The following is a 139,882-nucleotide window of genomic DNA, read 5'->3' on the forward strand; positions in this document are numbered from 1 at the left end:
TCACTGCTCGCACTGCAGCCATTCCCACCGCCCCCGCTGCGGTAAGCAGACCCCAGGGGAAGGGCCTCTTTCACTGCTGCATCCCCTCTGCCTTGGCTGCAGGAGTCTCACCCAGAGAGAGTGAACAAGTCAAGCCCATTCCCATAGCCAGGTTCATTAAGCATGTATTTAAATCCCGGAGAAGTGTTGTAATTCACTATCAATAAGCCAAGACATCAGCACTAACGCACACTCCTTCCCACCCACTCTACAAGCACATCAGTCACCTACGCTAAAAAGGCATTATCAAATGGTGTACAACGAATGGGGTCATGTAGTAAATTCCCAGTTTATGTCGTTTAACACCTAGATTAGTCTGAAAGGTAAATGATACTAAACCTACTTAAAAAAAAAGAAGTCACACTTCCCAGGAAGAAGCTGACAGAAATCCACTCACGCAGCCAACTTACGCTGCTAGCATGCCTAGCAAACCTTTTTCAGTTGAACCTGTTTTGATTTGGAAATAAAAAAGATTTCTGCTCTTCTGATTCACACCAAAGCCCAGAGAAACCAAAAAAGAAGAGTTGCATGGGAACCGGTGACCTTTGGCAGATGCCTCCTACCAGCAGGACGGTGATCCAAGAAATGGAGCAACTGTAAACACCGCGTTTACTGGCAAGTTTGTAAGTGCAGGAGAAATTCTTTCTGAGGATTCTCACTGAAGCTCAGCCTACCCAGAAACTGAGGAAGCTCTCATGTCACTGCAGCAACAGCACCCTGAAAATGCCAGCTGTTCTGCAGGTGTTCTGGCCTTTGTGCTGTTACCTCTATCTAATCCAGGCAGGCGAGTGGTGCCATTGGCAAGTGATCCCGAGTGCTGGTTAACACCGCTGGTTCCACTACCACCTGCAGGAACTTGCCACGCTCCCTTGCACTTTGAAAGGCTGATGCTAAGCATGCATTAGGGCAGCGTATTGCAGGCTCATCAGAGGGCCGAGCCTCTGCAATGGGCTTTAAGTAAGTTAAAAAAAAGGCACGCAAAATGAGGAATCTATTTAGCTTCAGATATAATGGAATTTGTCTGTAATGGGAGATCGAGCAGAATGAGGCCAGCCAGCCGTTTGGGAATATGGTTAATGCCATTGCTGTAATCCAGCCAGTGCGAAGGGCCGACACTGTGGGCCTGGATATCTGTCAACACGCCAGACCCCTGCCCAGGTAAGGGTCGCTGCCCAAAAGAGGCGTCAGAAACACAAGCGCACTGTAGGACCTGAGCATTGCCTGCTGCAGCCCTGGCTGCTCCCCGCAGCTGTCTCTGCCGTGCCAGCCCCTGGAGACTCGGGGTCTCTCACCCCCGGGATGTCAGGAAAACATCTGGCTGCTGCCGAACACCCCAGCCCCCCTCCAGCCCCGGCAGCTCAGCTTCCCGAAATGCCGGTGGCACGACCCTACGCCCCCTCCTACTAGCGAAGCTCCTCTCTGGAATCCCCGAGAGCAAAGAAAACTCCTTAGCCCTGCCGCTTGATTAAGAAGACCTGCAAACGGCCGGAGCGGGAGATGTCCACGCGAAGTGACCGGGAGCGGGATGCCGGCAGCCCCCGGCAACGCCGCGGTCGCAGCCGGGGCGTGAAACGCTCGAGGTCCCTCCGCTTCGCCCCTCGGCCCTGGGAGTTTCGTCTGCCGGTTCTGCCACCTGTCCCTGCCCGCGGCTGCGGGGAAGAGGAGTACGAACAGCCCGGGCGGCCGCCTCTCCCCGGCCCGGCCGGCCCCTCACCCGCCGCCGCCGCCGCCGGTCGCTGTGGACGCGGTCGTTGCCGGGGCGGGGCGGGGGCGCGGGGCGTTACAGGGGCTTCTGCGGGGGCAAAACCGGGGTGGGGGGAGCCTCTCCCGGGCCGGGCACGCGTGGCAGCTCGGGGGGGGGGGGGGGTGCGGGCTCGGGGCGGAGCTGGTGCTACGTGGTGTGAGGGGGTCGCCGAGCCGGGAGTGGCGAGCAGAGCCCGCGCCGGGCGCCGCGCTCCGCAGCCGGGGGTCACGGGCTCCCCGGCGACTGCCGGCACTGCGCGGGGTGACAGGGAACCGCGGGAAGGCAGAGAGATGGGATTTGGGATCCCACGGTCACGGTGCCCCACCCATGCTGCTGGAACCCGGTGCCGGGCCTTGGTGGGAGCCCTCGTTTCCAGCTCGGAAGAAGCACATGAGCTCATCAGGAGGTCCGTCACACCCCGCACTGGCCCGGGGAGATGCTGGGGTGCCGGTGGGGGGGACATAAGTGGAGGTCGTGTACACTCCTGCAGGGGCAGCTGCTGCGGCACCTCAGCAGCGTGGCAAGAAGGGGGCAAGCAGCCCTCCATGAACAGTTAGGTACCAGGATTCAAATGGTGAATGCTTCGCTATGCTCAAGATACTTGTGCTGCTGCACAGTTGTATTTTAAGGCTCATCAGTATTCGCAACAAGTTCCTTGCTAGAGATGCGCTGTCGGTGCCTGAAACTGGCTTGCTTCAAGGCCTTACATTTTGGGGCCGTTACCGATGAATGACAGATTGCGGGCAGGTCCAAGAGCGAGGAAGGCAAATCTGAGAACTCCACCAACAGCAAGATCTTGGTCTATCTGCTGCGAGCCTGTATCTCTCCTCCTTGGTCTGCTCCTTTTCCATTCTGCTAGCAAGCACCCTCTCGTAGAGCAGGGGAAAGACCTGAATCCTCGGCATGGCAGTGACTGCACACATAATGCCGTGGAATACAGAAAGTAAATAAAGAGATTGAAATGTGCACCTCCTCTTCTCAGATCTAAGCATTTTGGTATTTGCCAGCAGATTTTTAGACTGAAAAGTGGCTTCTTTCCCTTCTTCAAAATGCTGATGCACTCAGTAGCGGGTACATGACGCGTGTAGCCAGCCTGTGCCCTGTGGGAGCATACATAATACTGGTGCCAGCTCTCATGATAGTCCTGCAAGTTTCATGATAGCTGCCATTTTTGGGAAGCTGCACTGACTTTCAGATAAAATGTACCTGCTGGTCATGAAAAAGATGTTACAAACGTGATCCAAGATTACCTGAAAGGCTCAGCAATAAAACAATAAATGCAAAGATGCATAGATTAAAAAAAAAGGATCCAGATTTTGAGTCCTCCTTTGCGAGTTTCAAAGATGGGGAGTTAGACTTTGGCAGCAATGTACTTCTTTTCTAGGTGTGGCCTGATTCTGTCACTCAACTCCCCAGAAGACCGTGACATCGCCTGTGAGTCAAGCCGGTGTTTAACACAGCGGGGCTGTCAGAAGCCTTGCAAAGCCCTTCACAAACACCGGCTCCACGCTGGCCGTATTATTCCTGGGAACACATCTTCAGGGCTTTCAAGATCTTGAAAAGCAGGAATGAGGACAATATAAAACCAGAAATATTTTCTCTTGCACTGATTTCCATGCGCATATTCAGTTTGAGTCCTGAATAGCGAAGGGGACAGCCAAAACGAGTCCACAGAAATAGCCCCTCTGAGTTGTCTCCACAATTGTGCTCAATTTCTGAGCTGAGCTTTCAATAAGCCAGCAACAGGTGAGCCTTTAGCCCACCTCACAGCTAATATGATGCAAATGTCATGTTTTGAAGACTTCACAGTCCAATGGAGCCCAGCTGTGTCTGGCCAGAGTCATCGAATCCCAGAGACAATATTGCTGAAATATTGCAGTCAGTTGTTGAACTGGATGCAATCAGGTGTTGAATCATATGCTGAAAACAAGTGCTGATAGTTGTGCAGCACCATCAGTGAAGCTGTGGAGGGTGCTGCTGGGATGGGGATTATTGCCAGGCATTGCTTAGTGCCAGAGCAGGAGAGGACAGTGCCCAGGCACAGAAAGGTGTCTTTCCCTCCTGCAGCCTGCTTTGCCTGGCCACCAAGACACACTGCAGCCAAGCAGCGTTTCTCTCCTCTAATCTGCTTCTTAGTTTCTTCCTGGTGGGGTGGCACCAGCACCAGCTGTCTCCTCGGGTACTGCACAAACACAGCTGGTGAGGTTTTTGCCCATGGCAAGCAGCAGGCTGTTTGTTCACAGTGGCAGCTGGAGGCAGCAGGAGTGGAAGGGGAAACCGCCCCCACTCTGTGCACGTGTCCACCCCATTGGCTCTGCTAGTGCATGGCCTGCAGTCCCCTTTGTCCTCAGATCACGTTGTGACGGCCAGAAGTCACCGTATCGGTTCAGGATATCATTTGGTTCAAGTCCTTTATGCTATGTGGGGTGGCTTCTCTAGTCGAAGCCTTCAGTGAGGCACTCCCCCATCTGTCAGATGCGGTTCATCTCTCCAGGGGGAAGAGCCACGGGCGCAGCTGAAGGTCAGGTTTGAAAGGAGGCAGTTGATGTTTGATGTCTGCCTGACAACAAAGGGATTCTCTAGGGCAGGAGCCAGCGAGATTTGTCCTTGGCGCCGGGGGGGAGTCCTTGCGTGCGGATGGCTTCTGCCCCTTCAATGGAAAGTTCAAAGGAGCAAAGAAAGTTGCCAAAGCTTAGGGGGACTCGGCAAATTGAGGATGCTGAGGAGCAGGGACTGGCTCCAAAGCCCTGTCTCCAGGCCCTCCTCCGGCTGACTACCTGCAGCTCCTGCTGGAAAATGCAGCTTAAACGCAACCGGCATCTCCTGGAGTCCTGGGAGAAGCAGCAAAGCAAATAGCATCCTGGAAGGAGGAAAAAGCTTCCTGCACAGCCAGCGCTGAAGGATGGGGAGCAGGATGCTCTCTGTGCTGCTGCTCCTCCCAAAGCTTTCTGCTCTACTGGGGTCCCAGCAGGAACTGTGCAGCTGCTGACAGATATTAATAGACGGGGGAACGTGGGCTCTGTCTCCTACTGCTTCCTGGGATGAACGGTAATTACCCTTAATTAGACTGGATTTGGTTCCACCTCCTACCTTCTAGCCCCCTTGCCTGCGCTGGCAAGGAGAGACTGGCTCATCTGCTGCCTGCGCCGGCTCTGCAGGGAGCAGGGCTCAGCAGCAGGAGTGGAGGCTCATCTCCCTGGGACGTCCCGCAGGCCTTGCCCATGGGTGCTGGGCACAGGGGAGGAGGCAGAGCTTGCCAGCTGCTGGGCTGCTCCTCTCGCCCTGCATCCCTTTCCAATGGGACGCAGGAGCCCTGTGGGGGTGAGATAAACGGTCCCACCAAAGCCTGAGGGTGCGGATGGGTTGGACGCTCTCTCTCTGAGATGAATTAAGAAACAAAATGAGGGAAGAAATAATCAGGGGATCTGACTTGTCGTTTTTGTTGGCCTCCCCACCACCATGCAAGGCACCAAGGTCTGTGAAAAGGGGCATCCTTCCTCCGCTGCTGGTGCAAGCCAGTCCCAGGATAGGCCTGGACTTGTGCCCCAGCTCCCACGGGGCTCAGCCCAGTTGCCATGGGGTTTGTCAGGATACGACCTGCCCAAGGGGGATGTTCTTTTCCTTCTTGCACCACTACACTGCTGGCCTGAACTCTGAAGTGGGAAGGTTTATTTCATCCAGGTTACTTTAGCTCAGATGCGAAAGTAGCAGGGGAGGTTTTCTTCCTCTTCTGAAGCTGTGCCTCCCAGGAATCCCATCCCAGCAAGATGGAAGCAAAGGTGGATGGCTGTAAAATCTTTCCTATGTATCTCAGACTCCGGCTCTGGGGAACGACACCCTCTGCCCTGGTGTTTGTCCAAGATGCTTGGTAAGGCTGCACTTCACTAACCCCACCTCTGTGCTGTCCTGCCCATCTGAACAGACACAGTGCCTCAACAGGTCCTTACTGCTCCCCCAAAACTTGGGTTTATCCCTGCTTGGTTCAGCTCAGCAGCTGGCAACACTTTCCACCATGGGGACCCCTTTCCTTCAGCGACCCTTACTGCTTGTAGCAGGGTGAGAGGAAAAGGATGGACGCACTGCCTCGTCCTGCCAAGTTGAAGCTCCCCAGGTGAGGCAGTCTATTTGCCTTTTCTTTTTTTTTTTTTTTTCCAGATCATATGTTTTCTTGTCTGCATCATGAAAACCTTCCCATGGGCAGGATCTGTGCCCAGGGATCTACTGGCTCCCGTTTGCAAATGCCTCTCCCCTCACTGCTGGAGACCTCTCTGCTTCCCCCTCTCCAAGATCCCTCCAACGTCAGGCCAGAAGACTCAAGTCTCTCTGCTGCCTCCCACTCAGCCCCTCGCATTGCATCCGAATGCCAGATGGCACGCTCGGCTCGGGCAGGAGCTGTGCCAGGCTCCCCTCCCTTTCTCTCCACCCTTCAATCTACAGAAAAGAGATGGAGAACCAGCACAGCCTGATTCCCTGCTTGTCAGCCCCAGTTGCAGTGGGATTGATGTGGGAGGTGCTGGCAGAACCCCACCAAGGAGTGCCAGGGAAGAGAGGACCTGCTTTGAAGCTCTCCGCTGTGCCCAGCTCCCAGGCTGTGCTACAAGTAATCAGCAATGCCGAGGACATGACCACAGCCACTGCTTCCTCCGTGCTCCCTCGCCCCTGTTCCTTCCTTACTTCTTGGAACATTTCTTGTTCAGTTGGGGTTGCTCACCACCACTGAGTAGTCCCCTGCATGCAAAGCACAGGCCTGGAAGTTTAGCCAGCTTCTCTGGGGCAGGACAAGCCCCCAGTTCCCCCTTGTTGAAATGAGAAGGAAGAAAGGAAAAGCAGAGCAACCGTTGTGCCAGGAAGTGTGTCTCAGAGGCTGTGGGCAGCAGAAAAGTCTTATTTGTGAGCCCTCTTGGGAGCACAGGGCTGTATTTGGGCAGCAAAAGCGACTCCAAGATTTGCTCAGATATTCCAAGCCTTCCTGACTCAGATGGCTGTGTTAGTGCCTGCTAATGCCTGCTGCTTTTGGCTCAGAACTGGGTGGCCCCTTGAGCAATCCCTGCTTTCCTGGAGGGACTCTGACACTTTCTGTAGGCTCTTCTTGATACCCAGGGATGGCACTTCCATTAGCACTGCCTGAAATCTAGGGTCTCCACTGGCACTACTGTGTCACAGCAAGCTCCACAGAACCTGTCCCTGGAGCATGTGTCCCCACACTTCCCGGTCGCTGCCATGCATCTTCTTGGAGAGAATGGAGAAGACATCTTCTTAGTAGAGTCCAGGAGGAGACACATTCTGAAACAGGGCTAGCTGCAGCAGGTTGGGCCACGAAGAAGGAAATTAATATAGAAACACTGGTCACTGAATGCTTTTGCTAGCCCTCCTCCTCTGCACCTCTTTTCCTGTGAGATGGGGTGCTCTCGTGTCCTCGCTGAGGGTGCCAGCTCCCCTTGGCCGTGCTGGCCCTGTTCCTCCCTGCCCTGCACACTTGGCCGCCGGCTGCAGGGCTGTCTGACGTGAACGGCGTCACCTTGCACGATGAACGTGGCAGCGGGCGCGTGAGCCAAGCCGGGGTGCTGTGCGGGAGGGAAAAGCTGGCTGCATTTTCGCTTGGAGGAGGGAAAGCATCTAGTTAGTGACTTCTATTCCTGTCTAGGCTTGTTGCAGCCTTCACGACATTCAGAGCAGGTGTGAAGCTTTTCCCTTCTCGGTTAGTGGGAGGCTGTTTTCCAGCAGTCTCATGAAGATACTCTGTTGGTTTTGCATGGTCTGTTTTTTCCCTAGGGTGGTCCATGCTTTGCATTTCCACTTGTGACTGTCATTCCCTTCCCTGCCCCAATTTCTACCTCTCCCTGTTACACTTATGTTTTGACCAACCCCAGGTGCTTACAACAGGGGTAGGTGCTCTAGAGGGATGCGGAGGGGTATCAGGTCCTACAGCACAGGTGGTGCAGATGGAGATTTTGAAAAGCCCAGAGCAGGCAGTGCAGCATTTTTCCCTCATGCAGCCACCGGAAAGCAGCTCAGCAGTCCAGGGGCTTTGTTATATTTGAAATGAGGGCATCATCCCTGCTTGACTTGCTTAACCTCTGAGGCCAGCTTGTCTGTGATACCCCTTGCAGAGGGACACCTAATTTTCCTTGCGAGGGCCTTCCCTTCTCTTGAAGACTGGGGATGCTCCTAAGAGCCTGACCCACTGAAGAAGGAGACCAGTGGGGAGGGGGATAAGCTCTTCCAGCACCCCTGGGACAGCTGCATGGGCTTGGGAGGCGGAGGTACCTGGGGAAGAAGGTGCCCTTTCGATCTCTCAGACCCTTGGTGTCCCACAGCAGCAGCTCCGTACATCCTGCATCGGCAGTTGCAGGGTGTGGTATGGGATAATGTTGGGGGGCAGAAGGGGATCTCATCCACCCCATCACAGCAAGGACAATGTCAGGGTGGTTGCCGTGGCGGGAGTCGGACACTGATGGGATAGGACAGCCTGGGAGCTTGCACGCCAAGGGCTGCTGAGTTGACACTGTCCTTTGGTGCCCTCTTCCCACCCCAGCGGAGCCCAGCACCGGCAGAGCTGAGGAGCTGCCAGCTGCCATTACTGTTCCTCCAGAGCCAGGCTCTGTGACAGATCCGCTTCCTGCCACTGCCGTGCCCGGCTCCCGGGCACTCCCTGGCCCTGCAGCGGGGTGCAGGGGCCATGGCAGAGAGCCCCAGCCCCCTTCGTGTTCCCTTTCAGGGCTGGGCTGGTGGAGCAGAGAAGCCCGAGGCGTTGGGCTGCGTGCTGGGGGGAGCTGGGCGCACGCTGCCCGACGCCTCCAGCTGCAGCTCTCTGCCGCTGCTTGTCTGCATCGCTGTCGACAATGCCGGCAGCATGGCAGGCCAGCTCGGAGAGAACCACTGGGCTTCCCTCTGTCCCCCCTGTCACTGCATCAGGATGGTGCTGGCAAAGGGACCTGGGCTCAGCCCTGGCACACCACAGGCTCTGCTTGTGGCTGCTGGACCAGGCCACCTGGAAAGAGCACTCTTGAGGGTTGGTTCAAGTGCTGGAGCTCGCCCGATGCCTGCAGGGTGCCTTTGAACCCATGGGGAGCGAGCTGGAGTGTTCCCAAGGACTTCTGAAGTGCTGGCGATGTGCTGAGCCCAGCTGCTGCCTCTGTGCCTGGTCTGTGCCCAGGTTATGCCCTGCGGCGCTTCCTCCAGGCCACTGTAACGCCTTCCACAAGCCCTGGTTTCTAAGTCTGGCTGTACCCCTCTGCTGTAAGGCCTCCACCTCCTCCTGCTTGACTGTGCTTTTTGACTGCACTGGTCGGTGGGTCTCTCCTTCTTCCATCTCCCTGGCTGGCTGCCCGGGGCTGGGTGCCCAGGGTGATGCTGCTGCCCCGGGGCTGGGGACCCCAGCTGCAGAGCCCTCACTTGCTGTTTTCTCGGCAAGGAACCACCAGTGTGGGAGCTCCCCGGCCCTTGGATGTGGACAAGGGGGTGTCTTCTCCCGGAGCCTGATTGTGGCAGGCAGTGTTGCAGCCCACAGCAGGGACACCCCATCCCTGCCTGCACTGCTGCTGCGGGGCTGCGAGAGCCAGCAGCTCTCGGGTGGCTCTTGGGACGACCAGCCTGCTGCAGGGAGCCCTCCTGGCTCTCCGGACCTCCAGTCCGTTCCAGGTGGATGATTCCTGCATTTCTAACAAGGCAGGGGAAGAGAATTAAAAGCCCAAGTGAGCAAAGCAGCCAGGCTGAGGCAGGAAACATCAGAGATGCCCCTGTCAACCCTGCAGCCGAGGTGAGCAGGCAGACAGGCAGCTTCTTAATTATTGATGGTGCTTATAAATAAATGCTGGGACGGGGAGGAGGTTACAGCGGAGCAGAGGAGCCTCTTCTGGGTGGGGGAGGGAACTCGAGGGCTCGCTTGTTTTAAAGGTCATTTAGTTTTGCATCTCTTTTCCCCTTTCTCTGTAAAACTCCGTGATATTTGAGTTGATGGATTATCTTCCTTGTGTGCCTTCTTCTTGCACCTGCCTAACCGGGCCAGCTGGGAGAAGGAGGAGGAAGGAAAGGCACCCGCTAGTGGGGGCAGCGAGGGAAGGAAGGGGGAGGGAGGGAACGCCGTCTGAAATGTGGGACAAACAGGCAAACGAGGAGACAACAAAATTAGTAGAGCAGCAAATCCCAACCCGAGTGTAAATAATTCCTCACCATGTGAAAGAAGGTCTACGTAGGCTCAGATTTATCTTCCTGTTCCTAGAGCTCAAGCCCAGGCAACCTCTGATGCAAAGCACGAGGTAAGTGCTGAAACAAAGCTGGGCCAGGACTTAGAAGGAGATGCAGGAATCTTGGTCGGGGACTGGAATAGTAACCCAGTGTCTGCATAGCCTCAGGGACTTTCGCAGCAGGCTTGGGGTGGAGCATCTTGGAAAGAACAGACTATCTGATGATAAAGGCTCTGGGATAGAGATACCACAGCCAGTTGAAAATGCAGGAAGGGTTTTCGACCAAAATCACAGCAGGACTTCAAGGTTGACAGCCCTCATGGGAGTCTTAAGTGGTTGTGGATGATAGGACTTCACAACTCAGTCTTAAGCCCCCCAGCTTGCAAAAGCGACACACAGGCGCTGGGTGCAATACAGACCCAGGCATGATGGAGCTCCTTCAATCCCCCTCACAGCAGACCCTGCAGAATGGGACCTTCTTCCATCCCCTCTCCAGTCTCAAGGGAGCCATTACACGTGGTGGGCAGCAGCACCTCAGTGCCTGGGGCTGGTCATGGGTGTAGCTTTGCTTATCCTCCCGCTGGGAGCCTGCTCTGGTTGCATGATGGCAGGGTGAGTGGCTGATGCAGCAGCACATGGCTCTCTGGATGGTGGGTCTGGATGCTGCTGAGGTAAGACCATGCGAGCCTCACCGGCACACCCTCTGTGCTCCCATCCTGGGCCCTCACCAGCCACCCTTCAGTAGACTAAGACCCAGAATGGCATAAATCAATCAAAATTTGTCCCTTGATTTCCCTCCAGCAGGCTGCGCCCTAGTCAGAAGGGTGGTCTCAGCAGCAGGATGCTCCTGATGGTGGTTGGGATGGTGGTGGCACTGGTGGTGCCAGGAGCCACAGGATGGAGAGGGAGCCACAGGATGGAGAGGGAACGGGGCCCTTCTTCCAGCCCCATTGCTTTTCCCTATGCTTTCTGGAGGAGAGAGGAGCTTGGGTTGCAGCTGAGCAAATTGCATCTCTCAGCAAGTGGCATGGAAATGCCAGCTGCAATCCAAGCTGAGGAGCTGGCTGCAAGGCACCAGAGCTCTGGCGCAGGGAACTAGCTGGCCGTGAAGGGCATGCGACAAAGACGAGCTGTTGAGATTCCCCATGAAGTGCCTCTCCTTCCTCCGCACACTGCTGCAGTGGAAACACGGCTCTTTGCCCAGCGATGCTCCGCAGGAGCTGAGACCCAGGGCTGGAGGATCCTGCCCTGCCCACATGCCCCACACACTGCCTGTCCCTCAGCTGAACACCTCTCATGCAGAGCCATCTCCTTTCTCAGGCAGCTGAGATGAAAAAGGTGGGTGGCAGGACCAGCTCGAGGTGGTCCTGAGCTGCTCCTGAGGGATGGGATGTCCCGCCTCACCACGCGTGCCTGAGTCCACAGTTCAGCACTGCAGCCTTGTGTGTGCCATGCAGCAGCTGCCCGTGTGTGGGTGCTACTCGGCATGGGAGCCCGGCTGCTGCGGGAGCAGGGAGCCCACATGGCAGGCAGCGTGGTGGTGAGACCCTGTGAGTGTAGCCCAGAAACCCACACGTGTGGACATGTGGGATTCTGGGTTACATGTGTGTACATGCGTGCCATTAACTAGCTTGGTGCACACCATGACCATGCATGTAGAATCATAGAATAGTTTGGGTTGGAAAGGACCTTTAAAGGTCATTGAGTCCACCCCCCCGGCAGTGAGCTGGGAGGTGTTCAGCTAGACCAGGTTGCCCAGAGCCCCATCCAGCCTGATCTTGAATGTTTCCAGGGGTGAGGCATCTACCACCTCTCTGGGCAACCTGTTCCAGTATTCCCAGGTGGCACGAGGGAAATCACACCTGAACTTTTGCAAAGGGAGATCTGCATAAGCGCAGGTGCGAATCCTTACAGCGGGTTCTTGGGAGATGTGTGCTGGAGTGAAAGGGTGCATGCATGGGGTCTGCTGCTTCTACTTGCTGGTGGGCTTGTCCCCAGGGGTGCGCTTCAGCTCAGGGACTGGGGGGCTCAGTGCCACACTCAGCTGCAAGCTGGGAGCACACATTCTGCTGCTATCCCTGGGGCAAGGGAGAGTAGTGGTGGCTAATGGGTGCTGAGGAGACCCCAACTGCTCCTTGTGGCCTACTGGCCACCTCCTGCAGGCACTGGTGGCAGGGATGAGGTGTCCCAGCAGCGGAGGAGCTGTGCTCTGGTTCCCTGCACCAGCCCCTGAGCCGCTCTCCCTCCCTTCAGGGCTTGGCTTGGACATGCTGCATTTCGTTCAGTGTCTGTGGGAGATGCTCAGCTCCAGCCATGAGGGACCAAGCCCATGGCTTTTGAGCCTGTGGCTCAGCATGTGTTCACCATCCTCTCTGTGACTCATCTCAGCTACCACTGCTATGATGCCAGAACCTTCCTGGTGTAAGTCCCACAGGACCTGGGGTCCAGCAACTCACGTCCCTGTAGCAGCCAGCCCCAGGGCTGGGGGTGGCAGGGACACCTAGGGAGAGCCAGGCATCTCGCAGGTGCTGCGTGCCAGCGTCTCACCCTGCAGCCAGGCCATCGGGAGCAAAGCTCCTGGAGAAAAGCAGGAGAGGAGAGACCAGCAAGTACTTTCTGCTCCCCTTTTGCTGAAGTCAGGTGGTTTCTTGGGACTGGAGCTGGCAAGCCCTTGCATTGCACGTGCCCTTAAGGGACCTTGAGGTCCATCTGGACTTACGGAGGTGTTGCCAACCTGACAGCACCTGTTCACAGCAAAAAAAACATCGTCTCTTTAATTAGTTTCCCGCTTCCTGCCATCCCTTCTGTGTGCATGTGTTTGGAGTTGCAAATGCGTGCCCAGGGTACTGCTCACACCTTAGATCCCTAATGACTGCAAAGGAATGTAGGCTGCTATTTTGGCTGGAGAACTACATTTAAACCTCGTGTTTCATTCCCCCAAGCCCTCTCAGCTGAGCATCACTTGACCCACCACCGAAACACAGGGTGTCCCAGGCAGAAACATAGCAGCTACTGTGGCTGCAGGAAGGGTTGTGAACGTGTTGTCCTTCTGTGGCAGGGAGAGGGGAGGATGGGACATAAGTCTGTGCACTGGGGGTTTGCCAGGAGATCAGCAGGAAATGCTCTCTCCTAGGATCAGTGATGGCCTGGCATGGCCACAGCTCAAAACCAGCATTTCTACTGCACCAACCCACTTTACCAGCATAGGAGTGCCACAGATGCCTCTACAAAACTACTCTTTGGTAGGATAAGATCCTTTTTCTCCTTCAATTAAAGAGCAAGTTTAGTGCTACTGAGCTTATGAGATCTAGTAAGATCATGACTTGGTTATGCTGTGACCTCATTGATGATGCACTTAAATCCATGCAGGCTCAGAAAGAGGAAGGGAAATACTGAATTTCATGCCCAGAAAGGCCAAGAGCAGCAAAAGAGAAGAAAGAAAATGGGCTCCAAGCTGGAAGGTCCCCCCAAGACTGCCCTGGCTGAGGCAGAAAAGCCAGCACCTGGTGCACCTGCACCAGCAGGCTGCAGCCCTCCTTGCTGACCAGGTGGTTTTTAACATTTACAGGAAGGTGCAGCAAGAGATGCAGCACCCCTGGGTGCAGAGAGTGTGGGGCTGCTGCAGATGCAGAGAATAGGCCATGGCTCCAGCTGGAGATGCAGAAGTTGAGGAACGTGGATACCAAACTGGTGTTGGGAGCAAATCCTTCCAGCCCGAGCAGGTCTTTCAGCTGCCCCCAGAGGCAGTCGTGGGCACCGAGAAGCTGGGGAGGGCTGTGCAGGTGGTCGAGTGCTCCCTGCTCAAAGATGTGCTGCTACCACCTCCAGAGCTGTTTGATGAGCCGTGGGACTCAGTGCTCAGCAGCCTCCTGCCACTCTGGGCCACCTTCTGGAAAGCCTGGCTGCAGAATTCACCCGAGACCACCCACAGACCCCACATAGGATGGCCAGGCTGAGACCCCGACTCTGCTTTAGGAGCCGTGTAACCCTTGCTGGCTGACATACATGCAGCGTGAGGCTGCGGTCGGCCTTTCCCACTGCCCACCTTCCACCGTCACTTAGCCAAGCTGTAACTGCTGTCGTAACCAACACCTTTTGGTTCCTGGAACTGACCTGCAGGATTGTTAAGCCTTCCTTTAGTGCCCCTGTTTGGGGGGTGAGGGGCTGGGTCTGTCACCCTGAGAGCAGGAGGCCGCTTTTCCTGTGGGAAATGGGAAGGGGAGAGCAGAGCTGGGGTGCTGAGCCATCAGGCCTTTGCTGCTCACTCACGGTGCAGGGCTGAGAGCCCAACAACTCCTGCAGCACAGATGGACCTCCTTCCAATGGACCCAAGGGCCACTGCTCCGGTTGCCTCAGCAGCGGCAGCCCTTGCCCCTCCAGGGGAATGTCAAAGGGGGCTCAACTTCCCCACCAGCAAAGGCATTACCTTGAAGGTCAGCGCACAAACCCCTGACCCTTAAGGGGCTAGGCAAAAGTTTACAAGGAGTCAGTGGTTTTTAAGCTCAAAAGTCAGGCTGAAGGGGGTTAATTCCATAAGGCTGCTGCAGGCAAGCTCAGGCTCTGCTTTGGAGTATGGTACAGGAGCAGATCAACCCAGCATTCCTCTATTTCTCCTCACATCTACTCTCCAATACCGAAAGGAGACATCGCTCCCATAGCAGCTATTAATACATAACACAAAAGCACGCCAGGAAAGCGCTTTCCCAATGAGATAGAGCACGCCTTCCCCTCGCCGCATCCGGTACCGCTGTGGCCCAAGTGAAACACAGGAGCTGTGCAACACTGAGCCCCAACGCTGCTTTCAACCAATGGCACAAACTTTTCCCTGGAACTCCACAGACTCACTGCAGTACCCTGCCAGCTTTCTAACAATGTCCCCGAAGTGCTGGGCTGGACGTTCCAGCTCTGCACTGTGCTCAGATTCCTTGCAGAGATGTTATGAGCACCAGCAGCACCTATGTACCCAAAAATGGAAAGGAATTTGAGAAAGCACTGAGCTGCTCTGCTGCAACACAGGAGAACACAGAGAGGTTCTGCGGTGAGCAGCAACCTGCCCCATTGGCAGGGTTGTGAAAGAGAAATGCCTGTGCCGAACTCTTGGCAACAGGGGCAGATGTCCAGGGACCTTGGCTCATATCCCCCTTTGCAACAAGCACTGCTTTAAGCTCTCTGTCTGGAAGTAGCATTTACTGAATAAAGGCTGCAGTTCTGCTGCAACTGTAGCTGTCAGTGCTTTTGGTGAGCAGAGCAGGATAGCAGGTAACATCACCAGCCCCTAAAGGCTCCTCCCTTCCTCCTGCCTCCAAGTCCTCATATTTGTATCAGGCACTTAGCCAAGCACAAAACTAGCTTCCTGGCACTTCACAAAGATGAGGAGCCTTAGGGACTACGTATGAGATATTGGGCTGGATGGCCATTGAAATAGGGAAGAAAACCTCTTGTCCTCTAGTTGATGCCTGTAAGTCCACCTCCTGTTTTCCCCAGGTGAGCTGTTTACTGAAGAGAGAAGGGAGGGGAGGCACTGCTCACAGCAGCTATTCACCCTCTCCCCCTCATGCAGACGGCTAAGGAAAGTGGAAGAAGTCTCTCCTTAGGAGTCTGGGCCATTCCTCGCTACATCCTCTTCACCAGTCCTTATCTATGTGACAGCTATTTCCTGCTCCTCATCCATCAGCATCACTGTGCTTCCACCCTTCCTCCCCCTCTCCCCAAAAGCATGCAGCTACCACCTCCTTCACCTCCCTCCACAGTGCCAGGCAACCCTACCTGCCGGTGAAATTTATCCCTGTCAGGCTGCTGTTGCTGCTCATAGGGTGAAACCAGCTTGTATATCCTGTTTCACCTTTGCATCAGCTGCTGTCTGTGATCTCTATTTAGGTCAATACAGTATTTAAAGTAATGGTACTTTGGCCAGGAGCTCTAGACATCAAGCTAACAATGAAGTCTGAAATGTCTTTATGAGTTGAGTTTGCTGTTTCTGCTAGCACTCGTGAAAAATGACCAGTTGAGGAGGGAGACCTGCTCACCTCAAGGCTAAACGTCCTGCTGCAGGGAGTTCCATGCTGCAGCACAGCAACAGTCCCCACTCACACAACTCACCAGATCCATAGTGGTTTTTAGGTAGATGCTGGTAAGTAAGAAGCCAGAAGTAAGAAGGAAGGAATTACAAGTGAATGGCAGGAGGAAACAAGGATAAGAACATTCATCCAAAGCAGAGGTGGAGGCTGGGATGATTTTACTCCTTCCATGCTTCAGTATTGAGGACTGGCTTTGGCACTACTCATTGCATAGCCTAACAAGCATAGGCTGAAAAAGCTGAGCCCACAGGCAGTGGGGGATGACTTCGCTCCCCATTTCTAAACTACAGTATCTTTTTTAATCAGAGGGGTGTCCTGAGTTCTGCAGTAGGATGAGACTGCTGACAAGAGTGCATGCTGACTTGTGGGGCTGCAGGGATGGAACAAACCCCTTTGCCAGAACAGAGCAGAAAAAAAACCCACAAAACCAACAAAACCAGATGCAGCTGACAAGAAACATCAGAGGAGCAAACACTCTCTACCATTTAATGGCTTTAGGATAACATGCTCTCATGGTGCCACTTGGTGCTGGTCTTGTGGCAAGAATCACACTTGTAGAAGTAGGATCTGCTCCTGCAACTGGTGCCTTCCAAGGCTCAATCCCTGTATGCCCATGCTGAGAACAGGCAGCATTGTTCTGTCAGTGGGATCAGGAGCAGGGTCTCTGCTGATCCCTGATGGCCAGAAGGCAAATGCTCCAATGCAGTATTGCAGCAACATTCAGTGTGGGAGCTGCTAAACCTTTCAGATCAGCAGAGAGTAACATATGCTCTGCATCAAGTGTCCACGAAGCTTGCAGCTGGGCTGCATACAGCTGTCCTGCCACCAAAGCATCACAGTTGTTTCAGAGTTTACTCCGAGCAAACTCCAGTGCAGTGCTCAGGGCTCCCTGCATGTCCTTGGCATTTCCACTACCTTTAGCGACGATGGGAGAGCCTCCTGCCTTGCCTTCCATCTGCGTACAGACAGCCACAGCCCAGTCAGCAGCAGAGAACACAGGGAGGCAATTCTGGGGAAGAGACACACAGAAAAGCAATTTGGACTATGGAGCACTCTGCAGTTTGGAGGAATAAAGGTAACAGCATTCTCTCCTCACCCAGCCTGGGCCCTCAGTAACTTGAGGCAGTTGTGACTGGGAGGACCGCAAAGGCTGAGCTTACATGTTAATGCTGTATCCTGCCCCTGGGCAAACATGGCCTGGAGGATCCAGGGATACCTGTGCCCAGCACAGACTGAAAGCATATCGGGTTCCAGTATGGCCATCTCAGGTCCTACCCCTGTGTGATTAACCACCAACACTTGAGGAGAATCCCAGGAAAAGGTTGAACTGGGACATGCTGAGTAGTGGGTCCAGTCTCCCTTTGCAGGCAGGTTCCCCTTGTGTCTACCAGGGTTCTGCTTACCTTGGACACCTGACAGGCACAGAGCACCTCACCAGAAACCTGAGGGCTGAGCAGCAGGACTGATGTGCCAGGAGACTTGTCACACAACTGGTTCACTACCTTCATTAGGATCTAGGAAAGGCAGGGAGATGAGGGGTCAAGCTACAGCAAAGGAAACTGGCATGAAGCAGAAAACATTCCCAGCAGCTCCCTCTTACTGTTTGCAGCACCTGAGGTACCACTGAGCCAACAAGTCACATGGATTACTCACAGAGAGGGAGTCAGCTGGGACGGTATCGACGATGACAGGCTGGTTGCAATGTTTTGCTAGCAGGCTTTGTGCCTTCTTTTCAGCCTGGAGGAGGAAACACACAGCACTTGAGGGGCTACAGGTGGCACAGGGTAGGCTGGATAGGGATATACATATGCAACACATACATAGGGAATGGAAGTGCTGCTCTGTGAGATAGAGGGGGGGTGTACGTTAGCAGAATTAAGATCAGCAGACTGAAATCTCCACACAAAGACCTGTACAACCCTCTTTCCTCAAAAGCAAGCAGAGATGAATCCCTTTCAAAAGTGGAATAGACAGTGACCCATTTGGTCCCCAGGCTCTCTCCTGGATCTACACATCGCCATGTGAATCAGGCAGACTCCTGTGGCAAGATGCTCCTACTTTAAGAAAAGAATAGTTCTTGCTGAGAACACTAGGCCATGGATAAGAATTTCCAAAGGGTTTTTAATGTAATTATGTAAATTAGCAAGACACAAATGCAGTGGGAAGCCAGAGCAATATCCATATGACTGGAAGAAGGGCTCTGTCCTGCCGCTGTCTTACCACATGACGTTGTAAAGCCCATTTTCAGGGCCACTTCATCATCTTCATGTACCAGTGACGTCTATCCACCTGTTGGTGTTTGACAGAAGTGCCAATATGGAGCTCTCTATCCTCACAAGCAGAGAGACACGGGGATTCTACGGGTGCCGAAAGCCCAGTTGGTCATTCACTGCGTTCTCCGTGACAGCTCTGGTTAATACCAGTGAAATCAACCCAACACAGGGCTTGTGTTGCACCGTGTGTGATCGTACCTGCTTTCTTCTGCTGTCTAATGGGACCCTAGTGACTGAGTGGCTGTAAAGTGTGACAGAGACATCAGGTCCGCTGGGGTATGCCACACAGCGCTATTAGCAGGCCGCAAGAGAGCGTGCTGCTGCCACAGTACCTGCTGCAACTCCAGTTTCTTGATGGCAGTGTTGGCTGTTCGCTGTAGTGCTTTGAGGATGGTCTGTAGTTCTTTTCTTTGCCACTGGGGCATTGCAGTGCTAGCCACCACCTGCAAGACAATTTGCTGTATGAGGACACTAAACTGTACCTAGACATAAAGTGCTAGTTCTCTGGGAGGTCAGGCTGGAGCCAGACCCTCTATACCCCGATGTGATCAGGCCGGTCACTGTAGCTTTCTCTTTTCAGCTGGGCATCTAAAGCCTGGGAACCCTTTTTCACTGCTTCACCCTCCCCATCACTGCCTTCTTTCCCATTCCCTCTAGCAGTAGGTTGTCTGCAACAGAGGCACCTACACACTGGTAGGAATCTTTGTGAACAAAGAGACAACAGCAGGTAGCAACTTGGCCTTGCTACTGACCATGGTAAGATGTGAACCTGGTAGGGAAGAAGTCATGTGCCTCAAACGTATAGAGCCCATGCTGTGATCTTTCTGTACAAGAGTGTAATCCTTACTTTGGTCAACTGGCCCACTTCTTTGGAGAGGTTCTGCGCCTCAGGAATAGAGGTGCTTCTCTGCTTCATTCGTAGGGAGACAGAGTCCACTTCCATAGCCAAGCACTGGCCTACCTCCCGGGCCTGGAGAGGAGGGAGAGAATGCTTCAAATGCAACAAGAGAAAGAATGAGCAGGGATGGAGAAAGCAGGGAAACAGCAGGGTCATAAATGCTGAAGTGCTGCTCCGGATCCAGTGGGAAGACACCTACAGCAGAGGCTATAGTTCTTAAAAGAACAACAGTCCCCAAGAGACTCTGGAATAGAATGTTCCTCTCAAAATTTGCAACCAACACTACATGATCACACCCAGGGGACCAAAGTTGTTGTGCACTTATGTTTCCTCTGTATCTCACACCAAACCAATAGGATTTCAATGAGAAAAACTTGGGAGTCCTGTTTACTTCTCAGTGCTCTTTTTTCATTAGCAAATGCAATCTTGAAACTACTGACTGAAGAAGCAAAAGAAACACTAAAACTAAAGAAACCTCATGAGATGTTCAAGCATATTTCCTGAGTTCAGCTGATCTTGGTGTATTTCTTATTACTTTCCCCAACACCAATGCTACCATTAATAAAAAAAGCTAACACAAGCTTTTTTCACCAGTGACAATCCTTATGGTTTGGTGCATTTCCTCCCTGCCAGATCTTTGTGCCCATGGTGGTCCTGCGAGACTTTAACCAGGAAGAGAGTATGTAAGAAAAGCTGCAGATAATGAGGACTGCTCTGCCTAGCTAGGATACATATCCCGTGTTTCAAGTCACTCCCTCATGCCTGCAGTCTCCCTTGTCTGATTAACACATGCACATGGCTCCTCTGGAGGCTCTCCAGGTCAGCACTTCAAACAAGCATGCAGATGTGCCCTGCAGCTTTTCATTCCTCTGCACGAAGAAAAGCCTTCCTAGGGACACAGATGCACAGGGGACAGCCAGCCAACAAGCAACAGATTTGCAGGGGTGGGCTTTGCCTTTAGTCTTCCCAGTTCCACTGACAGTGAGTCACTCTCCTCTGACTGCAGCCTTAAAGGAAGCAGGCAAGCTTGCGAGGCCCGTCACACTTCCACATATTCAAAGGACAGAGCGATCTCACGGACACAATAGTAGATTGCTTACTTTGTATACAGATCCAGCCAGACCAGAACTACAGTTTAGCAGGAAAAAGACTAAAGAAAAGAAGCAAAAGGGCTGTAAGAATGAGGCCAGAGCCCTGCAACCATAAAGTGCAAATCCAACTGTGATAGGCAGGAGGTGAAATCAAAGCACAAAGGATCACACCTTTAAATATCTAACTGGGGACTGAAATTTATAGTCTAGAGACTTCCTGGTATTTTGTGCCAAGTTCTTATGTTGGAAAAGGGGGTCTGAGGAGCAGAACAAAAGTCAAGTAGACAGGAAACTAGGACGGGGAGAGTGGAGGTGAACAGTGACGTACTGCAGCAGAGCTGGGTCCAGGGGTGAAGGAGGAAGCCAGATCAGGCATTAGCAGGGAGGCTCCAGCCAGAGCAGGGGGAAGCTAATATCCTAAGCAGGAACCTACAAAGTTGGATCCTTCTGGCATTGCCTTGACATGGCAGAAATCTCAGTTCCCCTTTTCTTACCTGCTTGGCTTGTCCCCCTGTCACTGCAATGACACGGCTAATCCCTTTAACAAGCTGACGCTCACTGATGATGGCCAGATCTTCTATAGCTCCTGTTTGTAGAAGGTGCCTGTAAAGTCAGCAGAGAACAGGAAAGAAAACAAGCTGCTCTCTGGGAACAAAAATCAGGAAGCCTGCTTTCCTTTTAAACGAGTCTCAAGTCCAGCAGCCCCTCCCCAATCCCAATAGCTTCAATCCTTTCCCATCCCTAAAATCCTGATGGCATCCTGTCAGGCAACAGACAGCAGAGTTGAGGCTGCTCCAGAGGAACCTCTGTGTTACTGGTCCAGCAGGCTGCTGTCATAACAGCCAAGTTCTGCCTTGCTTTCCTCTCCTTTCCTTCAGCAGTGGGATGCATTGGGAGTTTTGTCTTCTACTCAGCTGCTACTGAATCTTTTAGAAATTAATTTTTTCCTCCAGCTCCACCACTCTCTCGTCAAGCCAGCTCACAGACTGTCCACCAGACTCCAGCCACAAGGTAGCTTTGCTGGGCACAGGGCACTGACAACCTCCCTCTCCTTCCTGGCTATTCAACACTGGATATGAAAACAAGTACAGTGTCTCAGGTTCTGTTACCACAAGTACTCATTTCAGACAGCTCCACAAGAATTGACCATCTCCACTCCCATGCAGTTTCTTGTCCCACTACTCCCACAAGAATGACCTCGTGACTAGAAACTTGCTCATTTTCAGCTGTATCTGCTCAAAGGCCAATTTGTTCCTGTTTTTTTTTTTTTTTGTTCTTTTGTGTGTGTGTCAGCATTGTCCTAAGATTGATTAACTCTTCTTCTACTCTCATTACTACTGAAAGCAGAAGACAGTGAAAATAACTAATTAAAATAACCACAGTGGTCTCAAGATCTCACAACCATCTCAGAGCCCCCTGCTGAGTCCCCAGCTCTCCTGCAAACCCAAAGCCAAAGCACTGTAACTCTGGTGTGTCAGGCAACACACTGCTTTCCCACATTCTGCTGGTGCCTTGTGGCTTCCAGGTTGGTTTCAGACTATGAAGCACAGAAAAATGCTTTGCATTTCACTGAAGTTTTCTCACTCAGTGACTTTCAAAGCTTCATACCTTGCCCATACCATCCTTACAAGATCTTTCTGATGAGGAAACTTAGTTGCACAGGGACAGCGAGTGGAGCTTGCAAGAATGTCTCTACCTCAGCCACCAGTGCCCACAAACACACCTTCTAACTGCAAATAAAAGTCACTTACGTCCCACAGCACAGCTCCACAGAGGTCTGCATTGCAGCCTCAGAGTCGCGGGCCAGAACACTCTCCACAGGGACCCCCAGGGACACTATCCTCACTGGATCTGGATACCCCTGACAGAGGAGACAGGGATCAGCAGCTAAAACACAGTCCTTCAGGGGCACTTACAGACTAACTACACGGCTTCAGGCGTCTGCCTCATTTTTCCCCTGTTCTAGAATAGCCCCAGTGACAGAGGCAGCACTGCTTCTCTCCCACAACCAGCCACCATGGGGAGAAAGAAACAATTGTGTGACACTACAAGCTTTTGGTCCAAATAAATGCGCAGAAAGCTTACGCATCACCAGCCTCTACATTTTACGACACAGTGATCCTGAGATCTCATCTCTGTCCTACTGTCCTTCCTGAGTTTTGAGAGGCAAGTCTCTTGCAGAAACCTGTTGTGTCAACATCCCTTGTGACTCAGACAATTCCTGCTGAAGGAGAATGCTCACGAATATGTGTGTTGCCGTCCTGTCATACCTCATCCACTGCACGGAGTCCCTGAACTCTTCTTGCCAGTGTGAGGGGAACCTCAGCCATATGTACAACCTCATTTTGTTTGATCACATCCTGGACCACTTGCTCCACTTGCTGCAGCTGCTCCACAGTCACAGGGCCCTGCAGAAGTAAACCAGTCACCTTCAGGAGAAGCCTCCTGAGAGGTAGAGAATAAAGGAGGGAGAACTGGGGCAGAGCCCCCAGGCAACTCAGCTTGGACACACCACTCTTCCCCCTGTGACTCATCTTCCCTACTTGTAAAAGGGAACTGTGAGCAGCACGACCCTCCAACCCACTCCTCCCATGAGGGATAAGGATTTTCGATCCAAGAGCATCAACCACACTCTTCAGGAGAGATATTGTAATGAGTGACAGGTTACCAGGGCCAGTGCTCAGCCTGACCCAACAGCTTTTAGTTTCCAACTCCTCTCACCTGGATAACCAGCACAGATGTCAGACATGTGCCACAGCCAAGCTGGTGAATCTCTCAAAGACTGCTTTACACTACTCAGGTCAGTCCCATGACCACTGGCCTTGCTAAATCCTTTCCCTTCTGAACCCCACTGATCCCCTCAGCAAGCCCTCCTCAGAGTCAGGTCAATGCAAAGCAGAGCCAGCCACCTTCAGAGGGCCAAGTTTTATTGCTCAGATAAAACGTGACCTGTCTCTACAGGAGTGATTATAGTGAGAGGAGAAAAAACCCCAGAGAGAAGGCCAGTACTGGGATGTTGATACTGCTGAGAACAAGAAAACAGAAGTCCAGAGTCACCTTGGTATTAAAGTCAAAGCGCAGCCGCTCTGCTGTCACATGGGACCCTCGTTGCTCTGTGTTGTCACCCAGGACGCGGCGCACCGCGAAGTTCAGCAGGTGAGTAGCAGTATGGTTCGTCATGCAGGCCAGTCGCTGGGCCTGAAAGCACAGACAAGCTGGCAGGGAGTGCTGGTTCTCCACAGGTTGGGGGAGCAGGGGATGGCAGGAAGAGAAAAGGGAAAGGCTGTATGTGAGGGGATGGGAGAAGATGGGGGGGGAAAGCAATGGGTAGTATAGCTGTCATCAATTTATGTCACAGGGCAGATCGAACTTCTTTTCCCATGGGATCATCTCTGTAAAACAGCAAAGCGTAGGCTGGATACCTCTGGACAGACCAATGTCTCACAGAAGAGTACAGAGCTACTTGTGAGGTCTCCTTCCCACTGGACATCACAATGAAGAGCAGTCTTAGAAATATAAGAGATAAGGCTCTCCTGTGCCCAGATTACTCAGGACATCGCAAGACTCTCAAAGCAAGGCTAGGAAAAGGTTAAGAGCAGTGAGTTATCACCTCATTCACAAAGAGCTGCACTTGGTCCCCAGCATGCAGGGTTTCCACAGCAGTGACCTCATGGATCACGTAACCACCACAGAGACGAACTGACTCTACAGGGAAGAGTATATCCTGAGCAAAGAGATAGAAAGATGAGTTAGGACACAGAGAACATCCAAAGACCTATGCTAAGCGCCTGCTTGAATTGACTGGGAAACACAACCCGCATTGATCTCTAAAAGACAGGGATGGAGTGGGAAAAGCAGGGACAAGCTTATTGCCAATGTAACCAGAGTACCTCAGACCTCTGCACCCAGCCACTTGCTGCACAATGTGTTGAGGCTGTCAGCTTGCGGTGGAGGGGGAGCAACACCACCTGCAGTGATGAATTTTCCTAACAAGGATGTTTGTCCATGAGAAAATGGACAGCAGCTGCCAAGGAACTCGTCTCAGGCATCCAAGGTGCCATTTCTGTCTCGCTGGGCTGGCAAGAGAAACTTGATCCCTCCTTCAGCTTGGGGAGAAGTGCTGAGCAAGGCACTATCACATTCTGCAAGGTTAAAAAGGCAGCATCAATGGTCAAGGGTGATTCTCAAGAGCTGCAATGTGGGAGAAAAAGCTGCACTCCATGTAACTTCCTAGGAGAGTGTCAAAGCTCTCTCTCTGGCAAGGTTGAAGGAATATGCTGCAGAGGTGAAAGTCTTCCCTGATGCTTTCGGGAGGGATAAGAGTTTTTGCACCAGGTCTCAGGTTAGGCATTGCTCACAGTCATCCAGAACTAGCCAGAGACAAGTTACTCAGCTAATGGTCTCTCTGATCATTGATTACCTTCTTTCTGCATTGCGACCTCAGCTGGCAAGAGTGAAGCACACTGAAGGGAGACCCAAGAAGACTTCCTAGTCTTCCCCAGCAAGAAGAAATTGCAAAGGGCTGAGACAACCAGAGCAGCAAGTATACTTCTGTGAAGTTACTGCTGCTTCTCCCTCACCCCACCAACCCTGATGCAAAGCCAAGGGAACTGTCAGGAGTCAGCTTGCAAATTAACACAGTAAAAAAGTCCATTACTCGGGGAAGTCTGCCTGGCTTCAGTGTCCATAGTGGCCTTGGGTTCAGGCAGGTAAGGGTCTTACCTGCTGTCCTAAATGTATCATGTAGCCTTGGTCAGAGGCTTGCCCACCCTGTTCCGCATAGAAGTTAGTCCTGTCCAAGATGACACCACAGCGTTGCCCCGCACCAACCTCCTTCTGGAGAGACTGATTTCTGTACAGCATCAGGACAGTGGCCTGGCATGGGCTGAACTCTGTTGGGAAAGAAGATGGCAGCAATTAGTGCATACACCCTGTCAGATTGCAACAGGAAAGGAGGGGTGTCCTGGTTTTGACTGGGACAGAGTTAGTTTTTATTTTTAGCAGCTAGAAGAGCTCTGTGTTTCGGATTTAGTCTGGGATTTGTTCTCAGAAGAATGGTGACAGCGCACTGATGTTTGTAGTTGGTACTGAGACATCAAGGACCTTTCAGCTTGCCGTGTTTTGCCAGTGAGCAGGAGCATGAGCCTGATAGAACAACACGTGACACTGACACATCCGCACCTTGCTACACTGCATGCTTGGCCAACCTGCCTGCCCTTTAGGGCCAAAACCGTTTAACATCTTCATTAATGACTATCCATGACAAGATGAGATGTACTCATATCCTGCTTATGTATGGCAACAAATTGGTGGCGACTGGTTGACACACTGATGAGCAGGGCTGCTTTTCAGAGGCACTTCAGCAGGCTACAGAAATGGACTGACAGAAGCCTTGGGGTCCTCAGGAGCAAACTGAACATGGGTCAGCAGGATGCCCTTGCAGCAAGGAAGACTTACTGCCTGCTGGACTGTATGAACACAAACACAGCCAGCAGGTCAAGGAAAGTAGTTATTCACTCCTATTTAGCATCTGTGAGACTACATCTAGAGTACAGGAAATTCAGGTTGTACCTAAGGAAAAAAAAAAACTTTTCACACTAAGAGTGATAAACAACTGGGACAGGTCGCAGAGAGGCTGTGGGATCTCTGTCCTTGAAGATACTGGAAAATTAAATAGACAAAGCTCTGAGCAACCTGATCCAACTGTGAAGCTGACGTTCCTTTGATCGGTAGATTGGACACCCAGAGATCCTCTCCAATCTCAATTATTTCATGATTCAGTCACTGAGGAGGTGGGACAGTGCTAGCTTGGAGATTTCAGCCAATGCTACTGCTGAGCTTTTTTCCTTCATTATGCTCTGGCTGTTGTATACTTAGCTTGAATTGCCTCATTTTCTGCTTAACGTGCCTTGCCACCAGCACACTGGGTAAGAGGGAGCTGGCTGTACACAGCTATCTCTAATTGTCTGTGACAGCCATACCACCTCTTACTCTGTGTGGTTTAGCTTTATGCTTTCCCTAGAGCATCAGCAATCCCAGTTACCCTAAATGATAAAAAGCCTGCACTGGCATCTACTGGTCTGCCAGAGAAACAGCAGGTGCACTGTTTTAGACAATCACCTAAACCCTTTGCATAATTTTTCTTCTTTCTCCCTAGCACTCACACTCAGAAGCCTAGTTGCTGGGGAAAAAGTTTCTAGCAGAAATCAATAGTCCTTGCTTCAACACTGCACAGTAATACCAACCCAGAGCTCACAGCCTTGCCACCAGCCCAGAGCCTCACTGAGGACACACTAACAGCAGTAAGAAAAGCACCTACTTTGAGATGAAGTACAGGGGCAGAGAAAAGATGCAGCAGCAAGTTGGAGAGGTTTGAACCACAAAGTACATGTTCTGCATGCATGAGGTTAGGCAGTAAAAGCAGTCTTGTGAGGGATTCCAGTGCCCACAGGCAGAGCTTGCCCTACAGATGGGATGTGGTCACTTACCGTACTGCCCGTGCTGCCCAAGTGTGTAGGCGTACTTTGGAGAGTCATCAGTAGCGGGCACGTTGTTGCTCTGCAGCTGAGCGAGCGAGTGAACATCAAGGCACATGTTTGTGTCCTCCAGCTGTCCTGCCTGCGGGCCACCAGCCTTCCGCTATGGCACAGCAAAGGCACAGTTAGATAACAGATACCTGGGGGTACTCAAACCAATAACTGGAGCTACAAAGCCAGGAATAACTTCTTCCACCTTCCTGGAAAAGGCTTGTTTAGATCCAGGTTGATGGAGGCTACTGCTAAACCAACACCGTTCCTTCAAACCCTGCAAGTACTCAGTATCACCCTGTGCTAGCCTTGAGGCTGGCCATAAGCAACAGCTAACACAACCCTCCCAGCAGAGTTTCCTGTGTAGCCATGAAACTTCCAGGTCATTAAAGCTCAGAGGAGCAAGGCTTTGAACCGATTACTGCATGGGGGGCCAGTGCAAGTCCTCCAGTACTACAGAGACCAAGGAGATTTTGTAAAGTCTTCATAAATCACTTGCTGTTTGGGCTATCTAAGCTGGCTCTGCTTTACGTGAGGAGTTGGACTATGTGACTGACAGAGGACACTTCTAACCCATGTAATTCTATGATAACCTTCACTCCAGCAACAATCAGCATCATAAAATGCTTCTACTGATCTGAAGAGAATTACCAGCCAATACTTCAGTCCCGCACGCACGAGTAAAGGCACTATGACCCCTCTGCTATTTCAGATCCACTTCTCCTTCAGGGAAAAGGCACGTGGCCCTGTGGTGCCTCTGAAGAGCCTCAGCAGCGAAAGGAATTCTGCCTCCATACTTCACAGAAGAGAGGGAAGGCTATGAATTATTTCGACAAGGTGAAGCTCCTTCATACCTTTGCACCTTCCAGAGCAAGTTTGTTAAAAGCAGCTGAATCCAAACTGATTCCCTTTTCTTCAAGCATCAAGTCAATCAGATCCAGAGGGAAACCCAAATTCTCATAAAGAGACCAGGCTACTTCAGCTGTAGGACAAAAAGAAGGACATGAACTCTGTGCGAGGACAGAAAGCAAAGACATCTCAAGATTTCCTTGCATGGAACCAATCTAGTGCGTGCCTTGGTAACTGGATTCACCTATCTTGTGTGCAACTGCACTAGTAATGAGGAATGGAAGAGAAGCCATGCATTTCTTCTTGGGACTGAGTATTATTGATGACCCACAGCCCCACCCCTGCTAAAATTCAGTGCAGCCCATCTACATAGGCGGCTGCGCTGGTTGGGTCCTGAGCTCCCTCTTTCATCTGTGTCTTGTAAGGACCTAGTTAATCAGTCAACAAAGCAGCACGGGAATATTTCTAATTTTCCTGGTGCCTAGTTTGTTGTGAGAACAAAGTATTCCAAAACAATTGCAATCTGGAGAAAGGAGCAACATCTGCTCCTCTGCCCGGGGCTAGAAGGTCATTGAAAACATGTGGAGGAGGCAGACACACACCAGTTTTGACTGCAATGCTTGTGAGGACATGGATCAAACCATCTTTAAGTGCAGCTTGTCAGAGGAGGGAGACTCACCTGGGAAACTCGTGGAGGGCTCCATCTGCTGCACTGTCCGCTCGATGATGCGCGTCCCACGCTCGAGGGAGGACAGAAAAGCGGCCTCATTCTCATTGATGATATCCATGATCTGCCCAAGGATCAGACGAAGGGTTAGCCACAACACCTCAGGGAGTTTTCCAGCTCAGCTCAGCCCTAAGCAAAATAAGCAAGTGTCTAAAAGGGGTACTGTGGGTACTGTGTCTGCTTAAACTAGCCTTTTTGTTGTGTAATTTTGCATCACAATATGGCTCCGATGCATTACTAAACAGTGCCAACGTCATTGTGCCTCCCATCACCATTCCTGTCAAGGAAATATTGACCATCCACCTGGGGAAGTCTGGAGGCTGACAAATGCTCCCTGTCAGACATTCCTGTCTGTGACCCAATTAAAATTGCATGGCTGGAACAGTCAGAGAAATTGCTCATCACAGTTACTGTCAGCAGAAGCAAGCTGGGACTAGCGTTAAATCACCAATCCACTTTGGACAGAGGTTACACAGGCTAGGACAGGCTGTACATGCATTCAACAAAAGAGCTACCTGAGCTTTTTTTAGAGAAACAGATACCTTATACCAGGACAAGCAGTCTCTGGTAAGGATCTAGCAGAGCTCCCACAGGAAATCTGCCACAGCTACTTCTTGTGACCAGGATACAAACATGTTCCCAGCACATCTCAGCCCACCCATCAGAATATGGTTACAGAGGAGGCTACACAAACTCCTCCAGCTAAGCTCCAAGGAAGAGCTGACCTCTGCCCCTGAGAGCAGTGCCTCACAAAGGTAATGACACAGGGTTTCTCTCCAGCGGATTCCACATTGCTCACCTGGTCTGCATTCTTTGTCAGCTCTGGATAGGCATCTCCCTGTGGAGGGAGACTCAGTTAGCAATAACATCCTCAGCATCTTCCTCAGGGGATCGCACAGCATGCCACATGCATTACAGAGGTTTCTCAGGCAGGTGAGTGTGAAGGGAGCCTCAGCACACAGCTCCAGGGACAGCAGCATAGGGGAAGAATCACACAGGAACTTACAGCTGCCATCTCCTGGCTATCTCCCTGTGACCCACCTCTGCTAGCCTGTGCACAGCATCTCTTGACAAACACATCCATTCACAACAGGAAGAAAGCATTGTCTTTTAGGGCGCCATTAGTATTCACAGGAACCAATTTCAGATGGCTTTAACCAGATATGACAGCTTGGAAGCCACTGCCCTCAGGAAACCATGACGTGTACTTGCAGATACTTACACACTTATGCTGACTGTACTGCTGACCACACTAGGCCCCCTCCCTCCCATCACAAATGATCAGGAGACAAGAGATTTTTACTGCTGTGATGCATAGCACCAGATACACTCTCCTGGACCTCCTTCACATCCAGGATTGTTTCCTGACAGTGTACAGAAAAGGGACATGGGGCTAAATAGGACATGCATGATATTCTCTTTTTCCCCCTCCAAGGCAGCAGTTTTTACTCACCAGCACTTCCACTACCGTAGGCACCAGGGAGGCCAGGAGTCCAGGTGGAGCATGAAGGACTTCAGAACAAAAGCGGACAGCCCTGCGCAGGATTCGACGCAGCACTAGTCTGAAAACAGGGCAGGATACGCAAGGCAGCCTTGTGAGCATCCCTGCCCAGCTCTCACATGCAGCAACCCCCACTGCCAGCTCCTCTGGCCTGATCTGTCGACACAGGCCAGCTGCTCCCCATGCTTTACACTCATCTGAGGATGAGCCTGCAGACTGGAACACCTTTCCAGGCTCTCCTCTTCCTGCCCCTCCAAAGCTCACACACTCCCTATCTTGGGCCCACACCAGCACCTTTCCCTTGGCTGCCCATGTTCCTTTCTAGACCTAACTTCGTCCACCCCATGCCATTTCCTTATGTCCTTACTCTGCTCCAGAGAGGCCTGGGTAGACGCCATCAGTGATGCAGACGCACAAGGTGCGCACGTGATCTGCCACCACACGGTAGGCCATATTCACACGTCCAACATCAGCATCCCCGACCAGACCTTGGTACCTGGGCCCCCCGCAGCCCTACAAGGGAAAGTAAGGAGATCAGCAGAAACTAATGGCTGCAGAAGGAAAAGCTTCAACCCAAGAGGCAGCCAGCTGCACTTGACATCAGGCTTCGCAACTATCTCTGAACCTCGCGCATCTAAGATGTACTCATTAAATCCTTCCAGGGCATCCTTCCAAGACTTCCGTACCTAAGACAGGTCAGCCAACACAAAGACACTGAGGAATTTAAGAAACTTCAGAGGAAGAATGGATCAGCAGTGCCGATATCCCAGTGTGATTTTCAACCTGGACTCCTCCCCAGTTTCCCTAGAATGCTGCTCTGGATCTGGCTGGATATACCTCCTGTCTCAAAATACCACATAGTTCCATGTGTAGAGAAGGCTGAACTATGGTACCAGGCAAGCAATCTGCATTCAAGGAACTTTTGCTTAGCTGTGATTCCGAGCAGAAGCACCGTCACCTTGTGAATGGCATCCAAGATGGGAGTGAAGAGATCTGTGTCGTAGTTGGAGCGTTTGTTCTGCAGAACTGTCACCAGCCTTTCCAGGCCCATTCCTGTATCCACGTGGTGCTGTGGCAATGGAAGAAGGTTCCCCTCCACCTCTCTGTCAGCCAGCCAGGAAAAATAAAAGGCAAAAGAGAAGCAAGGGTCAGTTCAGGGGCAAAGAAAAGGAGCAGCTGAGTCAAAAAGAATGGGGGAGTGATAGGCGGCGGAAACAGCAGGTGACCCAACAAAAGGAAGCTCAGGGACAAGACTAACAGCAGCCTGCCTTGGCACTGTCAAGTAGCCAGGATCTGACCATTAGATGGTCAGGATAGACTGTAACACAAGGAAAAAGGACTTCCCTGCCCAAGGTCCAATTCCTTTCCTCCTTCTGCAGGTTTCTCCGGGCTGCTGCGACCTAAAAAGACCTCTAAGATGCAGCAGTGAGGGAGAATAGGCAGCAGAGGGTGAAGAAGGACAGGACAAATAAAGCAAAGGGGACCAAGAACCACACTGGACACATCTCCACAGCTTCCCTCTTGCTACTGTACTGCCACCTCCTGGAAACCAGTGAGATGCCCGAGAACATGCACGTACAATTTTGGAGTCAGACAAGGGCGAAAAGCTCTGGAGTTCATATCAGATGCCCGGTACCTGCTATACTGCATGAAGACCAGGTTCCAGATCTCCACTACATCAGGGCTGCCCTGGTTCACCAGTGCTGCAGCATTTCTGCCACCACCCACGTGGTCATAGTGGATCTCTGTGCAGGGACCGCAGGGACCCGTGTCCCCCATCTCCCAGAAGTTGTCCTTCAATGGAAAAGGAAGCACATGACTGGCAGGTACCCTGGAAAGGCAAACAGAGGTGGCAGCGCTGCAGGCATGCACACACAGCACATAGTAGCCTAGGTCACAGAGAAAGCTAGAAAGGAGGAATCCCTTCTGACTACTACAAACTCATTAACCAAACACATTAGGATTCCTTTGCTTCTGTTCCCACAGAGTCACTCTCCTCAGCAAGAACAAGCTGGACCAAACCAGACAGGATCCTACTCACTGTCTAGAACAGCTGGCAAACTCAGTCTGGCTCTCTGTCTGCTGACAGAGACAGGCTTTCCACTGGATCTGTGAAGCCACCTTCCTCCTTGGAAGGAATTCCAGCAGAGCTAAGACTTGATCACAATAGACAACGCTGAATGCCTACAGTGGCACAGAACCAGTTGCCTTGGGTCCAAAGCCCACATACAGCCTGTAACAAGCTCCCAAAACACAGCAGTGCTCCCTGCAATAGCTTCATCCTCACACTGAAGTAGCCATTGCTGGCCTTTAGAGAACACACTCTCTGCAGCCCAAGATGGAGAGGAAGCAAAGGATCAGAGATTCTTCACATACTTCATCCAAGCCAGCCAGTCTTAGGCATACAGCCCTCCAGACTCATAACATTTGAGAAACAGATCAAGTGCCCCAGAATGCTCAGAACCCAGGTGACTTTTATCAGCGCAAAGAAACCAGAAACAAAATGAGTTTAAAATCCAACTTTTGGCCCCTACATCTGATTCCTGTTAACTAAAGAGCAAATGGGAGACTATTGAGACTGAAAAGTCAGCACCAGCAGAAACTCTTCTCTAACATGCTTACCCCAGGCGGAGCCATATGTCCCGGCACTCCTCATCTGCGCTCAGCCCCAGTGAGGAGTCTCCGTCAAAATAGGTAACATAGAGACGATCTCTGGGGATCTCGTAGACCTCTGTCAAGAGCTCCCAGGCCATGCTACATGCCTCCTCCTGAGCGGACAGGGAATATAAACAAAACACAATAATCCAGGATGCACAACGATGCAGAAAGGCTCTTCAGCACAGGAGTCAAACACCAAAGAAGTCCATTTCCAATTTTAAGGTGTATTGCAAAGAGCAGGATGAGGGCCAGGTGAGTGAGACAGCTCACTGCTGCCTGTGAAAAACTGACATTCCTAAATTGCTGGGAGACCTTCGAGATCACAGCATGGTCTACACCCATGTGCTTACCAGCAAAGCGACATGGATTATTTTCTTTCCAAGAAAAAAAATACATTCGCTAGCAAAAAAAATAGCATCCTTTATCTGTCTTCCCTTTTCAAACTTTCTAGCAATAATCATCAAAAGAACTGGAAGCCTCTTTTCACCATGTTAAACGGTCAACACTGGCATTCACAGAGAGAACTCTGATTTGTACGTGTTGTTCACAGCTTTGAAAGGCTGAGTGCTTTGAGAGTCTGCAGGGCACATTTTGTGATTCAGCACACCAGCTGACTACTTCTGCTCCAGGCCACAGAGGTCCCAAGAAGCAGCTCCCAACAAGTAATCTGGAGCTCACCAAAACGCTTTCTGCAGACAGTCCCATGACACTACGGCACAGCTCTGAAAGAAAGCCTGTGTTTTCCCCTGGAGACGGCTCGCTCTTATCACCTCACCTTAAAGTAATCCCCAAAGGACCAGTTCCCCAGCATCTCGAAGAACGTGTGATGGTAAGTATCTCGACCCACATCCTCCAAGTCGTTGTGCTTCCCTCCCGCACGCACGCACTTCTGGCTGTTCACCACCCGCCGGTGCTGGGCCAGCTCGCTCCGGGGGTGCACCGTGCCCAAGAAAATGGGTTTGAACTAGAAATCAGGGCAGAGAGACGTGCGCTATGGCTAGATGCCACCCAGCGCTGGAGGCTGCGCTTGGGGCTCCTGAAACACAGCCGCGGCGCGGCGAGAGGCGAGCGGGAGGGCAGCGGCGCGGCAAGCCCCGGGGGAGCCCATCGCGCCGCAGGAGAGCTCCGGGAGAGGGGTCACCCCGAGGCAGGCCGCGCTCCTCCTCAGGCTCGGAGGCCCCAGGGAAGCCGGCACAGGGGACTGGCGGGGACGGGCTGTAGGCGGGGGAAAGCCAGAGCCCCGGGCCGGACACGGACCGTGGAGGCGGGGGCAGCACCTGGTTCATGCCCGCGTTGACGAAGAGGAGGCGTGGGTCGCCACGGGGCCGCACCGGGGCCGAGGGCAGGCGGTGGTGGCCGTGGCGCTCCTGGAAGAAGCGGAGGAAGGCGGCGCGGATCTGCCCCGCCGGCGGGCAGCCGGCACCCCCGCGGCGGGGGCTGCAGCACCAGCGCCAGGGCACCGCCAGCAGCAGTCGCCACCGCAGCCGGCCGGCCGCCGCCATGCTGGCCGAGGCCGGAAGGCGGCGCGGTGGCTTCCGGAAGAGGCGGGGAGAAGGACAGCAGTCGGAGGGGCCGACGGGATAGCAGTGGACCACTACATGGCAGGGTTGCTGAAGGGGCTACCGCGATCGCCTTCGCCCGCTCCTGCAGCGCATGCGTAGCATCTTCTCCGCTCCGGTTTCGATTAACTGGGCTGCTGGGCGGCGCGCGGCCGCTACGCCGTTTCTCGCCTCTTGAGAGCACCGGTGCTGCCGCAGCGATTGCTCCTGCCTGTCGCGGCGGGCAGACGCCATGGCGGTGCGCGGGGCTTCGCGTCTGGCCTGGTGCCTCCGCCGGGTCGGGGCCAGCGGTGACTGGCTCCTGCTAGAGGCCGGCACGCAGGTGAGCCGGGCCGAGCCGGGCGGGGGTCCCCGCGGGCTCCGGCCCCTCGCGGGGGGCGGGGGGTGGCCGGCCGGCTGAGGCACGGCCCTCGGTGCCGCTCGGGGCGGGGGTCCGTTACCGGCGCCGCTTGGCCGGAGCCCTGCCGCGGCCTGCTTTTCCCTGGGCCGCGCGGGACAGGGGCGAGCGGCCGTCGGTGCGCTTTGTTCCGCAGGCTCCTTGTTCCTCAACCTGTTTCCCAGGAGGAGGAAGCCCCACCCCGTCCCGGTTAACGAGCAGCGGTTGTTAATTGCTGTTTGGAGGAGCCGGCCGTTCGCCCTGGTGCCGGCTCGGTGGGTCGCTGCCCGGCGCTCCCGCAGGTGGAGGCGGCGGGGGGGAAGCAGCGGCCAGAACCGGCGCGTTTCAGCACCGGTAGCATGCGAGGGAGCGGAGAGCGAGTCTAATTTGCCAAGTCTTCGGTTATTAACCTTTTTAAAACGATCTCGTGCTTAACTGGGAGTCGTTTGTGTGACAGTGACGTGAGCGGCGGTGGGGAGATCCTTAGTCTAATTAACAGGGTGAAGACGCTTTGGTGAGGTTAACAGTACACAAGGTGTTTTGGGTTTTTTGGCTTAAGTTATTCGGGTGAAGGCAGTCGTGTTTTAAACCTGCTTCAGTTATGTTTCCGTATGGTGCAGGAATAACCCTTTTCCAGTGACCATGCGTTCTAACTGGAAAGCCCCAATGGGTCCTCGTACTCTTTCCCTCAAACCCAGCTGGCAAACACGCGTGTTGAGGCACTGCACGAGGATTGCCGGTCTCGTGGTTGGAATCAGGCAGTTGGGTGCTGTGGGCTCGTGCTGTGCCTTATTCCTGTATGATAATGTGTTGCAAAAGGTGCCCCTCGTAACTCATTGATCAGTGCTAGGCAACTTTTTGGACAAACACGTGGTTTTGTTACTCTCACGTTATGGATCTGAAGGCAGGAGGTGTGCAGGTGTGACCCATGAAGGACTTGAGTGAATACACCCGCAAAATGTGCAGCCTGGGCTCTGTTAATTGTGCCCCTGCATCTCAGTCAAGATGTTGTGACTCTGATTGCGCAGCGCGACAGTCCTTGTCACAGGCGACAGGGGGACTGGCAGCAGACCGGCGCTGCAGGCTTGCCAGGCCAGGGGCTGGCGTGTTGGCACCAGCTGCTTTCACTGGGCATTTACATGTCAGCACCGAACTGAGGTGCGGGGGGACATGTTGCGGGCAGCAGCAGATCCCAGCAGGCGAGTGGCAATGTCTCAGCCCCTCAGTGCTCAATGAACTCGATCAAGGGGATGTCTTGTGACTGGCCTTGCCTGGTCTTGATTGTATCAAATGTAGGTGACTTAATAACAGTTAATAGTAAGAGTCTTTATCCACCTGTGTCTCTCTGCCTCTTATATATGCAGTCCAAGTTGACAGAACACTAGTATATATGAAGCATTTAAGAGGTAGGGACCCATGTGGTTAAGTTGGCTTTCATGAGCTTAGTTTGCTTCCTTGCATTTAGTTATGACATGGGAGTCTGAGTTCTTGCCTTAAACTTGGATGGGACCTGCCTAGGTAATGTGTAGCGAATGAACTTTGCTTGACGGCAGCGTCTTGTAGGCATTGGAAGGTGTGATGCAAATGAGTTGGGATTGCAGGGGAAAGGAGGGGCAGCCTTCGTCAAATCCATAAAAAACAGAGTGCGCTTTTGTAATATTCTTTATTGGATTTGACTGTGGGCTTCTGCTAAAAGGTGTTTGTCCTGCTTTTTCCGCTGTATTACACTGGATCCATGCAGCTGTCTAATTACATGATAAATTGACTGAAAACTTGTGCAGTGCACAGGTGAACAAGAGAAGTGTGTATGATTATCAGATCTCGCAAAGGAGGTAGGTAGTGGAGGGAGGGAGAGCAGAGCTGTGCTTTAAATGACAGCCTGCAATTAGATCAGATTGAATAAGATACTGTGAAATGAAACAATTAAATTATATCCCTTCTTCCAAAGATGCTTTTGGATTACTTTCACTACTGGTTATGAACTGCATGTAGCTTAGTTTCTGAGTCTTAAGATTGATGGCATGCCCTACGAAAGTATTGAATGTTTAGCGCATGTGCGTTTTTTTTCTTTTATGGCGCTTTCTGGTCTATTTTTTTCCTGCATCTTTCCTGTTTGCAGACAGTTGAACAGATGCAACTAGCAAAGGAAGAATTTAAGAAGTAATCTTGAGACCCACGAACAATCGTACTGGTTTGAAGAAATGGTGTTTAGTTAGGTAGGGGACGTGGATGGATTGAAAGTGGCTTTGAGCAGCTTTGCTGCTGACAGAGATTTCCATGAAATCAAGGCTTGTAACCTGCCTTAGAGCAATCAAATTTTCCTCAGTGGAAGAGAAAGACAATACTCATAACTTTGTACATTTGTATTTTCTATCTACTATTGAATTTAAATAAAAAAAAAAAACCATCCTGAGCTTTTTGGAAATAGCTATAAGGTGCTGATCCAAATAGATTTCTTCTGTACTTGGATTGAAACCATATAAACTGAATTTATCATGTTGTTGCTGATTGCAGTTACTAACCTACTTTATTTTTAGGTAACTATAGGCCGAGGATTAGATCTCACGTACCAGCTGGTGTCAAAGACCTGCCCCTTGATGATCTCTCGTAAACACTGTGTTTTCCAGCAAAATGCAGAAGGGCAGTGGACTGTCAAGGATAACAAGGTACAGAGACTGATTAAAGACCTTGTACTCTGACGTTCGCTGAAGAGAATGCCCTGTTTAGGCTCAAACAATGTATGGGCTGTGGTATAATATGGTATAAGTGTGATAGAAGGTCCATGGGAATGTGTCTTGTCTGTTGTGCGCTTCCAGCAGGAAGCTTCAGTCCACTGCGATTGGGATGCAAACCTTAGTGCTTTATGTAGATTTGTCTTTTGGTTTAGCGTTTTTCAGACAATTGTAGTCTTGCCAAGGGCACTTTGCAGACTGCGAACCTGTTTTGTTACTCTCTTAAAAAAAAAGTCATATGAATTTTGGCAGTATTCAAAAGGATAATGTTCTTGTACTGCTAATGAAAGGATAAACTGGTACTCCTTATTGAAGTGACACAATTGCTTTAATTGTAATCAACTACAACAAGAATCTATTGTTAGAAATAACGTGCTTCACATTATATTCAGATGAGTTTCTTCTGAAAGTCCTCCTCAGCTGATGAGAATAAAGTGTTGAGTCCTCAGCTGCATCTCACTGACTGACTTCAGTAATCTGCTTTTTATATCGTGATCTCTCCACTCTCATTCAGGCTGAAAACTAAAATCAGTAACTTGCTTTAAAACAGCACTGGTAGAACAAAAATGTTCAACATGTCATGCAGATTTGAAGGATGTTTGAGTCAACAGTGGGTTGTCAGAAGGAATGGAGTGGCTACTATTAAAATTACACTGCACTTAAACAAAACTTTGCTGCAGTACTTGTATAAACTTGAAAACTTTTGGGTTTTGCATGATTGGAAACATCTGTGGTAGATCAGCTACTAAAACTTGCTCTGTGTTTTCTCTGCTACCATTTTGTCAAGTTGTTTTATAGAATCTCTTTGAGATACATCAGTTGTTAATGATTCTGCAGTTTACCTTGAGCACAGATCAGTTTTGCTGTTTTTCAAAACTATTTCTTGAGCTAGTGTCTAATTTAAAACCCCTTTTTCTGCTTTGAACATTATCTCTAGAAGAATGTTTTCCTTCTTGTTTATATTCTCCCTATATTTATGGAGAACTGTCTCTTTTTTTTCTTCAAGCAATACAAGCTTTTCTCCTTTTTTATGTCCTAGTTTCTTCTTAAATTTCAGGTAACATTAATTGTCAAGAATAATTACTGCAATATTCTGTGTTCTTGACAATGATCTGTTGCGGAGTCTTTTCTTTTTATTGGTTAGTTCTTATTTTTGAAGCTTTTGGTCCTTTTTTTTTTTTCCCTTTTGAGTTCATTCTTTTCCTTCTGGACAAGCACATATATTAATGTTGCTCTTAGTTCTTGTATGCAAAATCTGTAATGCAGGAATAACGCATGGTAAATAATATAAGGCAATAACTGTAATAAATGGGACACTAAGCCAATAAATGGGACATTGCAAGGTTTATTTAAAGAGGTAGCTTGTTCTGATTGCAGCACTGAAGAGGCTGGATATGTTTACAGTTGCCAGAAATAACTTGCAGAGGACTCCATAACTGCATATTAAATTTTGCTGATTCTCCGTTCATTTGTAGAGTCTAAATGGAGTCTGGCTTAACAAACAGCGCCTGGATCCCTCAAAAGCCTATCCTATCGCTGAAGGAGACCGTATCCAGTTGGGAGTGCCCCTGGAAAATAAAGAGACTGCTGAATATGAGTATGAAGTAATTAAAGAGGAATGGGAGAAAATCAGACCCTTTTTAGCCCAAAGGAATGACCTGGGGAAAGCTAAGAGTTCAAGAACTAAACGTAAATTTAATTTGGAGGAATTGGAGACATCTGGATCAGAAGGCCCTTCAAACTCCAGATGCAAAAGAGACAGAGTGTCCTGTGACAATGAACCTTTGGGTAGATCATGGGAAAGGGTAGAAGACCCCAAACAGTTAACAGAGAAGATGGATGTCAAGCTGCCTTCTCCTGGACCAAGTGAGGATAGTGGTCCAGCGTATAGTAGCCCTGTGCACTCCAAGAAAGCTGTGTCTGTTTCCCATAAGGACCAGAAAGGCTCTGGTCTTTCACAGTCATGGACTGGCTTGGAAATGCTGAGGAAAACTCTAGTAGATATAATGAAGTTAAAGGTCAAAGTGCAGGAGAAGCAGACAGCAGTTCTGAATGTGAAGCAGAAGCGCAGGAAGTGTGCTCAGAAGGAGATCCTGGCAATGGAGCAGGAGCTGCAGGAGTTGCAGGACCAGCTCTGCACAGAACAAGAGCATCACCAGCAGCAGGTGGAAGAGCTGGAGAGGACGTTCTCTAAAGAGCAGCAGAAGTTAAAGGTATAATGGCAGTAATCTTTTTGGCCTGTGTCTTTTTGTTTTTATGGAATGCCTAATATAAGACACTGACACAAAATAAGATGTGGAACCATACAGTAACATGCATAATGTTTGTGTGAATTACTTCTGTTAAAATTGTCATGGAAGTATTTCAATTCCAGGCATGTGTACCAAAAGAAAGTGCAGAGACAGAAGGGATCGGGCTGCATGGGGAATTAGGAAAAAGGCAAAAAATAATTTTTAAAATTTTGTTACAAACAGGTTCATTACAGAAAGATAGTAAAGCATTTCAGTTAGTAAAAAACCCCATGTTTTTAAATAAAAAAAAAAAAACCAACAAAATCTCTGCCTGATCTCCTGTAGTTACAGAGAGGACAAGTTGAAAAGTATTCACCTTAAGTGTGAATTTCTCTCAGTATATGGCTGAATTAATGCCCAGTTAATCCATTCCCTTTCAAGCAAGAGAATTATTGTATGCCTTAATCCCTGGAAGCAGGGAGATTTTCTTTTCATACTTTCAAAAAACCCTTTCTTGCAATCTGTGTCTTCAAGAGTATGTGTATGTTGATAAGTAGCTTTTTTAGATAACAAACTGAAATCTTTTTGAGTTTGCTCAAAATCTGGTTTAAAGGAAATTAGAATTCATCTTGAACTGAGTTTCACAATTTGTTAGTTTCTTCCTTTAAAGTCTGCTGCTGAAGGCAAGATACCTGTATCAGAAGTACAGAAAGTCTGGAGTTGTGTGCTTAGGCACAGTGGGAAGTTGAGTTGGAGCTGTAGGTATGGCTGACCTTTTTGAATGTGCTCAAAGATAGAGTTGCAGCTTTTTCTCATGTTTAAGCTGTTGCTGACCTCTTGGCTTTTATGAACGTGCCAGTACCTTTAGAGCTAGAATAACGTGGAGGTGTTCCAAGTGTGTAACTGTAAATTATATATCCATTTTAACTCTTCATAGTAAATGATGGCTCCAATTTCTGTCATACACTTGTAACGCTAGAGTGGGACATCTCAGGGTTTGCTGAAAACCAGTGTTGTTTCTTTAACCATATCCTCTAAAGACAGTGTGCAAAGTAGTAATTTTCTGTCCCTTGCTTTCTTCCTCTTCCCTCACTCCCCAGGGAGTAAAGTGGCAACATGGAGAAGAGAATCTGAAGGAGCAGCTGGCCCAGGTCCTGCAAGAGGCAAGTAGTTATGAGTCTAGGTTTGGTCTAACTGTGTAACTCAGATGTTTTAATCTTTCTTAATGCTGTGGCCTCTTGGTAGAAGATGAGGACTTGCCTTAGGTGCAGATGGGATGATCTTCATCTACAGACCAAACTTCTGTCAGAAAGTGGCAGACCTCCCTTTGTTGCTATTTGCCAGCAAATATTTTGAGAATATGCACTCAGATTGAAAGCATTAAGTGGCTGCAATGATTTTTTTAATTTGAATTTGCTCCTTGGACTGGTGGGCTTTTTCATGAGGTCTGTTTGCTGGGTATCTGTTTTGGTGAAGTTGTTTTGGCAATTTTAACCAGATGAAAAGAATTTCACTCTTTGTTAGGAATGTTTTTGAAAAAGATTGCTTTTCTTAGGTTTCCTAGGCTTTTTCCAAAAGGCCTTTCCTTTTGAAAAGCTAATTGAAAACAGCTTCAGGTAACACTGCATACAGTGACAGGTTTTTGTGATCCTTATGTGTCAAATACCCCTTGATATTCAAATGTCTCAGATGCGCTCAAAATGGTGATTGTAAAACCTGACTGAAATAAGAGTAACCTGGGAGAGGGAATGAGAAGTGCAATGACACTGGGAAAGGTCATAATTTATTGGCACTACATTCCAATTTTAAGTTAAGCCTAAACTGCCTTAACATCCCAACTCATATAGACATGTGTGACTCTTTTAGGAGGAGATTAGGAGGAATTAGTATGCTGAACCTCATGATTATGGCTATGTATATTTAATAGGATAGCTTATAATGGCACTCTTATAATTTCTGGGATGGTATTGTTATGCAGCATCATGCTTTGATGGAAGAACTGAGCCGTAGTAAAAAAGACTTTGAGGAGATAATTCGAGCTAAGAATAAAGAACTGGAAGAAACCAAGGTAAGGAATAACTGAATTGTCAGTTTTATTCATAAGTGAAACGTGACGTGCTGCAGCACATGAAATGGTTTATTTAACATTTGTCTTGACTGTATTTTGCCTCCCATACTGAGAGACTCCTGTATTTTGAGGTGGCATTTGACTCTATTTTCCAGGACTAGGGAGGATACACCTTGCCCTGTTCATAAATGAATGTTGAACAGTCGTTATTAGATCTTTCTCAGTCATAAAGAAAGCCCAGAGCACCTGAACTGTGTGTTGTGCAGGAGAAGTGGGCCCATTCCACCCTTTCTTTAAAACAAAACAAAAAAAAAGTGTGTTTGAAAAGTGAAATGCTTCATTTTCAGTTAGAGTGCATTCAAGTAAAACTGCAGTGTTCCAGCAGTCCTACAACGGAGTGTAGGACTGAAACAACATGGAATTTGAATAATGAATGAGAGAAACCACATTTCTTCCTGCCCTTGACACAAGGTGATGAGTGGAAAATAGTTAAAGAGATCCTTTCTTGTGTCCTACTCATGGAAATTATCCACCTCTGGCTGTTTGCAGTATGTTTTAATATCGTCATTGCAACTCTGTTGCTGTTTCAAGTACAGCTTCAATTGGAAGGATTTCTTTGTGACAGAGCAGGTACTAGGAGCCTAATTTAACTCCAAACAAAAAATTAATTGGGCAGTTAAATGCAAGTACATGTTTTAAATTCTTGTGCTTCCTTTTTTTTTTACTATTTGAGGTATTTTGTCTGTTAAGTATGGTGCTCTTTACATCAGACATCAAAAGAACCGTTCTGTTGACTTGAGGCAAACTCATGCCAGGAAGAGTTTGAAAGGGATTCTGAAAAGATTGATCCAGCTGGTCCTTTCTTTAGGCTGGATGGAATTTTGATAACAGCTGCTGTTCTTACTTGTAAGTTCCCCACAGTGGGTGGGAATATTCTCAATACTGCCATGACTACAAAGAAGAGAGAGGTTATAGATCTGGCTAGATAATAGACACAGATTTGACATGTGGAGGCTTGCAGTTGTACGAGTTTCTACTTGCACTACCTTCCCATACGCATGCTGATACCATATTGAGTAAAGCCTTGTTCTTTGTTGATACATGACCATACGTCCTTTTCCACTAGGAGGAGAAGGAAAAGGTGAGAGCCCAAAAAGAAGAGGTGTTGAATCAGATGAATGATGTGTTGGAGAACGAGTTGCAGTGCACAATCTGTTCCGAGCACTTTATCGAGGTATGTTTAAACCAGTATGGGTTTGCCAGTAAAGAAGAGACTTGAGAAGCTTTCCCTAGTTCTGTTAAAGCAACAGCCAAGCATATTTACTTTGCTAGTTTAACAGTCCCAACAGACCCACAGTGAGTTGTGGGTAAGGGTTGGTCCAGAAATGCATTTTGTGTGCCCTAGCTCTTCTCCTGGGCGGCGAGTTCAGCTTCGGTGTCTCTACCTGCATAGAGATGAGTGCTTAATCCTAAAATGCATATAGACTTGCAGCAGTTTTGGGTGGTTTTGAACTGGTGCTCTGACCTGCTGCTGACAGCCTGCTTGAGGAAGAATTATTTTGTACTGGACCTTGCTTTAAGTTGGCTAGTGTTGGATTGCTTCAGGTTTAGATATAGGAAGAGGTTAGTAAAGGAACGGAGGTGCAGTGTTCAGCCAAGTCCTGAACCATTTACATTGTTCAGATAAACTCTTTGAGAAATAGGTCTGCCTTCATTTGATTCTAGAAGTGATAGGCTATGCCTGAAGTGTAAACTGTTATTTCTGTTTGTGTTTTGCTAGAACTTTGGTTTATTACATTCATTTCTACTACAGGAAACCTGATGTGTTAGGCTTGTTATAATGACTTAAGAGCTAGCTGAAACTTTAATTTCTCATTTCTCAGTAATTTAAGATGCTATTCTGCAGTATCTTGAGTTTTCTCATAACTTTTCCTTTTCAAATTGGAGAAACTTACAATTCACTCTTTTTGTCTGTGTTTCTGACTTGCTGTGATGTTGAATCCATTAACCAACTTGTAAAGTGGTCTGCACTCTGGCATGGGAGAGTTTTTTGTGTATAACCCTATGAAGAAAAGGGGCTTTGGGCTTTATTTCCCCCTTCCCTTATAGGAAGTGTCTATCCAATGTTTTTCCAACTTCAGTATTTTTCTCTTGACAATGCTTGTGTGAGTGTGCTCTGATAAGTATCCTTCTTTCGAATTCCACAGGCGGTCACTCTGAACTGTGCACACAGCTTCTGCTCCTACTGTATCAATGAGTGGACGAAGCGTAAAGTGGAATGCCCTATCTGCAGGCAGGAGATCAAATCAAAGACACGCTCTCTGGTGCTGGACAACTGCATTGACAGGATGGTAGAAAAACTAGATGTGGAAATGAAAGAGCATCGCCTGACCCTTATCAGAGAGCGGAAAGGTGAGAGGTGGGTGGATGTGGCATGATGAGTACTATCTCTCATTCCATCTGTTTTGTACAACTTTCTTTGGCACCTATATACTGAGGAGATGCTCAGGGAATGCAGCAGAAACAGTAGAAAATTAATTTTAAGATACGTTGTGTAACTAGCTTTACTGCACAGTAAAATAATAAAAAGTTTGGAAGACGACTTTGGTGTGAATCCCACAGTTCAGTGGGACAACTTAAACATGCTAAAGGTTACACTGTTGCAAAGAGATCACTAAATAAAAGCAAAACTATAGAATGAGCCTTGCAAAATTTACCAGGCGCCTTTTGATTGAAGTATTCACTACATCATTGCAAAAACTCAGCAGAGAAGTGCCTGATGAGAAACTTTGAATTCTCGTCTGTGTGCGAAATCTCTGAAGGGAACGTTGGTGTGTCATGTAGGTGTATGGCTGAACTGGCAGTTGCTCTGCTGCGTTAATATTTGTGAAATTAAAGCCGTCGTGGCTTAAATGCATAACCTCTTGCCTAGTTGTAGCTAAAAGACTGTGCATCGCAGTGACGGCTTTAAGTGAAACTCCAGTTTGGGGTATTCCTATTCTGCTTCCTTCTTCCAAACTCGTTTCTAGAGCACTCGACACTGGTATCTAGGTGCTGAAATGTGCAAGTCTTTTCCTGCTACCCCTTAGCAAATTTCTGTTACTGCGTTCCCTTAAGTAATTGTCTTGCTTTCCCCTCATAGAGGTGAGTGCATGATCCTTCATTTTGCAATGTGTCAAGCCTTTTACCTAATGAAAGGTGCTTTTGAAATGTTTCAGATTCTCCATCGTGATGTAGAATGACATTGCTAAGCAGTGTTAGCTCAAGCCTGAAACTATAACCTATTTAACCAACTCAGTCTGATTCCTTCAGGAAATGCTGTGCTGCTCAGGCGCTGCCCAGCTGGTGGCTTTGTGAATTGCTTTCACCTGTGCAGAACTGGCACTGCTCTTGTGTAATATGTACATCTGCAGAGTCTGCCATAGCACTATTGAAGTGTCTCATCAGGTAGCTAATGGCCATTAGATGGAGTGGAGACCATTTCTGTATGGTAAACCGGGGGTCTCCATGCTTGTCTGAGCAAAAAGAAAATAGGCTCATAGCCTACCTTGATATGCGATACATGATCTAATTACGTAAATGACTATTAGTAGGAAATCATTTAGCTTCACCATGACACTTCAGGAGGAAGGATGAATTGTTTCTGTGCAGTTGTTTTATTCAGTCATGGAAATGTCTTGATTGAGGTTAAGATAACCATGTGTCTATTTAAACATGAATCCCTAAGAAGAAACCAGCTGAAAGAGAAATAATGATGCAAGTGGCACTTAAGAAGCACAGTCAGATCTTCCCAAGAAGCCTTTCCAAGAGCCTTAGTAGAACGGGCACCAATAGGACAGCTTGTGCTCTTAAGTGTATGGAGGTTTTGATGGGGTTGTTAAGTGTCCTGAACAACCATTACTTGTTTGAGAGCTCCTTACCACGTTTTGTTCCTTCCCTCTTTCTCACTTGGCAAGGCACTGTAATAGTTAGCCACTTCCATTGCCAACTGTGTGCCATTGAAGGGATGGAGACTGTCTCCTCATCTGTGCTACCTTAACAGGAAAAGGCATATAGGAAACTTAAGAAAACAAACGAAAAACCCAATCCTTTGCTCTTTCAATGCTGAAAATTGAAAAGAAAAAGGCTTACGCCCTGCAGCTTGCAAGACCTTCTGCAAACTGACAGTGAGAGGCTATAAGTTTCCAAGAGAATTAGTAATTTAGCGTTTGTGGTTACAGTGGTCACTGCTGACTTTTGTATCTGTGTGTTTTGAATGCAGAGAAACAGAATGTGTTGGTGAAACCAGCCATGGACAATGACAGCAGTATCATCTCTTCCATCTACTCCATCTTGTCGATGAACAGTTGTGACAGTGAGGACTCTGAGGAGGATTCTTACTATAATGAAAGCTACTACATTATCTAACCGCCCTTACTGCAGACTCGTTTGCCTGTGTGCTGCCCAGAACCACCCTCGTGGTGTTTGGTTGACTACTGCTGGATAAGTGGACTGGACATCTGGAAGGAGAAACTCTATGAAGAGGCTGGAGATGAGAACTAGTAGCATTTGGAAGAAGGACCTTATTTTTAAATGAATGTACAGAAGCTTGATCTCCAAAACAAAATTGGGAATGTGAGAGAAGAAACTGCTGTTGTGCTAGATGGTTGACATACAAAACCTAGGCTTCCATGATTGCTTGTGACCTGCTTGGTGTAACATAATAGTCTGTATGCATCACTGCCCTTTCCTTAGTGAATGACATGTTTAAATGTGTACATCAGCTTCCCTTACTTCAGGCAACAGAGGGAATGGCCCAAGCTGTTTGAGAACTTGGCCACCCCCACCCACAGGCAGGAGAGGTATATCAGGAAAAAGTGCCAACGTGGGTTTTCTTCTTTAATTTCACATGGCAGCTAGAGTCTTCTCAGGCCTCCAGCAGTAAAGGTAACAAAGGGTAGGTTATGGACCCTGTCAGCCTGAAGAGCTTAAATGCATTGTAAGCTGAGCTGCTGGCCATCCGTTTGCTCTGTTGATGTTACTCATTTTCCGTTAGATAGGGATGGAGTAGATCAAATCTTCTAGAATTCCTTAGCTACTGCTCTTTTCATATATTATCTTTGGTTTGTTCCCTCTTCAGGCTTTTGCATAAAGGATTTTAGAATTGGGAAGCAGCGCATCCAGAAGTTTCTAGCAATGACTTCAGAAACACCTAGAGTTCTTCTCAGCAGCAGAGAGGAACCTCTGCCTCTTCACAGTGCTGCTGTCTGAGTTAGTGAAGTGTCCTGTTGGCAGGGTAGGTAAGCAGCATGTGTAGGCAACCACAAGGCACAGAAGGAAGCATTTAGTTTTATTGTTTACAAAACATTGCTGTTGAGCAGTGAGTTGTACTACCCTCACAGCAAATCCCTCATCCCTAAGAGACTGAGCAAGTCTTGCCTCATCCTATCATGAATTTGTCTATGAAATTCCATTTTCACTGGCATATGCTTTTGACTTAGCTGTTACATGGAAAGGACTGTTTTACACTGTGAGAAAAGGATGGGGGAAGCCCATCTCATCTGTAGTATTTCTTTGGCTATTTGTATGTACTTTCTTGTTTCTATGTTTATTTTGTTTAAGAAGGAAAATATAAATCCATTTCTGCATTAGCCTTCCCTGGTGCAACCACTGAGTTGAGTGTCTGTCTTCTGGTTGTCTTAGTCTATTTTTCCTCAAAAAAATCTATCTTATTTTAATCATGCTTCATGTTTTGATTGCTGTAAGCAGATGACTGTTTAAAAGTTATTTGAAAGACTTATGTATTCAGGATTTCATAAAAGACAACCCAACTCTTCAAGCTTGTGGCTACCCCAACAGTAATTTAGTAGATACAGTCATACCTCTTACCTTCTTCCACTAAAGAAAGATTCCATTAAAAAGGTGCATGAATGATAATGCTCTCCTAAGGAAGTAGCGCATTCTGACAGGTTGGATTGGTAGGACTTTAACAGGGGAGGTAGGTCTGATCTGTGGGACAGGTAACTTTCTTAAAATCTTGGTGTAAGGTTTCTTTTGTCAAGGAGTCATTACATCTTGAGTTTTCCTTTTTCCCTTTTAATGTTCATTTTCTATATGTGCTCTTGAAAGTTTCTTTTGTGAATAAGTGCTCTTTAGGATGTCTGAGAAGAGAGTTCCTCAAAACGCATGTGAAATAGGCTGACATCAGAACAGGCATTCCTGATGAAGAGGAGTAGGAGGGAAATACTCTGTTTACCTAGGACTTCAGATTCTTCTACTGTGTATCTCTTCCATGCCACTGCACTTAGCAAAATGAAATGAACAAAAAATATTTATTTTGTTATGTTGGTGTTTATGCATATTGCAGAGAAGTCTCATGCTTCTCCTAGTAACAGAGTAGTTCTTCAGTGTGGTTTCTGAGCGTGTCCTCATTTCACTAAGACCTTAAGTGGTATACCAAACCATTACTGCTGTTATCAAGTGTGTAAAGGTCCAAGGAGAGAGGTTAAGCAATAATACCGTTCACCTGCAAAAGCATTTAAGTGACAAAAACAGACCTCTCCTCCCAGTTACTAAGTTCCTCAGTAAAACTACTATCAGATACAGAGCTGATGACTAGGCATACAGAAGTGTCAGGCGAATTATTGAGCTTCTGGAAAAGATGTCCACGTTTCTAATACTGTGCTCTCCTTTGGTCTAAGGCCTGGATACTTTTTTTCTACTTCATTGGACATCTGAATGTCTTCTTGGAGATGTCATGCCATGAACTGCTGTGTCTTGGGATGGCATCAAGCACTTCTAGTATCACATCCAGGATTTAGGTTATAACTCTGAGCTAGTCACAGTTGATGCACAGCAGCCTTGATGCAGGTTTAAGACTTGCTGCTTTCTGTTGGAAGACAGCTATCATGTAATGTGATACAAACACTTCCGAAACAATATCTTGTTTATCAACATCAGCAGGAATAGCTGGGAAGGAGTGCTAATGGATTGCAGAACGGGACCATCAGAGAGGGATGGTGTGCTGTTTAACTCCTGCAGATCTATAGATTCTAAGGTCATTCTGACAATTGCGTTTCTCTTGCACATGTAATTACCACGTTAGTGCTTGGCGGGCCTTAGCAACAACTGTTACTTTGTCATTGCAACTTTACAAAACATGTAATGGGCAGTTTAATAATCCAGCTGTGCCTGCCCTCCCCTATTCAAATGTTTTTTTTGCAAAGATATGCTCTGACTAGTCAATGTTTTGCTTCCTGCTCCTAGTCCTCCTTCCAGTCTCTTTTGTCATAACTTCACATATTTAGATGCATACCTCACAGCAGCTAGATAATCCTAAACTACACTTGCCAAATAGTATACTCCTGTCCCTTGGTGCTACCGTGTTGGGTGCAGTTTTTAAGTCTGAGCATTCATGCCTGTGTACTGAGCTCTGTGCCCCTGGGTTTCAAGCTTGATGCGAAGTACAAGACAGCTCAATTGGTGTTTGAAATCCTCATGACAAATAATCTATAGATATGTATTTGGCTTTTATTGTGTCGAAAGCTTTATCATCACTGGCTTTACAAAACCTGTTCTGGCTCTGCTCAAGTAACGGACCTGTAGTTAGTTAATGGTGAAGTGCCTGGTGAGGAGCAGCAGGCTATAGGCTTTCCTGTAAGCAGACAGTTTCTTTGGAAACCTGTGCCGCCTCTAGGAGTAATGACATTTCCAGCCCGCAGGGCGGGCCCTGCAGCGGCCCCGAGCGGAGCGGGGATCGGGGTGTCTTGCCTGCGGTCACCGCCGGGGTGGGGGTGCTGTTAAGTAGATCTCCTTCAGAAGCATGAAAAAAAAAAGGGTTTTTTTTCCGAGTGCCATTTTTAAGGCAGTGGTTGAGTTATCTGTGCCCTAAGACGCTTTATATACAGCTGTATATACTACATATTTACAAAAATTCTATGTATATCATATAATTTTCATATATTTTCACCCCTGTGCACCCTTACCTCACCTCCGTCGGGAAGGACCGAGGCCTCCGGCTACCTGCTTCCTTAGAGAGCCGAGCCCTGCCCGTGGCCCGCACCCCGCCCTGCTCGCAGCAGCCAGGGCAGAGCGGGATGGCCAGGCCCTGAGGCGGGAGGGGGCGACCTGGTCCGCCGCCATGCCGCCGCGGCGCCCGCGTTGCTTAGCGACCCCAGGGGGCTTTGTGGCGGGCCCACTTCCGGATCGGGGCTGGCCGCAGCGCGCCTGCGGGAAGGGGCCGCTCGATGCCGGCGCTGGCGGTGCGTCATTGTAGCGCGCCGGCGCGCTCGGGAGGACCGCGGGAGGGGGCGGGGCGGGGGCGGCGACGCCTCCGAGCGGGGAAACGAAACCGGCGGTGGGAGCGCAGGAGCGGGCCCACTTCCCTCCGCGCTCCGCTGGGCCCGCGGGAGACGGAGCCGGCCCGAGCGACCCGCCAGCCCCCGCTCCGCCCCCTCCTTTTCCGTGAGTGCCGCCCGGTCCGGCGGAGCGGTGTCCGCGGGTCCCGGCGTGCGTCTGTGGGTCAGCGCGGGGCGCGGTCCCCGGTAGCTCCCGCCGGCTCCCTGCCCTCGGCCTACGGGGCGTCCGCGGCTCGGCCCGCCGCCGGCTGGCGTGGCCGCTCGTACCGGGGGGCCGCGGGGCCCCGGGCGCGACGCGAGCGAGCGAGCGGCGGGCTGAGGAGCGGCCCTCCGGCTGCCGGTCCCGCCGGCCAGGGCCGTGCCCGCAAAGCGCTGGCGGGGCGATGGGCGCGGTGCTGCGGAGCGCAGCCGCAGGTTCCCTGGGGGTGGCGGGGTTGTGCTCCGGAGGGGCTTTCCCTCACCGCCGCCCGGCTCCCGAGGGGCGCGGTGCCGCTTAATTCGCAGCTAATTTGGCGTAATTTGACGTCTCGCAGGAAAGGAGGTGCGCCAAGGGACCGTTAGGAGGGTGGAGATCTTAAGAGGGAGCTGGCAGCGGTGAGCTGACAGTGTGTTAGCCTCGTAAGAGAGCGTCTCACCAGAGACAATTGCTCTCAAATTGATAGAGATAAGCAAGAAAGGGAAAAAAAAAAACCCACCACCAAAAAACCCCTTAAACCTAAATTGATACACGAGCAGATAAATGAGTTGGCTGTAAGGGAACCTCTGGTGGAAGGGAAAAAGATGTCTTAGCCATAGCGCAGTGAGGTTGTGGGATGATTTTTGCAGTCGGAGTAGTGGGGATGGATAAAGGAATTGATCTTGAGCTGCCCTGCATGTGTTCGTGGAAATAAGTTTGAGGACAGAAGGTTAAAATGAGTGACCTGGGTCGTCTTTTCTAGCCCAGCATTACTATGTAAAATAATAAACACCAGTATTTTTTATTGCTTTTCATTAGTAGGAGGGAGGTTTAGCTGGTGCTCTAGGCACCTGTGCCTTTTAATTTTCACCTGCCTTCCTCTTCCTTGGTTCTTGTCCTTTGCAGGATTTCCTAGCGAGCTTGTATAAACTCTGTCTAAAGTTTTAGCACTTTCTCTGGGCTTATGCAAAGTTTATCAGCCACATCCAGAAGCTTGATATCTTGCCAGTGATTCCTGGTGAAAAACACAAACACCCCGCAGCTTGAGCACACACGTTTAATAAAGTTCTGCTATAGAAGTCATGTAGTAAAGCTCTTTTATTAATTAATGTTTGCAGAGGTGAGGTCAGAGGTGCTCCGAGTCTCTTGTGAGGAATTGGTTTCACCTTGTATATTCTACATTAGGTTGATCTTATTTCCTTAGTTTTTGGATGTGTTTGAATAAAATGAATCTTTGATTCAGTAGTAGTAATCAACTGTCATATACTTAAGTTATCTAAGTGCTGATGTCTGGATTGTCCTCGTCTACTAGCATTTAAGGTTAAGTAGGTTGTAGAAATGATTTGAAATTCATAAAATCAATAATAACAAAGCTTCTGGATAGATTTCATGTTTGTTTAGTTAGACTAGCTATTAAAAAAGGTAGGTTCAAAAGAAGCCAATGCTTTTACCTAGAGCGAACTTAAGTTGAGAATCATAATTTTATGAGCTATTTGGTATTATCTGTGTTGCCATGCTGCTGGTATGAGTTGTGTGCCTTACGCTTCAGCATGCCGGAGAAAGTTAATTGGCTTAATGTTTGCCAAGTGTGATCATCTTCTTTCAGCAAAAATGAAGAGAAGGACAGAACCGGAATTTAGCAGCCCCCAAAAGAAGCAGAAGAAGAGGATAGAAGACTTGGGATTAACCCTCAGTTCTACTTCAGATGATGAAACTCAATTTAGTAATCATACTACTCAAGGTACGGTTGGAGATATGGTGTATGCTGCTGCAGGGAATCTAAATAATAACTAGGAATTGAATCCATGTCTCCTAAATCCTAACTGATAGCCTGAACTTCAAGGGCATACTCTCTCTTTAGGAGGAAAACTGCATTATTTCTGTTCAAAAACTTGGATGGGTATGAATTTTTTAAAGCTTTTTAAAAAACCTTATGTAAGCAATTTGGTCTGGGAATTGTATGATTTCAGACATAGAAAATAAGATCTGAGGTAGATGAGAAGTGCATGGTCCAGAGCTGTAAAGATTCTCCTAATATATGAGCAGTATTAGTCTTTTTAGTCTCAGCAGTTGTTTCTGTTCTAAAAACTTTCAGTAGTGAGGAGTTGTGTGTAATATGCAGTGAAAAAACCCCATCATAATCCCTTGTTGTTTTTTAAAAAAATAAAATCAGTAGTATTATCATGTATTTTGTAGATGGGAAAAATTGAAGTGAATACAAAAAGTGGGTTGGTTTGGACTCCTGCATTGTAGCATCATCTCTTTTGCTGGCTCAGTGTGGCTTTTGGGGGGAGGAGGGAATTGTGAGAGCTCACAGGTGTTTGGTTTCAGAAAGAAAAACGGTTTCAGAGTGAACTAAATTATTTGCCTACTTTTTTGCAAGTTGGAATGTGCTTTCTCACCTGGAGCTTGGGTGTACCAAAGATGAGACGAGTGCCCTGCACAATTGGGTGTCCCTGTTGTGAGGTGCTTTAAACTCTCCCAGGATGGTACTTCAGGTTGCCTCACTCTCATGCCTGCTACTTCTGAGTCTTGGGATTTCCCGTGGTCATAAAGTGTTAGTGAGAAAGGGCCTGAAGACATAAAGAAACCATCATGTGGAAGTGGAAGAGGATGTGTATGGAAGCTGAGAGGGTGAGTTTAGGAGTAGTGGTAGTGTTAGGGTGTGGTGTGTGTGTACCTGTCTGGCAAGGCTGGAGGTGAGTGAGGAGGTGAGAGGTGCAGGGCGTGAGAGCTGGGGTAGGGAATGCTGTGGTGCACTCAGAGCTGAGGTAAAAAATTAAACCAAATATTTTTAATGCCCCCCCCCCCCCCTTTTGATTGTTGAATTCACATATGGGTGAAAATAGGCTGTGAGTCTTGTTGTTTAAGGATCAGGTTGATAAAATTAAAGGACAACATTTTTGGATAGGGTTAATTGTTTAGTAGTCTGTTACACCTGTTGTGGTTTCTGATGGAAGAAAGAAGGTTAGGGAGAGGAGTGATTTGAGATCTGATTTCAGCTGAGCACGGCCTAGCAAACTTTGAAAGCAAGAAGAGTTGTGAAGGGATTTTTTTTTGAAGTTTATGTAGTGGGTGTTGTGTTTGAGGCACATCATGAGACTCTGAAAGTAAGACACAGCTCAAAAGCAGGCAGCAAAGTTAGTTGAAGCTGTGTATTGGAGAAGCAGAAAGCAGTAACTGTCCCTAAAGCAAAATCCTTTGTGATCCTGTTCATACCCAAGAACTTTGTGAAGGAAAGAGAAATGTGGCTTGTGTGACAGATGTTTGAAAGCCAAGAGGATATATAGTATTGGAACTACAAGTTAAATCATAGCCTTCCTTCACTCGAGCTGGAAGCCTCGCAGGTTGATGCTGTAAAATTCTAGCCTAGTAGTTATGTGGGACGTAAGTCCTGAATATTAAACGCTGATAGTTCAACAACAAAGATTGAGCACATGTTGAAAGGGTTTTAACTGCAGTTGTATGTTTCACTATAGTGTCTTTAATTTTCACTTCACTTTCTTGTAATGGCCGTTCTTTATTAATTTTCCTGTTGTTTCCTGTTCACTGATTCTCAATTTTCTATAACAGGAAAATACAGAGATTTGTGAGTTGCAAGAGAAATAATCTGAGTTCTTTTCTTATATCAGAAAAACTTAAGGGAAGTTCAGTCCTTCTTTCTAGGTAATTATAACTTTTTAACACTTCTGTGGAGCTAAATAATTCCTTTTTGAGTGATAAACAGAAAAAGATTAACTCTGCTAACAACAATTTTCTGCATTATCTCAGGGCAACTTATGTAGTTCAACTTTTCCTAGTTGTACAAAGTAGCACAGAACGATTTCTAGCCTTTGGCAAACAAGGGAGGCTCGAGAGGCAGCGGTGGGATGAAGAGCGTGGCTGTGCTTGCTGTGGATTGCTGCTCCGGTAGTCTTTGTGGCCCACCCCACAGCATTAACTTTAGCATGAGTGATGTAGTGCTAGGCAAATTTCGGGAAGGAAGTTTATGCCATTTCTTCATCCTCGTTGTGATATTACCACAGGAGAAGAGGAAGGACTGGGTGGGTTGTAGGGCATCCCTCGCTACCCACCTGGTGCGGAGCAGGCCGTGAAACAAATGATATGATGACCACGATTGCTGCCCAGGTCCCAGTTACATCCAACCCAAAGCAAATAGGTTTGGACATCTCACAGCTGTACAGCAGCAGTGAGGACTACACAGCTCATACAGGTCTAGGTTCTTCCTAAGTAGATCTCAGGGTGGAACTGCATAGACAGAGCTTCATTGTTTGGTGCCCATGAAGGCTCTGCTGCACCAGTTTCCGTGAAAAAAGTTTATTTTGAGTGCCTGCTGTGTGTGGTGGTACTTATTACCTTGATTGGACTGTTGACTTGATTAACTTCTTCCTCAAACTTTCATCTCTGTCAGGGTGTTTTTAAACTAGATTGCTGTCTTCTGATGTTGTCTTTCACTTGGGTTTGTATGCGCCAGTAAACTCTAGAGGTGAAAAACTGTCTCGTTTGCTGTAGTGAGCTTGTGGATCCTCACTACTGAGGTGGGTAGTGGAGTCAAACTAGAGTTTACTATGGGTGCTAAGGGATTCAACTCTCTCTTCTTTCTGCAGTGTTGGCCATTTGGTGGATGCTTGTGTGCTTGATGTTGGTTAGGATAAGGTTGTGTTTACACCTGTAGTTCGGCAGGAAACTGAGGAAAATCCAATATGTTTTATTAAGGTGTCAGTAGTCGTTATTCTTGGGAGAGAATCTCTGTGGACTTTCTCAGCACCTCAGGATCATTGCAAAGGTCAGGCACACCACAGTGTACTATTGTGGTCAAGCTGTGGCCTCCTCTGCTGCTGTAATGGGGTTTGCCTGGCCCTTCCTTTGCCTGGCCTGGGATCCATTGGCTCAGAGAGGTTGTGTACATCCAGAGAGAAAGGGGCAGATAACCAGGTGTTAGTTCCATGGGTTATTTTATATTACACCTGCGTGCTTTCTGTGGCCTATTTGAGATACTGAAGTGTCCTCTCTCTATATATGTTAAGAGGATTTAATGAGTCACACTATGTAGTTCTTAATGTGATGTCTGAGGTGTCTTTCTTCCGTTTTATTTTCATACTCACTTTTCTCACTTATTTGTTGTTTTCAGAGTCTTCCAGTAGCAGCAGTGGGTCTGACAGCGAGAGCGATGAAAAAAGACCAGTCTTCAACGATGAGTTCAAACAAGACTCTCTTGTGGAGGGTACTTCATCTCGTTACTCAATGTATAACAGTGTCTCCCAAAAACTCATGGTAGGTCAAAATAGTTTTGGACCAAACTATTAAGACCTGATGAGTGCAAAGTGGAAAGACCAGTGTGTTTTAAGAGATTTTGGTTCTAATTCTGATCCTCCTTGTAGCAGGGTTCCCTGCTTCTTTGAGCCAATTACTGAGTAACTGGGGGAAGCTGAGAAAGCTTGGTTGAAGGGAATCTGTTAAAGAAAGTTGATTCACATTCAAGGCCTAGGAGCAGGGAGGTGAATGTGAGGGGAAGGATCTCTGGGTCAGGCATCTTGCTGAGCTTGAAAAGAGAGTCCTACCGTATGTTTTTTTGCAATGCTTGAGTTAAATGCCTTGTAAGTAAGGCCTTAACATATTCTATGAGTGACATTAATTTGTTTGGTCTTGGAGCCTGGCTGGCATACCCTTGAAGAATTATTACCTTAATTATTAAAGTATTTATTTTTCTTTCAAGCAGTGTTGCTCCACTTTACGTAGGGCCAGAAATTTCTGGGAAAGGCAGGGAGTTGTGAACACCAGCAACCGTGACAACTAAACTTTGAAGTTGATTGCCAGCCCCTTGATTGCACAGTGTTAGTGTAGGGCAGAAAGTACTTTTAGGAAGTTCTAATAAAATGGTTGACTGTCTCTGTCTCATGGTAGTCCCAAATTCAACAACTTGTTCCTGACTTCAAAAGCAATAGTAGGCTGTAGAGAAGAGGAGTCTTTTTTGGTGCATACATCAGGAAGTAAGTGTAGCAACAAACTTCATGGCTGTGTTATTGTGAGTATCTCATAATCCTGAAACAATTTCCAGTCTTGATAACAGAGAAACGACAATGTTGTTGCCCAGGACAGCACAGATGATGAGATGTGTAGTTGGGTCTTACTCAAAATGTGACAGGAAGTTTTAAGATTCAATGAGGGACCAAACACGCGTCTCGTTTTGTCCTCTGCTGGTGCTGTACTTGCAGGAGCAGGGATCAGCAATCTTTCCATGGTGGTAGGCCAGCTTATATCTGCCTTTGCCAAGTTAGAAGTTCAGTCTTCTGCTAGAAGCTGGGAAGTTCTAGCTGCTACTAGGAGTGGGAACAGTGGAGATACTGCCTCTCAGGGAGGAGGAATGCTGCTGACCAGCAGGATCATACCTTTACATGAAAAAAGAACTTTCAGCTCTTGCCAAATTCAAAACTCAATGGGATCCAGACGCTGATAGTTGCTGATTGTGCTTTTGTAGATAAATCCTGCTGCTGATCATTCAGAATCTGTCCACGTGCATTTTTGGTACCGGGCTGCAGTTTGCTGATTGTAGCACAAGACTGTCTTTCACTTGGAGAGTTCTCTCCTGAGCCAGTTAGATGTGTGTTTTCAGTTGTCACAATATAGGAGCTTTTACAGCTGTATGGGGGAGGCTTTTGTTTGTAAGGCCTCATAAATTTGAATATAAAGATTGATGTGAAATCTGGTTGAATGATTTGTTAGCATTAGGTAAATAAAAGGAAAATAGTCCTTGATTACTAGGTGTTCAAAATTCTGTACTCAGAAAAGCGGTGTATAGGAGGCTCGGTGGCTGTCCGAGTTGGTGTACGTATTTCAAGGTCTGATTCAGAGCCAGGTAGCAAAGGCAATGGAAAACCAACGTGCACCTTTGTATAAAACCTGTCAGATGTTCGTCTGTTGTGGGTCATGCAGATTGGTAAGAAACAATGTTTTTGTTGCCTCTCACAGGCAGGAATATATGGATAAGGTTCATTCAAAATGAAGCTGAATTCTTAAGTCTTTTATTTACTTATTATCTTGTAGACGCATACTGGAGGGAGTGAAATTGACTGCATTCATACTTTTTGTTGTTGTTCTCTTGTTGCTAAAATTTATGAAGAGAAAAGCCTGAAAAAAGTAGCAGTTAATGAACATATTTCTTTTAACCTAAGAGATGGGAACGTGTTTCAGGAGCAGTGTGTCTTGCCTCCTCTGAGCTTTAGGTGAGGTTTTAACTGATGCTCGAAATGTATGTGAGTGCATGTTCACAACAAAGAATATTGTCGCAACATGAATTTTTTCCTGTGCCAGCATCTTTTGTTTTATGAACCTTCCACGCTTACTGAACGCTGTGATGAATGGCTCCGGGCTCCTCGCTACTTCTCCCTTTGAGCAGGCTGTTCCTGCATTACTGAACCTTTTGTAATTCACTGTCATCTCAAACATCATTCTTCAGATCCGTTGTTTTTTTTTGTGTCCTGCCTCAGTGAAGTGAACTCAGTATGAAGTCCTGAAAGCCACAACTGAGATTAAAAATGCTTGATGCCTTCAAGTCACTTCAGGGTGATGGGTCGTTTTCCCTGCTAGTCTTTGACCCCAGTAGTAGTACATAAACTTAAGTCCACTTGCCTCAGTGTGCTCCCTTTGCGTTCTTTATAGGCCAAGATGGGCTTCCGGGAAGGAGAAGGTCTGGGAAAATATGGCCAAGGCAGGAAGGATATTGTTGAGGCCTCCAATCAGAAGGGAAGGAGAGGCTTTGGGCTAACCCTCAAAGGATTTGATGGGGAGCTCAATATTGATTGGCAGGATGAGCCAGAGGTAAGTACTTGCCATTTTTAATCCCTTTTCTGTTGTGTTCAGGATTTGCCCTCTGGGAATGATGTTTAGTGTTGTTGGATACAACTGCCTACCATTAAGTGGCTCTGCTGGGTAGACCCAGGCCTTAATTTGTCCCAGAACAGCATGGCAAAACTTGTTTTCTCTCACATGTATTAATCTTCTGGCATGAAATTAGTTTCAGATGGATTGTAGCTGTGGTGTGTAGGATTTGTTTCTGAGTTTGCAGCAGTGAATGCGATTGCAAGTTGTTATCAAGCTTTTTTGGGTTTACCATTTTTATTTTGTATATAATTTTTCATGTCTGTATGGGTGACTTTTTTTTTTTAAAAGCAATTTCTAGATGAGTTTAATAGTCCCAAATAAAATGCTCAGATGTTCTATTCCTGTCTCATATCAGACTCTTCAACAGGGAATAACACTGGGAAATAGAAATAGATGTCGTCAGGAAAGCAAAGCCCAGTTTTCATATTATTTGGTGCGAAATAGCTGTTCTATGTTTGTATTTAAAAAAAACCAACAAACCACAACACTGCATCCTAGGGATCTGGCTACTGAAGAGTAAGCCAGAAGGTCCCAGCCATTGTGAGTCAAGGGCAGCAGCGCTTGTCAAGTCATGTATGATTCATGTTATAGTACTTTGCTCTCCAGTCTTTGAATTGTTTTCAGCAGTTGAAAATAGTATCAGAGGTTATTCCTTGAGAGCCAGGAATCTCAGACCTGTTCTGTAGGCTCATTGGTTTAGGTCTTATTCTCCAGTGTGTTTCTATAGCTCACAGCAGTTAAGTCTTGTGTGTGATTAACCTTTGTGGGTATTACTACTATAATAAATAAAAGAAGGTTAGCAGATCTTAGCAGCCTCTCTTTGTGGGAGAGTTGCATCATTTTGATCTTAACTGCTAAAACAGTTCCTTTCCAAGATTATAAAAATTGTTTGAAACCTGAATTAAGCTATGGAATGAGGGAGCCTTTCAGAAAGAATCGTAGAATCATAGAATAGTTTGGATTGGAAGGGACCTTAGAGATCATCTAGTTCCAACATCCCTGCCATGGGTAGGGACACCTTCCCCTAGATCAGGTTGCTCAAAGCCTCATCCAACCTGGCCTTGAACATGTCCAGGGATGGGCCATCCACAACTTCTCTGGGCAACCTCTTCCAGTGCCTCACCACCCTCAGAGCGAAGAATTTCTTCCTCGGATCTAATAAAAATCTCCCCTTTCAGTTTAAAGCCATTGCCCCTTGCCCTATCACTACACGCCCTTGTGGAAAGTCCCTCTCCAGCTTTCTTGTAGGCCCCCTTTAAGTACTGGAAGGCTGCTAGAAGGTCTTCCCGGAGCCTTCCCTTCTCCAGGCTGAACAATCCCAACTGTCTCAGCCTGTCTTCATAGGAGAGGTGCTCCAGCCCTCGGATCATCTTTGTGGCCCTCCTCTGGACCCACTCCAACAGCTCCATGTCCTTGTTATGCTGGGGACTCAAGAGCTGAAGGCAATGTTCCAGGTAGGGTCTCATGAGAGCAGAGGAGAGGGGCAGAATCACCTCCCTCAACCTGCTGGCCACACTTCTTTGGATGCAGCCTAGGACACGGTTGGCTTTCTGGGCTGCCAGCGCACATTGCCAGCTCATGTTGAGCTTCTCATCCACCAGCACTCCCAAGTCCTTCTCCTCAGGGCTGCTCTCAATCCATTCTCCGCCCAGCCTGTACTTGTGCTTGGGATTGCCCCGACCCATGTGCAGGACCTTGCACTTGGTCTTGTTAAACTTCATGAGGTTTGCACAGGCCCACTCTCAAGCTTGTCAAGGTCTGGAACTGGGAGAAAGGTCGTGTAAATCACCATCAGGAAGTGTGACTTTTTGGCAACTGTCTCTTTTGCAGTGTCTCTAAAATGTACCTTGAGAGTACTAGGCTTCTGCTTTGTCGTGATTATTTATCAGACTCTAATGAGAACAAAGTGGTGTGGGTTTTTTTGTGTTGGAGTTGTTTTTTGTTTTGTTTTCGCTTTTCTTTTTTCCTTTTTTAAAAATTTCAAATCCAAACAAATAAGACGTGTTAGACTAGGAGAAAAAAAACTCTGTGGTTGGCCCTAAAGTCATTGCATAACCCCTTATGCTAGGGTTGGGAGGCAAACTTTTGGGGAGCAATTACTTGTTATATTTTGCTAGTAAAAACATCTTTGGCTCTTCCTATGTCTTATGTTTGCAGCCCAGTGCCTACGAGGAAGTGGATTGGTGCCTTGAGTGTACCACGGAAATCCCTGATGCCCAGGAGCTGAAGGAGTGGATGACTGTGGGGAAGGTAATTTTTTAGATCTCAGCACTTACCAGCCTAAAATGATGCAGGAATACTCGGCCTGAAACAATTGCCTGGTCAAAGAGTTACAGAATAACCGAGGCTGGAGGGAACCTCTGGAGATTGCTAGTGCAGCTTTCTGCTTAAGGCAGATCTAACTAGATCAGGTTGCTCAAGGCCTTGTTTGATTGAATTTTGAGTATCTCCAAGGATGGAGATGTCACAACCTGCTCAGGCACCTGTTTCAGTGTTTTATAACCCAGTTGTCAAAAGAAAATTTCCATATGGCTCATTGGCATTTTTGTGTTTCAGCTTGTGTCCGTTGTTTCTTGTCCTGTCGCTCTCCACCTCTAAGAGTCTAGATCAATCTTCTCTATTTCCTGCCATTAGGTACTTGTAGACAGCAATAGAATCTCCCTTTCTCTATTCTGGACAAATGGTTCTTTCAGTCTTTCCTCATACACCAGATGCTTCTGCACTCTTGTCATCTCGGTGGCCCTTTTGCTGGGCTGACTCCAGTATGTCTTGTGCTGGGGAATGCCAAACTGGATGCAGTATTCCACTTGTGATCTCAAGACGCCTAACAGGGCAGAATAATTCCTCAGCCTGCTGGTTATGCTTTTTGCTGATACAGCTAGTATGTGGTTGGCAGCCTTCTTCCATTACTGGGGCACGTTACATTCTGAAATCGCTGATACCATGTTTGCTCATTGTTATCTGTGTTCTTGTCCTGCTCCAGAGGAAGATGGTGATTGAAGATGAAACAGAGTTCTGTAGTGAAGAGCTTTTACGTAATGTCCTGCAGTGCAAGGTGAGTCTCCTTCTTTAAAGAGGAACTGAAGTTTTGGGGAAGCAAGTGAAATAAATAATTGAAGAGGATTAAGTAGTTTATTAACGTGATTGACAAGAGCTCAGAATGTCCCCTTTCACCTCCATGCCACTGATATGACCTAGCATCCTGGTTGTTACTGTCTCAGTAACCTGTTTTGCACTTCAGCCTTCAAAGAGTTGAATGAAAACAATCTCTCTGAAAGACTGAAAGACTTGAATGAGCTAAGGAAATAAGTTCCTTTTTCTTTTCTTGTGCCTCCTAGATTTTATCATGTGCTTGTACATTGCAGTAGGGTGTGAGTGTGTGTATGTGTAAGAGAAATACCTTAGGCTGGGACTGCTTTTAAGGTGGCTAACCACAATATCAGGCTCTGGAGCTATTGGTACAGAATTCTTCAGTGTCACTAAATTTGCTTAAGAACTGAAGTGGCTTAGAAGAAGAGTGAATATCATTGTGTGACATAAAAACTTTCTGTATTGGTGAACCAAACCCTACATGGAATTGGCTGTCTTAAGGAGAGAGAAGCATGAGGATAGGAAATGCTCATGCCTACCTATCCCTCAAGCCTGTGCCTGGTCCATCTCAATTTTGTTTCTGTTTGTGCAGAGTGTATTTGATGAGCTGGATGGAGAAGAAATGCGTCGAGCCCGAACAAGGTCCAACCCCTATGAGATGATCCGTGGAGTTTTTTTCCTGAACAGGTTTGCAGAACTTCTGGTAGTGTAGCCCCTTTCCCATTTATGTCCACTTTCAGACTTGGGAGCCAAGGTTGAAACTTAATAGGTCCCTATTTATGTGTTCACAGGGCTGCAATGAAGATGGCAAATATGGACCATGTCTTTGACTACATGTTTACAAACCCTAAGGACTTCCATGGGGTGAGGGCCTCTATTTAAACAGCAGTGCTTTCTCAGACAATGGAGAAGGTGGGGAGGAAGGAGAATCCTTAGAATGCTAGCTGGGAAAACAAGTGCTTGAAAGAGACTTCTGACTGAGTAGTGCAGTTTATGGTGTATCTGGTTTGACTGATGGGAGCTGTTACTGGGTCAGTAGAATTTCCTCAGTTTCCTTTTGCAGAGGCCCTTGATAAAGGAGCGAGATGCAGAGCTGCTCTACTTCGCTGATGTGTGTGCTGGTCCTGGAGGCTTCTCTGAGTATGTCTTATGGAGGCGAAAGTGGCATGCGAAAGGATTTGGCATGACCTTGAAAGGACCAAATGATTTTAAACTAGAGGACTTCTATTCCGCTTCCAGTGAGCTCTTTGAACCTTATTATGGTATGTAGTGCATGTGTGAGTGTTATCTGATATTTTTGCTTATGCTGCAGCCTTTGCCATGGGAGCGGAGCTGGTGTTCATACCAGCATGGGGATCTGAGAGAAGCCTGTTTATAGGGAACCATTTTGCAAGGTAGAAGAGGGCTGTAATCTGAGAAATGGATTGAGATTGGTGAGCTTACATATAAAGTCACATTTCTGCACTTACTTCCAGTCCGCCCTGGGAACGTGTGTCCATTGTAATAGTTGATACTTGAGTGCTTCGCTTATCTGAAAACTGTAGAGTGCTTTAGGGTTGCTTGACAATATTTTTCCCACTTCACTGATGTCAGCCTGAAACACAGTGAGTGAGATGGCTTATCATAGAATGGTTTGGCTTGAAATAAACCTTAAAGATTGTCTAGTTCCAACCCCCCTGCCATGGGTAGGGACACCTTCCCCTAGATCAGGTTTCTCAAAGCTCCATCCAACCTGGCCTTGAATGCTTCCAGGGATGGGTCACCCACAACTTTTCTGGGCAACCTGTTCCAGTGCTTCACCACCCTCACAGTAAGGAATTTATTCCTAGTATCTAATCGAAATCTTCCTCTCTTTCAGTTTAAAACCATCACCCCTTGTTCTATCACTACACACCCTTGTAAAAAGTCCCCCTCCAGCATTCTTGTAGGCCCCCTTAGGTACTGGAAGGCTGCTAGAAGGTCTCCCTGGAGCTTTCTCTTCTCTAGACTAAACAACCTCAGCTCTGTCAGTCTGTCTTTATAGGGAAGGTGTTCCAGCCCCCTGACTTGCCCAAAGATCTGTTAGCAGAGCCAGAGATAGAAACCTTACTTGCCTGACTGGCAATGTGCTTCTATGTCAGACCTCTCTAGCTGTGCTTTGATAATTGATTGTGGGCTCTTAGTAAAGATAAATAAAAAGATTTGGGCTAGAGGCTGTATCTGAATCACTGTGACTAAATGAGCTTCTTAATCCAAAGAGATTTAAGCTAAGATGTTTTCCCTTGCTTTGAGACAGACTAAGCAGGTATACACAGACAATTGCTGCATCTCACCTCATGGATGTTCACTAGTTAAGCTTGCTGATATTTTTGAACCCTCTATCTGCATAGCCTCTAGGAATAGGAAGGGATTGCTAGTATTCCTGCTTCTTATTTCAGACTGTATAAAGGAAACTCCAGTCTGACTCTTGTAAAGAAGAGGGTTTGCTTTTCTGTTGTTGTGCTTTTTTTGTTCTTTTTTTTTTTCCCCCTCTTCACCACTCTAACTCTTGTTGACTGCCACTTTTGACACCTGACCATGAACTCTTAGAGGATGGTTAGCACTTCAGGAGTAGATCTCTTAAAGAGAAGGTTCATGGCAAGGGCAGCGTGGCAGATAAACACATTGTTCCAACGGTTGCAGCATTTGGATCTTCATAACTCACTGCAAACTGGTGTTCTTCTGAAGAAATGAATAGCTGAATGACTTTGATGCATTTTCTTGATCCCATTCTGTCTGTTATTCTATAAAGTCTAGTGAGATGTGTACAAACTCTCTTCCAGTGATGGGAAGAAGGTATACTGCTGTGATGTTTGTATTGTGAAGAATGGTAACAAATTCTAGTGCCACTTCACATACTGACAGGATGATTGAAGAGGCATTTAGTTGTCAAAGCACTATCATGTATCCTGATCTTTGCTGCTTTCTAGTCTTCCAGTTCAGTTAATAGAAGCTGTATTTGTAGAAGATTTATAGGGACTAATACCAAATAGAAGTTCAGACTTCTTCAAAGTCAGACTTGTGCAGTAAGTGTTCTTCTAGAATACACCTAAGATTAGTTTTCTAAAACACCAACCTAGGGGACAATGTGCCTCTCTTTTTTAAAGAGCCATATGGGAAAACTGTACCAACATTCATGCACAAACCCCATTTCCCTTTCCCTACTCTCTTTATAAACTTGTTTGCAGCGTTTTCTTGGGGTTGCTTTTTTAAATTCCAGATTACATTGTGTTTGAAAATAGAGCATTGTGTTTCTTTGGAATTACTTGAATTCTTAGTAGAAGGTGGCTAATGCACAATGTAAATAATTTTGCGTTGTCTGTAAAAACATGTTATTAACAGGTGAGCTATGCAGTGAGATTGAACCTCACATTTTTAGTAGGTTCAGCTGTGTGTCATTCCTGCTTGGATGAGAATATTATGTTGTCATGCAGTCAGTTCTCGTCTCAGAGAAGGGCAGTGAATGATTTGTCTTTTGCTGAGGCTAATGTACAACTCATCATTTGAGCATGGTTATTATATGGCTTTGTTTAGCCCTTACTGCACAATCTGAATAATTTTCCTAAATTAACAAGCATCTTTGGTGGTGAGCAAGGGAACGTGTTAATGCTTATTTGCCTATCAAGTAGTTGTCTGTGTTTCTGACTAAATGTTCATTGAATACAATAGATCACCTACACATACCGATCTTTTATCTGTACTCGCAAACATGTTAGTAACTGTCTCTTCTTTTCCCCTTAGGAGAGGGAGGTATTGATGGAGATGGAGACATCACTCGCCCAGAGAACATTACTGCTTTCCGGAATTTTGTTTTGGACAATACTGATCACAAGGGAGTGCATTTCTTAATGGCTGATGGGGTTGGTCCATTTCTTTTTCTTTGTGCACTAATGACCAAACCTGATACCTCAGACTGCGTTTAGTAGGATATTTGACATGTGCCGATAGTTACAATGTGAAATTCTTCAAGGCTTGCCATTAAACTTCCTGGTTTTTTATCTTAAAGAAACAGAAATTATCATGATTCCATGATTTAACTATACAGAATCCTTTGCTTGACCAACAGATTTGTGGAGATACTAATCATATGGTATGTGCTTTGCAGGGTTTCTCAGTGGAGGGTCAGGAGAATCTGCAAGAAATCCTGAGCAAACAGCTCATGCTTTGCCAGTTTCTTACAGCGCTGTCCATTGTCCGGACAGGTATGTTTTATCCATTAATCTTCTTTGTCCTTCTCTAAGGTGTGGCTGGCATTGCAGAAGGATGCTGTACGATTTTTATTAACATGCCATGAAGTCTACTCTGCATTGAGGCAAAGTTGCAAAGAATTGTGTACACATACATCCTGAGATGGTTGTCACAAAGCTAAGAGAACTGGGGCAGAAAAATAAGATTATCTATGTCTGTTTTGCTTTTAATTAAAAGCATGAGGTAAAATGCATTAGTCTAAAGCTCTTACAATGTGTTATGTTATGTAGCTGTCTTGGGCTAAGGTCACTAGTGTGATTACTGGACAGTATATCTGAGTTTTATGGCACTAGCTGGACAAACTGCTTCCTGAATATTCTAGCAGACTGGTTAGAACGGAGTGGTGTTTATCCAGTTCATCCTGTCTCTAACTTGTGGCTTTTCTCCTTTAAATCTGCCATCTCTGTGATCAGTACAAGATGATGTCTCACATTCTTAGCTGTACCTCATGGTTGCCAAATGATGGACGTTACAGCTCTATTTGTTTTTGATGGCTCCTCTCTTCTGCTGAGTTTAGTTAGCATTTGGCACTGAGGCAGCAGATAAAACTGCTTGTTATGTGATCATTTATCTTGTGCCCTATGTTTAGAAGTACCTGACGCAGTGATCTTCTTAGCAGTAATCTAAAATGTGATATGGTAAAAGGAGCAACCTTCTTTAAATCTTTCTTGCCTGGGTAGATAATAGCTCTGTAAGACCGACTGCTTTTTGCGTGGGGAAATTGGAAATCATGTTTGAAGGCAAGGGGCGACATAGACTTTTCTTTCTAGTTGGCAAGTTACTCTATTTAGGTAACATCTGTCAGTTTTCCTCTCCAGCCTGAGGTTTCTTGTTGCATGTATCAGAGCTTCTCTTCTCTTAAGGCTTTTGCATAGCATGCCGCCATGCCATAGGGCACAATTTGGGCCTGGAAGGCGAGGATGTGTGAATAGAAGGTTTGCTTGTGAGACAGCACGCATACTGATTTGATCCTGGTCAGGGAAATGCTTTTCTCTTTACTGCAGAGATATGGGGAAGATGGTTCATGGAGCCCTGTTGGCCCACATCATGAGTGTGTTTTAGGTGCTGTTTAATTGTACAAAACCACTCTTGCCAGTTCTGCAGAAGAGAAAGTTATTGAGGTGTCTGATATCTCCTTGTGTCCTTATAATCTGCTGGTATCAGTGTGCTTCCTCTCTTTTCCAGGAGGACATTTTGTCTGCAAAACCTTTGACCTGTTTACTCCATTCAGTGTGGGACTTGTTTATCTGCTGTATTGCTGTTTTGAGCGAGTGTGCATCTTTAAACCTGTGACAAGCCGCCCTGCTAACTCGGAGAGGTGAGATTCTTGAGCATGAGGGACTACTAAAGAAACCCTGTCCTCTAAATGCAGTTATTGGTGGACTTGGGTAAGTCTAGTGGAAGCTCAGTTACGTGCCTCAATTGGCAACTGTATTGGAGGAGGAAACATTGCAGATGCTTAGCAAATTATGATGTTTGACAAGGTAAAGAAGGTATTTGCCAAATTACCCTTCTGCAGAGAAAGCAGTGGAACTGAGCATGAAACAAATTCTGTTTGGCCTGAAACAACTGCGGTTCCAATGAAGCTAGAGCAAATTATGTATGTTATCATTATACCTGTCAAGTTTAGCAGAATTGATCTGCTTACTTGAGGGAAATCTGTGGGGTTTTTCAATAGAGTTGAGTTTCCCAGCATAGAAAATGTATAGTGACTTTGATAGGTGAGATTGCACCTTCCTATGGATATCCAGGAGGAAAGAATTCCTGGGATTTGAGAAACTGTCTTGATATATGGGAGCGTGGCAGGAAAGTTGGCTGTGTGGAAGAACTGAACCCACATGATCTGTCTGCCTTGCTCTGCAGGTACGTGATATGCAAAGGATTAAAGCTTGGGATTGATGACGTGCGAGACTATCTCTTCATGGTGAACATCAGACTCAACCAACTGCGCAATTCTGATGTGGATGTGAATCTTGTTGTCCCATTGAACGTGATCAAAGGCGACCAGGATTTCTATGATTACATTGTCCAGTCCAATGAAAAGTGAGTGCCCATGGGCAATGAGGGCTGCTGGCTGTAGGCAGGTTAACCAACATGGCTTTCAGTTGTAGCTTCTTGCACTCACGGACATACTACTTGATGCTGCTACACTGCTCTGCTTTTGCTCTCTGAGAGGCTTAGCAGAGCAGAGGGACCCTGTGAAGAAAGAAGTGCTGTATACTGTTAGTGACTGTTTCACGTCCAAGTACTGTGTAGCAAAGAAAGGAGGCTACTGCCTACCTAGTCTTTCCAGTGGTCTTCCTGTCACTTTGAATCATGTTGGCAATGATCTATCACTGCTCTGAGGATCAGACTAGCTTCCTCTTGTTGTCCCAGCACTCTTCCATGTTTTGAACAGTAGAACAATCTTGGTGGTGGTGAACTTGCCCCCTGACAGAAACTTGTCCTCTCTTTCAGCCACTGCAAAGTTCAGATAAAGGCACTAGCCAAAATTCGTGCCTTTGTTCAAGACACGTGAGTATATTCCTCTGGCTTTCGGGGGGGGGGACTGCAATAACTGAATTGCTTTATTTAATCTTCTTTAATGTGTTCCTGATTTGAGGTGGTACTTGGCTTGGCCTTTGAAGCTAGGAAAGTGAATAGTGCTGTTAGGTAGCCTGCTTCTTAGCAGGAATGCAAGCAGAAAAGTAACTCCAAGCTGATATGTTCAATTCTACAGTAACCATCTAAGTAGAGTGTGGTTCGTAGCTCTTCGTTTTCCAGGGGCAATTTAAAGCATCTAGATTACATACCTAGACTTACCTAAAGCTTATGACATGAATCTCTTGTGCAAAACTAAGCCATTGCAATGTATAGCTGTTTCCCTGGCATGACTTTTTGGTTCAGGTCTCATTTAGAGAGAAAACATGGTTGAAAGTTGAATGGTAGTCAGGAATTATCTAAGAATTAATTCTAACGTTGACATTGTTTTTTGTGTGGCCTTCAGCAGGTCTCCATTGCTATTTGTAAACACGGCTATGTACCCAGTTCTTGGAGATTAGCATAAGTTCATACTAGTACATAACTTCTTGAAAATATTGATGCCCACTGGTACTTTCATGGGATGGTGAGGTGGCTGCTAATCAGTAGTGCAGACCATGAAACAAAGCTAAACACGGGGGCTGGAGAGGGGTAGAGGGTGTGGAGGGAAGGCAGCATCCTCTTTTGTGTAACCTGTTGAGGAACAGCATGTTTGTCATTCCCAAGCCACACACTTGAAAGATGCAGGTTTTATAGGGCTGGGGTATATAATGCTGCAAGAGCAAGGAGATTTCACCATCTTGACTGTCTGCTGTCTTTCTCTAGGACACTGATTGAGCCACGGCAGGCTGAAATCCGAAAGGAGTGTCTCCAGCTATGGGGGGTAAGTAAGCTGCCAAGCAGGGAGGTTGTGAAGGTGTCCTTGCTGTGGTGAAACAAGAATGGAGCTGCAGTACAGATAGGACTTTCTCGCCAGAGGTTTAATATGTTGTCTTGTGGGAAAGTCAGAGACCATTTCATGCTGTTTATGTAAGCAAACAGGGTGCTTCTGATTCATTATGTGTATGGCTTAACTGAGCAGGCTTCTTTGCTGCAGTTGAGACTATTTCATAGAATCATAAAATCTTAGAATGGTTAGGGTTGGAAGGGACCTCAAAGATCATCTAGTTCCAACCCCCCTGCCATGGGCAGGGAAACCCTCCACTACACCAGGTTGCCCAAAGCCTCGTCCAGCCTGGCCTTGAACACTTCCAGGGATGGGGCATCTACAATTTCTGTGAGCAACCTGTTCCAGTGCCTCACCACCCTCAGAGTGAAAATTTTTTTTCTTATATCCAATCTAAATCTACCCTCTTTCAGTTTAAAGCCATTGCCCCTTGTCCTATCACTACATGTCCTTGTAAAAAGTCCCTCTCCAGCTTTCCTGTAGGCCCCCTTTAAGTCCTGGAAGGCTGCAGTAAGATCACCCGGAGCCTTCTCTTCTCCGGGCTGAACAGCCCCAACTCTCTCAGCCTGTCTTCATAGAAGAGGTGTTCCAGCCCTCGGATCGTCTTCGTGGCCCTTCTCTGCACTCGCTCCAGCAGCTCCACGTCCTTCTTGTGTTGGGAAGAATTTCATTGTACACAGAGTGAACTCATCACTTAGTTCCCAAGCAGCAGAGCTCTCCAAAAGATCTTGTTTTATGAGTCTGCTGTTTCTCTTTTCTGAGCTTTTGACTGTAGTGGGGCCATAGGTATGGTAGTCAGTTTCACAGGCTAATTGTTTGTCTTCGATGAAATCGTATTTCATTGAAACATGCATGAAATCAAAGATTTAGCCTGAAACATTCTGAAGTTGTCTATTGTTTCCTGTGAGATGTGGCACGCTTACATTAAATTTGCAAAACACGTGAGACCTTTTATTTGCCAGATGACCTCTCCAGGAACTGGAATCCCAAGAGCAGGAGTTTCAGCGGGCAGGATGTTCTGTCATGTATTGAAACCAGAAAAGTTCCTGTGAACGTGCCAAAGAACAACATTTATTAACAATCGTTTGGATTTGTTTTCAGATTCCTGATCAGGCTCGTGTTGCTCCTTCATCTTCAGATCCCAAGTCCAAGTTCTTTGAGCTGATCCAGGTGAGACCTTACCCAGAAGCTTGTTCTGAGTCCTTTCATACAAACAGAACTTTTCCCTATAGGAACTGAGAGATGAAGCAGCTAGTCCTGGATTATCATTTCATGTAGAATTTGCGTTTACCTACCTGTTGATGTAGTGTGTCTAATTTGCCTTTTCCATACTTGGCTCTTTAGGGCACAGACATTGATACCTTCAGTTACAAACCCACTCCTCTGAATTCCAGTACACTGGAGAAAATTCGCCAAGTGTTAGATTACCGGTGTATGGTGTCTGGAAGTGAGCAGAAGTTCCTCTTGGGGCTAGGGGTAAGCGCTGAGAACAGTCCGGGAGTTTTGCTGGTTCATTTCAATGCTACTATTCTGCCTCGTGGTTTCATCCTATCCTTTCCTGTCCTCAAAGGTCAGAAAGGATCGCCATCAGCAATGCCTGAGACTGCTAGTTATTTTGCGTTTCTTTCTCCTGACTTCACTGCTTTTCACACTAATTAACCCTGGTTTTGTAATCGCAGCTTACACAGAGACCTGTACTCTTGCTACTAGTGTCTCTAATTATCTCACTGTCCTTTTAAAGGTGTTCTATTTCTGGTTCTTTGTGAGGGTATGAAAAGTCACTGGCAGATTAGAATCAGTGTTTTTGTTCCTTTGCTGTAGAGATTAAGGTTCTTCCTTAAAACTTCGTACAAAGAAACTACCTGTGACAGCCTAGGACAAAAAGATTCTGAGGGCTGCTCTGCAGTTAGAGGTCCCTCCTCTGCCCCTGCCCTCGTGAAGCTTTGGCTGAATCTGACTCTGTCTTCTACACACAGAAATCACAGATCTACACCTGGGATGGTCGCCAGTCAGATCGCTGGACAAAGCTGGATTTGAAAACTGAGCTGCCACGAGATACCCTTCTCTCTGTGGAGATTGTTCATGAACTAAAAGGAGAGGTAGGAGGCTATTCTCTCCCTTACCAAGTGGCTGCAAATATAATGAGCAGTTTCGCCTATTCTTTGTAAGATACTGCAGAATAAATGTTCCATTTGTGCCAGGTACAAGTGTTTTTGTATATGATCTTTAGAGAAACTATTTTGGATTAAGTTCCTTCTTTCTGTCTGGTGCTTGAGATATGAGCTTTTAACATTATTTGGAAAACTCTTTGGACCTGACATGCTGCTGTTGTCCTACATGCAGCAGCAGATGACATTGCAACGTGACTTAATGTGTTCTGTGGCTCTTTGGGTACAAAACTGCTCAGTAGTGATTGCAGACCTTGGGGGAAAAGGTTCTCACAGTATATTCACGGTGTAAAGTATTGCTGCCTGGGAGTTTGCCTGCCCTCTGGCACCTCAGATGAGGATGCTGGAGTGCACTGGGCTTTGTGCTGTGGCACCTGGTAAAGCAGCTAGTGATGGTGATGGCAGCTGTGGTCCTGCCCTTTCTCCCTGCCCTGAGACAGAACTGTGTAGTTGACATACACCAGTTCTTGGAGGATGGCACGTTACTTTACAATAGGCAGCAGGGTATTTGTGTGCTTCTAATATCTGGAAAGGTGCTTTCTTGTATAAATCAAAAAGGAAATAGCAACAGCGAGTAGTAAGTCTCTGTATTGCCCTCCATAGGGGAAAGCCCAGCGAAAAATCAGTGCCATCCACATCCTTGATGTCTTGGTGCTGAATGGCAATGACGTTCGAAAGCAGCATTTCAACCAGAGGTACGTAGGATCTGGAGAAGCTTCTTTCTTGCACAGGAGTAGGAGTGACTGGGAAACAGTGTTCACACTAAAAGCAGAATGCTGAGTGCAGGGAGACAAGTGCATTCAGCTGAAACACTTCTATAAAGATGAACTGTGAACGAACCTGCTCTGAAGTGAAGTGCATGTAGCCTTTTTCAGCTGTGCTTTCTCTGTCTGTGAGGGCAGGTCTAGCTCCTTTCTTAGTGTGGGGTGGGCCAGGCACAGTCTGGGTAAACTGAGCATCCTGGGAATATGAATGAGCATAACTGATAACTGGCTGAGGGAGAAGAAACAAGCCTCTGTTTCCCTTCTCAGGGATATGATGTCTCTACTAGTCCTACTTTCCTGCTGATACATCAGTGTGTTCAGCTGCGTGTGGGCTTGTAGAAGAAGCTATGGAGACCCATTCCTAATAGATAATAGCCAGTATCACTAGACACTGAACTGGGAGGGCAGGGTGAGAAGTCTTGTGCAGTACCCATTTGGCTAGCAGTGGAGGCAGTCTGCGTGTACTGAAGTGTCTAATCATATTCTGCCGAAACTGTGACCTACCTGCTGTGCCAAAACTCTACTAAATTGCTGGATTCTCTTTCTTTTTCATTCAGGATTCAGCTGGCGGAGAAGTTCGTCAAAGCTGTTTCTAAACCTAGCCGGCCAGATATGAACCCCATCCGGTGAGTGATGCCTCGTATCCTCAGCCTGGCCTGCTTTGGTTTCAGTGTGTTGGAGGATGAAGATAAGGAGCTGAAGGAGAGTTAAATTTCAAGCTGAAATTCATAGTTCTGTTATGTTCAATGGAAAAAGGCTAAAAGCCCTTTAAATAGCTAAGATAAAGGTTGATAGTGGAGAAGTTGTGCCCTCCTTTCACATATGAGACAGTCATGGTTTCATCATAGGTGGATTTGCTGGTGCTGATTTCAAATACATGCTATAGTAGGTCTAGCACCCAGTTAGCTTAATCATTACAAAGACTTCTGTGTCCTTGTCTGCCTCGAAGGGTCAGCAGTGGTACAGAGATGCTGACTGTTAGTAGATAAATGAAGTGCTGACCAACATTTACAATCTCCAAATGCTTAGCCTGAGGACAACACTTCAGTTACAATCCCAAGAAGGTTCCTGACAAAGGGCTTCAGCTTTGGTTGCCTCCTGGCCTTCCATTTCATTAATTCTGCTGTGGTGGAGCATAAAAGCATCGTTGTGCTCGGTATCAGACAGGTATTGTGGACAAAACAGGTTTTGTTTCAGAAGCTAGAAGTGCTGTGATATTGTGAGAGAAGCTGGAGGAAAGGAAGGAGGATGTTGTCCTTGGTGGCTTAATGAAATAATGAGTGAGATCTCAATTAAACTCAAGACAAAGAGCTGAACAACTGGAAGATCTCAAAATGTTAGGGAGGGCTGAAGGTGAAGTGAGGAGAGGTGTAGAAATGGGTTGTAGAGGGGTCCTTTGCTGCTCTTGTGAAAAGGAGTTCAAACTGCTCTTTGAAGCCTGATGCTTGTAGCAGTGTATGAGAAACAGGTGGTTGGGGTGTCAGATCAGAGGGTAGTCCTTTTGAAACTTTCTGATTGTCTTTGTGTCTCAGAACAACAAAAACAAAAGTGGTTTGACATAATGATGAGAATGATGACTCTAAGTAATCTTTACTGATTAAAAAAAAGGCAAGCAGCTGTTTTTACCTCAGGGTAACTAACGAGTTTGTGGTGTCCCTGAGGATAATAACGGTGAAGTTCAGGCAGTTTAGTTTTACTGTGGGGCCAGAACCTGCCAGGGGCTGACCTTGGTGAATTGACCTTATGAGAAAACAAAAGCACACGATTGTCAGAGTTCTTGCTCTTCTGTATACTCAACCTGAGGTAAAAACGCACAGCTTCCTTAGCAGCAAGGATGCTTGTATGCTGCTTACAGCAACCCAGCCATGAGCGTGCAGGTGTCAGGTTTTCTCAAGCCAGGAGAAATAAGGCACTGGAGCAGAAGATTGAGGAGAAGGGTGAACCTCAGTCATACCTGACCACCTCATGCTGTACAAAACAAACTGTTTGGCTGCTCCCTGTAGCTGGGACAGAAAAAGAGGACAGTTAATTTATTTTTTTTAAATCACATTTTTGTGTTGTTTTTTTTTCCTCTAGTGTGAAGGAAGTGTACAGATTGGAGGAAATGGAGAAGATCTTTGTGAGGTAAGTGACCGGCACAAATGAGAGACTTCAGGGCCCATTGAGGTTATCAGCCACCAATGCACAGGAATGGGAGAGATATGCTGATCTGTGCTTGAGGAGTCCTGGAGAACAAGCTATTGGATCTCATGGAGCTGGTGGCTGCTGTTTCTGAGATGCTGCTGACTCACAGCATCATCCTGCTGAGTTCTAATGCTGTAGATGTAGCCAATGCACTTCACGACAGTAGGAGCGGCAACGGCACTTGAGTTTGTGTGCCCAAGTGTCAGTGGCTTGAAAGATGAAGAGTTCGTACCTGAAATAGGAATCTCATTTGGATTAAGCGTGGTAGATCACCACAGATCCTTCACTGCAATGCTCGATTTGCTACTTGATCTAGACAGCCCTGGCTGGTTTCTCTAGCCATGTGGGGGAGGCAAGAGACTGCATTCTTCGGGATGTGACGATTTTGTCCTGGCATGTGCAGTGCTGTGAGTGGCACTCTGGAGAGGGTGTGCAGGTGGCACACTGTGTGCAACAGGATGGTAAAGGAGGAAACGGGGAGTCTTCTACAACTGCCTTCTCTCAACGTTTAGGTTAGAGATGAAAATCATCAAGAGTTCAGGGGGAATACCGCGGCTATCCTACACCGGCCGAGATGACCGGCACTTTGTGCCCACAGGACTCTACATCGTACGGACTGTGAATGGTAGGGAGAGAGAGTCTCTGCTCTTAAATTTAACTTTTATTTGTATCTTCAAGTAAAAAGTATTGACCAGGCTTGTTGCTGTTGGTAAAATATTCATGGGAGTATTCCAATGGCTTGAGATTAACTGTTTGCTTGTAATGAGGGTAGCTTGGATTTGGGTAAGGTTTAGGGTATTTATATGATAGGTTTTTCTGTTGCAGGTTGATTAGCTATTACGTGGGTAATTCCATTTATTTACATGACTGATGATTTTCTTTTTTAATGAGATCATAATTTTTCATCAAGAAGATATTTTCCAGAGTACTAGTACATGGAAATACCCTATTTGGAATGTCAACTTTTAAACGCAGGGAGAAGGGAGTTTTCTCAGTGAATAGAGAACAGCTTGGGAAGCAGGTTATCTTAGGGGAGGAAAGGAAAAAGGAGTAAGAAGGATCATAGTTATTCTTACAGATTTTTCCTCCCTGCTTGCACTACATGTGTATTTATACTATGTTTTTTTTCCCCTTTCCATTTTCTGTCTGATCCCTGTGATTATTCTGCAAGATCCCTGGACAATGGCATACAGCAAAAACTCCAAGAGGAAATTCTTCTTCAACAAAATGACCAAGCAAGCGACATACGACCTCCCTTCTGAATCCATCGCACCCTTTCAGTGAGTACAAGCCAGAGCTGAGGCTACGGAAGCATAGCTGTGTGCGAGTGTGTGTGTGTGTGGCTGTTGGGAAGGGAGTGCAGGCGTGCTGTGCCACCTTCTTTTAGGCGTTTGCAGTGCAAGCACAGCTCAGTCACCAGCAGGGCGTGCTGCAGAAGCTGGCACCTTCTTGGACTTTTAGGAAACCGCCGATCTGGATTTGTGGATTTTGCAATTAATTGCTCTGAGTAACACACATCTCACAACTTTGTTCCCCTGTCTGCAGCAGAGTACAAGTCACTGAACCTGCCTGCACACAGGGAAATGGAAATTGAGCCCAGCAACTGTAATTTGTTGCATCCTGTGTTTTAAGATGCTTGGTTGGAAGTATTTAAAAGCATATCCCAGTTCGTTTAGCCCAGGCTCTGGAATAAGCTGTAGGTAGCTGGGAGCTGTTTAGGGAGAGAGTGAGAGAGAAAAGCAGCAGCTCCTTGGGAAAGGATGGAATGCATTGTCATTGGACAGTCATTAACACTGTTGCTGCTGAACCCCATCTGTATCTATTGAGTACTAGACTAAGGCTGTGTCTGAAGTGCAGCAAATCTGAGTCTGTGAGACGCCTCAGGGCTCATGGGTGGAGATGTTCTGCGCGCTCTGCCCTCAGGTAGTCTCAAGAGATGCCCTCCACCACCACTACCCAGGACTATGCCTCTGAGTGAGAGCTTGATGTGAAATAGGGCTCCTGATTTTCTCACTTTGAATCTCCTTACCTACCTTACAGCAGTGCTCTTAAGAATCCTGAAGCTTTCCTTAACCAGATAAATGGAAGATTGGGCTTAAAACTGTAAAAGCAGGGACACACGATGCTTTTTTTTTCCGCCATGTGTCAGGATGAGGTTAGTTCTGCCTTTGTACTCAGAAGCAGGCCAGCATGAACCTGCATGAATGGTTGAGGAGGTGGAGGAGAGTGCTTGTGTGTCTCCAGAAGGGATGTGTTGTCTTGTGGTTAGTGAGTATTAACGGGTCTGTAATTAGCCATTGACATGTGCTCTTATCACTGTGCTAGTACTGCTTTGTTAGAACAGTAGCAATAAATAAGCTATGAATATTAAGTGTTAGTAATTGTACAAAACTAAAGGCTGCTCTGTCTGCAGTAATTAGCAGCTCTGTTTTCATTACTGCTGGGACTATGTTGATGCAGTGAGGGAAGGCTGTGCTTGATGGATGGAGTGAGAGATGGCGTTGTAGGACCAGAACTCTCAGCAGCCAAGTGGAGCTCGGTTATTTCACAGGAGGGGAAGGAGGGGATGATCCGAGCCACTTTTGTACAGCGTGAAGTGCTGTTCATTTGCAAAGCTCCATAGGACAGCTATTACTGATTGTAGTAGGTTTGTGGTGAGTGATTAGATTGCTGCTTGCTACTGCTGACAGACTTTCTAAATTCTTCATTAAGGCCTTTCCATTTCCTGCAATGACAGTTTCATCCTCTCAAAAACTTGGGGAGAGGTAGGTTTTCCCTAATGACCTGTCTCCTTCCAGCAAATACTGAACTGAATCTTGAGTGAAGATAGAATTAACAAGTTTGTTTCCATGGAAATATCTTAGGCTTGGAAGTTGCTGTACCTTAAGGGCTGTAGAGTTTGTAAGGTCAATGAATGCACTGGTCTTTTTCTAAGGCACCCCTCAGAATATCTCTGTGTGGCTCCCATTGCAAGGGCAGTCTCTACAGTGCGCTTCGTGGCCGGGATGGCAGTGTTTTCCTTCCCCTCCCCTGCCAAACTAATCTTGCTCTCCTCTCTGCCCACAGCGTCTGCCATTACAGCCGCCTCTTCTGGGAGTGGGGGGAAGGTGTCAAAGTGCACGACTCTCAGAAAAGACAAGATCCAGAGAAGCTATCAAAAGAGGATGTCCTGTCTTTCATCCAAGCACACTACCCCTAACCTTGGTCTCTTGAGGGGTACAGGAGGGGCCGAGCCCAGCTTGGATTCTTCAGGAGCTGATGAGACTGGGGAGGCTCCACGACTTCTATCCTGGTCTTCTCCAGAGCTGATTTCCTGGAGGACATCGAACCGGGGGTGGGGGGTGTATGCAGAAGGCACAGGACAAGGCTCTACCCTGGCAGTGTATATGACAGTACAGCCCAGGTAGCGCCTGCTGCTGGAGTAGTCATGGTGACTCCTGGAGCCAAGGCCTGATGCCCTTTTGTCCTGACCTACTGCATGCATGACACCAAGGGGCTGGCAGCTTTCGTTGCTCCTGTTCAAACATTCAGCGAGGTTTGTGGAGCTCTGTGTGCCAGAACTCTCCAGGATTGCTTCCCTGGCAGTGTGGGAAGGAGCAGAGATGTCTTGGTGGCAGAGCTGGGCAACAGCACATTGAAGCAGCCCTGCATCGTTCCTGGCAGCTGTCTGTCTCCTCGGCCTCATCAAAGGCCTACACTACCCAGTGGAGGGTATTAACTCATAGGGGAATGCTAGCTTTGGGATGCAAGTATGTGTTCTTGTTGGGCTCTCCAGCACTTCTGCTTATCAAGGCACTTGGCTGGCCACTGGCAGTTCCTACATGATGGTATCCTGTTGGACAAAGGCCAGCACAGATGATGCGTAGAGTTCCTGGCACAGATTTGATGTGCTCAGTGCCAGGGATTTCTCAGACCTCTAGAAGCTGCTGAGACAAGGATTTCCCCTCTCCAGGTCAGCGACTGATCCTGAGCCAGCAGCCTGGGGTTAATTTGTAAATGTGTCTATGCGGCATGGTACTTCTGAGACCAAGGTGCTTTCATTCTTGGTACTCAACACCATTACCCAAACCTTCAGGGAGTAAAGCGGACATGGGAGGGAAGACACAGGAAGGTTGGGATTCTGGAGGTCTTTGGAGGAAATCATGGGAATGTCTGACTTGGTTAAAAAAAACCCAGGGCTTCAGTGAAAAGAGATCTTGACTTTGACCATGTTGGTTAGTCAGAAGAAATCCTGTCCCCTGACTCTGCCCACTGGAAAGGTTACCAGACTTTCCTTTTTAAATGTCAGAGTGGGCTTTGAAACTCTCCATGTCTCATTTGGCCCCAGAGCTGCATCTGGGGTGAAGGCACAGAGCTGTCAATCTCTCAGCATGGTATTTGTGTGTCAACAGACTTCTCCATGCACTTCTGCGCTGGGCTCAAAGTTGTTTTCTGTTGTGTGTTTTACCTTCACTTCTGGCTTCCATGGCGCTTTTGCCAGGTCTTCCACGTAAATCAGAAGACAACACACAGTTGACAGTTGACTGCTTTTGGCCAAGCAGCAAAATCGCCCTTTTTTTTTTTTTTTTTTTTTTTTTTTCTTTTGTGCTTGTTTTTAAACACAGATTGGCAGTAGGGAGGAAACTTATTTAGGGGGCGTCTGAACTGTGCCTTAAAGAAAGCTATAGTTCTCCTAGAATCTATAGCAGTTGTTTAGATTCTTCTTTCTTTCTGTCCACACCCATATGTACGATTTGAACAAGCTTTATGTAGCAAGACATGGAAATTTTCACTTGTAGGTGTATAGGTGCATGGGTGCCCTGCACCCTGCTTGAAGACGCCACAACAAGGATGCCATGTTGTAGAAGTCCCACCTCCACCCTCTAAAGCCCAGCGTCATGCGTACGTTTTGTGCTCGTTGTCAGCACGCAGTCGAATGTCATCCTACAAGTAGGCTGTGCCCTCTGAGCTTGGAGCACTTCCATGTCTTCACAAGCAAATTGTCTCTGTATACCCATGTATTAATTCTCGACAATTTGGTACAAATGGACTTAGCAGCTGCAACTCCTTGCACCAGAGGAAATTATATGCAGGCTTGATCACTGCAGAAACACACCCCTGGCTAAAGGAGCAGCACAGAAGTTGGCATGGTCAGTCAGTCAATGGAAACTGGAGGAGGCAAAGCTTGGGAGCAGATGAGAGGTTAGCTTACAAATAGGTAGCCCTGAATATTGTGCAGGGGAGCTATTCTGTTTTTTTTTGACTCTGGCCAAAAGCAAAGGGGGTCAAAGCTGCTTTTTCCACATGGAAGATTGTTAGTCCCCAGAGACAGTGAGGTCTACCAAAGCAGCTGAAGGACTGCATGCTGTTAATGCATCCTCTTGCTGACCTGTAGACCCCCTCTGGTCTCAACGCATTGGTAAAACATGTATGAAAGAAATGGTGGCCTTTTCCCTGCAAAGAACAGGAGGCCTGTCACTGGCAGTTTTGTTTTGGCAAAGGCACTTCCATGAGGGATGAAGAGGAATCTCTCCTGGTGGGCAATAAAGAACCTCTCAACTCTGTGGTTTCCAGGCCTATGTGCAGTTGGCTTTTTAAACCAACGAGTAAGTTGAGTTCTGGTGCTTCTTCGGACTGCCTTGAGGCTGTCCCAATGCCAGCAAAGTATGCTGCTCCCTTTGCCAGACTCCTTTCTAAGTGTTATGTCCTCTGCTCAGGGCTTTGGTCTCCCACGGGCTGGCAGTCAGAAAGGTGACTAGGAAGTACACCAGGGTGAGTGTAGGCCTCTGAGGGTGCAGAAAAACCTGGTTAGCCTGCAGGCTAGCTTTTATGAACAGATACATTCTGTTTACTCAGTTGCCTCCAGCTCCTCCTGATTTTAATTTGCTTTTATTTTTAATTTTATTTTTGATGCACTGAACCTTGATACTGAATCCCCCTTCAAGAAGGCAAGCATGAGCCACCATGCTACTTGCTTCCTTGCTGCAAGGTAAATATGGAGAGATGAGGTAGGGAAGGGGGGTGAGGAAGGTCTTGCTGAAGGGAATGTTTATGAACATTAATTGCACAACGTGTTGTTGTTAGGCTGTGTATCATTTTGTGTTGACTTCTCTGCTTTCATTGTCTCTCTTAACCAATACAGCCCCTTTAGTTCACAACAGTGTTTGTTCACTTTGCTTCCCACAAAATTCTGGCCAGTGTTGTGTATTAGCGTGGAGACGGAGAAATGCCTTGCACAGTGAAATGTTCAAGGCAGTCCCCTTTTCAAGGCCTGCGTGGCAAGCTGGAGCACACCGAGAGCTACCTCGTGGACGTCATGGCATCAGAATGAGAGGGGACTACAGGGGACAGTCTCTAGCACTCCTCTGCAGCATGCTAGGCTGCTTTTCCACTCAAAGGAAGCAAACACTCAAGTAGATTCCAGGCCACAACAGACAAATAACCCACTGGGTGTTGAGTGCCTAACCCAGTCTAGGCTTACTATGGTGCAATGTGTGCCAGCAGGGAGATGGCAGGATAAGAATAAAGCAGTGGTTGAGAGGCATGTTACAAAACAGGGAGAAAGAAAAAAAACAAACCAGGAAGTTACAAGGTCAAATTTTTTTATTTAAAGCCCTGTAGAGACACTTCCCTCCCTGAGAGTTGATAGTAGATTTTCTGCAAGCATTGATTCCGAGAGGCACAAAATGGCTACCAAGCTCTGATGCACTGGGGAGGTAGGTAGTTCTTCTCAAAGCCCAAGCACCCAGAACTCAAATTGTATGCTACCTGCTTGCAGAAAAAGAGATACCTACCTCCTACCTGTTTTTATGGAGGTAGGATTCCTTTGGTCCTGTCAGTCAGTGTGGAGGAGGAAACACCTTTGTTTAGCTCAGCTTTGGGAACACATGGAGTCTTTAGGTCACAATACCCAAGTTATCCTTTGAATCAAAGATCTTGGTGTCCCTTCAGCTTACGGCTGAGTCACAGGAAGGAAGAAGGTGGCAGGCATGTATTCCAACAGCTGGGCAGAGAGCACTTGTCTGCAACCACAGAAGTCCTCTTCAAAAGGCAGAATGTATTGCCTTCCTGTATCAGGCTAGATGGTCTTGACTGCCTTTTGGGTAAGACAGCACCACCTTGAGCTTTGCTTGACCCGATTTCCAACCGCAAATGTGCTGTGATTTTTGGTTTTGTCTCCTGTCCCCCTCAATTCTCAGAGAAAAAGCTTCCCTACAAGGAGGCTTGGGGAGGATAAACAAGAACAGCAATTTGAAATGCTGATCCTCACCTTTGGGGGAGGGCACAGTGGTGAGAGGAGGAAGAAGCTCCTTGCAGGAGAGTCATTTGGTCAGCAGGGAGAATTCTTGAGTGCAATCACATCGTCCAGCAGGTGTAAATAAGAGCAATCAGCAACCCCATGGCCACAGCAAGGGCAGCATTCTTGCCATTTTCCTTACGAAGCACACTCAGTTCTTTCTCTGGGAAACAAACAAAAGCCTTGCCTGTGAATGTTCCTCATGCTGCAGCTACAGCTACTTTCAAAAATTGTCTTAAAAGCACAATGCTACCTTGGCCATGGGCAACTCTTTTGGGATCAGTATGCAAAGCTGCTAATTGTAAGATGTGCTCAACAGGAAATAAACTAGCAGGAACCCTTTCATTTGTTCTCATCCTGTCAATCTCAGTAGCTGTGCTTGGGAATACTTCAGTGCCAGAACAGTTCCTGTTTGCGAATCACCATGTTCTAGGACCCTACTAAGGACAGAATGGGTCATTAGAGTAATTGCTTGTTCCCTAAGACAATGAAGGTGACAGAGGGTAGAGAACTCTCTTTACTATCTTCTGGATGTAACAGTCTGGTACTTTTTCCTACTGCTTAAATTTACTTAAATACAACTGCGGCCACCTTTGAATGTTGCAGAATCTGGGTTTCCTTGTGCCCCACAAGGACGAGTACGGAACAGGTCTGAGCTTGGACTCTTATTCTGTTGGGGTCTCCAGCTTTCTAGAGATAGGTCACTTTCCCTGGCCCTGGTTTACAAAAGAAGAAACACAGATGTAGAGAGGAAATAAGTGGCTACTAAAAGTATAGAGTGCTACTGGTCTCCATTTCTGCTCTGTTCCCTTTACCAAAGATGAGAACCCCATTCTCGCTAGTTCTGTTCTACAAGACTTTGCTGGATGGTACAGGCAAGAAATGAGGCTTACAGCATTACACACTGCATGGCCAAACAGCAATAACTGTTTTGCAGGACAAGGTTGGGTGCAGACTGTTCCCAGACCCAGACTCCTCTTGCTGCTGAATTCAGCTGCAGGGACCGCACAGGTTACTGCCTCTACAGTTTGCACTAGCAGTCTCCAGTGGGAATGCCCTGGTGCTGGTATCAAAAGAGCCTTTTAGCTGTTCTTTCTGCTCCCTTTCTTCACGTGGTACAAGCATTCTCATTGAAGCACAGAGCAAACTGCTTGAATCTGCAAGGCTACAGAGGAGGTGGTAGGGCCAGGAGGGGACATAACTCCAAAAGCTTAAACTGATGGAGCAATACCGTTGTCAGCAACTGCAGTTCATGGCCTCAAGTACCTCAGCTGGAATAAGCGGAGACTTAATCGGAGGCCATAGCAGTGATCTACAAAAGACTGTGTGCACATGCACTGCCTATTGTTCCAGGAGGAGCAGCCATCACCATTAGGTGAGGCTGTTGCTGCTGTCTGAGCAGCCTGTCAGATTGCTCTGTTGATGCTGGCAGTGATGGCTGACTGCTGGCAAAAAGGTGGCAGCGATGCGCGGAGTCTTCTGCCGTTCCCAGTGGTAGGCCCTTAGGGAACAGCTTTGAATCTGCTTAAAATAACTGTTAGTCTTCTGGAAACAGTCCTTTAACATGAGTTAAAACTACAAATTTGCTGGCCATGCCCCAGCTTTCAACTCAGCAGGCCTAAAAGAACACTTGTGCTTCTTTCCCTTGTGTCAGCTTTAGTGCTTGCCCTGCTGCAGAGCGCTGTCAAGCAGTTGATGCACTGATCAATGCCAGGAGCCTGAAGACATGGAAAGCAGCATCGCTAGTGCAATGGAAGTGATGTCAAACGTGCGGTAGCTCAGAGGGATTCTCATTTTAACTGTCTACAGCAGGACTTGCAGCAAGGAAAGACCCTGGCTCTCTGGAATTGCAGGTAGCACATCAGTGTGAATCCCTGTGCTTGTGTGCTGAACAGCCCCAGAAACTGATGCAGTGAGAACCTTCCCCAAGGAAGGTACACTTCGCTACACTCCAGACAGCACTTGCCAGCTTGCTTAGCAAGCCTCTATTGAAAAAGAAAAGAAAGACAAAAAAAAAAAAAAGGGGGGATGTTAAAAGCCACTCAAGTTAATCTGTTGGCTAAGATTATCTAAAGACTGGTAATTTGGGGTATGTGAAAGGGACATCTTTCCTCCCTCATTAGCTGATGCCTTATTTTTTTCTCTATGACAGCGCAGCTTATAGCGGGAGGATCCAGACTCCTATTATAATATGCTGACTAGATTCCCTCTGTCTAGCTCCCTTTGGTTGAACCTAAATTCAAAGGCAGAAGTCAGAGGTGGCAGGAGCTTGAAGACAAAGCTAAGCTGCAGCACCGATCCCATGCAGCCCAGAGGGACCATTTTTAATGAAGCTCTTACCGTAGTTGTCAGCTTTGGTCATTAGTAAGTTTCTCTCTCTCTCCAGTGACTTTCTGTAATGAGAAGAGGAGTTCATTACCTGCGAGGCACAACACAGCCTATTTCTTTGCTTATATGAAGAGTGGGAAGTGGGAAGAGAGACTGTCCCACTGCCAAGGATATCTGCTCTCAGAATGAGCCCCTCACCCTTCACTGTGGAGAGGTAACAGTTTAGAAACCCCCAGCTGTGCAAGAGCCGAGATACAGCAGTTTTGGATTATTTTTTTCCTTCCCCCAAACTGCTTCATCTCTCTCCTTTCAGGACAGCATCAGTCCGCACAAGCAGGCTAGAAAGGGGGGTGTGTGTCAGAGAGCCCCCTACTCTCTTCCCTCAGGTGGAGGAGGAAGTTCTGCCATAGCTATGGGATAGGGCAGGGTCCCTACATACTCTCTGCAGGATCCTGCCCCTCCAGCTCATCTGGCTCAGTGCTGGAATGCTAATTCTTCTCACTGATTGAAGCTGAGATCCCTTTGTCAGAGGTATCCAATTTACACAAATTGATCAACTCAAGGAAACAACCTGAATCCAAGCCCAGTAACAGCCAGTTAAACAACCTGTTATTAGACTGAAGGCTCAGGATAACAACAATAAAAAGTCAGGTCAACCCAGCCCTTGTCTTAAACTGCACAAGATGATTAATTAATATACAGTTTAAAATATAAACACAAAACAAATTCCCTGAAAGCAGCAGCGTTTCCATTACAGCAGTGAGGACACAGTCACTCCTTTCAGACTGTGTGCATGTAAATAAACACACACTAACAAATTATCTCCTGGTTCAGAGCAGATGGAGAAGGCAGTACGTGTAACAGAGTTTGTTGTTCCCCTTGGGGCAGAGCAAGAACCTGCAGGAGGAAAGAGATCCAAATCTTTGTGTACAGCTAGTTAAGTAAGGGATGGCAAGAAAGCAAGCTATGTCAGAGCAGCAGGAAAGGAAAGGGCTCTTAAAGGCAACGGGGGAGCACAGCCAGGAGGAAGTGAGAAGACAGATTCACCAACATGACTGAGCTGCTACTTAGAAACTTGCCTTGTGAAGAGAGTCAAGGGAAGAGGCTTTGAGAATGAGACATGAAGAAACCATGACAACTGAACTTCAAAATGGGAAAGCAGAGCTCTCCTTTGTGTACTAGTCACTGAATCAATACTTTTGATCATGGTACCTTCCTCCAGGGTTTTTCAAATGGTCTGGATTAGGGCAACAGAATTTCTGTTTCCACCTCCATACAAGTTGTAAAATTCAGAAAAGACCCCAGGAATCCCTATTCCTAATTCTTTGCTCCAGGCCCTATATTTCAGAGAGAAATCGTACAGATATATTCCATTCTGTCAAGTTACCACAACTGTAGGTTTGGTTGTCAGCCACCTGAGTACCAGATAAAGAATACAGACAGTAAACATAAAAAAAGTTTAGGCCTACATAAAGACTATTGAGATGAGGAGCTAGAGAGATGAGGGACAGGAGGAGACGGGATCCTGTGCAAGTATGGATGGGGATATAACACCCAGTAAGGAGAGGTGGGGGGATGGAGAGCACAGACAGGGAGTGAGAGCAGAAAAGAGGAACAAAGAAGATAAGGACAGTACCAGGACTACTGGGACCGCTCCCTGGGTCTACGATTGAGCTTCCCAACCTTTTTTGCTAGGAGCAGAACAGTAGGATGCTGGTAACTGGAAGAATGTCCTCAAGCAGAAAGATCTGAGAATCAGCTGGGAGATCTAGATCTCTTGCTTCACACTCTAGAGAAACAACAGGTTCTCCCTCCATCTCCTACAAAATCCAGGTCAAAGTCCTTGCTTGAGTCCCAGCTCTAGAAGCCTACAGTTGCCTCTTCTATGTCAGCAACAGATTTCAGGGGAACTGTCCCTCTTCCCTTTCCCAAGGAAAGCCAGTGTTTCACTACATCCCTACATCATTCCCATCTTTTCAAGAGCTCTTGCTCAGTACTACAGCAGGACAACAGCTAGCTGAAGTGCATAGCCACAGCTGTGAAAAGAGGTGGTCATCAATACCTTCCTTCAGGGCTGAGCTTCTCCCTGCACAGTTTAAGATCCATCTCCTCCATGCTCTGTCTGCAACGTGCCAGCTTCTCCTCCAGTTCATCAATCTGAAAAACACCACACCAGTCATCGTCATGTCCTCTCCCAGCTAACATGGATCCATCCTCACTCAGATGGGAAGGGTGGCAGCTCAGCCACTCCACCTCCTTCCTCCCCAAATCAAGGGAGGAACAGCCTCAGCTCTGTGTAGAGATCACAGCACAGAGAGCCCATGGCCTCCTAGATCAGCTTCTATTATACCTCAAGCAACTGTGACATTTTAATCCCAGACACAGCCAAGCCAGCTCTAACACTCCCGCTTGTATGGCTGGCCAGCACCTTTTTGCTCAGATCTGATCCCGTTCCAGCCTGTTCTAGTTTCTTTGCATGTGGCTCCAGAAGCAAAGATATGATCTAAGGCATCTTTATACAATTAAAAGAAGATAAAATAAGAGACTGGCCTTCGCCAAAGCCTGAGGGACAAGGTCTTGGTTTAGTGCTGTGAATGGATGAAGAAGTTCATGGGATCTGACTACAAAGCACCCTCAGCTGTCTGGTTGGGTGAAGAGGGGACAAAGGGGAGACACTGATACCTACTGTCTCTTTTACCTAACTAAATCTACAAGAGCAACAGCAGTCTGCACATTATGCTCAAGACAGCATTCACCACTAACTCCATACCTTTGATCTGCACCACGTTCTGGCAGCAATGTGTTGCTATGCAGAAAAACACTTGTCATCTCCTTGTAAGGTTTCCTAACAGCCACCTTCCTCCCGTGTCTTCCTGTAGAGGGGAGTAACTATGGGTAAAGTACAAGAGGGCTGATCTACTTGTGTGTAAATGGGTTGCCCAGGAGGAAATCATAGAATGGTTTGGGTTGGAAGGGGACCTTAAAGATCATCTAGTTCCAACCTCCCTGCCATGGGCAGGGACACCTTCTACTAGGTCAGGTTGCTCAAAGCCTCATCCAACCTGGCCTTGAACACTTTCAGGGATGGAACATCCACAACTTCTCTGGGCAACCTGTTCCAGGGCCTCACCACCCTCATTGTAAAAAATTTCTTTATATCCAATGTAAATTTCCCCTCTTTCAGTTTAAAGCCATTGCCCCTTGCCCTATCACTACATACCCTTGTAAAAAGTCCCTCTCCAGCTTTCCTGTAGGCCCCCTTTAGGTAATGGAAGGCTGCGATGAGATCACCACGGAGCCTTCTCTTCTCCAGGCTGAAGAACCCAGCTCTCTCAGCCTGTCTTCATAGGAGAGGTGCTCCAGCCCTCAGATCATCTTTTTGTCGAATCATACCATGGACAACCGTTCTCTTGGGAATCATTCTTCTTTTCTGCCTGGCAACCAGAGCGTAGATATCTTTAGAAAAACTTCATCTTTCAGGCTTGCTTCCAGCAGGGAAACAGTAGGACTAATCTGATAATATGGATACAACATCGTAGCCTGAAAGTAAATGGCCTTGGTGCCCTGAGGTGGCAATGATCTCTCTTTTTAGCTACTTAGTGCAACACTCCTAGCAAGGTCAAGGCCAGCTAGACGGCTGGCATCAAGGCCTCTCTGTGGTGGGAGCCTTCACAAACCAGAAGCTAAGAGGCAGTACAGTCCCAGGTAAAGCACTGAGGTGGAATGAGACACCAGCTGCCTGGACATCAGCCTCAGAGGTGGCCCAGAGCACAAACACTCCTGAACAGTGACATGGGAAACAAAATCAAAGGTAGTGATCCCTAATTATTGCTGCTTTGGAGATCAGCTCCATCCTGGGCTCATTAGCAATCTCACACCTTCTGCTCAGGAAAGGCAGGCAAGTGTTATAAATAAGCAGGATGGGAGAAGAGGCTTGACATAAAGGGGAAAACAAAGCAGACTGCAAAAAGGAGTTTCATGAGTCAGCTCAATAGTCTCACTGCAAGGAGCACAGCAGAGCTGGGGACAGGGCCACAAGGGTCAAATAAAGGCTCAAATAAATCTTTGCATCTTATCAGATAGAAATTTCAAAGTCCTTCATTATTAGGCAACTCTGCCAGGGCTGTTGAGATGCCAGACTCCCCAGAGGCACCTGCACAGCTTCCCCTGAGCCCAAGGGAAGCATCAAGGCACACCATCTGATCCCAGCACACAGGGAACGGCACTTCTGTGTTTGACAATGCTTGGGTTTGCCTGGATGGGGACACAGATATTTTTAAACCATGTTAGCTGAAAATGCATTTGGTCAGGGCAAAGATAATTGTCCTCCTCCATATCCAGCTGTGCTAGTTAAGAATGTTAACTCCAGCTGCTCATCACTATATGTCATTCACTACATCTCAGTCAACAAGACAGATTGCCCCAGTATGCTTCAGGGTGAACCAAGGGTTTCAACCAATACAGCTCTGACCACGCTTACCGGCAGAGTTAATCTAATGGCAGGGTGCAGTAGAGCAGAGGTGGGGTGTCTGTCCAGTCCAATTTAAGAATTACCATCTCCCTCACCAGTTCCTACCACTTGCAAATGCCTATCTCTGCTCCCTTATCTGTTGGAAACCCTCATACACACACACAGCAAGAGGTACTTCAGCATGTGTTACCTGGCTCCTCCTTAGCCAGTAAACTTATTACAACGCACCATGCCTTCTCTGGAAACATGTTTAAAAATCATGTTAAATACTACAATTTAATGAGAGCTTTTGTTCGCTGCCAGCCTCACCACTAAATTATCCATGTCATTGCACTTCCTACCCTCTTCTCCAGCACTGCTCCTCCTGCTCAGATTGCAGTTGCTCTCACTAGTACATTCTCTGCCCATACTTCCGTCATTTCATGAGACATAACAAGAGGATATCCTGCCCAACTCTGCCAATGCTTTTACTTTCTGCTGACTAAAAATCTCCAGATTCCACATAATACTTTAAAAGTTTCATCTGGTTTTACTGCTCTTAAATCAAAACCAAAAGTTTCGGTCCCCTGCTGGAGAGCAATAATTTGCTAATAAACCACATGCCCTAGAACTGCACCATCAGCTTTGCTGAGCTGAGTGCACAAGGGACAGAAATAATAAAAAAAAAAAAAAGCAAGGAAGGAGGAACAGATTGCTGAATGAACAAAATACTTTTCCTCTGGAATCTCACTATTTCTTTTCTTCAGGCTAGTCTGGGGCACTAGGGGTTGTAAGGAAGCACAAGAGTGAGGATTCCCAGATGTTATCCATGCACTGTGCCTCAGTTTCCCTAGTTATAAGCTAGGACAATACTATCTGCCACCTGGAGGTGGCTCATTTACACAAGGAGCCTTGTGTAACAGCTCCAAACTGTGGGCAGAGCACTGTTCTTGCAAGCTGAGTCTCTCAGCAGCTCAGCCATCCAAGCTCAGCCTTCACTGTAAGGCAAAGGAAAGAGAAATAGAAAAGAAGCCCAAGGAGAAATCAGAGAAATGCCTGGGAATTACTGATTACTTTCTGGGCTGCTGAGGAAACTCCCAGGGGGGCCATGGCACAAGAAAACTTGTAGAGCTTTGGCATGATTCCCTGCAGCAGCTCTCCAGGAGAGCAATCGCAGAAGCTGGTGCACACCTGAGCTTGCTGTGGATGGAAAGCTTTCCCTCCTACTAACACACACATGAGAAGGTTAGCTGGGGTATGCACCTAGGCTTACTGGAAACCTGCATGAAAACAAGGGGCCAAGCTCGCTTAGCTGAACCATCACTGCACTTCACACTGGCTTATCTTTTTAGTGACAATCTCAGCATAGTGGCATGTAAGTTGCAAAGACGAACCCTTGCTCCTTCTGGTTTTCCTTTCCATGAAGAGGATCCTCTGGGACAGAGCTGAAGTGCAGCATGCAGAAAGCTCACATGACGACTCCTCAAGTTCACATGGCCCGTAGCAGGGACAGAGGACTTCGCTTGCAGAAACATCTTTAAGTAGTGTCGGTTAAAAGGGGCAAGTGAAACAGGTGCTTCACATCCAGGCAGTAGCTCAGGGCACACAGAGCTGCCTTTCTGTTCCTCAAGTGCTGCTCCAGAAAGTCAAGTCCCTGCAGCTTTGGTCACACACGGGGATCTAAGACCACATGCCTCCCTTGGTCCACAAGGTGTGACAAGGCATTGAGCCATTTTTGTTGAATTCTGGCAACGTTTGCTCGCAATCTGGAGACCTTTCTAAACCAGAGAGACCTGGAGCAGATTACAATCCACACTGACTTACATGCTTATTACAAATCTCATTTGTTGGGACCATCTTGGGCAGGGAGCCCAAAATGGCTCACATAAAGGTAGAGACAAAGAGAGGAAAAAAAAAAAAAGGCAGCTTTGCTTACAGAGTTGAGCTGGATCCCTTTTAATACATTTTGTAATGAATTAATAAAAGCTCTCTTTCCACCAGAAAGGCTAAAAGCGCTTTTCAAGAACTGGCATCCACCCTCCGCTTTTATGAATTTCCTAATTACGATACTGGCAAAGAGCCATATCACACATACGTCGACATCCAACAGCGTTAGGTAATGAGGTTTTCGTCTTCTGACCCTCATAAAACAGATCAAAGCCAACTGAAGAGGTGGGGGCAAAGAAAAAAAAACGCCTTTCCTGAGCAGTCTTCTCATGCCTTGTCACCTGCCAGCACACTTGAGCCATTCTTTCACAGAAGAATTAGTGGTTCCTGCATCCACAAATTTGGCTATATTATTAAAATCAGTCCAGCAGAGACAAGTTTCTTTTAAATTCAAATGCTAACTTGCAGTTCATGGACACACTTCCATTTTCACCACGCTCTTGGAATCATTTTTCATGCTGGCAAATCATTTTGCAGACGCTGTGCCCACGGCGTGCTTGGAAATATTTACCAGGCAAGCTACTACACAATAGAGGATGATCCACTAGCAAAGTCTAAGATAAATCCTGCAGATCAACCCCCTGTGTTGGTAAAGAAGAGCAGATCCTACCTGCATCTCTCTGCTGGGTTTATGTGGTGGGGTTTTGGTAGCTGAGGAGGGGCTACAGAGGTGGTCCCTGTAAGGAGCTGGTAGAAGCTTCCCCAGCTCCAAGCCAGACCTGCCTCTGACCAAGACCAACCCAATCAGCGCCCTGTGAATAAATATATTTAAGAAGGAGACAAAGAAACCTGCGCCATGCGGGACCTGCAGTGAAGAGAGAGAGGGGAGAAGAGGCAGGGTGGCCTGGTCCCCAGCCTACCGTGCAGGTGGCTGCCTGTGCTGGGCCACCACCACTTGACTGGTGGTGGCCACAGCTGCACGGCTTGGAGGGCTCCAAAGCACCCTGCTCCTGGGGTGCCTGCTGGGCAGAGTTCATCCTGCTGGGACTGCAAAGGTTCATTGGGCTGGTCAGGCCTGGCATGGCTGCAGCACAGAGAGGACTCAGATCTGAAAGAAACAACTATGCAGGAGTAAGTGAGCAGCTGCCTGCAGCTAAACCATGACAATCTCCTGCTTCAGCCTTTCAGAGACTATCCGGTTAGTCAGCCCACCATGCCGCAGGTCAGCCCAGCAGCTTCGCAGGACAGCACACAGACATGACCACACAGCACCACCCACGACTTTTTGAAAAAGCCTGTAAGAACAGCTTTATTGAGTAAAGACTATGTTGGCCTTTTCCCTATTCTTTGTGCTCTTGCACAGACTCTGATCAGCCACTGCCTTGTCAGAAGCAGCAATACATACAATACCACTTTCTCTGCAACATACACTCAACATTTTGCAGCTCAGGCACTGCCTGAACACAGTGTGTTCTCTTTGCATTTAATAGCCCTGCCTTTTTGCTTCCATGACTTTTTTCAGTGTCTGAGCCATAAGTATATTTTTAAGGGCTACAACGTCCTCTGGCAAGGAGTTTCACAGCACAGCCACAGGTTGTGGGAAGAACCAACCCCTCCTGTTCATTCTAAGCTTGTCAGCTGTTAGTTTCATTTGATAGCCTTAATTTTGTATTGACAGTGAATGTTCATTCTTTGTTTAAAGCTACAAATAGCATGCAGAGGATATAGACCCACATTGGGTCCCCTTGCAGTCATGTTTTCAAGCTTATAAGGACATAGTATGCTTAGTTGTTTCTTCTACCAAAGTTTTCCACACTTTTGATCATCCTTGTCACTCTCTGAAGCTCATTTGATTTTCACGATTTTGCTACGAAATGGACCAGTCTTCACAGATTCATTTTCCTGACAAGTCTCCCCAAAAAAGTTCTGTGCTGCTCAGCATTGTCAAGAGGGCTGCCTGTCGAAAGACTACACAGCTATATGAAAGAAGTGGCATGAGTTTAAACCACCACAACATTAAGGAAACACATTTATATCAGTTTAAACCAGGTCATATCAATTACACCTGCAATTTGTAAGTGCAAGCTAATCTGGTAAGTGTCCATATAGAAAAATGGCATTCATTTAGCATCATGACTTCAGTTAAACAACCATGACTCTGCCTAGATTAGGCCTTTCAGAGCTATCCATGCATCATGTCATATTAAGACTAATTTGGAAAGTTTTCTTTTGTTGTCGTTTAGGCCGCTCTGGCAACTAAACTCCAAACAGCCGCTTGCTCACCCTCCCCCACCCCCCAGGGATGAGGAAGGGAATTAAAGGAGTAAAGGAAAAGAGACCTGTGGGTTGAGATAGGAACAAATTAATACTACTACTACTACTAATATATGAATACATACAGATATGTACAATGATAAATATATACAAACCAGTGATGTACAGTGTAATTGCCCACCACCCCTTGACCGAGGCCCATCTCATCCCAAATTAATGATCCTGAAACAGCTAAATCCCGATACTGCAATCCCAGATGAGTGAGAGGCCCAAAAACAGACAGCGAGACACAGGAGCACTCTGAGAGCCCGAAAGTGAGAGTCCTGAAGAGCAAAGGCCCTTCCTTCCAGCTGACCCTCACTTTTATACTGGGCATGACGCTGCATGATATAGAATACTAATTGGCCAGTTTGGCCCTCAATCCTAAGTCTAAGTACAAATCATAAGGAGAGTCATGGACCCTCTGTCCCAGCTATGCTCCCCCTTATCCGGCTGTGCTCCTGCTCACCAGCAAGAACATGGCAGCTGAAGAGTCCTTGAGACCTCAGTTCCAACTATAAACATCAGTGCGCTATCAACATTCTTCTCAGGGCAAGTCTCAGACTAAAATCAAAACATGGAGCTCTTCTGGCTGTTAAAAAGAAGACCTAACTGTTCCAGCTGAAACCAGGATATCTTTACAGTCATAACATCTCAGAAGGTAATACTGAACCAAATAAAAATTTAAATTATGAAATCACTATCTTGGTTGTTACACATTCTGACACCTGAAACACAGCCCTCTCTTCCTCTGGCTTGAAGAGATTTTGTTTTCTTCCTCCCTAATTTCTATTCAATACCTTTCTCATCACTGCAAGGGGAAGCATTTTATCTTTTAGTAGTATCTTTGCACTGAGAGGTTAAGTTTTCATCTATAATACGCCAACGAAGAGTAGTTTTACAATCCTTTCAAAAGTAGAGCGTTCTGTCATGACAACTTCGGAGAAAAAAAAAAAAAATCTAAAGCTACCACAAGTCCCCAAACACTTTGCAAGAATTTTCTGTGGCAACTAAAATCAGTTCCCTTTCATTCTGTGACCAGCAGGTCCCTGACAGGCTCTCCCTTTTTACCACCTCTCTTTTTGTAAGGTAGACCCTACCGTTTCAACTCTCCTATTTGTCACATTTCAAACAACAACCACCAAAAATTCCTTATTTCAACTCTCCCCACTAGGCTCCCTGAAGAGAAGCTTGGACAGTCAGCACACGCCCCTCCGGATTCCTTTTGGTGGATATATTTGGGTTAGGGTGCCCAGAAATGTCTGTTTCTCTAATGAAAGCCTAACCAGATTAAATAGACCAGAAAACTACTATAAACTGAACTCCCATTCATATGGCACAGTAGGACACACACCTTTACATTACTGGCTGATGAAGCGTATATGACAAGCCCTGTGTCCTTTCCCTGGTCTTTCTACCCTGACTATCTTGGTCTGTTGTGCATACACTCATCTGAAAGACTTCAGGACAGAGAAGTGACCAGTGAGATTCACTGGATCAATTCTGCCCTATTTCAGTGATTTGTCAGAAAGGTTCAGGCTTCTGCTGTCCCCAAAGCATCCACAACCCACAGACCTGAACTATGGGCTCTCCACTGCTTCCTCCAAGTCAGTGCAGGAGCCAGAATGAAGCATGTTTCAGAGACCTTAACTAACATGCCTCAGATTGTTAATGCAAATATCAAGCTTAAACAAAGCTTGCCAGCAGCCCTCCTACCACTCAGATTACAAAATATCCAAGCACAACAATAAAGAGACAGCTTTAGAAGGAAGGCATAAACTTAAAAGCCAGTCTTTTCCCTTCTTGCTGTAACTTACAGACACCTCATGCTGCTTTATAACTGCGTTCCTCAAAAGCAGCGGCCTATGCCCAGCACACTGCTGACTTTCACCACCGCACACACAGGCCGGGTTGTGCACAGATAAGGTAGGTAGGGGCAAAAGCCTGCCACAGCACCCTCCATGGGCACACACACTTACTGCTTCTCCCTGCACTGGCTCAAAAGCTCAGCAGGAGAAAGGGCAACAAACACCATTGCTCCGTCAAAGGCCTGGGACAGAGGCTGAGGCACCGAGCTTTCTGCTCGCAGGAGAGCCCGGCACAGGCAGCCTTGCCTCGGCCCCCTCTGCTGCCATCGCACATCAAGATGGCGGCCAGTACCAACACCGGCACGGCACAGCACAGCCCGGTCGGAGCGGTGCCCCTGCGCCCCTACTGCCCCAGCCCTCCCCAACACCCGCTGCTCCCCAGGAGAACGCCGCTCCGGCGGTGGTGATGACAACCGCCTCGCCCCTGCCGAGCCCGGCCGTGCCCCGCCGCGCAGCCCCCCCTCACCTCCCGGGCCACACTCAGCCCCTCTCGCCGCCTGCCCATGGTCCCCGGCCCGCCCGCAGCCGCGCATGCGCGCGCTTCGCCCCGCGCCACCGCCCGAGCGCGGCCACGTCGGCGCCGTTGCCGCCATCTTGGTGAGTGGCTGCGCCGTGGGGCGGCCGCCATCTTGGTGAGGGCGCTTCTGCCCCGCCCCACTTAGCGCACTACCCGGGGATGGCGGCGGTGGCTCTGGCTGTGTGAGCCAGTTTTGGCGTGGTCTGAAGACAGCCGAGGACATACAGCAGGGTAGCCCGCGGCAGTCGGAGTGGCACCTGCTGCTGTGTGCCGGTGCTGCCTGCAGCCAGCTCTGCCCGCTTCAGCGGCAGTGGGAGAGGGGTGGTTGGGGAAGGATCAGTAGGCTGGAATCCGAGGTGGGACCTCTTGGTCCCTCTTGGACCTGCCTCGTTCTGCCCCTCCACCCTTCAGAGAACCCTGCTCCCTCGGGGCGGGGGTATCCAGTGTGCTGTCTGGCTGGGCATGCCCTCTGGGCCTGTCGGGGCAAATCTGGACCGATCCGTTGGTTTTCCCCCGGGGGCAGCCAGCTAAGTCCTGCTTCGAGCTTCTGTGCTGCTCAGGCCACTGCAGCTCAGCTCTTGTATTGCTGGAGGTCAGGGCTCACCGAGGAAAAAGGTGATCTCTCAGAAAAGCAAGATACCAACAGAACTGCTGTTTTGCTGTGTGTCCTGATCACTGAGAACTTCAGGTTGTCCTTGGCGCTTCCTCCCCAAACACTAGCTTTATGCTGAAGCAGCTGCAGGAAAAGCCAGCTATTTGATCTACCAGGAGATAACACTTCGTGCATGCTAGCCAGTTCATTGCAAGATGCTAATCACAGTGTTACATATGCATGGTAGCTTTTGTCCTGACCCAAGAAAGCTTTTTATGAAACGCTGCTGTCTTGTATTTAAAAAAAAAAAGGTAAAAAAAAATAAAGCAAGCAAGAAACCACTGAAATGCATCTGTCTTCAGGGTAGGACATGACTGCTACATGACAGAGAACAGTAGAACTATTTGCTGACCAAAAAATGGAAGGCTGGGCAGCAGCAGCATTTATTAGACACACAGAATGAATTTTCATTTTGGCTAAATATCCTCTGCTGACTGAAATTTTGCTAGGATTGCAGGAGTGCAGGTGCCTTTCATAGGAGTGATAATACTAATACCTAACTAGCGTGTTTCACTTTTCTTTCAAAAAAAAACCCTACATTTTTACAATGGGAGGTGGCTTGTGTTGGTAACAGCATCAGTCTCATTTTCTCTGTGGAGAAAATGAGGGATAGCTGTACTTCTCTCTGCTTCCCAATCTGATACTCGGCCCTATGTTACGAAGCCTACACTACTGAACCCAAAAGAGCCGGAACTCCCACCTCCAAGGTGAGACACAAATAACTGCTCTCCAAGCAGAAGCAGCTTAGTCAGAAGGCAGTATAGCAGCTGAGGAGGACCCAGCCAGCAGCCCTGGGAAAGCACAGCACCAGGAGGAGGGAGAAAATGAAGAAGCGGGAGAATGTTGTTTTTTCCCCTCTTAGACAGAAGACTTGCTTAGCGAGTGTAAATACCATTTTAAAATGCATAGAGGCTTGAAGAAAACCCATCTGTTGTGGTTTGCGATGGGATGAAATAGCCATCAGTTCAGCAGAAGGTGTTTTCTCCTTTGCAAAGGTGAGTATTGATTCAGGGGAGGACTGTCAATTCTCACATATGCGCTTCTCCACAGAGAGACATACATAGACCATTTGGCGGGCAGATGAGTGTGACCTTTGTTGTCACATCTTTTGGGAAGACAGAAAAGGGGAACTGGTTCCCCCCTCACAAGCAAGTCACCATTGCAACCAGCAGTATGTTACTCTTCCTGACTCCCCTGAATCCTTCAAGCTGATAACCTCATTATGCCTGTTACTTGGTCTTGGGTCTCCTGGTTTTGCCCTCAGCTGGCACCCTCTCTTCAGCCTTTCCTGTGTTATATCTTCATTTCCTTTGTAATGTCATTCAGATCATCTACATGCTGACGCAAGAAAGAAAAACTGTTCCTTTTCCTCAGCAAATTTATAATCTTTTCCTTCTTGAAACCTGAAGAACAGATCTGAAAGTTTTTCACATGCAATGACATCAGCTTCTGTATTTTAGAATATCCATAGACATGAGTATGAATTCGAACTACTCCATATCAAGTGGCTGCTGACTGGCCAGAAGCATATTTAAGCTGGAAATCAGAAGTTTCTAGCTGTGAGAACAATGAGATTATGAAATGCACCCCCTGCCAGAGGGGTGAGAGGAAAAGGATGAATTAGTTTTTAGTAAGCTCTTGAATGAGATAGTCTAACACAAAGGCTGTAAGAAGAAGGCTCAGGATGTGATGACATACAGGTGAACACCAAATAACATATCCAGTAATGAGAGTGGATAAGGCCCTGGTGAGACGCTGCTCAGGGTCTCTGATTAGGCTGTCTCTACTGTGTTGTGGGTCACATCCCTGCAGCCAAAATGAGTGATGAAGTGACATTAGAAACTAAAAATTACACAAGTGTCAAGTCTGAAAGGAACATTCAGAAGTCATTCCATCTATGAGCCTAGAGGCAGGATCAGATGCACTGGAGCCACCCAAGCAGGTGTTTGCCTTACCTGCCCTTAACACACACCAGGACCTGTTACACTGCTCATTGATAGCTGGGAAGATTTCTCTCCTCTTTGTAACCTAACTGAGATTGTTGCATCTTGACCTATTCTCAGGAGACATGAGGAACGTCTTTCTTATAGCAGCCTTTTATATTTGAGGTTCATTATCATATTCCCTCTTCTGTTTTCTCCCTGCTAGACTCAATCCTCTTCTTTCAACCCCATGTATTTTGCACCTCTTATACTGTTTGTTCCTCCAGTCCAAACCTAGACTAAGCCACTCTTACTGAGCTTCTCTAACTTGGAGTTATTGAGAAAGCAAAAAAATACCTCCTTTGTCTTATAGTCACTATGCCCTAGTAATACAGCCAAGAATGAAATTTGCCTTTTTATGCAGTACCTTCACAATGGTGATTCATATTTGGTTCATGGTCCTGTAACTCCTCAATCCATTTCCTCAGTGCTGTGGTCTAGCCAGCTATTCCCTATTTCTTTACTGGTGCTTTTAATTTGTTCCCCTTCTCAGTGCAGTATTTTGCACTGGTTTTATGGAATTTTAGCTGGCTGATTGAGAGCTGTCTCTCCAATTTGTCCAAATCTTTTTTTTTTCCTATCCTGCCTTCAGTCTTGCAAGCTCTTCCAGACTTGGCGCCAGCTCTGCATTTTATAAGCATACTTTATTTCATTCTCTAAGTCACTGAGGAAACTAGTTGATAAATCTGGCCAGGCACCACTGGACTGATCTCTGTAAGTCCTCCTGGTCTGACAGCAAACTACTGATAACTAGTTTCAGAGTGGATACTCGCGACACATATTATACAGGATTGTTTCAAAAAGCCTTACTATGCATCAGAATAGCCTGCATTGCTGGACATGCTCTCTCCACTATTCCAGGTACTGTGGCAAAGAAAGTTGACCAATTTGGTGTGATTTGTTCTTGGCTTTCTCTCTGCTTGCTTTTTCTTATCACCTGATTATCTTTAAGTGACAACAAATTGATTATTGAATAATTTGTTCCATATTCATTGAGGCGATGGAAAGGTAACAACTGAGTGCTGAGGAATCAACATTTTCCAGAAGGTTTAGGGACACTTGCTGATTTTTATTAGGGTAATGCTGACTTTGAAGGTAATTTAATAGAACAGACATTAAGTCTTCACTAGTAATTAAGTCTTTACTAGTAAATTAAAAAACGTCAGGAAACGTTCCCGGAATACAAACTCAATCATCGGAATTAAGTGTCAGCACACTCCCAGCATGGTTTGGCTTGGTCCCACTAGGACTGTCCCAGACAATTTCCAGGCATGATCTGGGAGTTATTGTAGGCAGAGGACCATTCCCAATAGGCTTCTGCGTGAGGTCACTCTGTTTCAGAGGTGAAGAGAGTTTAATAATATGGATGTGAGCCATTTGGTGCTAGTTTGCAGGATGTGCCTAGGAGAATGTTCCTGGGTACTCCTGATTTACTACCTTCCTACCTCTTTTTGCCTTCTCCATCTGCAAGATTCACTGTGCTTTGTAAGCACAAATGAATCAGTCCTCTGACAAGTCCAAGAGAGAGCTGAGGCCAGACATCTCACTTTATAGATGTAAAGAGTGAGGCAGTATCTGACCCAGTCAGTAGCTGGGCTAGCACTAAATCCAGGGGCCTGACTTCTTATCCTTGGCTATACCATGGGAAGCAGTCCTTTATTGCCCAAGCATGTCCTTCCCCAGCTTAGGCAATGCCTCATGAACTATGAGACAGGAGAGGACTTTCCAGGGACCTTCTGAAAACAGGGTTCGCCAATGTAGTGAGTGTCCAGCTCTAGCCCAGTGCCATGTCTCCTCTCCTCTCCCAACCCTGCTGTACCAAATGCAGCTGGTCACTGCGATCACGGAAGGAAGGAAGTCACCACCTCATGTCAAGGTAGAAGCCTGTCTGCCGGAGAAAGCTGAGGTGAGAGCAGGCAGGGCGAGTCTTCCTCTGTCCATACACTTGCACCTGCGAAGAGATGGAGGGAAACATCTTGCTGCTGAGGGCAGCCAAGGATGAGCAATCCCTGGGACAGGACAGCTCCCGGCACAAAGGAATGAGCAGGAAATGTCACCAGGGGCAGAGGTTGTGTGTTGACCTCTTGGAGGAAATAAAACTGAGTGCAAGAGAAGCAGACAACAAGCTGAGAGGTGCTGTGAGCTAGAACTGAGCTATGGAGCTTTGTTTTTCCCCCACTTTCCTCCTATATGACCAAGACATATATTCCCTCCTTTCTCTCCAAGCCCTATAAGCAGGAATGAAATTGCACCTTTGTGATGATGACCAGGAGACACTAATTCCAGTGCAGACATGTCTGGCCCTAGAGGGGACAACTGCAGAATTAAATGCCTTCAGGTAGCAGAAGAGAAACAAAAAACGCTGTCAGATTTCTGTAGGCTGAAAGATGCTCCTGTGGGGCGGGGTGTTTTTTTTCCTCTGGGAAGATAAATATAGAGAAGCCAATGGACTGCATCTTCAGTTTGTGTGCATCATGTTCTCTGCTCCCACCTTGACAGGCTCCACACAGATTCTGGGAACAGCTTGAGATGATAGAATTAATTAAATGTAATTAATCAAAACAACCTACGTGGAGACAAAACTGGCATCGATGAAATGCAGAGTTGGACCAAGAAGGGATTCTGTAGCCAGGGCTGATGCCTGCCCTCATCAACAGATTCTGTTTGGATTAAATCCTGTGTCCTACATGCCTTGGGCAAACATGAGGGGCTCTGAGGAGTTGTATGCCTCATGCAAGATCATGAGTTTCCACGCAGTGTTGTAATTGCAGTGGGAACAGATGGAGTCCTGCTTCTCACAGAGCCAGGCACAGCGTGTAATCATAGATCTCACTTTGATGCTGAATGAAGCTGAACTCCAAATCGTGCTGTGTTAGTGCGGAGGATGCAGGAGAACTGGAGCAATGGCTGTTAGAGATGTGATCTAAGAGAGATCCATGAGTTTAGTGGGTGCATCCCACTCTGCAAACCTGGGAACAGAGGTACAGCTTTGCCCAGATAAATTACTGAAAACTGGGGATTCCTGTCTTCTTTAGTCTCTGCCTGTTCCTCCAGGACATGTCAGCTGAAGTTTTCTTATGCCAGGTGCCAGTTTGAAGGCATGTTTTTGGGCCTGTCCCAGCCATTTATGTTCTTTGTTTTATGGAAGCATTGCTGTCCTCCCAAAAACACCCTGCATCACCTTGATGGTCTAAGCAGCTGTATGGCCATAGTTCCTATCTTATTGCGCAAGGATAAGAGCACAGTTACAAGAAGAAATATCTGATCGAGTTTGAAGTGCTCAGATATATTGTGGGGATGTGTCCCTTATAAATATCTGAGAACAGAGAGAGAGAGACCCAAGCAGCTTTATGAAGTGCTGTGTTATTGGGGCCACAACCCTGTGGCTGAGTTTGTTCTGCAGCCAGCAGAGATGCATCCATCACAGAGACGCGTGCTGTGGTGCAGAGGCAGTACAGGGTCCTGCTGGTTGTTCAGGAAGTCACAGGGAGCTGTGTATTCCTGAATCAGAGCATGCCTGAGTGGAACAGCATGCCCTGCTTTTAACTTTTGGCAAGTATCAGGGGATGGAAAACATGGCCATCACAGTTCCCCAGGTCAAGTTTTCTTCTGACCTGCGTGTGGAGTCTTGGAGAGTCTCCTGAGGAGACCCCCCTGGGCTTCTGTGCCACTTCAAAATTGGGTGACTGGCTTTATAGCCATGCTTTTAACCTGGGGTCCGTCAGCTACATTCAGAAGAGCCTAAGTCCTTTCTTGGAGATTTATTCCTTTGAGCAGGCTCCAGGGAGCCAGAAAGTACTTATTCGGCAAAGGGGCTGCAGAGATTTGGGGTGGTGAGCTTGGCCTGTAAAGGCAGAACTCACACATGCATCTGTGCCAGCAGCAGAGGCAGTGACTGCATTTCTGGTCCTGCTCTGGGCAACTGGTTTCTAGCTCAGTCATCTGGTGACCACGGTCTCCATTCCTGCCCTAGCCACCTCGTTTTTACCTGTTCTACCTCCTTTGCCTGGCAGCCATTAGGAGTTAATGGGCCAGTGCCTGATTCTCTGCTGTTTCTATCTTGACTTTCCTACTCAATTTATACCCATGTGGCATTCCCCCAGCTCCTTGTCCCAGGGACAGTAAGACCTTCAATCCCAGTTGATGGTGAGAGGCATGAGAAAGCTGAACTACATCTGCTGTTCATCAAAGTGCCATGTTCCCTACTCAGATCCCATGGGAGACTTGTTCTGCAAGGTTCCAGGTGTTGTTGGAGTAGCAAGGTACTTGAGGATTTCATAGCATTGCTGACAGAGGTGGGAGAAGCCAAATCTGTGCCTCTTCCTACACCATCTCTTCTACAGGCCTGTCATACAGTGAACAGGCTACTGAGTGCCATGGCTGATCCAAAGGGAGCTGTCACTTGTTATGAGAGAGGACAACCATGTAAATGTATTCCCTGGCTCAGATGCCTTGCTGCCAAGTCAGGCTGAATCCATACCTGTCTGCAGGGATGGTGAGGGACTCACCCTTTAATGTGTCCTGTGGTTTTCTGGATGGCAAGATGATCTTTGAAAAGAAAGTGCCTAGTATTTATGCTAAGCACCGTCTTTCACAGTCACTCTCCTGCTTCAAAGTCCCTCTTGCTTAGCTTGGTACTCGCTCCTTGCTGGCAGGTCCCTGTGCTCCTAGGAGGACATGGCCAAGCCTTTGCTCCTTGTTTCTCTGGACAATGGGAGAGAGGCTTGTGAGGACAGGGGGTGCTTGGGGCTCCCAGAGCAGGGAGAAGAAAGGAATTTGCTCCTACACTGAGATGTCTGCAAATGGGATATGGCAGCCCTCTGCATCCCTGCATGTTCTTATGTTGTTTAGGTAGAAAGAGAGTGATTATATCTTTCCAGGTCTCTGCTGAGCTCCAAGGGAACGTGCGTCTCGCTGCTTCTGATCGTGGGGCTACTAGGGAGTCTGAAAATAGCATTATTTCTCCTGCTATCATTTCTGCTTCCTCAAATGACTTCCTGGGTGATTGTTGGAGACAAATGCTCCAGAAATGGGAACCTGGCAAGAAATCTGAATGCCCCCAAGTCTGAGATGGCCAAAGAGCTGAATTCAGACAGACGCACTCACACACATCATTAGCCCCTAGCCTGCATGTGAAATGAATTGAGGTTTCCTGAGCCGGGATCCAGCTGGCACCCTAACGAAGACTTCCCTTCATTCTTGCAAGCAGACAATAAAAAACAACCCAGATACATCCCCGGCTTCCCCAGGCATTTCTGTTATATAAGTAGTTCGGGTCTTGATCAGTGTTTCTTTGATTATCTCTGTGCGCCCACATAAATATACTGTGTGTGCGTACACACAAAATCCATCTATTTATCCACCCCACAAACCATTTTGCTGGGAGACAGCATGGTCTCCTGAATTTTTTATGGCTCCGCTTAGGTTGGAAACAATCCAAGGGTCAAACACTGTGCTGTATCTCCAGTCACCTTGCCAGTCAGCGCAGAGCATGGGTCTCTGATACTTTCTGAATCTCTGATCACCCACAGGGCACTAAATTACAGCTATTACATCGCAATTCGCTGTACAATTTTATTCTTTGATACACTACCTGCCTTTGTCTGTCTGCATAGCAGCGAGAGCGGTATGCATTATTTACCAGGCTAAGTACACTGCTGCTGCTAGTGTTGGGGGGAAAAAAAAAAAAAAAAGAGAACTGGAACAGGCTTGAAATATAAAAAGATGGCACAAATACAGCTTCCTGGGAAACAGTTTTGTGGTTACATAAAACTTTCTGAGATTTTGCAGTTCCTTTTGCCACCCTGCGTAGGGGTGTGTCCGTGCCCTCCCAGAGCTCTTCAGAAAGGACAGAGGTACTGGGGCAGGCGGGGAGTCCAGTCTGGCCAGTGCCATGGCTTCAAGTGGACCCCATGGCAAGCACTGTGCCTGATGGAGAAGGAGAAGGAAAGGCTCATGGTGAGGAGAGCAGGATGCCACTCCTGTCCGCATGGGGTACTCCAGGGCCTTAAAGGTCTGCGTTCCTTCTATTTCAGCTAGAAATCCTTCTGGGCACAAAGAAGCCATTCCTGTGTTACTTCAGTTTATATATTCCAGCCTTTCTCCAACCTAACCACAGTTCGTGTTCCCTCCAGGGTGTCCCTTGAACCCTGAACCTACTGGGAAAGGGATTTGGAGAATAAGATCGGTTTCCAGAAGATTTCCATTTAGTGCAGAGATGATCAAGAAAGATTGCAGTCCTCTATTTTGTCAGCCTGAGAAAGGCAGGCGACACCTGGGCTTTGCTGCCCTGCGTTGCCTGCTGTGTCCTCTGGGCTTCCTTCCAGGGCAAGAGTCTGTCTGCAAGGCAGCTTTTGGAGCATGCCTGGGCAGAGCTGGCCAGGTGTTGCTGTCTCTGGTTGACCTGCTGACAGGCAGCTCCAGGCTTCTCTGCAGTGTAGGCAGCTGGTGGAGGTGCCAAAGCAGAGCCGGCCGAATCCTGGTGGGATGTAGGAGTGAGCGGCAGAGCTGAGGCCAGCCCAGAGGGTGAGAGCCTGGGAGAAGTAGGCTTGCAGCTTTAGTCTGCTGGGAGGAGGTGGGATGAACATGGTGACTGAATTGTAGCATTTCCTTCCCAAATGCCCTGCAGACGTTCCCTTCACTTCCCCGTCACTGGCGGCAGCAACAGCTGGACCAGCTTGCCGTGGCTCTGGTTTAGGCACTACACAGAGCAATGGTCGGACAGCACCTTATCCATCAGGTCGTGAGTGTGCTGGGTGCTAGTCCTGCAGGGAGAGTGAAAGCAGCTGTGCACAAGCTGCCTGTAGGCAGACCTGAGCGGAGTCACGCACTCAGACCCACTCCTGGTCTTTTATTTGTTGAGATAAGCTGCAGCCCAAGTGGTTTTAAATCCAGTTTGTGGTCAGGAAAATGTTTGCCCACTGGCTGAATGCCATGAGGCAAATGTAGAAGGGAGAGAGAGTTGGGGCTCTCATTATTGCAGAGCTGGTTGAAGTGGCATTGGCTTGTATTGCGGCAGTCGGTGCTCTGATTGTTTCCACTCTCCCCAGTGTTTGGGGGCCTTACTCACTTTCTCTCCATCTGCTTTCCATCTGAACTGGCTTCATTATTGCTCAGCAATACAAAGTAGATTGCAGGTTGCTTTCTCTGTTCGTCCCCCAAAGCAGTCCTTACAGGAGATGGATTTCTGATTGAAATCCTCCCTGTCAATTGCTGCTGGGATTCTTCTGACACAGCATGAAGACACTTCTCATGAAATTGCTAGCAAGAAAGGGCTGTATTTCCACCAGGCTCAGACTCCCACTTCCTTCCTTTTCCTGGCAATGAGACACTGTCCCCATTTCAGAGATGCTTTGTGCGCCTTTCAGCCTTTGCAAGCCCCTGAAGTGGGAGCGCCAGAGCAGCCCGTGGAGGAGCACCCCCAGTCCTCTCCTCTCACCAAGAAAGACTGCAGTTTGTGCCTCCCTAGATAGGCATCTTCCTGAAATCAGTGCTGAGAACTGAGGGTTTTTGCTTTCCTGATGAGGTGAACCAGCTCCGGATGAAGCAGATCCTCCTGGCGACTATGCTAAGGCACATAGAAAATAAGGAAGTGATTGGTGACAGCCAACGTGGCTTCACTAAGGGCAAATCCTGCCTGACTAATTTGGTGGCCTTCTATGATGAGGTTACAGCATTGATGGATAGGGGAAGAGCAACTGACATTGTCTACCTGGACTTATCCAAAGCATTTGATACTGTCCCACATGACATCCTTGTCTCTAAACTGGAAAGACATGGTTTTGATGGATGGACCACTCGGTGGATAAGGAATTGGCTGGATGGTCGCACTCAAAGAGTTGTGGTCAACGGTTCAGTGTCCAAGCGGAGGCCTGTGACGAGTGGTGTTCCTCAGGGGTCAGTACTGGGGCCGGTGCTATTTAACATCTTTGTTGGCAACATGGACAGTGGGATCAAGTGCACCCTCAGCAAGTTTGCAGATGACACCAGGTTGTGTGGTGTTGTGGACATACTGGAGGGAAGGGATGCCATCCAGAGGGACCTTGACAGGCTGGAGAGGTGGGCCTGTGAGAACCTCATGAAGTTCAACAAGGCCAAGTGCAAGGTCCTGCATGTGGGTTGGGGCAATCCCAAGCACAAACACAACCTGGGCGGAGAATGGATTGGAACTAGATGATTTTTGATGTCCCTTCCAACCCTAACCACTCTATGATTCTATGAACCCCAAAGACTGTGTTTTTGACACACAAATCATCAACCGTCTTCTTGTCCCTCATGGGGAGCTGTGGGCTGTGCTGGGCAATGTTGCCCTTCCTTGGGCCTGAGCAGTCCTGACTGTGGGAGCAGGAATTGAACCCACACTTGGATGAGATGCTTACAGGGTCTCTGTCCTTGCTGAGAACCCATTCCAGCTCTTCCCTTACAGCCAGCCTCTCAGCGTTGCTTCAAGGTTGACAGTGTATTTTTTTTAGCCCAGTCAAACTGTGTTCAATTATGGGATCCCCTAGGAGGCCAGGTGAACCTGTGCATACAGGTTAAACAGTCTAAAGATGGGATGGGGTCCCACATACCAGTGGTGCTGGAGGGATGGAGGAGCATCCTTTTTGTTGCTGGTTCTGAGGGCTGCTCTGACAGAGCAATATGGATAACAGTCCAAGAGACTTTAGCTCAGCTGGGAGGCAGTTCAGGCACAGTTTGATGTGCTCCTGCCTTGTTTCAAGGGTGGCACGTCAGTAGTCAGGATGCTGGTGTGAAAGAGGAGTTCCTTTTGCTGCAAGGTTTTCCTTCTGCGGACAGCAGAGGCCGTGGCTGTGTGAAGCAGGCTAATAGCCTTATCACCTTTTCCTCTCAGATTGTCTGGCTGATTCATGTAAAGAAGTTAGACGTCAGCACCATTTTCTCCATTCTGTCCTTCACCTGACATTCTCTACTTTTGTCTTAGACCTGAGAAAAGGTTTAAATGTCAAAACCCTCACCTGTATTTTCCAGCTAAAGCAGTTGGAAAAGTGATTCTCCTGCCTTATATTTTAGGGATAAAGCAGCTGCCCTGGTTGGGCTTATTCCTCTCCCAGGAAGAAAATGACTGTTCTGTGATTCTCTGAACCTGGGGCAGTGCGCGCATCTCCCAGGATGAGGCCAGATACAGCTGGCTGTGCCGCTCTGAGCTCTGTCTCACAGCCATTGCCTTGGCTGCAAGCGTGGTGTTGGCAGGCAGCGGGGACACCAGGGCATGGAAGGAAGCAGTAGGGGAAAGAGGCTGCAGCACAAGGCATGCATTTTTTTTTTCCTAATTTGGGATTTGAACTGTGTGTGACACATGCAGGTGGGATTTGAATGCTTTTTGATGACTTTACAAAAGGACTCCATTGTTCCCAGATTTCACAACCTGGAGAGAGAAGGAAATAAGCCAAACTACTTACTTCCAAACTCCGATGGCCAGTCCTTGAAATGACATCAAGTGTGTTGCTTCAGAGATGCTGTCAGAGTTTGGAAAAGGCTGGAGAAGTGCCATGAAACAAGGGAAGACATCTATAGGGCAAACAAATAGACAGACAGGGCCAGTTTGTGTACCAGCTGCTGCTAAGACTGACAAACATGGCTTAGCTGTATTTTGCTCTCAGGTGGAGAGTACTCAGGTGTTTTCCACACGTTATCTCTGCAATTTATGTCAGAGTGTAGTGCTTTGTCTTGGTTCACATGCAATCCAGTGAACACCATGCCTTACTCGCACTGACAGATGCTCCTCTTTTGAGGGCTTTATGGATAAACTGACCTGGGTCTCACTGGAACATGTTGAGACTTTGGCCCAGAGCACTGGTCTCTGATGTATAAAAGTTGCTGTAACTTCTTTTAAAGAAGGAGGACCCAGGCTGGGACTGGAGACATTGAAATACCATGGAAGTGTTAGTTCTGAGAGCAGTCCTGCCACTCTGCTCCTGTGAGATGGTTGCTTTCCATGTGGGGAAGTTTGCAGATGGAGGTCATTTGGTTCCTTCCCTCAAAAAACATGCCCTTCCTCTGCTTCACTCTTTGAACTCTGGAGGTCTCTGCCAGTTGAAGATCTTGAAGTGGATCAGAGACATGGAACCCAGGAAGAGATCCCTGTTCTCCTGGGATTTCCCACATGCAGATCCATCGGAGCGCACTGAAGGCAACGCTTTCCCTTGTGGGCTGTCCTGACTTTGGGCAGCCCTGGCAGCTGATGGCTTTTTCCAAGTGCTCTGTGTCCAGTGGTGCCCAGCATGTGGGCAAGAAAGAGACAATGTGATGGAGAATCCAGCTTGTGGCAGACCTTACTCCATGGTGAGCCTGTCTGCTTTTCTCTGGCAACCCTGTGGGACTGTGGGGAGCAGTGGAGCATGGGATGAATTGATATTAGGGTGACAGTGGGGCAAGGGGAGCTGTGGCTGTGAGCACCTTGGCTTTGTGCTTCCCTGCTGCGGTGGCAGAGGGACCCTGGGAAGCAGAGGGTGCTGCAGAGCCCAGCTGCAGGACGAGTCCCCAACACCCAGCCCCAGGTGCATTGCCCTGGAGGGACCTGGGACATGAATGGGACCTACCATGTCCTTATCTCTGCTGTGGGAAATGCTTTGTCCCCAGCAAGTCTATGTTTGACATATGAAGGCAGCAGGTACGCCAGCTGAGGTAAGACCTGCTCCGTGAACTGTCTGCATTGAGGCAACACTCCTTCCAACTCCAAATGTGCTTAATGGGAGACCTGACTTTTGAATTAGCAAGAACAACTTTTTTATGACTTCTCTTGCTGTCCCTGAGTGGCTGCCAGCCCTACAAGCAGCAGGGACCCAAAGCTGCCATTTGAAAGCCCCAGCAACAGGGGACTGGCAACAGAAACACTCTGGATGAGCTGCTTGGAGAAGGCCTCAGAGCCATTCCATTCAGAGACTAATATTAGCTAATTTCTGCCTTCTGCTGCGGTTTATCATTAGGAGCCTGGAAGCAGACACCTCACCCCTTCAAAATGTTTCTTGGCTTTCCTTCTCCAGTCTTCATCTTCTGTCACCAGCATCCTGGGCAACTCCAGGGAAATGAATGGAAAAGCTGTGAGAGGCAGATCCACAGGCCTTGGCAAGAGAGCAGACACCACAAGCTGGTAGCAGTTCACTTCAGAGGATAACATCCCAAATGGTAGCGCTCCAGGCACACAGATGTGGGCAATACCTGCTATGAAAGCAAAATTTACTCAGCAGGATGGTAGTTGCAGTTCACGAGGAGCCAACACCTCATTAATTTTCTGCTGTGTGTAAAATAAAGCTGTTAATGATATTTAGTCCTTCTTTTGCACCTTCCCTTTGAGGAGCTTGAAAGCATTTTGCAAACACTAATTAGTAATGGGTTGCAGCTCCTTGGGAAACACAGCAAAAAAATGTCTTTGATACCTAGGGAAACTGAGGCACAAGGACAATGCAGTTCCTACATGACGCCGAGAGAGACCGCGAAGGAGCAGATGAATAGGTTGGAGGCACTGGGATGCTCTCCGTGTGTCCTCTGTTGTGGCTGGAGATGCGGGAGGAAACAACTAGCCCTGTTTGCTCAGGGCAGGCTAATGTGGGAACACAGGCAGCACAGGGCAATCTGCAGCCATGTCCTGAGACATCATCTGTCCCAGGGTTTGTAGTAGTAGCTTGTGGTACTGTAGGAATTCTTGACCCTTGCCCTTTGCCTCTGCCAGCTTTAACTGTGATAGTTCTGGCTGCCCTTCTCTGGCATAAAGCTGGAAGCAAAGAGGAATAAAGCTGTTTTGCCTTTTGAAAGACAGGCTGAAGTGAGTACTTGCCAGAATGCTCTGAAAGCTCCTCTGCTGAGGGTCAGGAAAAGGAAGGAGTAAGGAAGAGAAAAAAAAACCTCCATCAGCTGGTGCAGCTGGTGCCCCTTTAGAATTGGCACTTTTTGCAAGCTTCTCTCTTCTCACACCAAGCTTGGGACTTACCAACTTGCCTCTATTTGGTGGGCTGCAAATCCAGCACATTCAACAGCAGACAAACAACAGACAAACACCCCCTGTCCTGCCCAGCAAAGACATCAAATGGAGTGCTTCTAATTGGCGGAATGCTGGGAGCAGGGGTGTGCTCTCCAGGTGACCAGGAACTGGTCTTCAGGTTAGGCTGGGTGTGTCTGAGGTGGGTTTTACTCCCTGCCCATGCTTCAGCGTGGCTGTGAGAGGGACACATAGATGGGAGGCAGGCAATGACTTTCTTATTGCTCTTTCAGAGCTTTACAGGCACAGCCGGTGATTCATAGGCTGGACAAACCAGTGACTCATCTCGTCTGCATAAAACAAGCTGTAAGGACTTCATGCCGGTCCCTTGTATCCTGCCCAGCTGCAGGGACAGTCACACACATTAGCCATCAAAGACTGCTCCCTCTGCTCCTCTCCACTGAGCTCTGTTCCTCTCTGCTTCTGGAAGGATTTGTCCTGCAGAAATGTTCCCGGCGTTTGATTCTTGGCTTCCTTGCCTCCACAGTGATAGGCACGGTGTTTCCCACCTGCCCTTTTCCTGAGCACCGTTTCTGCAGGACCAGTTTTCCAGAGGCTCTGCTAGAGTAATCACCCTAAGACCCAGTGTAAGCCCTACTGTGAAGAACAGTGGGGTTTTGGTCACAGGAGGGAGACTGGAAGTTAATTGCTTTACCTTTTTCCAGTCTTATTTAAGTTCAGCGAAAGAAACCTTTCATGCAAGGAAAAGGCTCATTGTCCTCTGCCTTATTCGGGTGAGAAGAGATTCAGGTCTTCTAGCTTCTCTTGGAAAAGTCTGTTTTCTATTTAGTAAAATATTTGTCAGCTAATGTTATTAAGACCTGGTGAATGCATGGCAGCTTCTGTGTGAAATGAGTTTGGCAAGCTCATTTCACATCCTAGAGTGTAGGTATAGGTGTCAGAAACTAAGAGCTTGTCTCTTACCTGGCTGTGGCCAGTGAAAAATTCAGCAGCCTTTGGGATCTGGGACCTTGAGAACTGGGGCCAGATCTGTTGCAAGGCAAGGCTGAGGAAGGGAAGCAGGGAACGTTCTTCCTCAGCTTCTCTGAAGGCAAATCACAGCCTTTCTGGAGGTTTCAGCTGGCTGCCTTTGTCGGAGGCTACACAAGAAAGCCCAAGGAGAGGCTTTTCAAGATCTGTCAGGCTCAGTCTGTAGGCACGGCAACAGCACCATGCCTTTGCTACCCGATTTAGAAAGGTTGACTGACTAAGGGTTAATTGCCGATTAAAAGCCTCCCTCAGGTGGCTCTTTCCCTAATGTAGCAACAGCATGGCTGTGGTATTCTCTGATCCATTAAAGCCTTATCTGGAGTTCTTTATTCAGCTTCTAAAATCCCTTTAATTCATGTCTTCCCAGAAGACGATCAACCCTCTTCTGACTTCATCCTACTTAGCCGTGTAGATAATCACCTATAGTAATCCACAAAAACGACCCTGATACTTTGCTGCTTGGGTTATAAAAAAATCCACTTTATCCTCTGTAGGAATAATTTTTTTATCTCTTTCTTCCTTTTTCTTTAAACAGATTAATAATTTCCTGGATTTATCACAACCCTCATGGGTGTTGGACTATTCCTCATGCCTGGTATATACTGTACTGTTCTTTGAGGCTAAGTTCAGCATCTCTTCCAATATTTTAATGGCATTCCATCACTAACAGTTGCTTTTTATTTGCTTTGCATTCTGCTCTTAGTTCTCTCCTCTTTTTTTCCCTCTAGTATCATATAGATTTGATTGTTCCCTGTGGTGTGACTTGGTGTATCTCTCCCTCAGCAACACCTGAGGGCAAGGGCTACTGGTTTCAGTTGTGCTGGGTGTATGAGAGCGACAAAGCATCTGCCACTCGCCTGGACCTGCAAAGATGAGTTGATTGGTACCTCACCTAGAAGCATCTGGCCCCACAGAGCTCCAGATTAGGCACCTTGGCTTTCTGATAGGGAGACAGAAGGTGACAGCTAACCCAGCCTTCCTCTGGGACTCATATATCTACATAAGCCTCTGCAGTTGTCTCCTGAGAGCAGGAAGCAGTGCCTGAAACACAGCCTCTTCTCAATCTATCTTCCACTTCTCACCTGTCCAATGCAAGGACCAGGAGCTCATCAAGCCATGCTGACAGCTAGCAGGTTCAAAAGAGGAAACATCTGTTCTTCACACATCAGGTAGCTAAGCAGTTGGAGTCCTTGCGACAGAGTGTTTTGTGTGCTTAAACTTTACTTATGTTCAAGAAGAAGTTGGATAGCTTCATGGAGAAAGAATCCAAATTAGTTTACTAAATATGCAGAAACCAAGGTAATTGGCTAGATGGGATTTGGTGTCACCAAGGCAGCCTCAGGGTGTTTCTTACACTCCTCACCCCATGAGGGAAATAGATTGAGCTCCCAGAGGTGTGCTTGGAGGCGTCAAGTCCAAATTTCACAGGAGCTACCAAGCAGAACACCAGATCTGGTGGCAATAGGTCATTCCCCAGTCCTTCTCCAGGGGCAGAGTTAGAAGCCACTACTGGGCTTGCCATGCCTTGGCTGTGCCTGTTACCTCTGAGCTGATCTACAGCATTGCAGGGAAGGCAGCAACACCATTTCCCTGACTGTGCTTTTCACGGTGACTGTCTCTGGCAGCATGCTGTGAAAGGCCTAGCACGGGGAAGGAGGCAGGTGGAGAGTTGCCTGCCTCTGGGTGGGTGACGTATTGCAATGCTCTTAGCTGCTCATGGAGCAATCATTGTAGCTTATAGGCTCTACAGAGATATTTTAAGGACCTGCATTTTGTGCTCACACATGCTGCTTAATTCACATGCTAATTTTTCAGTTCCAAATGGAGATGGTATTCACCAGCCTGCTTCTTTGCTGTGTTGGACTGCCTACCTAATCTTAATGAAATGTTTTGCCTTCTTGGCATGGAAGATGGTCCACAGAGGCAAGAGCTGGCATGTTATCAGCCCTAGGCAGGGAAATGAGGCCTTAATGTGAAGGCCTAGGAGATCTGTTATAACTCTTCTCTTTGGGATAGATGGTGAATCACATCCCTCTGCCACACTCACTCCTTCTGGAAAGAAGTGATAGTGCAACATATCTCATGAGGAACCGTCAATGCTGATCTCAGTGAGCAGTGGTAAACGAGGCTGAGCTTTTCTGAGAGAGGGTAAATACTGAACATAAAATGACACAGAAACAAATCCAGTCTCTTCTGTAAATCCATTAACAAGTTGTTAGCTCCTAAGTATTTACTCTCTGGCTTCAGATAACTGAAGTTATTTTATGACTTTGGCTTTCTTGTGCAAATACTAAAGGTATGGGTGAGGTCAAGATGACTAACTGAAAACTGGCCAACTCTTCTGTCAAGGAGGAATACTTTGGTCAGATTTGTAAGAGATACAGCAACAGCCTTATCTGGCAGAAAGTAGGCTGAATTCTCCTTTCATCCAGAAACATCAAGCTTCTTAGGCCTCAGGAACCAGGAGATGGCTGAACAATGCAGAGATGGAAATGAAAAGCAATTAAAATCCCTTCTACCAGAACACTGGAATTATCACACGAGAGTGGTTTTGCTGTCCCTCAGCCTGGTATCTGTCCTTTTTCTTTTCTGAGCACTGAGAGTTGCAGAGAAGGAGGCGGCAGCCACCATGGTGGGAATCCAGAAGCTGGAAAAGAGCATGTGCCTAGAAAACATCTCCTCTCTTCCCTCCTAGTCAGGCAGTAGAGGTCCTATACTGGGCCAGGAGGAGTTAAAATCCCTTCCAGAGAGATTTTATTCTGTCAAGTGTAAAGGTGGACATTTTCATTATTCATATCAATGGCTTTTCCTGTTCTGAATGCTGCAGAGCGTCCGTCCTCGGTAGAATCCCATGGCAGTGAACTTCACAGGTTAATTATTCATTGTGTAAAAACAGTCTCTGCTTTTATCAGTTCAAAATGCATTGCCTTTCACTCTAATTGTGTGTCCTCTGTTCTCGTATTATTGGGCAGTGTATGTGAAGGAATGATTTACTTCCATCTGTCCAGACGTTATTTTGTACCTGTTGCATCCCTTGTATTCATCTTCTTTCTGTATTACTCTGCCTCAATCTCCCTATCTCTCCCCATTCAGAAGGCTCTACTGTCTCCTAATAGTTTTTGCTACCCTCTCTGTTCCTACTGTGTCATTTTGGAGGCAGAGCTGCCATAGTCAAACCCAGAAGATGGGTCTCCCAGGCTTCAGTCCCACAGAATCAAATAGGGCTGCACTGGGGTGACAGAGCAGGGACAGGCCATTGTCAATGCTTTTGTTCTTTGTATCCCATCCTTTTTGCACCTAGATGCTGTGTTGACCTTGGTGACACACAGCCAGATGGCATTTACCTTATGGACACCCTTTGGGGTGCCACATCTGGCAAGCAAAGGTGTGCTTCCTATCAGCATTGTTTGCTGTGCCGCACTCACATCTTTCGTTAGAGTCCTGCATCATCATGGCTGTGGTCCTCCAACACATCACAAGACAGGAGGCAGCTACAAAATGAAGTTGGCTTCAAAGTCATGTTGCTGTAAAGATTTTTTGTTTGTTTCTGTGTGTGTTGAGTTTCCTTTTAACTGGGTTTTTAAAATGCTTAGCAAATGCAGCTTCCAGCTTTCTGTTCTGTAATCATGTGGTTTGAAAATCTATAGGGAGAAGGCAAGCCGAGATGCTCAGGAAATAGCGTGCCTCCAGGAGGTGAGGATTTGAGACTCCTCTTTTCCTATCTATTAGATAGTATAAGATTTATGGAAGAAATGTGAAGACTGATAACACAGGCTCAAGTGCCTTTCAACAGTTTCCTCTAAGACTGATGAACACACAGTCTCATGTGATCTGAAGAGGTGGCAGAGGTACTCTCATAATAGAGCTACATAAAGAAAGGAGGAGATTGCTAAAGTCCTCTTGCCCCTGTGATCACTTGTTAGTTCTATTACCCATATAGGTGCTGCTGCATTTGAAATCCCTCACCTGATTGACCACTGATTGTGTTTTAGCAATTCTTTGAACCTGTTTTTTATCTGCAGTAGCTGCTCACATCTTACTTTCGTCTGCTTTACTTTCAAATGGTGCCAGTCAGTGTGAGGAGTGTGGATGGAGGCTTTTTGAAAGCCCAGATAAACCATCTCACTTTTCCTTTATCTGCTGTTTTGCTGACATGCACAGAGCATCCTAGTAAATGTGTGAGGCATGAATACTTTTGCTGAAACAGTGTTGATTTGTTCCTGTTATATCACCACTGTCATCTAGATGTTTTATTCTTTGTGTTTTAATTATCTTTTCAGCTAATTTGCCTAGTTCAGAGTAAGGCTCATTGGTCTGTAATTCCCAGGATCACCACTAATGCCAATTTTAAAGACAGATATGCTTTTACTGCCCTCTCATCCTCCTTCAATACAGTAGCTTATTTTAATGAAATATCATAAGCATTAGAAGACCTGGCTAAGCCATTGAAGCTCTGTGCCTTCCTGATCAGAGGATGCATTGGGATGTTCCTGCACCTATTCTCTCAGCCTCTCAGTCTTTTGCAGTCCCTTTTCCAGTTTGCCTGGAAAGAGTGATCATGGGCTAGCCTCATCATCTTACTCACCTGTCCTCCAAACACATGCTGAGAGGGATGCTGAGGGATCACTTTCTTTCCCTGCAGTGTCTTTCCTCACTTTAGCAGTCCCTTTCAGTCCCTTGCAGTTCATGGAATCATAAAATCACAGAATGGTTTGGGTTGGAAGGGACCTTAAAGATCATTGAGTTCCAAGCCCCTGCTATGGGCAGGGACACCTTCCACTACACCGGGTTGCTCAAAACCTCATCCAACGTGGTCTTGAATGATTCCAGGGATGGGGCATCCACAGCTTCTCTGGGCAACCCGTGCCAGTGCCTCACTACCCTTAGAGTGAAGAATTTCTTCCTTGGATCTAATCGAAATCTGCCCTCTTTCAGTTTAAAGTCATTGCCCCTTGTCCTTTCACGACACGCCCTTGTAAAAAGTCCCTCTCCAGCTTTCTTGTAGGCCTCCTTTAGGTACTGGAAGGCTTCTGAAGTTGACTCTTGGCAATGCTTCCTGCTCCTGGCAATGACTTGAACAGGTGTGTCATGATTTAGCCCAGCTGGCAGCTAAGCTACCACAAAGCCGCTTGCTCACTTCTCCCCTGGTGGGGTGGAGAGGAGAAAAAAAATGTAATAAAATGCCTGAGGGTCGAGATAAGAACAGGGAGAGATCACCTACCAGCCATGGCCCTGGACAAAACAAACTCGGCTTGAGTACAAATCAGTTTAATTTGTTATCAGTTACTTCAGAGAGGATAACAAGAAACAAAGCCAGATCTTAGAAACACCTTCCCCTAACCCCTCCCTTCTTCCCGGCCCTACCTCCTGCCTTCAGTAGGACAAGGGGACAGGGAATAGGGGTGCGGTCAGTTTGTCACATGCTAATTCTGCTACTCCTTCCTCAAGGAGGAGGATTCCTTGCATTCTTCCCCTGCTCCAGCATGGAGTACCTTCCCACAGGAGAGAGTTCTCCATGAACTTCCCCGATGTGAGTCCTTCCTGCAGGATTCAACCCTTACCCATCAGATTGCTCCAGCATGGGCTTTTCCCATGGCGCCATTGCTTAGGGTGCAGCCACTCGCTCCAGCGTGGAGTCCCTTCCCACAGACTGCAGATGTATCTCTGCTCCACTGTCAGTCTCCAGCAGTGTGGGATCCTCTCCCACAGAGACAGTCCTCTACAAACTCCTTTGGGTACAGGCACCTGTTCTGGCGTGGGGTTCTCCACAGGCTGTGGGTGAATCTCTGCTCTACTGTTTGTCTCATGGGTGACAGAATGGCTGCTTGCTGTCTCACCACGGGCTGCAGGGGAATCTCAGCTCCAGCAAACCTCCTCCTACTCCGTCTTCACTGACCTTAGTGTCTGTGTAGCCATTTGTCTCAGATAGTCCTCTCTCTGCTGCAGCTGTACCAGGTCTGACCGGCCCGATGAACCTCGGCAGTCCCAGCAGGATGAACTCAGCCCAGTGGCCTCCCCGGGAGCGGGGTGTTTCAGAGCTCTCCAAGCTGCACCACCACAGCGACCACCAGTTGAGTGGTGGTGGCCCAGCGTGGGCCTCTCTTCTCTGCAGGTCCTGCATGGCTTGGGCTCCTTTGTCCTCTTCTCAAATATGTCATTCACAGAGGCGCTGATTGGCTTGGCCCTGGCCAGAGACAGGTCTGACCAATTTTGCAGCAGGAAAAACTTCTCACAGCTCCTTACAGGAGCTATCTCTGCAGCCTCTCACCTGCTGCCAAAACCCCACCACATAAACCCAGCACAAGAGGTTTCCCAGCTGTTTTGATTTGTGGACCGACAGCTGTGGTCTCCCAGTGGTGGCAGGGACCAGTGCCCACCAGATGTAAGGCCTCAGATGGCCAGCGTGTGCACCTCACTGCGCTTTGCATCCCCAAGGAGGGCCCAAAGCCTGTGGGGGGAAACTGTCTCTTTTCAAATCTCTTTTCTTCAAGGCTGAGTTGCTGCTATTGCTTTTGTGGCGCTCTGCGAGGCTTTTGGGGCCAGTGTTTCCCCAGCGCAGCAGAATTGCTGCAGGCTGGTGCCTAGGCAGTTCCTAGATGGTGGGAGCGAAGGGAGGATAAACTGTGTGAAATTGCTTTCTAGGTCCATGAACTGCTGCTGCCTTGTCTCTTTCTTCCTTCAATAGTGCTGGGCTCTTGTGAGGTGAGGAGAAGAGCCGCAGAGAAGAAAAGGTCTTCAGGATTTGAAGATTGCAGGGTTTGAAGGCTGTCTCAGTTGGAGGGCTGAAGGGCTTGCTGGGGGAGCTAAGCCAGGGCAAAGCTGTGCTGTGAGTGTGGGGGGGTAAGACAGAAGTCTTTCCTGTTGGAAGCTTGAGATGGTCCATGGTAGCTCCAAACCCAGGTGCAGGAGGCTGAAGAAGCTTTCCATGGGCTACACTGGGGGATAGCACAAAAGCCTGTTGTTGTCCAGCTTCCCCCTGCACCGCAAAGAGGGTGGCACACATGCTGGGAACTTACAAATGACCTTATGGGTGAATAAAGCCTGGGGCAGATGTCTTAGTAAAACTGGATCCTGTATGAGGCATAAGAGGAGACAGGTACATTGCCTTTTCCTTCACCGCCTCCCATGCTGAACTGCTCTTTTCAACTAGGATTGATTTATCTACATAAGAATGACATTTAAGGGCAATCTGTTCACATTTGGTACATAGCAATTTATAATCCGTATCTGCACCTTGTTTAATCCTGCTGCTCTAAAGCGAGTCTCTTTATCATCAGCTGGAAGGCTTGGTAAGTGAAATGATACATCTTTGCTCATTAAAAACACAACTCCCCTTCTCTGTGATGAGTATGTAGCGTAAAACATTTTAGCATCCCATTTGCTTTTCATTTTCTCATGCTCTCTATCTGTCAAATGAGTCTTTTGCCCCTTAATATATGGATTTTGTATGTGTATGCATCTGCCTTTCAACAGCCTTCTCCATTCCTATAGTCTGCTATATCAAAAAGCCAGTGCTGGTTTCTAAACAGCAACCCAGATGACCTTCAGCTGAATTTTCTCCTACCTTTTCCTGGTAATTTCACACTTAGAGACTTTAATACATGTGTCTTAGACCTCTTAGTACGACATTCAAACATGTACTCTGTCTTGCTAGTACAAGATAAGCAGTGGTGGCTAATTATATCTCTAAATCCTGCCATGATCATCAGCAGTGTCGTAGCTGCCTATCTCTGTGTCCAAACCTATCTGGAGACGGGGCAAACATGGTTTAATACTGTCATCTGCGATGCCTCACGGGAGGCAACTAGCTCATCCAGCTTGGACTGCCTGATGGTTAGAGGTGGAATGGAGAAGGCACTGAATGTTTGGTGCTCAGTTCTCCCACTTCAGCCAGCAGAGATGGAGTCAATCAGCCAGCATGGTCTGGAGGGCAACGCAGCTGCCCAGAAGGAAATGCCATGCAGTGAGCCATGCAGCTTTGCAGGCTGCATTGGCAAAGGTGGGATTTAGATGCTGAAATACAGATGCCTCATGCTGTTTAAGACACTTTGAGACACTTTGGGTTCTCACTGGCCCCACAGCTCCTCAAGGAGCAGCTCAGGAAGGCAGGGAGTCCACAGAGCCGTTGTACTAGAGTGGTGAATGGCTTAACTGTGCGGGAAACATGTTACCTTGAACTCTTATGCTGGGTTCAGCCTGATTTTGGGATGGGAAAATGATTATTAACGTCAAGTATTAAATGGTCATAGTAACTGATATAATGACAGAAGGCATTGATATAATCTCAGGGTCCAAACTCAGACAATGGTATCTGAACATCTTCACCCTGCTGCATGATGTCAAATTGGTTTAGATGAGGAGAAGAAAAGATTCAAAAAAATCGTAGAGAGCTGTCAAACTTAAAAATGAGAGTCCTTATGAATGCCATTAGAAATGCCCATTATTGTAGGCACTGAACAAGCATCAGAATCTTCTTTTTTGCTCAACAGGATTTCTAGTACAGAGAGGGGGAAAAAGCCAGAAAATAAAGGCATGTTCTGATATCCCCAGAAGAGCGCCAGATACCTCTTTATCCATCCACTTAATGCCTGCACACATTCAGTGTCCTGAGGACACACACTGATGGTACAACTTCTGGAGAGCTGGATTATCACACATACTTTCTGGATTTACTTTCTGTGTGCGCATAGAAAATAATCTGGCAGCAACATGTAAGAAACCTGCCTGGGTAGCTAAGGGACAAATGAGGACACTGTGTTTAATTTTGACTGTCGATGCTACATGCTGTCCTCATTTGTTCCTCAGCCAAGCTACTAGCATGTTTTTCTCTTAATTTGATCTGCTACTCCTAACCTACTTTATTTCTAGCACAACCTTTCAACGCAACAGTTGCCCATCTGCCAGCTGAACAGCTTTTCTTAATGCGGGGAATAAAATAAAACATCTTCTGTGCTGGAGTTACCGAAAGCCCTAAACTAAACCTGTGGGTGATGCCTGTAGGAAAACCAGTGCTGGTGCCACTGGGAAAATCTCTGAGCATCCTGCACCCGCTGGGCACCAGCCACTGAGGACCTCTGCCTTCTCATTCCCACCTCGGCCCTTCTTGATTTGCTGTTTTGCTAGAGGCAGCTGTATTCAACTATCTGCACGTTCTCCCTCTTTAGATGGCCAGCTGAGAGCATCGGGTACCAGACAGCTTAGTGATCACATCAGGGTGGAAGCCGACTTCAAATACTGGATGTGGTCTGTTCGGGAAGCGTGGGTAATTTGCATTTCCAAATACCAAAAGACTTGCATGCAAATGACAAGCAGCTGGCATGGAGCTTTGATATATCCTTCAGACTGTGAGTAACACCCGATTAGAGATTAGCAAAGGTAGTATCTCTAGTTAATAAGGGCGATAAATGTGCTCTGGGCATGTACATGGCCATGTCTGACCTCAGCAATATTTAAAGCTTTTGAGCAACTTGTGGAGGATGGACAAATTAGCAGAGGTAGATGGAAAAGGTCATACAACGAAACATGGGTTTTGCCCTGGGCAGATCATGGCAGAGCAATCTGATATCTTTCTTTGAGAAGGCAGCTGATTTTCTAGACAAAAGAGATGTGGGAGATCTATTTATGCTTCAAATACATTTTTGATAGAATGCCACTGAGAAACCAGTGGAGCTGAAGTATTTGGGGATCAGTAGAGCTGACAATTAGGGTAAAAAACTGACTCAAGAGGAGATGACAGCAGAGTGTGTTTCACAAGACCGTACTGACCAGGCTTAAGGGTCTAGTGGTGTTTCTTAAGGATGAATCTTAGGACTGATCTAATATTTTCACTAATGGAAGCGTAGGTGTCCTCTGGCAGAATTTGATATTCACACAAAGGTGGGAGACATCAGCAGGACAGAAGAGGATCAGAATATCATGCAGCAGATATTGGGTCACTTTGAAAACTCGAATAATAGAGTTTTATTATTTCTATTATTATTTCTATTATTCTATTATTTGAGAAAACTCGAATAATAGAATAATTCAAGTCAAATAATAGACTCGAATGAGGTCTGATACTAGAAAATGCACTGTCAGAAAGTCTGAGAAACTGCTTAGGAAAAGCTCAGCTATAAGCTGGAAGTCCATGTCTTTGAAACAGTCAGGAACATAGAGATCCTGGGGGTGCTACTGCATCATATTGACTGGCAAAAATGATGATTGATTTCTCATCAGTGCGTATGAATACCTGAAGGGAGGGTGCATAGCAGGCAGAGCCAGGATCTTTTCAGTGGTGCTCAGTGAAAGGACAAGAGGCAATGGGCACAAACTGAAACACAGGAGGTTTTTGAACATCAGAAAACACTTTTTTCACTGTCAGGGTGACCAAGCAGTGGCACAGATTGCCCAGAGAGGTGGTGGAGTCTCCATCCTTGAGATATTCAGAAGCCACCTGGACAGACTCCAGGACCATCGGCTCTGGTTAGCCCTGCTTGAGCAAGGGAGTTGGACAAGATGACCTCCAAAGGTCCCTTCCAAACTCAGCCTTTCTGTGATTCTGTGTGAAAATGATACAGCCAGGAGAAAGGCAAATGGCAGTCCTCTCAAATAAGGTATTGCCTGCAAAGACTGGAAATTACTACTGCCATCAGAAGGAGTGCTTACAAATAAAAGGTTGGAAAAAGGCTTTGTAAGCATCAGAAAGCAGTGAGGTTCTGCAATAGTTTCTCAGCAGGTGTAACGGGGAGAAAAAGCTCCAGTGGGATTTAAGAAGGAGCTTGTCAACATATAAGAGGAATATGGTCATTTGCTTGCCAGAGGGAGCATGGGATTGGGCTCAGGTATTTCAATTGCAAGCCTGTATTCTTAAACTGTCAAGAAGGACAAATCCACCTTTTAGGGTATTGCTCCAAACCTGACGCTTCTGAGAGGGTCCCTTGACATCGGCAGGTCAGTGTTATGTTTTATATTCTTTCCTTTCTAGATTATAATATTTAAGCCCTTGCTAAAAGTTCACCTCTTCTTGTTGGCTTCCTAAATTGAGAAAAAGTACAGACATAGTAGACTTATAATATAATCTTCTGTGCTTTTCTAGGTTGCTGTAAGTCTAGGTTTTGGGAAATCAAATGTGTCACTATAATTGGCCTGGGCTGCCTCCCTGATGCTCCCCGCTGGGGATTTGTGCAGTATTTCCTCTTATTGGAGGGTTATCTTCTCCCATAATATATGAGATATCTTTAATGGTGCTCTCTGGGAGAATGTCTTCATTCAGCAGTTTCACACCTCTGGGCAACCTGCTAAGCCATGTAGCACTCCAACGGCACGAGTGGTGAGCTACAGCCCCCCATTCTACATGTTGCACCAGGAAATGTTTGTATTCCCACTTCGAATTTTCCTGCTTAGGCATGGTAGCTCACACCCTTTGTGGGTCATTCTGCTTCCACACTTCTTTGCTCTCCTGGAGTTGTCACTAGCCTGCCTTTCCATGTGAGGGCAGGGCTTAGAGCTGCAGGAAGCTTGGTGCTCTCCTGTGGTGTGGTTTCATTCTGTGTGTTCCTCTTTTTTCCTGCAAAATGTTCTTTGGTCACCTGCTAAATCTCACCACATCATGGGAAGCTTCCTCTGCTGCTACTGCTTTCATCTCCCAAGGCTGGTCCAGAGATACCCATTCCCTTGCTGCCCTGAGCCCCCTGCTTTGTGCTGAAGCTAAAGGATTTGGGAGCAGGTGCTGGGCAGTGTGGGCAGGCACCGAGGGGCTGCTGCTGTGGGTCTATGCAGTCCCTGCCTTCAAAACAGGCACCTGGGCAGGATTTCGTGATGCAGATGGTGGGATGCAGGTCGCTAGTGAAGGAACCTTAGTTGGGGTGGGGAGGAGGAGGGAAAGTGAGGGTAACTCCCTGGGGTGGAGGCTGGCAGGGAGAGAGGTAGAGGTATGCAGATCCTGTGTCTCTTGGAGATGACAGGAGCTGGGGGAGACAAAGGTCAGGGAAATCTCTGTGTACTGACTCCGAGGTGCAGGCTCTGTCATCCCTCCCTGTCCTTGATGTGACTCTCTATATACCTGGCGTGGACCTTGGCGTGTGCCTCAGAGAGCAAAGCCACCTGAGCACCAGCCAGCTCGCTGCAGGACTCAGAGCATTACAGAGCCGAGGTTTCCAAGAGAGAAGCTAAGTCCAGGCAGGTCTGGATGTACCTGCCCCAGCCTCTGCTGTGAACCCTAGGTGCCAAACTCTTACTGCTGGAAGCTTATAAAAACAGGAGAGAGAAAGAGAAAATTCAGTTACCTTAATCCAGGCAGGGATGTGATCAGTGTGTCCCAGTGCACAGCTCCACACTCGGTTACTGGTCAGTGTTACGTCTTATTTTGGGCTAATGGAGGAGCTGTGGCATACCGTTAACTGCAAGCCAAAGGGAACAAAACATTGATGTATCTGTCAGGTGAGAAGTATAAATTCTTTTTTTTTTTTTTCCCCCTTTAGTACAGAGTTGTGTATTTTACTGACAGCTTCAGCTGTAAAAGAACAGAAAGATGTTTGTGCTGGGAGACAATAATCCGTGACACGCTGGGGATCTGTGCTACTCTACTCTCTGCGTCATAGATAACGGCAATGTCACAGTGCATCTCCCCAGCCGAACAAAAAACCACCCAAATGATGCAGCTCAGAGTAATGATGCCATTGCACTCGTGGCTATTACTCAGAGATATTCTCCTTTCTGTGAATATGCTGTGTGCGATCAGCTTTCCCGGCTTTGGTATGCGGTCTGGTCAACTGGAGAGGCAGGCTTAGAGAGGCTGAGATGTCGGCTTTTGGTTGAGCTTTCTAGTGCTACTGGGAACACTCAAAATCTGAAAAATGAGAAAAGATCCTATTTGCATCACTCCTGGCAACATCACACTAATGGCATTTTGGGGCTACGGAGGGAAGCCGGAGTCTCACCTAGCCAGGCTCACATTGGGGAACTGGGGAGCCCGCCTTGCAGCCAGTGCTCAGAGCCTTCTCCAGCCTTGCCTTGCTCTGGGACCCCCGTCGAAGTTGGGGGCAGAAACAGAGCGGGGCTCAGAGCTGCCAGCCCTCCCTGTGCACCACACGAGTGAAAAGTGAGCAACCTGTGAACCTGGCAGTGTCTACTGTCTGGAGAAGGCTGGAGGAGCTTTTGAGGTCTTGTGTTCCTGGGCTAACTCATTTTCCTCGAGCAAGGGCTGACAGCCACATCTGTTGTGCCGGTCCTCTAGTCAGTAAAAAGGGGATAATGAGTCCATTAGCCAATACTTTATTCATCTCCTGTTTTCCCCCACTGTTTGCAGTTTGCAGAGCTCACTCCTGGCTGTGTTGCTGGCTGACTTGTTCAAAGTGCTACCCTAATGCACGCAAGTGACAGTGACAGGTAGAGGGTCATCCAGCAGATCCATCCAGTAATCTGTAGATTCTCCCTCAGTGGGCTGTTATTTGAACAGCCCTGGCAGGATTCGATCCTCCCAAGAAGCCTATGAAGGCAGCATGGCACTCAGTTTGGAGGTGAAGGGGATATTACTCTGGTGAGGTGCTCCTGGTGCCTTCTCAGAAAATGAGTGCACAGAAGGGTCCTGGCCATGTATCCAGCACTTCTCTTCAAGCTGCCTGAATCCTTGGCTGCCTAGGAGTGCACAACAGTTTTCCGGGTTAGAAGGACTGTGGGATCAGCCCAAGATGCTGCTGCATCTCCTAGCTTAGCCCAGTAGTGACTTAACTGGAGAACAAAGGTTCACCCATGTGCACTGAAGCTCACTGGTGCCTGCTAGAGCAGCACCAACAGCAGTGCCTGAGCTTCTCATGTGCGAGTGAATCATTTGTCTAATGGACCAGCTCTGGAATTTGTCTGTGCCCTCACTTAGCCATAGCCCAAAACCCCTCCAGGCTCACCAACGATCTGCATTATAAACTCCAGCCTAGGCTGGGAGACTGCCCCAGCATAAGCAACAGGCTGTTAGTATATGCTGGATAAATTGAGCCCAGACTGGGTCAAGCCTGGGTACGAGGGATATCCCAAGCTTGATACCTACTACAGATGTTGCAGGTGCTTTAAGCCTGAACTACCAGCAGCACTGTGGTCAAAAACATGGGGATCACAGAGCCCTAAGGGCTCATGACCCTCGCAAACCTCTTGCTTCTCTCACAGCATGTAATATAGGTTGACTGAAGTGGAGGAAACTTCCCCAGGGATATGTTATACCTTCAGATTTCTTTCTGTCTCCCTTGGAAGAGCCCAGCACTGGCCAGTGCCAAGGACAGGTCACACTGAGCCCATTTGTTTCTCTTTTCTCGTGGAAACAGGCTGAACTGCTGCTTCTTAAGACTCGGGAGACTGTAGAGAATATTTCAAGACTCATTGCACCAAAGCCTCCCTCGCGTCAGAGCTTTGATACGCAAAATATGGAAACAAACCTGAGTTTCGCCTTTTCTAATTACTGCTCAGTGCTTGAGATGTGTCTCTCACATTTCTGGCTGCCATGGGAAGGTGGTGATGTGGAAAGCTGGTGTATATTAAAAGAGCGCTGATTTGGCTCCCTGTTGCTGCTGGCTCTGCTTCTCTCCATAGAGCCTGCAGTACACCCTGAATTTCTGTAGATGTTGCTGCATGCCTGCAGTCTCCCAGCAAGGCTTTTCACAGAGGGAAGCCCACAAGTCCAGAGCATCTGGAAGAGGCTGCATTCTCAGAGGGACTTCTCTTCCCTCCCAGAGCTCCAGAAAGCAAAGGTATAGGTGGGGATGCTGTTCTCTGCTGTCTGGTGGTGAGCCTTGAGGAATCAGCTGGCTAGGATGGATTGGTATGGGTGCTGAAAGGTCACTGTGACTAAACCTGGTGGAGTTAAGTTTGCTGAAAACCATTGTTGACCTTGTGTGTAGGCAGTGTGTCCGTGTTGCGTTGCCTGTGCCGCTGAGTTCCTCAGCACTGGCCCCACACTGGCAGGTGGTGCCTCCTCTGAAAACATGACTGTTCCTAATGTCATCCTTCCACCTTAGGGAATCAAAAGGTTTGCAGCTATTGCACTCCTCAGTGTGTCCCAGAGCATCCCACAAGTCTGAGCCTGGCCTTCTTCAGCATTGTGTGTACCCACCCTCTTGGGTTACAGGAGCCCACTAGCTCTGAAGCATGAGGTCTGGGGCAGAGGGCATACCTTTTATAACCTTACACTGCCACGGCCTCTGCAAAGTAGTCTGCAGTTACCAGCTGAAGCTCACAGTGTGCAAGCCCACACGCTTCCTGCGACAGGTCCTGCCCTGGGGATATTAGTTGAAGCCAGGTTAGAGATTGATGTGACTGCTCTTGATTGAGGGTGGGTAGGCAGGAATCAGCTGGGTCCTAGGAACCCGGAGTAAATCCCAGCAGATGGGAAATACTCCTTGTGACAGATGCAAGACCTTAGAAGCAAGGAACCTTCAAAGATGATTACCCTGAGATGTGATCTGTGCCAGGCACACATGGAGTGACTGGAGAGACTCTTGCATCAGTGCTCTCAGTGCCATGTATCATTGGGCTCCTCAGCCCCACAGGATAGACAGAATGGAGTGAGGGGAGAGGGAAGGGAGTGGGCTGCAGCCAGGGAGGGAGTTAGGCTGCTGCACAGCTGTTCTCCCCTCCTACCACCTGGCGCAAGCAATACACAGGATGATGGAGGTGGCATGGCTCTGCCTCCTTCTTTCTCTATGCCCCTCTCAAATAAGTCCACCTTGTTTAATTAATACAAGTCTCTAATCTGCAACACAGGAGAAATTTCTCATGGGAGAAATTACTTACTCTGGTTTAAGAAACCAGGCAAAGAAAGATGATAATGGGTTTAAAGAAACAGCCCTGACTGAAAAACTCACAGCCAGAGCTGGAACAAAGAACTGACATAATCATGGCAACCTTGACCCGGATCTACTGGGGCTGATCAACCCTACATGATAGGCTTGGCACAAGTATTTGGCATGTTTGTTTATAGATATTGTTTCTTTTCAATGCTTATGTCCTGAAATGAAAGGTATGGTGTTTGGGGGAAACTGGCAAGTCACTGATTGTCACTGTCTTGGAGCAGGGACAGAGCTGTTGGCCCTGAACTGAGGCTCATGGTGCTCAGAATAATCAGAGACGAGTGCAATGGGGATGCTGTTATAATTCTATGGCCCTGTCCTAAAATGGCAGTAGCCAAAGGTCTTAGCACTAAGTGAGGCATCTGGCAAAGGTCATAACGGAGGGGTTAGCCCTCTTCACCCCTACCTCTCTGTGTCAAATCAAGCAAGCCTGACTGCGGGAGGGGGAGTATCAATATGTTGAAGGGAGTGCCAATAGTTACAAGGCCAAAGGAGCTGGCGGTGCCACCTGCATTGAGCAGGGCACAGAACAAATGCACCCCTCTGCCCTGCTCTATGCAGTTGTGTCAATGCTCCCTGCCAGTGGCGTAAGTCATGGATGTCCTGCAGAGTACGGCAGTGACTACAGGGCTGTCAGACTGGGCTGCCCAAGAGGAGAACCTGGCTGGTTTGATGAACTTGCCACTTCTGCCTCAAGTCAAATCCTGGAACTGAGAGATTTTTGGTTGTCCTGCCTGCCCTGGGCTTGCGAGGATGTGTGGCTCCCGTGGAGACTGAAGTGCAGGAGCAACCGGCAGAGCAGAGCTGATGGCATGTGCTCTAATGGCAGCTGCTGTGGAAGAGGCACAACAGGGCATTCATGCCCTGCACATATATGAGTTCACATCCCATACAGGTGTATGGGATCCAGTTAAACGCCCATCCAGCTCAGCATCTCAGTGGCTTGTGGTGTGTGCTTGGAAAGAGTGCGAGAAGAGGATAAGTGTACAGTGCAGCTTCTTCAAAATACTCTCCCAGCTCCTAGCAATCTGTAGCTCAGGGACTCCCTGACAAGAGCTGTGGTTAAGCCATCAATGGGTTTGTCTTCCTTGACTTTGGTCCACTGCCTTTTGAAACCATGTTGATGTTGTGCATCCCCAACACTCTGTGGCAAGGAGTTCTACAGCTTAACGAAGCATTGCTTGAAGAACCACCATTTCTTGCTTGCTTTGGACCAGCCACTTCCTACATTTATTTGATGCTCCCCCACCTAGTTCTGATATTGGAAGAGGCAGAAAATATCTCTGGCTTTGACAAACGCACTGAAATCTGCCCAGTCCAGCTCGGACCCTGCCAAGTCTAAGGGTGGGTTTAGGCAGCATTCAGCTTCCAGACTGTGGATTGCCCATCGGTTTTAGTGTTTGCAAGTTGTCTGGGCCTGAATGTCACCCTGGAGCTTCATCTTTAGCAAAGAGTGGGAGACCTCATCAGATACATATCCTCTCCTGAAACGCCAGGCCAGAGTCAAGGCGCAGGTTGCTCAGGAGGTCCTTACTCAAAGCAGGGCTGAGTGAGACCCTGGCTATGCTGGGCTCCTGGTTTTGCAGCCCCTCTGATGCCTCTGTGGGCTCCCTGCTCTGCTGGCACCCGGCAATGAGTTAGGAACCCTGACTGGCTGTGCTGCTCATGGGGTCCGAATATCTCACCCCAGACTGGGCAAAAGGTGGAGATAAGCCCATTCTCCCTTGCATGTGCATCACGGAGAGATAAGGCTGTCAGCCAATGAGACTGAGCTGCTTTCTGAAGGGCTGCGGGTGGGCGGAAAGCAGCCGTGCCCCGTTCAGCGAGCAGCAGTGACGGTGGCTTGTCTCCCCTGGAGTCTTGTGTCCTTTCAGCGTTAGCCCTGCGCACAAAGGGAGGCTGCTTTCCACGCCAGCGAGAGATAGTCTGGTCTTGAGCAGCACAATCACCTCTTTCACTGCTTTCAGCTGCCTTGCTCCCCTGCGCACCCCCATGAGGGGCTGGGAGCAGAGCCCAAGGTGCCAGGAGCCCGGGGATGGGGAATCCTTGGCTGGGAGACCTGCCATCCTGCTTATTCAAAGCGGCTGTGTTCCTCGCTCGGCTCATTTCGGATCAGCAGTTCTCTCTACCAACAGTCGCAGCACTGAAGCAGTGATACGGCCACTGTGGCAGCTGGGGGAGAAATCTTGGCCCCATGCAAAGGCATCGTGGGCCATCCTCTCTCCTCGCCAGCACCTCCCTGTGCTAGTACCCAGAACAGGGGAGGGTGCTTCACAGCCCTGCCAAGCCTCATGCTTTGACCTGGCTACCCCTGCGTCAGTTTGGGTGCCAAGATCTGGCACCCCTCTTTGGGAATGGTCCTCTGTTATGCCCATTCACCTTTCAGGGGTAGGGAATGGTGGCCTGACCCCTCTCCCTGGCCAGTCTGTGAGGTGACAACTTGGCTCGGGAAGTACTGATGCTCAGGCCACTGGGTCATTCACCCCCACCTTTCCTCTTCCCTGTCATGTGTTTTGGGACCTCCATTCACTCTCTCTGGTAATTCATCCCCCTGCCCTGACATATTGTTTTAGAAGTTACCCCTCATTTTGGATGGTCCCCTGAATCACCCCTACTTCAGAGCAGTGCACTGGGGAGTGAAGGAAGTGGAGCAGCAGCCATGGAAGGCACAGGTGTCAGCATTAGTTGGGCTGCAGGGTAAGCAGATTCCTAGGGAGAAAAGTGGTGGAACTTTTTTTTTTTTTTCTTTATTAAAGAATACCTTAGGACTTCTAAATCCTGCTCAGAAATCTGCTTTATCAAAGGCCAGCCCTGCCTGCCAGAGTCTGCTCCCTTTATTTTTTTTTGTGCTTCTGAGCAATCTGCACCTACACATGTTAAGAAGCACTTAGTGAGTGACTAAAACAAAGCCTCAGAAAAGGAATAACCTAAGGATTTAATAAACTGCAAACAAAATTGTATAAAAAAATTTCCCAGGCAGTTGAGTTTTCAGTGATTAAGAAAATACAATTTCCTGTAATTAAATCTTAACAAGAAATGTTATTAAAAACACTCTGTCCCGGCTTTTGTAATAATTGCCCATTCCCCCAGAACAGTAAACAGAATTAGAGTCTGCAACACACGCTGTAATCCATGTGTCATTTTGATCAAATTTGCCTTAATAACTTTATCTGGAGAGAAAAGTTGAATCACAGTGTCTGAAATGGAAACCCCCTGCATGGCAAAAGTGGCTTGTGGCTGCTGCTGGGGCTGGGGCAGGGGACAGTGAGGGTGAAGGGGATGCTGGTACCGGTGGAGGTGAGTGACGCTGGCAGGGCTGCCCTGTCCTTACATGGACTCTCTCCACGGCTGCTGCTGCTCCCTAAGCCCTGGGGCTTACTAGGCTTGGTGTTTGTCTCCATGTCACAGGGTGTGTACCCTTCTTGTGGCTCTGCCCCTCCATTCCAAACGTCTTTGATGCCCTGGCTCCCCCCGTGGTACCCCAAACCTCCCTCCTGGGAAGCCCTGCTTCACAAGGGTCATTTGCCCGTGTCCGTGGCTTCAGTCCCTTCCCACATTGTCTCTCATGCCTGGAGAAGCCCTCCTGGTGCTCCCCTTCCTGCAGTGTTTGATGGCACCACTGCCACCTGCATTTTAGGGCTGGTGCTGGACTTTGTGCTGACACGTCCCTGTCCCCCACTCCTCGGGTCCAGCTGCCGGAGGGCTCTGGCTGTGCGACTGCCGCAGCCTTGCCCGTGCTGCCCTACTCCCTTTCCCTCTGCTTGCCTGTGGCTACAGCCCCCTATGCCATTTCTGCCCACACCACCTTCCAGCAGCAGCTCCCTCCTGCCAGCCCTCTGCTCTTCTCCCTGTTTCAGGCTTCCCAGCACCCACCCAGCACCGGCTGGCCCTGGCTGCAGGCAGAAAGAAGGTTTTTCTGCCTGCCTAGTTGCTCTCTCCAGCATGGTGCAGCTTGTCCACCTCTCCCCAGCACAGCTGGCAAATGTTGTGTATTTTTCCCTCCGATCCCCCCCAAACCTCCTCCCCAGCACCAGGGTTGGGAATAAAAGGCGAGAAGAGCGCAGCGCAGCAAGCGCTGGCACATCCTTCCCGGGCAGTGGAGACTACAAGGGGCTCCGTCAGCTGGCTGACAATTTCCAGCCTAACCTGAAATCAGTCTGACAGCAGCAGGGCAGCCCACTCACCTGGGGGTAATTTTTAAAGCCGGTAATTGGCTGTCATTGCTGTTGTGTCAGGCTACGCCACTCACCCTCCAGCAAAGCCTGGAAAACGGATGGGGAACCTGCTTGTGCAGAGGATGAAGGTTTCTCATGTGTGCCAGGGTGACCACAGGTAGAGATGGGGCAGCAGCTGCACACTCTGGGTAGGGATGTCCTGGATGTTCCTGCTCTTCATCTTGTGGCGCTGGGGAAAAATAAAGTCCCTGCTATGAATGGGAGCTGTTTGCAGCCCATGTGAAAGGGGAAAGGATCTTTTGAGCAGCTCTGCTGCAGAGAGCTGCTGGCAGATTTTTCAAGGAAGAGCAGAGAGACTTGGAAAGCAATTGTCTGGTACCAACGGGAGGGATGTGGGCTTGGATTCAGGGTGGTCTTGATTCAAATGCTGTTCACAGCCACAGGAAGGGGCTGGTTTCTCTTGGAAATGTTGTCTAGATTGTGCTACAGGGCTGCAGAGCCTCTGCCAGCAGTGGCAGAGCATGGCACTGAGCAAAACCAAACCCAGCATCCACTATCTGAAGGGATTTCTGACATTTCAATGGTTGCTGAAATTTGCATTTCACCTCCCCACGTGGAGGTGAAATGTAGAGACTGGAAAGATTTGAGGGAAGCAGAGAAGCTTTTGAACTAGTATGCAATTTTTATCAAAGGGCAAACATCTGGACATGCTGTACAATTCTGTTCAGTAGGACATTGCATTTTCCAACCCAGCTTCATTGCCCCTTTGAGTTATAGTTTAAGAACCTGCTGTCCTTGTTCTCCTCTAATGATCCACTTTCCCAGCTATATATACCATAACCCTTAGGCCTCTCATGAGCCCCTGTAACCCATGGAGGCACACCTTGTTGCACTACAGGAGATAATGGCAACCAAGGCAGAGAGGACTCAGCTTCTCAAGGAAAATCTGAAGCCCAAACTATGAACCTCACAAGGCTCTGCACTTACAAGGAAGCATGGGTTCAAGCCAGAAAGACCTAATGAACCAGCACTCCATTTCCTGGCCCTGTCAGTAGGTACCTGGCTGTGAAAAGAGGACAGATCCTGCCACGGTGATGCTGGCCAGACAGCATGGCAAATAGGAGGAAGATAGATGGTGGAACAACTCTATCTATTCTATCTATCTATCTACCTATCTACCTACCCACCCACCCATTTGTCACTCCAATCTCCCTTTTTCTACAGTTACACCAATCCATCCATCCTTCTCTAGCAGAGAAATGCCCCATTACACTGTTTGATGGTAGCATCTCCCTCTCTGAGTAGTGTTTCTGTAGAGGCAATCATCACAGTATCAAGGCATCACCTGCCTACACAAGAAAAGGCTCAGAAAGTGCTCTGCACCTGTAAAATATGGTGATGAACCATTTTCTAGCTCTGAAAACCCCCAAACAAACACACAGCAGATGCCATCTTTCTAAACAATGGCTTCTTGCAGAAACTAAGTTATTTGCTGTATGGGATCCAGCGGTCCCACTACCCTGCAAAAGCCACACGCTCCTGCTGGACTCAGTCCTGCATTATTTCAGGGAGGTAGCAGGGCAGACTCCGCAGCCCACATACTCCATCAATGCATTTTGCTGGCCAATTTCTTATCTGTTGGAGTCTAAAATGCCTGCTGCTGTCAGAGCATTTGAACAAACTGCCAAATCCTCGCTCCATGTCACACTGCTGGCATCTGTTGCTTATTCTGGCAATAAACCAGTTTATACTGTCACGAGCCAACCCAACGGTTCTCCTGAGCCTGTGCAGGATGGCTCAGGAAGGCAGTTTCCTTTTCGTAAGGTTTTTATTAAAAACAACATTGGAGAGAGGAGTTTCTGTGCTGAGATGGTGGAAGCAGTCGGGGGATTGTTTTTTTATAGCACATCGTGCTGCCGGTGTTTTATGTGCGTTCTTCCTGCAGGGGCTGGCCTCGATTCTTCTCTTCCTTCCGCGGGTGTAAATGAGGAGTCTTTTTAGTGGAGTTACCCTGCTGTGAAGCAGGTGTAAGCGAGAGGAAAATCAAGCCCCATCTAAAAAGAATTGGCAAAGATAAGGTCTTGGGAGCATGTCGGAGATTGCTGCTTCAGTAGGTACTTGAGGAATATGCTCTGTCAACCCAGATAGCGGGGCTGTCGGCAAAAGAAACCAAGTTTAAATAAAAACTTCCTCAGCTATTCGGTGGAAAGCAAGGCTACGGCAGGGCTAGGCTTCAAATACCAGGGCAGCCTTTGTGCCACCGTGGGAATCTGCTTACCTCTCAGGGGAAGGCTTGGTGCGACCAAGCAGCTCTGATGAGAAACCAAGGGATTCTGAAGCTGGTTTGAGTACAAAACGACGTTTGAAACAGGCAGCTCTGAACCTTCCAGTGAAGGAGAGATTATTTCAAAAGAACCAGTGTCACAAGTGAATCACACATGCTGCTTTGAAACTGAGCTTCTCGTGGCATCCCAGCACCTGAAATCTGCTGGGAGTTGAGTTGTTTCACGCTTGATGTGTCCACAGCAGTGTTTTTAGCTGTAAACCCTCAAGTGCATGGAGGGGTGTTGCAGACCCTTGTCTGGAAGTTGAGGTCCAGGGGTCTGCGAGAAGTTTGTTCGGATCAAAGTCAGTGTGGGGTCCTCCCAGCTATTACTTGCTAGAATTCCAGCTCAGGGGGATGAGATACTCCTGGTATTACACCTTGTGCCTCTATGTTTTGGAAGTCTGGCCTTGTTGCCCATTGGGAAGAGAAGTGATTGGAAGCCCATCTAGTTCCAGCCACTGAAATACGAAGGTTTATCAGATCAAGGAAGGAGAAGGTGCACAGCTGAGCCACAGGCAGTGCTCCAGGAAACTCTGGCTGGGTTATAAAAGCTTGAAAGGTTACACCGAGACCTCAGATAGCACTTGTGAGGAAGGCAGCTACTATGCCTTGTGCAGGCTATGCCTTGTGCACGCTGTGCTTTTGCTGGAGAATCCTAATGCTCCCCTGCTTGCCCTGGGCTACCAACCCCAGCACCCCTGCCATTGTTAAATAGGACAGTGACCTTTTAGAGATTCATCCTAAAATCTTGTCCCTCCAGTGAACCCGCTCTTGGAAACCCAATGCTAGGAGATATAAGACAAACCAGAGCTATGCTGATGCAAAGCTGTAGCATCAGAGGTGCTTATGCATCAGGAGGCTGTCACACTAATTTCTGTGCTGAGGGTGTTTAATACCACTGCTGTGGTCCTGCTCAGCAGAGCATAGGCTTCCCACCTCACCTCTTCCCCTGGCCCTGCAAACAGCTGGTGCCTGAGCTCACTTGGCCTGTGCCTTCAAACTTCAGCATCCATTGCTCCTCCTTCTTCCACGAGACACAGTCCCCTCTCTCCTCCACCTCCTCTGTGGAGGGAGTAGCATGATGTGATTAGAAGTAGAAGGCTGGAAGGAAAGGTTTTCTGTAATAGCAGATATGAACAAGAAAACCTACAGAGATCATGTGCCTGGCTCGGTTTCATTAAGGTTTTTAGCTTTCAGCTCTTGACAGGTGTTGAGTTAAATCACTTAGGTCATGTTTTATAGTCATTAAAAAAAAAAAAAACAAACTAAAAAGAAAAAGTGAGAAATCATAAGCCATTTCAGGAATTTCTCTCCCTTTGTGCTACTGCAAAATTTTAATTATCTCACTCTGCACTTTGCACCGATCTTTGGACGTTAAAACTGAGACCTTAAGCTAAGGATCATGCTCTAATTTGGCATCGCTGTTGCACAGTTCAAATATTGGAACAGGTTGCCTAGGGAAGTAGTGGAGTCGCTATCCCTGAAAGTGTTTAAAAAATGTGTAGATGTAGCACTTCAGGACATGGTTTAACGGACATGGTGGTATTGGGTTGATGGTTGGACTTGATGATCTTAGAGGTCCTTTCCAACCTTAATGATTCTATGACTCTATGATAGTAATGCAGCTCCCTTGGCACTTTTTACAAACCTTAAATTCTTCTTCTGATTCTGCACTGGCTGTAGGGTCAGCAGAGCTCTCTGTTTTTCTCTCTTTTGAACACCGTCTACTGGATCCTTCCCTGTCCTAGGAGCCCATGAAATCAAAGTGACATTTTCCAAAGTTGGCATGCCCTGCAGATGTATGCATGCAATTAGTAACCTTCCTACCCTCTTGAATTTTTGGTATCCGCCCTTCCTTCACTTTGTAAAGAACTCAAGAACATTCTTCCTGTGGCCTTTATCATCCATCAGAGGCCTGGAGATCCTGTAGAGTCAGAAGGAATGTGAAAATATCTTTTTTTCTCTAAGTGAACCCAAAGCAGTGAAGATCTGTGGGACTTTGAAGCTGAGCAACTCCTTGCCAGAGGATGTTAAGCTGCCAAAGTTTCTACAGGTCCAAAAAGAGACTGGACCCTGAGGAGCTCCCAGTCCTCATCCCTGACACCCCTTCTTTCTGGCCGATGAACGGGCTGGGCTGATGCACAGCCTGCAGACACACAAAACCAATGCATGCACCCGCGTCCTGCTTCTCTGCCCAGCTGGGGGGCAGGTGTGTTCCTGTGGAAGAGTGGGAAGAGCAGGCAGGTGCACCAATATGTAGAGTTGCTGCAGGTCATTGTTACAGTGCTCATTTTCTGGAAGCAGTAGACAGCTTAAAGCACAAATGTGCCTGTCTCCTTCTGTTCATTTGAATTTTGCCTGGTTGTTTTCTGAAGGCTTTGAAAGGGCTCTAAGTTTGTACTGCGTTATGCATGTTCAATAATGCATTTCCTGCTTGCAATGTTTAAATTGTTATCTTCATTGTTATTTATTAAAACATCTCCAAGAATGTCTGGACATTCATGGCTCTGCATCTCAAGTGATTCATTAAAACACCCACTTTCCCTGTCAGAAACTCCGCTCTTGCATTCTATTCTGATCTCTACTACTGAGCGGGTGAGAGGCCCCATGTAAGGTGAGATAAAATCTTTATCCCACTGCACATCTGCGGGACAGGGGTGTCTGCGCAGCGTCTTTTGGATGGATATGAGCACAGACTTTCAGTTCTCCCCTCTTGGTTACCCGTGAGCAAGCTCTCCCCTAGTGTCAAACTCTGCTAGCAGGGTGCTGAGCTTCAGCTGTCCTGCCCCTGTCCCCTCAGCATGGCTTAGGAATTTAATTGTCATGCCTTGAAAACCCTCCTGTACGGCTCCTGGGTTAGAGCTGGCTGGTGCCAAGCTCAGAAGACGGGCAGGCAGAGCTGGCAGGCAGAGTCTGCCTCAATATCTGCAACAATCATGATGAAGAGCTCATGTAAGAGTAAAGTTAATATTTGCAAACCCAGGGAAAGCGCGCTATCTTCAGTCAGCAGCCCCCTCTGTTTGGCACTTGTGACCACATCTGAAGTACTGAGTCCACTTTGGGGCTCCCTGGGAAGAAATACCAGCAAACTGGAGTGAGCCAAAAGGAGGGGCACTGAGATGTTTGGGGGCTGGAGCACCCGGCATGTGAGAAGAGTCTGGAGAAGTGGGGAGCTGTTTGCTGAATTTGGCTATCAAAAGAGCCATTGCAAATAGGATGGAGCCAAGTTGTTGTCAGAGACACCCAGCAAAGGACAAGGGGGACAAATCACTCTAAGGGAAATTCTCATCAGGCATAAAGGAAAAAAGTTGTCCCGTGAGAGTGGTCAAGCACTGAAACAGGTGCCTGAGAGTGAGGAGAGTCTCCACTCTGGGAGTATTCACAAGAGGCTGGACTGGGTGACTTCCAGAGGTCTCCACCCTGAATTCTTACCTGGTTATAGCTGTCTTGACTCTGCTGCTTATTGGAGGCAATATTTCATGACCAGCCCTTCTCCTAACAGTCTCTCTCTCAATCTCCAGACAGAGCTTGCTCCTCAAGCTATGCCTTTTGCCTCCTTCCACCTTTACACAAAATACAAATGGTCAAGAAAGTAGTTTCTTCCTTTCTAGTGCCCAGACCTGCTGGCAGGCTTCCCTGCCTAAATTTTGGTCTCCTGAATGCACAGTCCACCTTGCTCTGTTGCAGGTAAGACCTCCCTCACCCCAGCTAGGTATCCCAAAAGGAGCTTTGCAGATCTGGGAATCAGGTCACAGAGTTACCCATAATCCCTGGAGGAATGACAGTGCCACCAGATTTTGGCTTGTTCCCTCTATGCTTCAATTCAAGAGTGAGGAGCATCAAATAAAGCTAGTGGGAGCTGTGCTTGAAAGAAGCAAAAAGAGGCATCTCTTCCCTCTTCCCAAAAGACACAATTACTCTGCCTCACTCTTTGCTACAGGATGTTATGCTGAAGTTTCCATTAAGTCTGAAAGAAGAAAACCCACAGGTAGTTTCTAAGCACAAGGAAACTGCCTCTGTTTCAGGAAGTCCTTGTGTTAAAAATGAGTGGAGAGAAATAAGATTAAGAGAAAGTTTTGTATATGCCTGCCCTGTTCTGCCATGGCCACTGTCAAGGACAGGACCCTGAGATCCTGTGGGATCCTGTACAGATGTTCTTACGAGGGGCTGGCGTCTTCCTCACGGCAAAACTCACCCCATTGCAAAACTGCTAAGATCAACTAAGCGTCTTCTGTCAGGCAATTAGCTAAGACAATGAGCAGCCTGAGTTTCTGTGTTTCTTGGGAGAGCCTGCCACTTGCGTTTCCAGGCAGCTGCGCAGCCTCTTGCTCTTAGCTGGTCAGTAGAGACTTTTGAGGAAAGTGACATTTGACTAGACCTGAGCAAATAAGCACTGCTTTGGTTTGCTACAGGAATGGAGGCATTAAAAAAACCACAACCCACAACTGGGGGTCATTGTGAAATTCATTATTTTTCAGTTTCCTGCTGAAATGAAAAGCAGAAAAATCATCTTGTGTTGAGTAAATCACTCAGTTTGAAAGCAAATGTTCTGCTTAGGGATCTAAAAAAGAAACAGTCTAATGGGCTATTAGAAATCTGTAAAAATAAATGGTTATTTCAACAAGAAAACCTGAAACAGCTAGTTCAGAGAATGTTGAAATGGAGCCTTTAAACTTCTCGGTTTTCTTCCCCTCAGTTGAATAATTTACTGATTTTTGCGGTGATCCATGACTTGGCTTGGTCAATCCAAAAATGTATCTTTCAGTGAGAAACAGTGACCCTGAAAATTGACTCCTCTTGCTCAGGACCACCCCTAAAACGTACTCCTGCTCCTGCCACTGCTGCAGCTGCGCTGCTGTCCTTAATCATTAATCGGCTCTCTGGCTCATCCCTGAGACACCACTTGACTGGTGACGGTCCTCTAAAAAAAGCTGCTGTGGGGTTGGTTGTCTGCCTTATTTCAGCCTTCTCTTCCTCAAAGGTTTTTCTCACTTTGCTTCTGAAAGTGACCGGGCGGTGTTAGATACACTTTCAGCTATTCGACATGCAGCGCTTGCCACGTCCCTGCCTTGCTGCCTGGTGTGGAAAGGGGCAATGCAAAAAATCAAGAGCAGCAGGGATTGGTAAGGCCTTGTGGAGACCTGTCTTGTTTAGGAGGGATTATGGTGCGTGCCTCATCTGGCCGGAGTGTGCTTGGGTCCCACAGTGCTCACACAGACCCTCAGAGTAGCTCCACGTAGCTGGGCTTGACTGCTTTAAGAGAGGAAAGCGTGGATGCTGAGCATTTGTCCTAAGTCTTGCAGTACTAGGTGGCTACTAAACTGGGAGCCGTGGGGTGCTGTGGATTTGGAGGCTCACTCAACAGCGGCACGTTTCAAGCACAGGCAAGCACACAGGGTATGTCCATGCCATCGTGGTAGCTCAGTGCTGAACTCCACACGTCAACTCAAACTCCCTGGTACCTGTGCTGTCAGTCCTGCACCTTAAACTTGAAGCCTGCCCGTGGACGGCCTGGATGCAGCCAGCTCAAGCCCGTGATGAGGTGGAGGTGGCCCCTCTCAGTGGACACGGGGGGATGAGCCAGGGCAGAGCGAGATTTTGCATGCTTTGCTGCAGATGCATTGCGCGTCCTTGGGGGAGTAATTTCCTCCATCTACGTCTCAGCTCCATCTCCTGTGAGTGGAGTGCAGGGAGGGTAACCCCTTTCCCTGGGGGCTGTGAGGCTGAATTCATTAACGTCCATGAGGAGCACAGCAGTGTCGGAGAGGAAGGCTCTGGGGAAGGCAGGGTGGTGATTAGTCACTTGTAAACACTCCCCCACGCTTGCAGGGATCCGGGAGCTCACTAAACCAGGTTCCAGGCAACCAGAAAGAGTCACTTCTCTCAGCTGCTCTTCCTCTCAGCCCCATCTCGTCTCCCAGAGCTGAATGCAAAATTAACACATTTATCACACGCCGTCTGAAAAAAAAAAGAGAGATCAATTTAGAACAGGCTGTATTTGCAAACATCTGAGCCCAAAATAATGCAAACAAACAGTTGCATGGCAAGTCTGCTGTTGCTTTTCATCCAAAGCCCTTCGCTAGAGTGGAGCGTGCTGTCCCCTTGCCTTGGTTTTCACTGTCCTCTGGCAGGTGATGCAGAACACTTCCACACTCGTCTCCAGTGATTCCAGCAAAAGCTTTCTCAGGGGTACCAAATAGGATCTCAGCCAACGATTTGTGGACATCACTGGCTACCACAGCACCCTTGCCTGCTGCATGGTGCTTCCCGTGGTGGTTTTCTCTACACGGCGTGGCTGGGGTTACCTTAGTGCTCTGATTCTCAGGAGGAGGCAATTTATTCCACAGCAAACTCCTGCTTCCAGACGGCTGGAAGATGAGTGCAGCTGCATTGCCATGCTGGGAGAGACACTTTCTGTAGGTCCTGTAGACACTCCTCCTTGAAGGAGACTTCTTCTCCGTAGGAGAAAGCAAAACCTGTTTTTACCCACGTATCCTAATAACAATCAGAAAAAGCCGTGGCTCTGGAGGGAAATGCCCCACCTCTGTGAAGCACGTGCAGTGCAACAGCAACAACCTCCTCTTCCAAAATGGCACTGCCAGTGCGTCTAGCCATACCCTTCAGAGGTTCTGGTGGGGATGAGGAGCAATCGGAGCTGCCATTGCCCTCAGAGCTCCAGATGATGCTGTCAAGAGGCTCTGCTTCCCAGCATACGTTGTGGTGGGGTTGAGGAGCAACCGGAGCTGCCATTGCCCTCAGAGCTCCAGATGATGCTGTCAAGAGGCTCTGCTTCCCAGCGTACGTTGTGGTGGGGTTTGTTTTGCTGTGGTGTGGGTCTGTCCCGTGGGGCTGAGGCCCAGTGGTGTGTCTGTAGTGGAAGAGACTCCCGGTATGGAGATCTTGGGGGATCTGAGCCTGTGCAAGGGAAGGTGATGCTGTAGGAGGGGAGGAGACCTGTGAGGTGACTTGGTGGCCAGACTGCTAGACCCAGTCCCCTGCTCTAACTGACCCATGCAGAGACCTGACACTGGAAGGATCACTCTCAGGTGTGTTATTTCTACAGGCAGCAGTGGATGTTAAGGTGCAGAGGCAAGCGGAGAGAGCTATTTATTTTTAATCTATACCAAGCCTTCAGACCCAACTCCTTTTGCCATGCTTCTTTCTCAGTTCTCCCTCTGTCCCACCCTCCCTCTTGTTGTCACTGTCACAGGCTCACAAGGATGATGGATGAAAGGCCTTAAAAGCAGCTGGTTTCACATTTCATCATTGTCACATAACTCGCTTTCCTCTTTGCCTGAAGCCGCTCCTGCTGCCAGAAACGCCCTTGGCAGCCCAAGGTGTGCTCCTCCCTCTCTTCCCTGCTCTTCCCAGCACCCAGCCAGGGGCGGCCCGTTGGAATTAGGTGCCTTTGTAGTTTTGCAGAGCCCCTGGACACCTTGAGAGGT

The 139,882-nt window shown here is 47.8% G+C and overlaps 4 protein-coding genes across 9 annotated transcripts; 2 read left to right on the forward strand and 2 right to left on the reverse strand.

The window, feature by feature from the left end:
- Positions 1-16,505: 16,505 nt before the first annotated feature.
- Positions 16,506-34,072, reverse strand: AARS2 (alanyl-tRNA synthetase 2, mitochondrial). The gene is made up of 22 exons (XM_086631663.1): positions 33,848-34,072; positions 33,346-33,534; positions 32,535-32,680; positions 31,549-31,743; positions 30,871-31,015; positions 30,280-30,425; positions 29,865-29,973; positions 29,211-29,249; positions 28,364-28,475; positions 27,690-27,817; positions 26,797-26,947; positions 25,031-25,200; positions 23,919-24,032; positions 23,366-23,506; positions 22,579-22,716; positions 22,060-22,169; positions 20,803-20,911; positions 19,167-19,289; positions 18,652-18,762; positions 17,700-17,783; positions 17,450-17,560; positions 16,506-17,055 (listed from the first exon to the last, which is right to left on the reverse strand). Exons 1-22 carry the CDS (start codon positions 34,070-34,072, stop codon positions 16,891-16,893), a joined length of 2,961 nt encoding a protein of 986 aa, XP_086487789.1. The 3' UTR covers positions 16,506-16,890.
- A 255-nt stretch (positions 34,073-34,327) lies between these two features.
- Positions 34,328-48,399, forward strand: RNF8 (ring finger protein 8). 4 transcript variants are annotated; one of them, XM_086631667.1, is made up of 8 exons: positions 34,328-34,451; positions 37,043-37,171; positions 38,713-39,450; positions 40,509-40,631; positions 41,447-41,536; positions 42,663-42,770; positions 43,744-43,948; positions 45,798-48,399. In XM_086631667.1, the coding sequence occupies exons 1-8, from the start codon at positions 34,362-34,364 to the stop codon at positions 45,941-45,943; spliced, it is 1,629 nt and encodes a 542-aa protein (XP_086487793.1). In that variant the 5' UTR covers positions 34,328-34,361; the 3' UTR covers positions 45,944-48,399. The 4 variants fall into 4 exon arrangements, with proteins under 4 accessions (XP_086487793.1, XP_086487790.1, XP_086487792.1 ...); XM_086631664.1 differs by having other exon boundaries at positions 34,362-34,451; positions 40,569-40,631; XM_086631666.1 differs by lacking the exon at positions 34,328-34,451 and having other exon boundaries at positions 37,067-37,171; positions 40,569-40,631; positions 43,744-43,955; positions 45,798-45,888.
- Positions 48,400-49,941: 1,542 nt separating this feature from the next.
- CMTR1 (cap methyltransferase 1) lies at positions 49,942-78,450 on the forward strand. 2 transcript variants are annotated; one of them, XM_086631668.1, is made up of 24 exons: positions 49,942-49,978; positions 51,654-51,788; positions 55,179-55,321; positions 57,707-57,865; positions 60,086-60,178; positions 60,912-60,983; positions 61,611-61,705; positions 61,810-61,882; positions 62,082-62,280; positions 64,778-64,896; positions 65,142-65,238; positions 66,470-66,602; positions 67,148-67,327; positions 67,742-67,798; positions 68,630-68,687; positions 69,852-69,920; positions 70,095-70,226; positions 70,727-70,849; positions 71,522-71,613; positions 72,240-72,308; positions 73,759-73,806; positions 74,379-74,491; positions 75,038-75,146; positions 76,933-78,450. In XM_086631668.1, exons 2-24 carry the CDS (start codon positions 51,659-51,661, stop codon positions 77,063-77,065), a joined length of 2,496 nt encoding a protein of 831 aa, XP_086487794.1. In that variant the 5' UTR covers positions 49,942-49,978; positions 51,654-51,658; the 3' UTR covers positions 77,066-78,450. The 2 variants fall into 2 exon arrangements, with proteins under 2 accessions (XP_086487794.1, XP_009989094.2); XM_009990792.2 differs by lacking the exon at positions 49,942-49,978 and having other exon boundaries at positions 50,872-51,788.
- Positions 78,451-80,051: 1,601 nt separating this feature from the next.
- CCDC167 (coiled-coil domain containing 167) lies at positions 80,052-94,518 on the reverse strand. Of its 2 annotated transcripts, XM_086631669.1 has the most exons (4): positions 94,455-94,518; positions 85,533-85,627; positions 83,483-83,535; positions 80,052-81,305 (listed from the first exon to the last, which is right to left on the reverse strand). In XM_086631669.1, exons 1-4 carry the CDS (start codon positions 94,491-94,493, stop codon positions 81,202-81,204), a joined length of 291 nt encoding a protein of 96 aa, XP_086487795.1. In that variant the 5' UTR covers positions 94,494-94,518; the 3' UTR covers positions 80,052-81,201. The 2 variants fall into 2 exon arrangements, with proteins under 2 accessions (XP_086487795.1, XP_009989095.2); XM_009990793.2 differs by lacking the exon at positions 94,455-94,518 and having other exon boundaries at positions 85,533-86,093.
- Positions 94,519-139,882: the final 45,364 nt, after the last annotated feature.

Source organism: Tauraco erythrolophus, chromosome 2, assembly GCF_009769465.1.
Source record: "Tauraco erythrolophus isolate bTauEry1 chromosome 2, bTauEry1.pri, whole genome shotgun sequence".
NCBI classification, from domain to species: domain Eukaryota; kingdom Metazoa; phylum Chordata; class Aves; order Musophagiformes; family Musophagidae; genus Tauraco; species Tauraco erythrolophus.

Excerpts from the sequence above, each read along its gene's own strand:
- CCDC167 (XM_009990793.2), bottom strand. The coding sequence starts at position 85,675 with ATGTTAGCTGGGAGAGGACATGACGATGACTGGTGTGGTGTTTTTCAG. Across the intron at positions 83,536-85,532 it reads AAGCTCAGCCCTGAAGGAAG|AAAGTCACTGGAGAGAGAGA; the intron begins GTATTGATGACC and ends TTCTCATTACAG. Across the intron at positions 81,306-83,482 it reads GACCAAAGCTGACAACTACG|AGAAAGAACTGAGTGTGCTT; the intron begins GTAAGAGCTTCA and ends TTTGTTTCCCAG.
- AARS2 (XM_086631663.1), bottom strand. The coding sequence starts at position 34,072 with ATGGCGGCGGCCGGCCGGCTGCGGTGGCGACTGCTGCTGGCGGTGCCC. Across the intron at positions 26,948-27,689 it reads TTGCTCTGGAAGGTGCAAAG|CGGAAGGCTGGTGGCCCGCA; the intron begins GTATGAAGGAGC and ends GCTGTGCCATAG. Across the intron at positions 18,763-19,166 it reads AAGTGGGCCAGTTGACCAAA|GTGGTGGCTAGCACTGCAAT; the intron begins GTAAGGATTACA and ends ATTGTCTTGCAG.
- RNF8 (XM_086631667.1), top strand. The coding sequence starts at position 34,362 with ATGGCGGTGCGCGGGGCTTCGCGTCTGGCCTGGTGCCTCCGCCGGGTC. Across the intron at positions 39,451-40,508 it reads AAGAGCAGCAGAAGTTAAAG|ACAGTGTGCAAAGTAGTAAT; the intron begins GTATAATGGCAG and ends TATCCTCTAAAG. Across the intron at positions 42,771-43,743 it reads GTTCCGAGCACTTTATCGAG|GCGGTCACTCTGAACTGTGC; the intron begins GTATGTTTAAAC and ends CGAATTCCACAG.
- CMTR1 (XM_009990792.2), top strand. The coding sequence starts at position 51,572 with ATGAGTTGTGTGCCTTACGCTTCAGCATGCCGGAGAAAGTTAATTGGC. Across the intron at positions 55,322-57,706 it reads GTGTCTCCCAAAAACTCATG|GCCAAGATGGGCTTCCGGGA; the intron begins GTAGGTCAAAAT and ends CGTTCTTTATAG. Across the intron at positions 60,984-61,610 it reads GTAATGTCCTGCAGTGCAAG|AGTGTATTTGATGAGCTGGA; the intron begins GTGAGTCTCCTT and ends CTGTTTGTGCAG.